This window comes from Canis lupus, chromosome 9 (assembly GCF_011100685.1).
Source record: "Canis lupus familiaris isolate Mischka breed German Shepherd chromosome 9, alternate assembly UU_Cfam_GSD_1.0, whole genome shotgun sequence".
Lineage (NCBI taxonomy): Eukaryota > Metazoa > Chordata > Mammalia > Carnivora > Canidae > Canis > Canis lupus.
This window is the reverse complement of record NC_049230.1, coordinates 11,636,905-11,747,265: the sequence shown is the minus strand read 5'-3', so window position 1 is coordinate 11,747,265 and position 110,361 is coordinate 11,636,905. Positions and strand designations below refer to the sequence as shown.

At 44.5% G+C, this 110,361-nt stretch overlaps 2 protein-coding genes across 5 annotated transcripts; one reads left to right on the top strand and one right to left on the bottom strand.

Moving 5' to 3' along the window:
- The first annotated feature begins 1,889 nt into the window (after positions 1–1,889).
- On the top strand, positions 1,890–23,950 carry PRKAR1A (protein kinase cAMP-dependent type I regulatory subunit alpha). Of its 4 annotated transcripts, none has more exons than XM_038546778.1 (11): positions 1,890–2,040; positions 5,353–5,535; positions 10,953–11,123; positions 11,951–12,042; positions 12,236–12,297; positions 16,368–16,414; positions 17,310–17,468; positions 18,722–18,782; positions 19,897–20,018; positions 20,962–21,043; positions 21,417–23,950. In XM_038546778.1, the coding sequence occupies exons 2-11, from the start codon at positions 5,359–5,361 to the stop codon at positions 21,587–21,589; spliced, it is 1,146 nt and encodes a 381-aa protein (XP_038402706.1). In that variant the 5' UTR covers positions 1,890–2,040; positions 5,353–5,358; the 3' UTR covers positions 21,590–23,950. The 4 variants fall into 4 exon arrangements, with proteins under 4 accessions (XP_038402706.1, XP_038402707.1, XP_038402703.1 ...); XM_038546779.1 differs by having other exon boundaries at positions 2,004–2,027; XM_038546775.1 differs by lacking the exon at positions 1,890–2,040 and adding an exon at positions 2,301–2,459.
- A 4,191-nt stretch (positions 23,951–28,141) lies between these two features.
- On the bottom strand, positions 28,142–77,150 carry FAM20A (FAM20A golgi associated secretory pathway pseudokinase). The gene is made up of 11 exons (XM_038546774.1): positions 76,747–77,150; positions 39,403–39,587; positions 38,630–38,680; positions 36,641–36,719; positions 34,126–34,218; positions 33,047–33,162; positions 32,359–32,539; positions 31,235–31,344; positions 30,755–30,836; positions 30,197–30,256; positions 28,142–28,776 (listed from the first exon to the last, which is right to left on the bottom strand). Exons 1-11 carry the CDS (start codon positions 77,148–77,150, stop codon positions 28,512–28,514), a joined length of 1,626 nt encoding a protein of 541 aa, XP_038402702.1. The 3' UTR covers positions 28,142–28,511.
- Between the last annotated feature and the right edge of the window lie 33,211 nt (positions 77,151–110,361).

The window sequence follows — 110,361 nt, the reverse complement described above, 5'->3', positions numbered from 1 at the left end:
CGAACAGGGGGGCAGGGGTCAAGGGAGAAGCAGACTCCCCGCTGAGCAGGGAGCCCAACTCGGGTGGCTCGCTCGATCCCAGGACCCTGAGATCATGACCAGAGCTGAAGGCAGGCGCTCAACTAACTGAGCCACCCAGGCACCCCAGGATAGCTCAGTCTTAACCTTGTAGTTTAGGTGCTTCTTTAGGAAGAGAAGGAAGTGGGAGGTACACTTGCACTTATTCATTATATCCCACACTGTGCTGGGCACTTTTTTTGTATATGTTCTGCAAAGGAGAGAGAATGGTTAAGATCCCTGCCTGGGTGTGAGCACTAGCCGCGTGGTCTTGGTCATGTCACTGCACTTCTTTCTGCCTCATTTTCCTTCTGTAGCACTAGCAGCAATACCTATTACCACAGGGTTATTACGAGGAGTAAGTTAATTATTATGTGTGAAGTGCTTAGAAAGTACCAGGAACATGTGTGCCATTATTAGCTTTCTTGGTTAATTTTAATACAGCTCTGCTTATTTCCTTTTATGATTGGGGAAACCGAGGCTCATGGAGATTAATTCAATTGCTGGAGATGGGAGAGGCTGCAACCAAACTCAGATTTATGTGCCTGCAGTGTTTTCTTCTCATAACATGACTGGGCCTGTTCAATGCTATCAAATTCCCTCTCCTGTCTGCCAGCTTTGGGTCCAGTTTATTAGGCCTTCTTTGTGCCCACGGGGGTGAAATCCTATATGACTGAAGCTCTGTGTTTAATCCCCCATTCCACCCATCCTGGCCAAAGGCCAGTGGTCACCAAGTGGGGGCAGGGGGTAGGAGGAAACTCCCTTCTACATTTCACTCCTGTAGGCCTAATCCGCCCTTTCTGATGGTGCCTATGCTGCCTCTGACTTTCTGAAAGCGGGAGTAACCATAACTGAATAAAAGAAATATTCTGATGAGCAGGGCCCTTATCAGCCTGGTGGATTTAGGGGAGCAGATGGCTGCTTAGGGCAGTGCTGTCCCACAGAAATGTAACATAGGCTGTATAGCAAACGAACATTTTTCTAATACCTGTATTTAAAAGGCAAAAAAACAAAACAAAACAAAACAAAACAAAAAACCACTCACACACACGGAGAAATAAGTAAAAAGAAAAAGGCAAAGATGAAATTCATTTTAATAATATTTAACCTACTATTACCGAAAGATTATCATTTAAATCCCCTGTATTTTGCACATACAGCCCTAGAGCCATCTACCGCGTGTCCTCCGAGGGCCTACTTTATTGATTTCGCGACCTTATAGGCTAAACCGGTCACCTGCTCCCCCTTTCTTCCTCTACGGACAAATACCCCGATTGGGAGAAAAAAAAAAAAAAAAAAAGGCCGGAGCAGTAAAGGAGCCTCCTTTTCTCCCCGCCTGGAATCCGATTCATCCTCGATGAGTGCTTTTTGCAGGCAGCTGAGATTTGCCGTGCGGGCGGGCTCTGTGCATGTCACCGGGCCGGGTCAGGCACTGCAGGTTCTAGAAGCACCCCGGCCAGTCCCCCCAGAGGCTCGGGCCCGCGGGGCTGGACCCCGGAGGGGAGCGCGGCCCGAGCAGCGGGGCACACACTTGGCAGGGCTCGGATTTCCTGCGCCGGATGGCGGGCCCAGCCCGGAGGCCCGCGCGGAGACGGCGGGGCACAGGATGCGCGGCCGGGAGTGCGCATCCTGGGCACCCGCCCGCGCTCGGCCGCCGCACAGCTGCCGCAGATCCGCCGCGGCCGCCGCCTCCTCCGGGGCCTGGAAGCCGCAGGAGTCTCCCCGCCCCGGGCCCGCGGCCTCCCCCGGCGGGGGCCACGGGGCGGAGTCGCCCACCTGTCATCCGAGACGCCCCACGTGGGTCCGCCCGGCCGCGGGGGGGGGTGGGGTAGAAAAGGGAGGGAGAAAAGGCAGAGGCGGCGAGGGAGGAGAGGAGGCGAGGGGCCGAGGAGAGAGGGGAGCTCCCGAGAGCCGCGCCGAGAGCCGGGGAAAGAGCAGGAGGAGGAGGCAGGGGGACCTGCGGCATCCAGGTAGAGCAGACAGGTAAGGGGCGGGCGGGGGGTGCAGGTGGACGGAAGGACGGGAGCGCCGGGCTGGAGAGCTGCGGAAAGGATGAGAGGCGGGCGAGACGGCAGGGCTGCCAGTGAGGGACCAGGTGAGGCGGAAAGGAGAGCAGGAGAACGATTCTAGGGCGCGGAGGGGCGAGGGTCCTTCTAGGAGAGGCGGGAGGGGAAGCCGGGCCGCAGCGCCTTTAAGGTTGCCAAGGCGACGGCTCTGGCCAGAGCGAGGCGCATTGACGTCAGCAGCCGCGCGCTGATTGGCCGCGGCCGGGTCGTTTCCGGTGGAGCCGCCGCGGAGCCGCTATCGCGGAGTAGAGCCGGGCCAGGAGGGGAGCGCCGGGAGAGCTCAGCTAGCCGCAGCCTCGCACCCGCCGCCCCGCGTCCGCCGCCGCCCGTCCCCAGGTGAGTGGGGTCGGCTGGGAGCCCCGGCGCGCCCCGCCTCGCCGCCCCGCCGCCCGTGTGGGGGCGCTGGACCGATCCAAGATGGCGTCACGGGGAGCGACCTGCAGGGGGACGGCCGCACCCCCTGCCCCTCCCGGGCCTCGGCGGACGCCTCCCCGCGGGCCTCGCGCCGCGAGCCGCGCCCCCGGCCCCGGCCCCGGCCCCGAGCTGCTCCGGCGCGGAGCTCAGCGGCCGCCGCGGCCCCCGGCCCCCCGCCCCCCGCGGCCGTCGCGCCCCCGCCGCCTCCGCCGCCTCCGCACCCGCGCGCCGCGGCCGCCTCGCTCGCCCTCCCCCGTTTCCTGAAGGACAGCGGCTCGATTTTACTGGAATCCGCCAGTCGTTTGCCCCTGCGTTTCGGGCTGATCTGGAGACTCGGCAGTCGGCGTTTTCCCCTTTCTAGTGTCTCCTTGTCATCTCCAGCGGGGGCTTCCTCTCCTCCCTGGGAGCCCACCCCGCCCCCCCCCCCCCCCCCCCCCCCACTCCCAGCGGGATTCTGGCCCGGCTTCTAAATTCCGTTTTTGTCCCCCTTTTCACCTAGCCTTTCCCGATCCCCTCCCCGCCCCCCTGGTTCCCCGGTTCCCCTGCAATTCACCACCCTTGTGGCCTCCCGACCAGAGGAGGATGAAGGAAGGACAGGCCTCCCTTCTTCATTTTGTAGCCGTCACGGCGGCGCGAGCCAAGTGAAGGGCACGCTCCTGCCCTTCCTCTCGACAGAAAGGGAGTACGTGGTCCCCGTTAGCCCCCGCAGCGCGGCGCAGCGCAGGTGTGACGCCCGGCGACTCCCCGGCGGAGAGGACCCAGAGGAGGTGTTCCCCGCGGGTCTCGGGGGCTGCGGTCTGAATCAGCAGGTTTCCCGGCAGCGCGTTCTGTTACCTCCCCGCGAGCGAGCCTCGCGAAACGGAATTTCGTTATGGCAGTTGAGTTTCCAAAAAAGAAAGAATCTTGAGTGTTTTCTGATGGGTCGCTAGGAGTGCAGTGAAAAGTTTCAAAGTAGGTGAATAATTTTTGGGCTGGGGGGGCGGGAGGGGGGCGGGGAGGGAGAAGCCAAACTGTCGGGCTCTCTAGTTTTAAGGACAGGTAGGGAGTTAACCTTGGTCTACCCCATTAAAGGCATGAAGACTTAGGTTTGGGTTTGAGGGGGTTCAGTGATGACGTTAGTCTTGGAGGGTCCTTGTTAGTGTGCTGCTTCGACAGCACTGGTGTGTGCTTTCTGATAGTGTTTGAGACAGGAAGCCCGTTTCACTTCTTAGACCCGGTTTTTTCATTTCTACCAGCCAAAGATCTGATCTTTGATTTCTTTGACCAGTGGAGTACATGTATTGATGATATTCGTGAAATATCACCGAGTATTTTGAAGCATAAAGGATCTGATTTTATCATTATTCTTGGTGGCCTTTCGTATTATTTTACATGCAGAAAATTCTGCCGAAGTGGATTATCGGTTCATGGGATTGTCTGACCTGCCAAAGTGCCTGGTATAAATCCAAAGCAAACTACCCCTCCCCCCATTTTTTGAATGTATATTTCTGAAGTAGCAGTAGCAAGATTCTTTTTTTTTTTTTTTTTTTCCTGTGGCTTTTAATTTATGTGCTTGTCAGGGAGCGACAAACTTTCTCATGGTCTGTTAGTCTGCTTGATGTTGACCTTTGTCATGAAAGTTGTCAAAACAAAATGACTAACAGTGTAGCATTTGGCTCTTGATTTTGGTATCTTTTTTTCTTCCAAACTTACAGTTTCATCTCTGATTTTGTGTGCATTTTATTTGGGAAAAAAAAAACTGATTTGTATTGAATCCAGTTGGGGAGAGAGAGGGCCTCACTTTTATTTTCTTATCTTAATTGCTTAATAATTAGAAGTCAGGAGGAAAATAATTTATGACTGTCGTTAAATTATTAAGCTTTTAATTCCTAGGTAAAGTCAGCTGCTCACTCTAATATTTCTACTTATTTTACTTTATATCAAGGTAGTTGGAATCCTCTCAGGTTCATTTAATGCAGTTTTATCTCTTGAATCTTCATGTAAGTTTAAAATTTAACCTGTTCTAGCATTTTTTTCCTGTCCGGCCAAAGAGAGTGTTTGACATTTACTTGTCCAAATCTTTTTTGATTTAATTGGTAAGGTGGTTTTTTTTGTTTTTTTCCCTGCAGAATTTTTTTCTCTGACTGGCGTGTTCTGTTAGTGTGTGCTGTTATTTAGGGCTGAAATTTTATAGAAGAGTCTGGAATAAAAGGCTTCTTATAAAACTCATCTGGGGTTCCTTTTGTGTTTTTAGAATTTTGGATTATGCTGGTAGTTGGCTAATGAGATACTTTGCTCTGGTGGTTTGCTAGTGACATTAGGACACTCCCCTAGGGTAGGAGTTCTATGCACGGGGAATGTCAGATGTTCTTCATTGCGCTTACTTGCTTTCACTTAGAGCCAACTTGTGTGCCCTCGTAATTCTCTGTCCTGTTTACCATTTACACACTCCCCACGTCATCATGAGTTCTTTTGCAGGGGGAGAACTGAATGAAATTCCCTGAGGGGCCTGACTCCTCAGCAGCCCGCCTCTGCAGGGGATAGTGGCTCATACTTCCTCCCAGGAGCTCAGGTTCTTGCCTTTTACCTTTGCTGCCTGCAGAATGAGATCCTGCAGCAGGAACGAAATGAAACACTAATTTGGGAGAATGCTGTTTTCCTACATATTTTATTCCTGAGCTCCCACCTCCCCATTAAAAAAAAAAAAATTACTTAGGGAAAAAAAAAAGTTCTTGTGAAGCAGTCGCCTGATGAATTTATGAAGCCAAAGGCCAAATTGGCATTTGCTCTTTAGAAATAGTTTATACAAGCATATGTGTGTTTTTTTTCCTTGTAGAGAACCATGGCGTCTGGCAGCACTGCCACCAGTGAGGAGGAGCGCAGCCTCCGGGAATGTGAGCTCTATGTCCAGAAGCACAACATTCAGGCACTGCTGAAGGATTCTATTGTGCAGTTGTGCACTGCTCGACCTGAGAGACCCATGGCATTCCTCAGGGAATACTTTGAGAGGCTGGAGAAGGTAAAAATAAGTGTGGGGAGAAGATGACCCTGACAGTTGTTAAGTGTAACTCTGTAGAATGTCGCTAATTTGTACCATTTGGAAGAAAAGGACTTCTGACCGAATAAGAAATCTAAAACAGAATTTCAAAAAAGAAATGCAGTTAAGGCATTTGTAGTAATTTTTAACTTTGTGATTGGTAGAATTGATCATAAAACAAACCTGTATGCCAAGTTTAGTTGGGTAACAGAGGGCTTCTACACATAGTTCTTTGTAACTGTTTGAATCGGTAAAAATGATCAAGTAAAATAAACAATTAGATCCAGTAGATCAGAAGTAGCAGTTGTATGACAAGAGAAATTCTGCAGCACTTGAAAGCAGTTAATGGCTTTTGTCTTCAACCAAGCAAATGCACTTAATAAACCTTATCTCACCTTTTAAAACCAATGTAATGAAGCATTTGAGTTTAGCTTTTGACTGACGTACCAGAAGTTCTGAATTAGAGAAGTCTGTAGTAGTGCAGATACTAATATAGCTCAGATGACTCGACTATAAAACAGAGCTATTAAGATCAGCGGTTATCAGAATTTTACTTTATTTACGGTTTTGTTCAGGACGTGTTTCCTCTTGAAAAAAAATTAATTAGGTTTTTATTCTTTGTTGTTTGTCTTCCTCGTGTGTATGTCACTGTGACCTGAGCACATAGTGTATGCTCTATGGTGTATGCTCTTTTAAGCAAAATGGTAATCAAGGGCAGTGCTTTAATTTTACTTCCCTCAAGAAATGATGAATGAGAACGCCTGGAAGGTTAAATGTTTTGAGTAGTTTGATTTGTTTCTGTAAATCAGCGTGAGGAATTTACAGGTTTTCTTATGCATATTGAAGTTTTGATGTTCTTAGTGATTATGAACCAATTGGGAGGCATCTCTCTGGGATATGATCATTAATTATCTAATTGTGTAATAGAAGTATTTGTGATACATCTCATTTGTTTGGAAAATCTTTTAGGTAGCATACTTTATCAGTACAAGAATTTGTTTATACTAGGATTTAAAAAATACTTAGGTAGCTCAGTAATCAGTTCCTACTGTTTTGTTGAAAAGATGTTTATTACAATTGGTGTTTACTGCCACAATTAAAATAATTAGCAACAACAAAAACAGTCCCCATGGATGTAGCCTTGCTGTCTTACAATTGTGTTAGAGAGTCTGGTTTTCTCCTTTTAAAGCTATTTACAAATAAGTTTATGAAATACTGTAGAGCCAGGCTGCCATGGGCGTTCCCTGTTTTGGAAATAAAGTGCGTTCCTGGAGATCTGGTTCTGAAATGGGTCACTGTAAGTTGATCCCTCGTCACTTCGGACATCAATAGAAACCCATCAAGTGAGGGAATGAAGTTGGTGAGACATTAAGTGAGTGTCTTTTTATAGGGAGTGTTGAATGTGTGGTGCTAGTTTCAAAGCCTGGGTTTACCATAGCACTGTTAAAGCACTAAACAACAGGGAAAGCAAGAAATCGTTATTAAGGTGGGTTTTTTTTTTTTTTTTTGTTTGTTTGTTTGTTTTGCAGATGGGATTTTTAGATTTTATGTGTTTCTTTTGGCTTCTTTACCTCTTAAAAGAAGTTGTAGCCTAACCCAATCTTTACTATATATCAAGGTTCTTGATTCACTTGGAACTTTCCTTTAGCCAGCATTGAAAGTAGGCATCTGGGCTTTGAAGCAACTAGATTTTCAACTTCTCTTTTTTTTTTTTTTTTAGATTTTCAACTTTTCAACAGATCACTGTTCTGTACATTAGGTGTTAGGTTTGTGTGTCTGAAAATGTACAGTCACATTTTTGTCACCTCCTTTCTTATGTTAACTAGGGGTCATGTTTCTGGTACCCTTAGCTACTCAGTAAGAAATGTACCAAAAAACTCACAGTTGGTCCATTGAAAGCTTCTGCATTTTATTTAGGACTGTCTCCTGGAATTTAAGTCCTCATTTATGCATATATTTATTAGACCCTTGTGTGTCTGATAGATCAGAGGAATTTTAATAGCTGTGTCCATTGGGTGTCTCCAGTGTGCCAGATACTGTATGAAGCACTTTGCATAAATACGTTCTCATTATTTCAAATATGTCAGGTAGGTGATTATCACCGATTTAAGAGGTAGCAGGTAAACCTAAGAAATGGAGTTACGTGGCTGTGGTCATGCAGTGTCATAGCTAGTTTTTGTTGTGGCAGCATACAACCCCCCCAATTTCAGTGATTTACTCTATATATACAATCCCCCAATTTTAGTGGCTTACTACAAAAGCCTTATTTCTTTATCATGTACAGCTCTTCTGGGCTCAGCCCTTCTTGCCTTCGTGACTCCACAGGTCTTGTTCTGGGGCTGAGTGGAAGGAGCCGCCACTATATAGAATGTGCTGTTCTCGAGGCAGAGAAGGACCAGCAGCTCAAGGGGGACAGACCATAAAAGTGGACACAGGATGGCAGGTCCACTTATATTCCATGGCCAAGGCAAGTCATGGCCAGACTCCAAGTCCATTTGGTTGGAAGTTTATTTCACCTCCAGGGAAGAGTGGAAAGGCTAGGACAGGGAGGGAACAAGTAATTGTTGAGAACAGGTTAAGTCAGTGGCTGGGGCAGCTTAGAACTCCAGAACGTAAAGAGTGCCAGTAGCCAGTGGCAGGAGGAGTTTTTTGGGTTTTTTTGTGTGTTTTTTTGGCTTTTAATAAGTGGGACAACTTGAGGGAAGAGGCTGATGGCAGAATGACAACAGGCAAGAAAAAGGACATAAAAATGAATCCTAATCTATACTCTATGTGATGTCAGTGGCTCTGAGTTGTCAAGAGTAGGTTATGTGTGATTGCTGTTTAAAGAGAATCCATGAAACGAAGTTAAAAATCAAAATGCTTTCGGTACTTAAAAATTATCTTAAAAATTCATTTAGATACAGTTTCAAGTGAGATGTTATTTGTGTAATTTTTCATGAAATTTTTATGAAAGGTCAATTACAGATTTTTGGGGGTAGAATGTTTTTATTTATGGTCTTAAACTAAATTTGGGGAAACTTGAGTTTTACAGTTCTGTATTAGTATGAAATGGGAAAAGCTTACTGGTCATTGGAATTACTAGAATGAAAATGAAGTGAGTTTTCTGGAAAATATATTTTTAAAAAATTGGTTGCATATTTGCATATGTTTCAAAATTTTACAGGCACAAAAGGGTGTGACATAATAAAATACAATGAAATACAGTACATTTTATACAAACATGGGGGCAATATAGCATATAATATATAAAATATATTTTATATATGTAAGAATGTATGATAATAGTATATAAAGATATTTTAAAAAATCTCCTTCCCACGCTGTTGTCTTCCTTGAATGCAGTGAGTTTTCCATAGATAAGATATAGGTATTTACCTACAAATTCATTTATAAAAGAGCTTCTTATTTTCCAACAGGTGCATGGTATTGTACTGTATGGCTAGATACAATAGATAGTTTAATCATTCCGTCGAGGGCCATTTTATTTGTTTCCACTGTTTTATTACTGTTCTAAACAATAATTTTGTATATATTACAAGATTTTGTATGTTCTATCCCATATATACATATCTTAGAATAAATTCCCTGAAGTAGGATTATTGGATTATTTGGTTAAGAAGTAAATCCATTTGTAATTCAGTAGACAAATATATTAAAATTGTTTTTGTTATATGTTTTTCTTACTTGAAAGTTAGACAGTCCAGAGAAATGAGAAAAATAAAGCCAAACTTTCCCTCTGGAAAAGGCTATCAAGCATGATTCTACTAATAGAAATGAATGCTGATGGTTATCATTCTAGACTTCGTTGCTGCATATATAAGTTCTTTTATTTGTCTTGATGCCAAAAGCAGGGCTAAATACGAGGCAGTAGAAAGAGCAGGTATCTCCTTAATTTCTTTTATTTTTTTATTTTTATTTTTTTTAAAATTTTTATTTATTTATGATAGTCACAGAGAGAGAGAGAGGCGCAGAGACACAGGCAGAGGGAGAAGCAGGCTCCATGCACTGGGAGCCCGACGTGGGATTCAATCCCGGGTCTCCAGGATCGCACCTTGGGCCAAAGGCAGGCGCCAAACCGCTGCGCCACCCAGGGATCCCCTTAATTTCTTTTATTATTGTTAATTTTTTGTTAAGATTATCTATTTGAGAAAGAGAGAGCACGTGCGCATGCACGCATGACAGTGCCAGAGAGCCAAGGGGAGGGGCAGAGGCAGAGGAAGAGGGAGAGGGGAAGCAAACTCCCTGCTGAGCAGGGAGCCGAGACTCAACCTCACAACCTTGAGATCATGACCTGAGCCAAAACCAGGAGTCTGACACTTAACTGAGCACCCAGGCACCTTTCTTTTAATTTAAAAGAAACTAAAAATTTCTTGTTTATCAAAAATTTTTCTGAAATTATCAGTAAATGCTAATAAGTTCATTTAGAATTTGAAAGACGGTTTAGAAAAATACTGGAAATGAGTCAGATGAATGAGAACATAGTAGAGAACACATTCTTATTTTATGTCAGGCTTAGTAACTCATTCTTTACTGCAGAGCTAATTCTTCTTAAGCCCTGGATCTGAAAAATAAGAGTGTTAAAGAGTTTGTCTCCATTTTTATATGAATTGATTTAATGAGTTTTTAAAAACCGGTAAATGTTCTTGGTTTTAATCTTGGTGTAAACCCTGATAATAAAGAAGGCTTCTAAGCTCTGTTGGTAAAAGTATTGTTAGATCTGATTTTATTTAAATTCTTGGTTACCATCACATCATTTTTTGTTATTTGTTTCTATCTGAGTCTCCAGCTCTAAGAATATGAATTCCACAGGCTTAGGACACTCCTATTGGTTTTGATACTGTCTTTTCCTAGCATGAACTTGACATGGCAGATCTAGAGAGAACACTTAATTAATTAATTAAATCAGTGACCAGATACCATTCTTGTATCACTTTGCTGTGCCTGAGTGGTTATTTCTAGGTAACATTCTTTTGATGTGTGTATCTATGTGTGTTGGAGGGGGTCTTCGTGCTTCATGCTATCTGTAGCAGTATACAAAAACTCTAATTCTCCAGGATTTTGTTTTGCAGTTTTATTAGTTGTGTGCATTACAAAGCATTGTTGTCAATATATTACGGTAATGAGTAATTTTTTATCTGCATCGTATGTCTCTTTGTATTAATGGCTTTTGTTTATTACTAAGTATAGTATCTATAATCAGTTGAGGAAACAGAGTGCTTTCAGAGTATTTCTTTTCAGACTTGACTCTACTTTTTTGCATTTGGAATTGGCCTTTCCCCCCTTCACATTGGTAATAGAGGAAGAGATTTGAAGTGGAGATTGGTTCTCACTGGGATAGGAGAATACCAAATCTACCTCTGAAGGATCTCATTTTATAAACTGGTAATTTTTTTCAGGAGGAGGCAAAACAGATTCAGAATCTGCAGAAAGCAAGCTCCCGTGCAGATTCGAGGGAGGATGAAATCTCTCCTCCTCCACCCAACCCAGTGGTTAAGGGCCGGAGGCGACGAGGTGCTATCAGTGCCGAAGTCTACACGGAGGAGGATGCTGCATCATATGTTAGAAAGGTAATCTTGCTACCTGCGCGCTGTGGAGATGTTTTCAGGACCCACGTGGTGCTCAGCTAGCCTCCATTGATGAACGCATGCACTGTAAAACACAGGACGGAGTAAAACACAGGACGGAGTAAAACACAGGACGGACTGTACTTCATCCTGTATAGTTCTTGGGGGCTGGGGAACTGGTTTCTGTAATAACGTGCCATCAGAAGAAATAACAGTGAATAATTGTATTTGGGGGGACTTCTTTTCCATGTTGTTTTGCAGTAGAAGAGGCATGAGTACTCTTTTTTTTTTCTTTGAATCATGGTTGGTTTTTTGATATCCTATAATTTGTGTTGTGACTTTTAACCTCTGGTCCTATAAGCTTCGTTCATCCTTTTGACTTCCTAAGAACCTCCCTGCCATTTTGAGTTAAACTTTTAGCCTGAACAGGGAAGAGAATTATCCTGGCAAGAGGCTTATGAATTTAATAGTACATGATCACAATTTAAAAAAAAAATGAAAAAAAAAATTACTTAATTCTCATAAAATGCTTACTTTTGCCTCAGAATAATGACCTTGGTCAAGGTGTTAATGGTTTAGTTCTTCAGTTGTTGACTAGAAACCAGATATCAGCATTTAAATACAGGCTTGGTTGTAGGCAAGGGGATTAATTAGTCAATATTTATTGAGTACTTTGTAGATCAAAGATATTATAAATATGTTGTGTTAAATACTTAAGGCAAAGCAGTCTAGTTTAAATCCTGTAATGTGTCTTGACATTTAATTGAAATGCATGTTGAAACATAATCTGTTTTTCATTTATGGGATTGTTATTGGACCTTCTTTTCTAGGTTATACCAAAGGATTATAAGACTATGGCTGCTTTGGCTAAAGCCATTGAAAAGAATGTGCTCTTTTCACATCTTGACGATAATGAGAGAAGGTAGGTACAATTTCTTTGTTATACTGTTATTTCAGTACAATTGTGATCTCAAACCAGTCTCATCATTGTAAGTTTTAAGACTAATAATTGTTCACCTGAGAACAGTCTGGGCTGCAAATCTGTCTAAGGTTAATGTTTGAATTCCATAGAAGATGCAGGTTAGATGTAACTTGAGGCCTTCCGTCTCTTGCAGTGATATTTTTGATGCCATGTTTCCAGTTTCCTTTATTGCTGGAGAGACGGTTATTCAGCAAGGTAAGGACTGCTGCTTCTGTGTCCTGTGGTACTGTGGGACTTAGGATTTTTTTTTTAAATTAACGTTTATTTTCTTCTTTCAGTCCACTATTTTCTATTATAATACTATTGGATTTTCCTCTTTTCTCTTCTTTCTTTTTTTGAGTACATTTGACACACAAAGTTAAATTAGTTTTCAGGTGTTCAACTTGGTAGTTTGACAAGTTTATACATTATGCTGTATTCACCACAGTTGTAGTACCATCTTTCCCTTTATTGCTATTACAATATTGTTGATTGTTTCCCTTATACTGAGCCTTTTATTTCTTTATTCATTCCATAACTGGAAGCCTGTACCTCCCACTCCCCTTCACCCATTTTGCCCAATTTCCCACTCTTCTCTTCTGGCAACCGTTAGTTTTTTCTCAGTATTTATAGGCCTGATTGTGCTTTTCAGTTGTTTATTCATTTGTGTGTGTGTGTGTGTGTGTGTGTGTGTGTTTGCTTTTCTTTTTTTTAGATTCCACTTATGAGAAGAATCATATGGTATTTATCTTTCTCAGTCTGACTTATTTCACTTAGCATAATACCCTTTGAGGCCGTCCATGTTATTTCACATGGCACCATTTTATCCTTTTTTATGGCTGTGTAATATTCTACTATTGTGTATATACACCAAGTTTTCCTCGTCCATTCATCTGTTGATGGGCACTTTGGTTACTTCCATATCTTGGCTATTGTAAACAATACTACAGCAGACATAGGCGTGCATATATGTTTTCAAATTAGTGTTTTCATTTTTTTTTTTTCTGGTTAATACCCACTAGTGGAATTATTGGATCATATAAATATTTCTATTTTTTTTTTTTTTTTTTTTTTTAATTTTTATTTATTTATGATAGTCACACACAGAGAGAGCGAGAGAGGCAGAGACATAGGCAGAGGGAGAAGCAGGCTCCATACACCGGGAGCCTGACGTGGGATTCGATCCCGGGTCTCCAGGATCGCGCCCTGAGCCAAAGGCAGGCGCTAAACCGCTGCGCCACCCAGGGATCCCTAAATATTTCTATTTTTAATTTTTTGAGAAACTTTCATACTACTTTCCAAACAGTGACTATACCAATTTATATTCCCATCAACAGTGCACAAGGGTTCCTTTCTCTCTGTGTCCTCCCCAGCTCTTATTTTGTCATTTTGATTTTAGCTATTATAATTTGTGTTAGGTGATAAATCATTGTGGATTTGATATGCATTTCCCTGATGATTAGTGATTTTGAACATCTTTTCATGTGCCTGTTGGTCATGTATATGTCTTTGGAAAAATGTCTATTGAGATCTCGTGCCCCATTTTTTAATCAGATTGTGTTTTTTTGGTGTTGTATAAGTTCTTAATATATTTTAGATACTGACCCCTTATTGGATATATAATTTGCACACATCTTCTCCTATTCAGTAGTTTGTTTTTTTGTTTTGTTTTGTTGATGGCTTCCTTTGCTGTGCCAAAGCTTTTTATTTTGATGTGGTCCTTTGCTTTAGGAGACATATCTAGAAAAATGTTGCTATGGCCAATGTCAGAGAAATTATTGCCTGTATTATGTTCTCTTACAGGATTTTTATTGTTTCAGGTCTCACATTGACCTCTTCAATCCATTTTGTGTTTATTTCTGTGTATAGTGTAAGAAGGTGGTCCATTTTCATTCTTTTTCATGTGGCTGTCCAGGTTTCCCAGCATCATTTGTTGAAGAACCTATCTTTTCCCCAGTATATATTCATCTGTTCTTTGTCATAGATTGACCATATACTTGTGGATTTATTTCTGGGCTCTATATTTTGTTTCATAGATAGATGTATCCCTTTTGTGTCTGTACCAATCTGTTTGGATTACTACAGTTTTGTAGTATATCTTGAAATCTATCTGGTATTGTGATACCTCCAGCTTTGTTGTTCTTTGTCAGAATTGCTTTGGTTATTTGGGATCCTCTGTGGTTCCATACAAATTTTAGTATTATTTGTTCTAGTTTTGTGAAAAATGCTATTTGTATTTTGACAGGCATTGTATTGAGGCTGTAGATTGCTTTGCGTAGTATGGACATTTTAACATTAACTTTTTTGGTCTATGAACATGAAATATTTCAGTTGTTTTTGTCCTCTTTAATTTCTTTCGTTAGTGTTTTATAGTTTTTGGAGTACAGATTTTTCACCTCCTTGGTTTATTCCTTCATATTTTTTGGTGCATTTGTAAATGGTGTTGTTTTTTTAGATTTCTCTTCCTGCTACTTTGTTATTAGTGTATAGAAATGCTATAGATTTCTGGCTATTAATTTTGTATCCTGCCACTGTAGTGAATTCATTTGTTATTTCTAGTAGTTTATTGTTGGAGTCTTTAGGATTTTTTAGGTGTAATATTATGTCATTTGCAAATAGTGACAGTTTAAACTTCTTTACCAATATGGATGCCTCATTTCTTTTTCTTATCTGATTGCTTTGGCCGAGGACTTCTGGTACTGTGTTAAATAAAAATGGCGGGAGAGTGGACATCCTTGTCTTATTCCTCACTTTAGAGGGAAAGCTCTCAGGTTTTCACCATTGGGTATGATGTTAGGTGTGGGTTTTCATATGTGGCCTTTATTATATTGAGGTATGTTCCCTGTAAAATTAATACCTATTCTCCTCAAACTGTTCAAAAAAATAGAAGATGAAGAAAAGCTTCTAAATTCATGCTATAAGGCCAGCATTACCCTTATATCAAAAGACAAAGACACCATAAAAAAAGAACTGCAGGCCAGAATCACTGAGAACATAGATCCAGAAATCTTCAACAAAATATTAGCATTCAGCAGTACATTAAAAAGATCATTCACCACAATCAGGTAGGCTTTATTTTGGGGATGCGGGGATGGTCCAGTACTCACAAATCAACACCATACACCACATCAACAAAACGAAGGACAGGGATCCCTGGGTGGCTCAGCAGTTTAGTGCCTGCCTTTGGCCCAGGGCATGATCCTGGAGTCCCGGGATTGAGTCCCACGTCGGGCTCCCTGCATGGAGCCTGCTTCTCCCTCTGCCTGTGTCTCTGCCTCTCTCTCTCTCTCTCTTTCTGTGTCTCATGAATAAATAAATTCTTAAAAAAAAAAAAAAAAGATAATAATCATGATCATCTTAATTGACCCTATTTCTTTAAGTTAAAATCCTTGAGCTAAAAGGCACACTTTTCCTAAAGGGCTACTATTTCTCTAGTAACTGATACAGTTTTGTTTATAGTAACTTTTAAAGGATATTCTTACATTTTAATTTTGAATGTTGTGTGGGAGTTCAGAACCATATATACTTCCTGTATCTTTTATGTTGATTATTAATCACTTATATAGTAGGAAGTAGCAAAGCACTTGCATTTTTAATCATACAGCCCATGTATTTATAAGGGTTCGTGTCTTCTACTGTTTCTTCTTTTTTTTAAGATTTTATTTATTTATTCACGAGAGAGGCAGAGACATGGGTAGAGGGAGAAGCAGGCTCCCTGCAGGGAACCTGATGTGGTTCTCCATCCCAGGACCAGGGGATCATATTCTGAGCCAAAGGCAGATGCTTAACCACTGAGCCACCCAGGCACCCACATTCTACTATTTCTTACCTTTTTGCCCTGTACACTGACATGGATCTAACCTTATGGGTATTCCCCCACTTTGTAAAATTCTTGATATTTTCGTAGGTTTCCATAATCCATGTATTTTCCAGCTTAGTGACAGTCTAATATTTCGTTACTTGCTCTTTGAATTGTTTCTTATTTTGTGGTTGTTACAGATGATGTAGGACTTAAAATCTTTATTCACATGTAGCTTTTTTTTTTAAGTTATTTTTCAGAGCTGTTCACTATGAGATGACTAAAAAAATTGATCAGTCTTATGACTTTAAAAATATATTGCTGGACTTTTTTTTTTCCTTGAAAGATTGTGTTAATTTATAACACACTTTTCTCTCAGTACCTCTATAAAATAAATGTATTATTTTACATTAATTTGGTAGTTCTGATGTGTGTGTGTGTTTTTTTTTTTTTATGTTGCCAATCTAACTCTATTATTCTCTTTTAGGTGATGAGGGAGATAACTTCTATGTGATTGATCAAGGAGAGATGGATGTAAGATTTAATAATAGCAAAAATAGATTGATAATCTTAGAAGTTAATATATTGATATTTATTACTATTAAGAATTTCTGAAGGGCTGTTATAACCCTTGCATGTCAAATTCCATCAACGTCTTTTGCTAAATATTTTAATGACAGAAACTTTTACTGAAGATAATTTCTTTAGCTAGACATTCAGTTTAATATTTTTTTTTTTTTTTTTTGAGAGAAAACATTGCATATCCATGAGAGTGGGGGAAGGAGGACCAGAGGTAGAGGGATAATCTTAAGTATTAAGTAGACTCTATGCCCGTGTGGAGTCTGATGCAGGGCTCTGTCTCACAACCCTGAGATCATGACCTGAGCCTAAATCAAGAGATGGACATATAACAGCCACCCAGTTGCTCCTCGGTTTAAATGTTTGCTGGAGTCACGGTTGAAGCATATGTGTGTGTGCTATGTGGTAAGACAGATGTAAGGGAGGGGCTCCATCCTACCTGGTCATTAGCACTGAGACTTGGTACAGCTCTCTTGATTCTGGAAGTCTTGTTTACAAGTGAAATGCAGATAATAACAGCATTGCTGTCAGAGGATTGTTAGTTCAATGCCTTCTGCAGGTGAGATTGCTTAACATAGTCACTCTGTAAATATATGTGGTTGGTAATGCTTAGTTTACCTTTTTGCCCTGATCATCTCTATGGGAACTTTTTCTTATTAGGTAGTTAAACCAGGGAAATCAGAGACACTGGGTTTATTTAACTCACTGTTAGACATTAACTGTTTTGCTCTGCTGTATAAAAACATAATATATTCTGTATTTTGAACAAAATTCAGGATTCTGACCCCTTAGAAATAAGTTTTACAGGTTTTTAATATGTAGAAAAAACTGATTGTCATTTGTGTTTTAGGTCTATGTCAACAACGAATGGGCAACCAGTGTTGGGGAAGGAGGGAGCTTTGGGGAACTTGCTTTGATCTACGGAACACCTAGAGCAGCCACAGTCAAAGCAAAGACAAACGTGAAATTGTGGGGTATCGACCGAGACAGCTATAGAAGAATCCTCATGGTGAGACGGCGAGGTTTTTAGAGTGTGATTTAGAATTCCATTCCGTGTACCTAACGTTTGAGTAATATCACCAGATCTTATAGAACAAACGTCTGGCCAAAAAAAGCATGGGGAAACATTGTGACATGTGTAATGGTCAGCTCATTGGAAGTCTGTCCCTTTGCCCATCTTCACTTTATCTTTGCTTTTGAGATAGCTTGACAGGTGCTACTTCCAAGTGCATAAAGTGACTTAAAGCCATTCAGAAGGTAATCGGCTTCCCTCAGCTGCAAGTGGGTTATCAGTAGTGCAAATGTCCCCTCTCACTGAATGAGTAAACAGTCATAAAACCCATCGGAACAATCTGCTGGTAATAGACTTTTTGAGAACTTTGTGACAGATTTATAAGGTAGCTTTAGATGTCTAAGTGCCAGCTAATGGCATTAGTCATCCTGAATGATTTCTGTAAATTTATGCAGTGCCTATCAATCAGTCTATTTGACAATGCGGTTGGACGTACTTCGAATATACTCTGTATTGGGCATGTGTATGTATAGATAAGTAATGTATGTGCATGTAAAGATATTACAGAGGACTATGTTTACCCTTCTCCTTCTCCCAGATATATTTAACAAACATTACAGATAAGACAGTTTGGTTAGGTTTGGGGCTATGGCACGGTTTTTGGTGGGAGGTATATAAGTGGTAGCAATTTTATTTCCCTCTGTGAAGGATTGGGGTTGTGGGGAAGAACCCTGGGCTGGAAATATATTCAGCTATAGTCACACATTTATGTTGGTTGGTTTTTTTGAGAACTGATTCTTTGGTATTTCACTAACTGGTGGTATTAATCACCTTCCTTGGCCATATGTTTGGTGTTACTCTTTTTTCTTTCCTTTAAGTGGGGAGGGAAGGAGAAGGGAGAGGCAGAGAATCCCAAGCAGGCTTCATGCCTAGCACATGGAGCCCAACCTGGGGCTCAATCTCACAACCCTGAGACCATGACCTGAACCAAAATCAAGTCAGACTCTTAACCAACTGAGCCACCTGGGTGCCCCCAGCCTGGTGTTACCTTTAAGAGCAAGTTACTAAGGTTTTTATTGAGTTCAACAGAGGATTTACTATTACCAACCTGAAGAAAAAAAATCCTGTATCAGGAAGTGGCAACAAGGTTTGACATTTTTGTTTACTTAACACTTAATGTTTATTGTTCCATAGCATTATGTGATAATTACACATTTTTGAGGTGACTTGTAATTTTTTTTCATTTATAGGGAAGCACTCTGAGAAAGCGGAAGATGTATGAGGAGTTTCTTAGTAAAGTATCTATTTTAGGTGAGTTTGGGAAGATTGCATGGAGAATCATTGAAGTGTTGGTAACAGTTAAGGAGAACCTGTTGTATTACATAAGAACTGCTCCGGTTATCAACTCACTTTTTCCCAATTAATTAATAGTAATGCAAAATATATAGGATACAAAATTGAAGTTAGAAGTAGTTTTACAGTGTATTTAACTTGCTAGTATGTGACATACCTATTAAAACTGGAAATGGTGGACCTGGGAAAAGCTTTCTGGAATTACGTGCTACTTATTCATCCCTCTGGGAGAGACAGGAAGGCTAAAAGTGTCCTTCTTTGATGACAAACATTGGTAGTCATTCCTCCTATGATATCTGTGTCTCTTGTCTGTCGATGAGTTTATTGGTTCAGGAAAGTGATTGTTGCTGAGAATGCCTTTTCTCTGATAGAAAGATTAGGTGTCATTTTCTGGCTTTCTCTGAAAAAGTGCTAGAAGTTTGGTGAAGTTTAGACTAAAGCAGATTAATAGGAGATAGTTGAATTTTGTTTCGTGGCCTTAGAAAGCTGTTGCAACCTGTTCTTTCCTGGGGGGTGGTGATTCTTAGGTAATCATCTGCTGCTATGGTTTTGTTCAACCCAATGCACCTTTTCCCTTTTTCTGAAAGGGTTACATTTACTTAGTGACTTGAGTTTTAGTTTGGCCTTTGGGAACTGAAATTATTGTCTAGTCCTCCTCGTTGGTTTCATAAATACATTCAACTTAGGATTTAAATAGAGAAGTTATTGCTGCGAACCTTTGGAATGGTATGGTTGGTGACACTATGACTTTTGGGTCTTGTATATCTTGTAGGTTTGATTTGCATTTAGGAGGACTTAATGATTACATTTTTTTATTCCTTTACCATTGAGTGCTGTTGATATAAATTAACCTGGCCACTGGACTCCTGAAGTAAGGATCTAAGGGTTACCTGTAAGTAATAGGATCTTGCTGAGACGTGAGGTAATTGAGGAGAGGTGCCATGTTTGACCCGCAACACTACTGGACTATTGGATGTGGGCACAGCTGTCTGATTCTCTTTGTAGTCTTGTTTTGGCATTTTTAGCAGTGACAACTAATGTAGAGAAATTCTTTTTGATTCTTGCATTTCAGAATCTCTGGACAAGTGGGAACGTCTCACGGTAGCTGATGCATTGGAACCCGTTCAGTTTGAAGACGGGCAGAAGATTGTGGTACAGGGAGAACCAGGGGATGAGTTCTTCATTATTTTAGAGGTAAAGGCGTTTGCGCTGGATCCTTAAAAAAAAAAAAAAAGCTTGTATAGCATAAGAGAGAATAAAGAAGCTAATTCTGGTTTATAGCTTCATTTTTTTTTTTTTTTAAGAATACCTGATGATTTTATTAAAAATTTGAAGTGGTGCTGTTTGGTTTTCTGCCCGGCCACCACACTTTAAGTAGGTTTGAGTCAGAAGGGCTTTCAGGAAGTCATAGCCTACTCTACTTATCACACAAGCCAAAGTAAACTCAACTGTTTAGCATGACCAGTACAGTTCTTTACCATCCTTGTTAAAATCATATATCTGGACTATTTGGCAAACAAGGATTGAAAGCAAGTATTTAAATTCTGACAGTTACTGTGTTTTATATCTTCACAATTCATGGAAGCGTATAGCAGATAGATGTTCTTGCCCGCCAGTAGAGCGAAAGGGCAGATTTTCTTTGAATGTGGCTCAGTGGATGCTAATTGGTTAAGGCAGGAGTCGAGGGACTCTGTGAAGGGCTAGTTGGTAAGTCATTGAGGTTTTTGTGAGCCATAGGGTTTCTGTTGCAAAGACTCAGCTCTTCATCATAGTACAAAAGTAGCCATAGATAGTGTGTACATGAATTGGTGTATTGTTCCTATAACATTTTATTTATAAAAATACGTAGTGATCTTGGGTCTGGCTCTCTGGCTGTAGTTTGCTAACCTGAGTCTGAACCTGTTAGGGTTCTTAGCGTGATGAGGAGAACCTCCCAGCAGCAGCTGCTGGATAGATGGGCTTAAAGCTCCTGGCGGGACTTGGTTATCTTTCACGTGGGCAGGAGGATTGAAATGCCTGCTGAGTCCTTTTTTTTTCCTTCTTTTTTTAACAAAGTAGTCAAAATTGCATAGGATATTTAAAATGTCACCCTGGATTTGAAAGTATTTGTTTTGCTGTTTTGGTGATTTTATTATAGGGTTCAGCTGCTGTGCTACAGCGTCGGTCAGAAAATGAAGAGTTTGTTGAAGTGGGAAGATTGGGGCCTTCTGATTATTTTGGTATGTGCATTTTCTTGAAATAAATATGTAGCCTAAGTCTCCTCTCAGTGAGATAGCATAGACTTAGTTTTGTCTTTCTTCCAAAGTTTATATTTTAATTGTTTTCCTTCCTGGCTCTCAGAGAGCCTATGAGATTTTGACCTTGACCCTGTTAATAATCAAGTGACTGTCTCCTATCAATTGGTTGGTTGTTTTTTTAAAGTGCAGATGTCATGTGGCCTAAGTTATTGAGTTATTAGGACAAATAGGACAAATAAGTAATTGTTTTCTTAATGGTGTCAGAAGTGCGCCCCTGTGTGAGCGTTCCCCGCCCCCCCCCCACACACACACCCGATGCTCACCAGCCCTTCCTCTTGTCTTCTCGCCTCACCAGGTGAGATTGCGCTCCTGATGAATCGTCCTCGTGCTGCCACGGTGGTGGCTCGTGGCCCCTTGAAGTGTGTGAAGCTGGACCGACCCAGATTCGAACGCGTTCTTGGCCCGTGCTCAGATATCCTCAAACGAAACATCCAGCAGTACAACAGTTTTGTGTCGCTGTCTGTCTGAGATGGGCCTCCTGTGCCTCCCTTCCCACCCCCCCCACCCCCAAGTCCAGGCCTCCCTCCTGCAGACTGCTTTCTCTTCCTCTTCGCAGCGCCATGTGGCCGCTGGTACCGCAGCTTCTCGTCTGTTTATATTAAAAGTTGCTTTTATTGCACCGTTTTTAATTTGGAGCATTGACTGAATGCTCCTACACAGTTAAATAAATAGAAAGAGTTCTGTGGAGACTTTGCTGTTACTGCTTCTCTGTGTGCAGTGTTAGTGTTCAACCTAGGCAGCGCGGGCCCTGCTTCCTGGTGAGGGCGCATCCCTGCACCACGTGAATTACCGTAGAGTAATGGTGTAACAGTGCAAGATTTTTTTTTTTTAAGTGACCTAATTTTCCGGTTATCATAAGCATATTTTAGACTGTGGCCATATATGCTGTGTTTCTTTATAGAATAAATGATTTCTCATTAAGCTCTGAGGATGAGGAGAAACAGATCTAGAAAAATCTTAGAAGAGTAGAAAGACATCTGCCTGTATTTAAACTAGTTTAAGGGTGGAAAAATGCCCATTTTTGCTAATTATTGGATGGATATGATTTGTCGAATTCTTTTCTTCTTCTTCTTTTTTTGTTTTTTCCTCTTAACCAGAATTTTTGTCAAGCTCATCCGCCTGGTTTTTTTTGTATCTTGTTACTAGTGTTTCCTCCAATTCTGAAGCGTGTGGGTGTGGCTACCTGTGCCTGCCTTTGGAGCTTGAAACCAAATCATAGACTGCAGATAACCGAGTTAGGATTTAACCACATCTGCCTCAGCTCCAAAATTCTGATTAGACCTTTATTTTTCCAGCGAGTGCCAAATATTGATAACCAGATGCTGAATTGAGAATAAGAATTTGAGGTCTGCATTCTTGGTTGTTAACTTAGAGCTTTTGGCGAAATGTATATCCTTCATTTGACTCCAGGGTTCTCTCCTGTGTTCATTAAATGCTGGCTCCAGGAGATTGGGTTTCCTGGGAGTAGACAGGATAGATGGAACAGATGTCCTAACAGAAGAACGGAGGTGATGTTGGTAAAGGAGAAATGCCAGGGGGACAAAGTTCAGTGTTGGGGACTCTGTCCCACTAAATTCACTGGGACATGAGATTTGGGAAGAAGTGTTTTACTTTGGTTTTACCTTTTTCCCTTCTTTTTACATCAACTAGAATTTGTGATAGGTTGGGGGTGGGGTAGGGTGTGTCCGTGTTGTTTCAGATTGGTCTTAAAGGCCATCCTGCTGAAAGTCCTGCTTTTCTATTGAGCATTTATTTCTCTGGCAAACTTTTTTGGTTTTTTAAAAATAAACTTGTGTTTCGAGTCTTAATTGTTTTTCCGTATTTTCCAGCCTTATCATCCTTATGTGTTACGTTATTCCATGTGCACCAATGATACCCAGCGGTTTATTTTTATTATTATTGATTTTTTTTTAAACAAAATCTCACAGTTCTATAACGTTAGGCACTTTTATTTTCATTGTGATTTATATGTAATGTAGGATTCTATTTGGGAGTGACTGCAAGCATTTTTCCATCTGTGTGCAACTGGCCCTGATCATTAATCCCCTCTCCTACCCTTTCCCGGGTAATTTAAATTGGTCATGGTAGATTGTTTCATAGATTTAAACAGTCTTTAGGTTGTTACTAAGTTTGGAGTATAGATCTGGGAAAGAGGTATTTTACATTTTAGTGTGAGATAGCCACCTATTACAAATTTTTTTATTTTTTCAAAATCTGTATTAAATGAGGATTTTCTGATCTGTACTTTGTGTTTAGCTACCTTTTTCTATTTAAAAAATTAAAAATAAAAGTTATGTTCTTATTAGCTTAAAGCTTGATTTGACCTGTTTAAATGCCAAAACTGTACTTAAATGAATTATTTAGAATGCCATAAATTTGCACAGTTTTCATATATGTATATAATCATGTTCATGTACATTTAGATACATATAATGCTTTCAAATGAGTTTTGCTCTTAAATCATTTGGCTTGCTGTTTACTCCCTTTTGTAGTTTTTAATCTAAGGAATTTTAAGTCTAAATTTAAAAATAATCACATTTAAAGCTTTCTCTTGTGCAATCTGAGTATATGTGAGAAATCACAATTGGCATAATTTGTCTTAGTTGATATTCAGGGCTTTAGAAGGCATTATTTCTGGGAGTGGTAAGTGAATTTAAGTGATCTACTGCTCTAGAAAGTATAGATGGCCAAAGGACCATTTTGTATCGTTTCCTGGTTACTAGTCTGATTATACTGTGTGTGCTAATATACTCTATTCTTTTTGTTATAGATTGTCTTAACAGTAGGTTAAGTATAATAAAAAAAGATTAAATAATTTAAATTCTAAAATGGATCAGTTTTTCTTCCTCTTCTCCTTTCCTTCTTGTCTTCTTCCCCCTTTCCCCCAGAGATTTGTAATCTGGTGGGCAGGAATGAAAATCAAGAGGCAATTACAGGATTAGTATTTGAAAGAATAATGTTTGTTTTGTGTTTTCCAACCCATTCCAAAGAATGAATCTCAGATCCTTACTTAAAGCATGATTGAATTGAAGCAGATCTCTTTACTGTATAATAGAAGGAGAAGATGAAATCAAAAGCCAAAAAAGTTTCCTTTTTATTAGAGACAGACTGGTTCTCTGGTCTTGGAACTTTCCCAGACTTCTGGGAAAAGTCATTTCTGGATCAGCGTACTCTGGTTTAAATTTAATACATGCCTTTGGGTATTTGGGCATGCTTACTTGGGTATACTTTACATTCAGTAAGTCTTAGTTCTGATATTCTTCAGATTTCTGAGATGATTAAGTTATACTCATTAGTTTATTGGTACTAAATCCTTCACATCCAGTGAGGTTGGAGATGTTCCTGTTCTAGAACATTCTTGAATTTGTGCTCCTTTGTAACAGGTGCACTTTATCAGGATTCAGTAGGCCCTTCCCCTCAGCCCACTGGACGGGGAACATTTAGCATCACCATATATTAGAACCGAAGAAAACTTCTTTGGATTGACTAGACTGGTTCTAGTTTCATTCTCCTTCTAAAACACTGGCTCATGTGAAATTGTTTGTTTTTTAATGACTTCAATATTGACTATTTATTTATAAGATTTTATTTATTCATGAGAGACAGAGAGAGAGGCAGACACAGGCAGAGAGAAAAGCAGGCCCCATGCAGGGAGCCTGATGTGGGACTCGATCCCAGGACTCCAGGATCACGCCCTGGGCTGAAGGCAGGGGCTCAACCGCTGAGCCACCCAGGCACCCCAATATTGACATTTTAAAATTGAAGTGGCATGTTGTTTGTTTTCTTAATACTGCTTTATCTCCACAATCACAAATTAATAACTGAATCTTTTTGTATTTTTGTTCAGTCCTGGCTGTATATTGCTAGATGAGCTGGAACAACATTGAGAGGCAGGGCCAGCTCACCTTTAATATGTCCCCCAAAGTAGCTGTCATGCCACTATCAGTAAAGGCCATAGATGGGAGATTCTAAAGGAGAGTCTTGAATCTCTCCCTTCTTACTCTGTGGAGCTTTCGCATAGAAATCAGTATTCCTGTGTACATTTATTGGTGAAATTTGTTAACATTAAGTTCAGAGCTCTGGCTTCATCCTGAGTCCACCTAAAACTCAAACCACTAATGAGTGTAGTTTTTTCATTTTGTACACGTTCTGCCAATTTAGCTTACGTAGCTTTGTGATTCCCAAAGTCACCACTAGATGGAGAGCACTGGTTTTATCATCTCAGTTCATGTCCAAGGAGTTCGGCTTAGTCCTGGTTTTATTTGCGAATTCTGTGGATTTGCCTACCTGCTTAAAGGTATTAGTAACCCCCCAGTCAGTACTCAGAGCACTTCCCCCGTCATTCTCGGACACGAGCGGAGCGGCAGAGACTTTTGATTCTCCCAAAGCATGTGTGCCTAGCTGACTTTGACAGCTTTGCCTGCTTTGTGGTTCTGGCTCTCCTGCTGCCATCAGATGCCCAGCTCATGGTCTATCTAGTGCTGCTCTGGCATTTTTTTGTGCTTTCTGCTGGTGATGTTGGTATTTACTATGGCCCCCAAGTGTAGGGATAAAGTGCCGGGTAGTGTTCCTAAGGCCAAGGAGGCTGTGATCGTGTGTCTTGTAGAGCAAACAGGTGTTTTAACTAGCTTCTTTAAGGCCTGGGTTATGTGCTGGGCCGCCCTGAACTTACGGTAAAACAATGATACGTAATATGGTGTCTTTAACACACCTTAACACGTAAGACAGGATTGTGTATTGATTTGTTTACAGAATTGTAACTAGAGCTTCACGGGAATCTAAACCCTTTATTTCCTCTAGGAGCAAATGGTTCAGTCTCCACTAATTTGATGTCCATGGTGACTTCATAGACTATAAAATTACCCCAAATAAGAGGACCAACTACATTTAACAGTCTTCAAACTCAGATTGTCCTGGCTTTTGGGTAGGCAAAAACAAATTCCTTCAAACCCCTCTCCCTACCAATTTACGTACTGTACACTTTTCATTGTTACTACTACATTGTCAGTAGTAAAGTGAACGGTTGTTACAGAGTGACAGGAGAATTTTTGTGTTATGGTAAGTCAACGAAAAAGGACATGTTGGGAGAAGCTGACCATTCTAAGAAAGGAGTCTTGTTTTCTGGTATTTTTTTAAACAAATGATAGAGTCTTAATCTTTGCATTAGTGAAAAATAATGGGGTGTTGAAGTAATAAATTAGGTAACTTGGTACTTTACATACTGTGATCAAACTCCATGCTATTAACCCTTTTAAAATACACCACAATTTTTATTGTAGGCCATTTGAAAACCAGCGCACTGTCCTAGACGTGGCTGGGTTTGGGATGGAGCTGTGGCTTACCTTCCTTAGGCTCTACAGTTTGATATGCCAGACCATTCAAGTGCTGTTCTTTGAGTGTCTTTGCCTAAATATTTTTCTGCCATTCCTCTGTGTGCAATTATCTGGTCCCTCCACCTAAAGTAGGAGACAGTTCGTGAAGTGGGAAGCCCTGAGCAACAGTAGAGCCCACAAGTGATGGAAGCCTCTGGGGTGAAGGTTCTACTAAAGGGTTGATTTTTTTTTTTTTTTTTTTACATAAACATAACTTCACGCATTGAAGTACTCTCAGGTTTTTGTATTATGAAAAGAACACTTGGGAGTAGGTTTAAATCATTATATTTTATGATTTTGTGAGATAGTTTTTTTTTTTTTTTTTTTCTGTGTACCTTGGAGGTAAGGGATTCTCTGTGTGGGAAGAGCTCAGTGAGTGGCTCTGATGTTACTGTCATGGAGACATAGGGTCCGAGGTAATGCAGCAGTGATGTGGGGTACCCGGTGGGTCAGAAAGACCCGTGTTAACTTGTCCTGTCAGGGCTTGGACGACCTCTACGGTGCCGGACCTGGTACCCACCGACAGCTTCGTTCAACATCCCCCCTACACACACACACACACACACACACACACACACACAGACACACTTGTAGAATTGAGCCTCTGGCCTTTCTCAGAGAAGTGGATGTGCTGATATCAGCCATTTTTACTTGTTGACTGACTAATTGCTCTATAGTGTGAATACATTCCTATCATTTGGGTTTTCAGACATGAATTACAAAAAAAGAAACCAAGCCTCCTATGGAAGGCGTCTCAGATGTTGGCAAGTCAGTAGGGAGAAGGCTGAGGGGATGGGATCCCTAACACAGCCATTTTTAAGAGCGGCTTCGAAACTTGAGGGGCACCTGTGAGGGGGCGCTCAGTCAGTGAAGCGTCTGCTTTCAGCTCAGATCATGATCTCGGGGTCCTGGGATGAAGCCCCGCGTAGGCCTCCCTGCTCGGTGGGGAGTCTGCTCCCTCTCCCTCTGCCGTTGCTCGTGCTTGTTCACTCTCAATCAAATAAATAGAATCTTAAAAAGTCAACTTGATTTAGTCGTTTTTTGATAATGCAACTCAGGGGTGGGGCATCTAGGGTGTCGGACCTCAGAGCCTCCTGCTTCTCTTGGAGGCCGGTGGGTGACTACTGTTCTGGGACCTTAAGGGAAAGAGGATTGTGGTGGGTGGGCTCTGGTAGGTCTTGGCTTCTCTCCTGCCTGAGTCCAGGCTCATGCACCTGCTAGGCTCCTTCCTATGCTCTTCCATCTTCTACTTGTTCAACCAGACTACCCTGGTTTTCCCTTCATTACAACTCCTTCTATTGTTGCTGGAGGCTAAATTTGACATACTTGATGTTATTTTGGTTGATACTTAAATACTCTTCAGATTGAAAACATCCCCTTTGAGATATTCTGAGCAAATCCCTATGTTATTTTTTATCCCTCATAATAACATTTTTGAGAGCTTGCTTTGGGACCGATCAGTAAGGGATTACTATATTCAGTTTGGGCCACGGTGACTGGGACATACATAGAAAGTGTGAAGTCTACTTTGAACCAGCTTGAGAGCTAACCATTTTTAGATATTTTTTTTGTCTCCTCGTGAGATGCCAGATGTTTTATCTGGATCAGAAATGATCCTTGTAGATATAATAAGGATCTGGAGGTCAGCTAGGTGTCCATTGGTGTCCTTTTATTTTATTTGTTCTACTCTTTTTCTGGGACAAGGCTTCCAATCCTTCCAAGCCCAACTCATATCCAGATTGCCCGGTGGGCTCAGGAGATGGATGGTCTGTGGCCTTGATGAAGCAGTGCTTTTTGGGAAAGAGGGAGTTCCACTAGAGAAGCCACACACCAAGGAAGAAAGTTGAGTGGGTCCCTCTTCTTTTTTTCTTGTGGAATCATCCCAGTGCCCTGCCTCTTCCAGAGCTCATGACCCAGCACCGCCAGCATGGACAGGGACGCAAGGAAGCAGTGGTCCACCCCCAAGAGTCCACTGCTGGCTCCAGGTACAGTTCCCGAAATCTGGCTTCATCCAGCCCTTAGCTTGTCAAGTTAGCCTGGCTAGAGTCCAGGGCTGACTGTTCTGCTGAGTCAAGGGCTATGACACTCTGTTCTCCATGGACCTCCACACACCCCTCCACTGTCTGTAGGATGATTTGGAGTCTCCGGTCCAGGGCCAGGAGGTGGGGCTCTGTGAGGACTGGGCTGAGCTGGTCTTCTAGCAAAGATTCCCGCATCACGTCACTGAGTCTGTAGTCGGCCTGGGCCAGCAGCTGCAGGTGCAAAAGCGTTTTCTTCTTTATCCTGGAAGGAGAGAGTCAGAGGAGGCAAGTAAGTAAATGTGAAGAGAAAAGGCTTGCCTCAACTTTCCCCACAAACAGCTGTCGTAGCTGTTCTGGGAGCCTTCTCTCCCCCAGTGTTTCCTCAAGCACATGTGAATGAAAACTGGGGAAAAGGAAATAAGTGACCTGTTCACAACATCTTAAGGAGATTTAAAGCCGCTGAGAGAAGTTTCTGGTAGGTGAAATGATGAAGATATTTGCCATCTCAAAAGCCATAGATACCCTCCACCTCTAAGCTGTTTTCTTGCCAACTTTATAATATTTCTCTGTATCAGACTATTGGATGGAAATGGGGTGGAACCAATCTCGACTTGAGGATTTTGATTTCATTTTATGTGAGAATCTTGACTTGCACTCAGATGTGTAAGCCGCTTAATTGTCTGACTTGTCATCAATAACCACTGCCTGTCCTACTCAGGAGGAGAGGGAGGGATGGAGGGAGGCACGTTTAAATGAGCCGAAAAGTGGAAAAAGAACCTGCTTTGCTCAGTTTTCCAGCTAGAAATAAATGAGGTGGTTTTGCTAGGCACGCAGCACATATTTCTAGTTAGCTCGGAGCAGGCGGGCCATTTCACAAGCCTGACTTCGAGAGGTATGGAAGTGGGTTAGACATTCTCTAGCGAATGGTGGCCAAAGGTCAAAGGACTTCCTTTCAATCTGACACGAATTTGTGGGACTTTTTAAAAGATTTTTTTTCATTAAAAAAATTTTTTTTAAAGATTAGTTTTATTTCTTTTGAGGGGAGAGGGGCAGAGAGAGGAAGAGTCTTAAGCAGACTCTGTGCTGAGTGCAGAGCCAGACCTGGGACTTGATCCCATGACCCCAAGATTAGGACCTGAGCCAAAACCAAGAGCTGGATGCTCAACTGACTGAGCCACCCAGGTGGCCCTAAAGATTTTATTCTTAAGTAATCTCTATACTCAACGTGAAGCTTGAATCCACGACGCTGAGATCAAGAGTCTTATGCTCTATCGACTGAGCCAGCCAGGCGTCCCCAGTTTATGGGGCTTTAATCAGGATTTTACTTAGATGGTGAGCAAGTAGTAATATTTACGAGCTTATGTTAAGTGCTGAGCGAAGCAGGGAATCTGATTAGTCGTGTCAAAGACTATCAGGCTCTGTAAGGGTGAGCTCTTCTCTGAGTGGGTTCGAGATTAAAGTTGGCGACTGAAGGGTTTAAAAAACGTCCTCATTCATCCTCTGCTGACAGATGGGAGAGATGGGGGTTGCCGGGGAAAATTCTGTCAGTGGACAAGAAATGAGGTCATTCCTGCTCCCCTACCCACTGGGGGTCCTAGCCCAGTGAACACTGAGACCTTCTGAGCTCGGCTGTGGGGGGATGGAGAGTCACCTTGCCACCTGCCCTGGAGCTGGAGGCTCACCTGCAGCACTGGGACAGCGGGGACAGGATGGAGAGTTCGTCCTGGGAGTGTCGTCCAAACCTGGAAGGGGACATGGGCGTTCAGGGTGGCCTGCAGCACTTCCCTCCTAATGGTTTCCAGTCTCCTCTCCCTCAGCCTTGTTTGGACTCACAGCGCGGGGTAAAGTGCCAGGGGCCATGGAAGCTGCCTCTCCAGCCCCCTCCTTGTCCATCAGCTCCCAAGAGCCTCTGTGCCAGCATCATTCCTTCTTCCTTCCTTCATTCACTCATTCATTCATTCCCTAACTACAGGGGGCCAGACACTGAGGATGGGCCATGCGCTCTGCCCCCCAGACTGAAGCACTGAGTAAAGAAATGTGGGAAACATCAGTCTGTCTCACCAGGATGCTCTCGGGTTGGAGGAGAATCCAGCGTTACTTAGCAAAGATCAGGAGAAAGAGGAACTGGACCAAGTCGGGCCAGGACACAGGGAAGGTGACCATGCAAGGGCCTCATTCTCGGGGGGCCTCGGGGTTGTCCTGAGCAGCTACGGCCGGGAGAGCCGTGTTGGGACGCTTACCCTCTGGCGTTGTCAAGGTGGATGAGGAACCCATCATCCCCGAATTTGGTGAACATCTCATAATGGTGCCGGTCCATATTTCCTGTAAAGGAGGGCGGATGCTTCGGACGTCTGCGTCCTCCCCGGGCACGGAGGCCTGTTCGCAGTTGTCAGGAATCTGAACCCAGGGCCCCACGCTTCCCACGGTTATCAGCGACGGTGCAGAGGGAGAAGGAAGCCAACGGAACAAACAGACCCTCGTGTGGACGGTTTTCATCTGGTGGAAACCTGGGTCCTGGGGGCCAGCCTTGAGTGAGGTGCCCTCTGACCAGGGGAGCACGTTCACCTCTGTCCTCTGGGGCCTCTGGCACTTGGAGGCCGTGGGTCGTGCGAGGTTCCTCGGGCCTCAGAGTCCAGGCTCTGCCTCGTTGCCCAAGGTCACGGCGAATCCCAGCCCAACAGCCGGGGCCAGGGCCACCAAGTGCCCCAGCGGGGACCTACCTATCAGGAAGTCGAAGATGGCCATGTCAATGATGTTGAGGAGGCGGTTGCTGCTGTTGTACGGGTAGATCTGTTTGACGGTGTCGCAGTAAAGCGGATTGACCTCCCACCTGAGGGGGAGAAGAAGTCCTGGGGCTGGAAGAGCCAAGATGGCGAGGTGTTGGGGGCCCTCCTCACACCTGCCCTCGCCCCCCAAGTCCCGGCTCCCTCACCCCAGCCCGGGCTCCCGGCAGCTCCTGGCCTGCAGGCTGTAGGTAGCTGGGTACATGGGGGGCCCCGGGGCAAAGACACGTGGCAGGCTGCAGACTCCACGTGGGGGAGAAGAAGGTTCTGGGTCCTGAGCATCCATTCTGCTGGGCTGGGTTACCGTGGGCCGGAGGGGAGGCGGTGGGGCAGGAGGCCACCTGTCCCTCACCTGCTTCTCTGCAGCTCCTGTCACTGAGCCCCCTGGACCTGGCCCCCTAGTTCTCCTGGACCATTCAGAGCCCCCCTTCCCTTCAAGGCCCCCATTCTCTCTCCCAAGCTCCGGCTGCTAGGATGCCCCCTTGTCCCTCCATCTGCTGGGCTCCGGCTCAGCCTTCGCGGGTCCCCTAGGATCTGTCGTGTCCTCCAGGGACCCTTCCCTGTTCACTTCTCTTCCCATTCATTCATTCAGCTGATAGAAACCAAGTACTACCATGTGCCAGGGGGTGCGCTTGGCCCCAGGGGGCCTGGGGTGGGGGGAACACCTCTGGGGCTTGGCTTTCCGGGGCTTACTCAGGTGGAGCAGGTGGAGCAGGTGTTGCTCCTTCCGGCTCTGCATGTGCTTCTCCGGATTACAGCAAGGGAGCCACTGTGTTTTCATAATCTGGCTACTGGTCTGACGCCCCCCGCCCAGGACTGGGAGCTTCTGGAGGGGAGAGCCTGTGTCTCTCAGTTCCGTACCCCCTCGCACATAAGAGGCTCTTCGTGACTGAGTACCCCAACTAAAGGGGGGAGAACAGGCACAGCTGGCCCCAGGATCCGGACGAGATCAGGAAATGACTGGGGTTTGGGGATCCGAGAGCCAGGCTGGCTGCAAGGCCTTGGTGCAGGGACTGCAGCCCCGCGCAAGGGACGGCATCACGGCCAGGGGGCCCACTCACTCTTCTTTTCCTGCCAGCGAGTAGGAGCGGATCCAGGGGTTGGGCACAGACAGCCTGGGGGCCAGGTTGAGGGACGGCAGGAAGGCGGACAGGGAGCCCTCCAGCAGGTGCGGGTTGCCACAGACGGCATATTCAGTCTTGCACATATATGGGCACTTGGCAAAGAAGCACACGTTGCTGGCTGGAGGGTGCGGGAGGAGAGAGAGAGGAGGCCTAAGAGAAGGAGGCAATGCCATGTTCCTGCCCCCACCCCCGCCCCCCGAATCCTCCAGGAGGGAAGGGAAAGCCTCAACGCTCAGCCAGGGAAGAGGCCAAAGAGGAAACTATTGCTTTCCCCGGCGTCGGGGCTCGTGAACGCTCCTAAACCGAGCATCCTGGGTACCAATTTTTCAGATGTCTCAGGGTGGAGAAAGTGCGGGACCCAGCCCCACTGCATCCCATCCAGGTGACTAGAATGCTCTTTGCTTGAACAGGTGACATCTGGTTCCAGGAGGCTGGCAGGGCAGTTCCCGTGCACACAGGCCACTTGGCATCTCACAGACTACCTTTCCCACCCCCAGTTCACCTGGGGTGATGCTCAGGTGGGCCGGGGTGGGAGGGCCTGAGGGCAGCCTATAGCCATCCCAATGAGGGCGGGAGCTCAGGCCGTGCTCTTCACCCCAGCACATTGCTCTGGCCAGTTCTCTACCTGGAGAGACGAAGAAAACGCTCTGCAGGATTTCATTCTTGGTGACTTCCAGGATTTCCTTGGTGACATTGACTAGCCTCCCCACTGTGGGTGGCACCCGGCGGAAGTCCAGAATCCTGCAGGAGAGAAAGCCCTGTTCATGTCTGAGGACTAGTCAGGGGGTCGGAGGGTGGCCCATTGGAAATGGCATTCCTGACCGTACCCAGCCCGGCCAGTACTGAGCCGACCGCGCCCGGGGCCAACCTGTATCTAAAGAGGCCGGAGGAGGGGTGGAGAAGGAATCCTTATTCTAGCAAGCCTCCTGGGCAAGCCTTCCCACCACCTGTGTTCTAGGTCAGAGCTTTCCATACTTCAGTTGGGCATATGTGTGACCTGGGATCTCGCTCACACGCAGGCTCAGATTCAGTGGGTCCAGGGGGAGCCCGAGATCCCGGATTTCTGAAAAGCTCCCAGGCCCCGACTGCCAGCCCATAAAACACACCTAGAGGAGCCACGACAGGCACAATGGAGGGGAGGAAGTTCAGCAGTGTGCTTTCAACCTTTTCTTTCTTTTTTTATAGGTTTTATTTATTTATTCATGAGAGAAACAGAGAGAAAGGCAGAGACACAGGCAGAGGGAGAAACAGGCTCCATGCAGGGAGCCCGATGTGGGACTCGATCCTGGGTCTCCAGGATCACACCCTGGGCTGAAGGGGGCCCTAAACCGCTGAGCCACCCGTGCTGCCCTCAACCTTTTCATATCACAACCTTAAGACTCCTGGGATACATGGGAGTGGATGCATTCTTCCCATTTCCAATCAAAAGACTAGAGCAAAGAGCAAGGTCAGGTCCAAGGCAGCAGCCTGAGCAGCCTGGCAGGGTTGGTTCTCTTTCTAGGTCATTCATTTCATCACCTTAGAGGCCTCGTGTTGTTCAGACGTGGGGTTAAATGGGAAATGTGTTGAGTTCAAAGGCGCCACTGAGGTTCACGAGGAAGAGAGGAAGACAGGGTGCCAGAAGGAAGAAGTGCCAGGGAGGCCCCACCTGAGGTCTGCCCAGCGGCCCTGTGGTGGTCCGTCCTTGCGGGGGCCCAACCCTACCTGTCCAGGTGGAAAGCTGCGATCTCGGCGTTGTGTCTCTGAAAGTCAATGAAGTAGAAGAAGTCCTCAGGGGTCTCTTCATCTCGCTGCTGTCTGGAAGGAAGGGAGGAATCAACGCCCTGGACTCAGACTTCATGAGGAGCCTGAGGAGAGAGCTGAGAAGCATGACCGGAGGGAAGAGAAAGCAGGCTTTCGCGCTCTTAATGTACATGTGCATGATGGAAAGACATGCCAGGGACAGCCCCCGGCCCCCTTGGCTGGGAGAAGACTCACGGGCTTCTTGCAGGACCTTGTCCTGCAGGCACACCCCGTACCAAGTCTCCTGCCTGAGCCACTTTGGTGCCAGCAGCTGATACTTTTAAAATTAGTTGAGTTAGGAAGAAATATAGACATTCTTCGGCAGGTATAAGCAGAAGAGAGGGACTGGCCAGCCAGCCAGAGGTAGCACAGACCCAGATGTCAAGAGTTAGAGGTGGGGTAGGAGGCTGGGCTCTTCTAAAAGGAAGAGTGTCCTAGGGATGCGGTTTAATGCAACTGACATTTGAAGACCAGAAAAGGTCCAGGTCTTAGGGTGACGGGGTAATAAATGAGCTTGTCCCCTCAGAGAAACCTCAGCGGAATCCTGAGAGGGAGCCCAGCCAGAGGCTTGAGGGAGGCTGGTGTAGAGGAGACTGATTTTATACATTTAAAAATCTCTAATGGATTCCTGAAAAGCAGCAGGCCTGCCCGAGTGTGATGGGCCGGCCAGGTACGTATGTACAGAGAGCTGCCTCCCGATCATTCCGGGCAGCGTGGCCTCTGGCCCCGAGGTTGACTTTGCCTTGCTGCTAATACACACGGAAGAGTGATGATCTGTGATGATTTTTATAATCCGCTGCGTGGGACTGCATGAGGGCTGCAGAAGCAATTCAAATGTAAATACACATAATTTTGCAGAAAGCTGTAAATACACAGCTCCAGCGATCGAAAGACATAGTGATGTGCACTTGGCCAAAAAACACAAGTCCTGGAGACCACGGTGAAGGGCTGCTACAAGCAGGTGTTCTGTTTTACAGGGTGCATCCTCATTTCAAGGACAGGTCCCTGGGCTGAGGCATGCCCCCCACCTTCTCACTAGCGGCGCCGCTGGATGTCTAGGCACCAGGGAGCAGACAGGGGTCCCCCTCTCCAAATATTAATTCCTGAATTCCCTCCATAAGAATACGCAGTCTCCCCGACACCTTTTAGAATTTTCTAAAACATCATTTCCCTGTTTCTGGATGGCAAGTCTGGATGTGATTTTAAATTTGAAAACCATTTTTACATCAGTGCCTCTCAGGCTTTGGCAAGCGTTGATGTATTCCTCGGTGCCTGTATTATATATATATATTACACGAAAAATGCAATCTTTAATTATGGTCATATTTATATTATCCAAAGATAAATTTCTACTTTCCCTTTTTAACATGGGACAAATGTTTTTTTTTTGCTTTCAATTACCTATCGAAAAAAAAAATGCATGCCTTTCCGAGAAATACGTCTTAAAATGATGCTTTTTGGCTTTGGACTAAATTGTATACAAATGCGGATTACAGTTTACGTTATGGCATAAGAATAGACAAAATGGCTTTTATGACCCAATGTTGGAGAGTTTGCATTCTATTCAGGAGGAAAGCTGGTACATTTGAACAGTCTTTGCCTGTAGTTTGTAAGTGATGGGGGGAGAGGAGAGGCTGTAGGCTGGTACTTCCTGTGCTTTCCTGCATATAAAACACGGCCAGTGTGAGTGCTTTTCCTCCCCACGTACGGAAAGGGAAAGCAAGGCTCTCCTGCTGTATAATGAGCTTTAAGTTTTAGAGAAATCACAGCCATCCTAATGTGCCAGATAAGAATTCTCAGAGAATGCAACTCACGGATCTGATGCTGGGTGGTGGATTTGCAGATTTATCATTGTTTTTATGCTTCCCTTTGATGTCTCCTGTTTCTACATCATGTTCCCTTTGCCTCCTCTCTTTAACCAGGGCTCACTTAGGAGTCTACACTAACCCCCATGACTGACCATAACAATCCCTAAAAACCCTGTAATGCCCCAAACGTGGTGGCTCTGTGTTCACCTGACAGGTGCACCAAAGAACCACCTGCCTGCTTCTCGAGCCTTGGCTAAACCAGCCACGCATGCTCACTGCGATCGCTCCCTTTTATTTTTTTTAAAAAAGATTTTATTTATTCCTGAGAGACACAGAGAGAGAAGCAGAGACACTGGCAGAAGGAGAAGCAGGCTCCATGCAGGGACTGGATCCCAGGACCCCGGGGATCACGACCTAAGCCAGAGGCAGATGCTCAACCACTGAGCCACCCGGGCGTCCCGTGATCACTCCCTTTTAAAAGGAACACAACTTTTTCTCCCCAGCATTTTATATGCTTCAATATCAGATGAGATCCCCTCCCCAAACTGTCCACATTTACTAATTTTTGGTCAAAAACTCCCTTACGGCTGCCGCAGCTGGACGTGGAGGTGAGGAAGACGGTCACTTACCTCATGGGTTTGAACATGGCCTTCCCGAAGTCTGAGAACCTCAGAACCAGCTTAAGGTGGACCCCACTGGGTTTCACGACTGTGAGGGGGAGAAGGGAGAGTTAACGCTGTTTCTGGGCCTATGACCTCAGGGCTTGTAACCTGTGTTCACTCAAAAAAAAAAAAAAACCCACTAGATTTCTTCTTTCTGCTCTTATGTAATAAGACCCCAGAGACCAGCATTTGCTTTTGAAGCCGCCAGGGTAAGTCTAGCATGTCAGGCCTTGGAGAGTGTGTCTGGGGGGCTCAAAACAATGCTTTGTCTGCTTTCCTGGGAAAGGGGGAAGTGATGCAGTTTCCCCGAGATAGACACTCACTGAAAACCCCGCAGAATGTTTTCCTAAGAAGAACTGGAGTCTTCCCTGTGTGCTTCTGTGGCACCCCGATGGGTTCTGATTATGCCACCTGTTACATCCCGTTGGACTAATTTATCTCCATCTCTCTCTCTTTTATATTTTATTTATTTATTTAAGAAAGAGAGAGAGAGAGCATGAGCAAGGTCAGAGGCAGAGGGAGAAGGAGCCTCCTGCTGGGCAGGGAGCCCGACGTGGGGCTCGAACCAGAACCCTGGGATCATGCCCTGAGCCGAAGGCAGACGCTCAACCACTGAGCCACCCAGGTGCCCCTCGACGTCTTTCTATTTAGGACTGTATACCTGGGCCGGGACAGGGTTTTGATGGATAAGACACCTGGGCGCACCTACCTCACCCTGCGGTCAGTACTGTCTTCTGATATGTTGTGTTCTGGGTACTTCACCCGCTTTGCCCTGTCCTGGCCTTGCTAGGACCGGGCAAAGTGTTGGGACAACGTCTTACTTACCTTCGTGTTCTATATGATGGCAACTAGCAGGCAGTACTGAACTAAAGCAAAGGGAAGCCCCGGGCCCTAAAACCTTTCCTTTGAACCTTTAACATGTCACGACACAGATGAGAATTTCTATGTGTTCAATATATTGAAGCAAAGAGATGAGGTTACTCATTACCGGGCCAGGGAGCTTGGTGTCCAGGGACCACCATGTCCAATTCATAGCCCCCTGGGAGCTACTATATCTCAGGTCTGTCTTTTTGAGTCTGTTCATCACTTGCCCTGGTGGGTCTCAATTTTGGCTCCATTAGAATCACCTGGAGGGCTTTGCAGTTCTGATGCCTGGACCTCACCTTGTGCCACTGAACCGAGACCCTCTGAGGTAAAGGGCAGTCCTCAGTACTTTTTAGAGCTCTCCAGCGAACTCTAGTGTGTGGCCAGCTTAAGAACTACTGTCCAGGGGCGCCTGGGTGGCTCGGTGGTTGAGCGTCTGCCTTCATGATCCCGGGGATCCTGGGATCGAGTCCCGCATCAGGCTCCCCGCAGGGAGCTGTTTCTCTCTCTGCCTATGTCTGTGCCTCTCTCCCTGTGTGTCTCATGAATAAATAAAAATAAAAATAAAAATAAAAATAAAAAAAATAAAATAAAATAAAATAAAATAAAATAAAATAAAGTAAAGTAAAGTAAATAAAATAAAATAAAATAAAATAAAATAAAATAAAATAAAATAAAAAAACAACTACTGTCCAGGACAACTGCTTCTTAAACCGATGAATGTACTCTAACCCCTTGAGGATTTGGTTAAAATCCAGATTCTGGTTCGGAAAACCAGAGCAGGGACTGAGATTTTGCATTCCTAATAAGCCCTCCGATGATGTTAATGGTGCAGATGGCCGCACAGGACCATGCACTCTCCAGCGGGGCCCTAGTTACAGCCCCTCCTGAGCGCTTTTTCTTTGGTGTGGGTGGGTGGGTGGAGAGCATGTTGAGGTCTCAGAGATAAGGCAGAGAGAGTCTCGCTCCTTCAACTTCCAGCCAGGACCCCCACGGGATGGACGGTGGGCCCCTCCCGTTGCTGTCAGGCCCTGCGGTTCCCCGGGTGGTGGCGATGAGGGGATAGGACAGACACAGGGCTGGGCCACTTACTCTGGGTACAGTCACATGCCCCGAGCAAAGCCTTCTCGTCCTGACTGTAATCTGGAAAGGAAGAGAAAGGCCGTGAGAACGCCCAGCCTTGCTCCTGGGAGAGCCCATCACCCAGGGCCCTTGACTATGGTTTAGACCACAGAGTGGGAGGTGGTGAGGAAGCGGGGGACCCTTGCCCATTCAACGGGGGATGGCTTGGGGCCCCAACTGCCTGCGGCCTCCATCCTGCTCCATCCCAGGCCCTACATCCTCTGGCCCTTCAGTGGATGCCCCTGCAGCGGTGAGTGACTGATGCTAGATTGGTCCCTGTTGGGGACTAGATTGTTAGAGCACTTGAGAGCACAGACCTGGGGCAGGGGGACTATGTTTGAATCCCAGCACCACCGCTGTGTCTTTGGCCAAGTTGCTTCACCTCTCTGAGTCTCAGTTTCCCCACCTGTAACATGGCCATGATAATGTCCACGTTGTCTCGTCGCTGTATGAAAGAGGGTTGTCAGGTTCCAAAGAAGCGCTCAGTCAATGGTAGCAACCCCCATTCTTTAAGTGTTCAGAAACACTTTTTCTTACAGCTCTCTGATGGGGTCGTGATGAAATTAAAATGGTAACATCTCATGCAAAGGGGAAAAGATCAATGTCTATGTTTTTCTTTTTCTTATCCTATCAAGTGTCAGAGCCAACCCTTTAACATTTTACGCTACAGCCCAGTCTGAATTGGTTTATGCAGCCTCCCCGGGAGAAGGTCAATGCATCCCGCCTGAGCCTGTGCATCTCACCAGCACTGATGGTAGGAAAGCGCCTCATGTCCTGGAGGAGTTGGCTGACGACAGGACTGGATCGGGAGTACAGCCCACGGCGGCTGATCCCCAGGTGGAACTGGACCCAGCTGGCCTCCTGTCGGAGCTGCAGGGGAGCGTCCAGGGAGGTGAGGTTGAGCTGCTCTTTGTACATCTTGTGTCGTCTGCAAGAGCAGGGAAAGTTTGCTTTGTTTTGTTTCAGTCAGGGCTATAAGAAATGCAAAGACATGGGGCGCCTGGGTGGCTCAGTGGTTGAGCATCTGCCTTCAGCTCAGGCCGTGATCCCGGGGTCCTGGGTTCGAGTCCTGTATCAGGCTCCCCGCAGGGAGCCTGCTTCTCCCTCTGCCTATGCCTCTGCCTCTCTCTGTGTGTCTCTCATGAATAAATAAAATCTTAAAAAAAAAAAAGAAATGCAAAGACTTGTCAAAGTGCGTTGTCTGGACTCTACTCATTCTTTCATTCATTCAACAACAGTAGGGAAGCATCTCCTTTGTATGTGGCTTTATGCTGAGTTTAGGATACCATGGGGGGGCAAAAAGGCACATGCCTTCCTGGCCCTCAGAGGGCTTATAATCCAGTGAGTGCAACAGGCACCCTGGTTACACAATGCCACACACAAATACACAAATACCTAACTACAAACCATGACAAATATGAGATGGTTAAGAGTAAAATTAGGGACCTCATATAATCTGGGATCTTAGGAAGGTGTCCTGGATCTCTTTGTGCACTTTTCAATGAAAAAGTCTATATGTGATATTCCCCACTATTTTCTGACCTACAGAAGTAAGCAGATGGGGGACAGAAAGAAGGTCCCTGGTGAGGAGGAAATGAATAGAGAATGAGGATCTCTTCAGCAGGGCTGGAATCTAAGTAGATGAAGCAATAAGTCATATAGGAAAAGAAGAATCCATTAGCCACTTACTGTTTGTTCCGCTCAAGAGCCTTTTCTGCCAGGGTCAAGGAAGAAAGTAATAAAACAACGCCAATGCCAGATAGGGCCTAAGAGTCTAGTTTAGGAGACAAGTTGTATGTCTATGAAATCATCAGAGCAAAATTCAAAGCAGTTGTAAATTGACTGCTAGATAGGTGGTTCAGACTAAAACACCCCAATATTTTGGAGAAGGGAAAGATGCTTACATGATGAGGTGGTCAGATGGAGACCACTGTGGAGGAAGGTGGGCTTCAGCAGGATCCGAGAGAATGGATGGTGTTCGGATTGAATGGCGTATTACATGGGTGCTCCTGGGTTAGGGATAATATGAGTGGTAGGAGAGGCTGGCAGGGGACAGTTGTATCTGAGGATCAGAGAGGCAGGTTGAGTAAGTAGGTGGTTAAGTGAAGAGATGGAGGCCTCCAGTTAGAAGTTAGAGGAAGTGAGCACGATGTCGTCTGGTGAGGTAAAGCTGGCAGTGGAGGCAGGTGGGATTATGGGGGCAGGGAATGGGTGTTCCTATATATTTTTCAAACTGGTACCATACCTCTGAGGTCTGTGATGGGGTGGGGGTGGGGGTGGGTTTTTTTTGCTGAAATTTTTGAATTCTGAATCCATCACTTTGAATTCTGTTAAGAATAAAAGTATTTAGTAATACAACTGAGTCAACATTGACTCACTGTTTTGTAAACATTTAATTATATATGAATTTATTTTGATTTGGGAGTCTTCATTTTCGAGCCAATACATTTTCTTTGTTTGGGTCTTGGAGCACTTGAAAAGCTTTTGTGTATTTTAGGCACGGCGTCCACATTGCTAATGGATAAAGAACCCTGACCTACTGGCTTAGTCCAGGCTGCCCACACCAAACACCACTGGCCAGGGAGCTTCCACAGTAGCCATTTATCCTCTCACACTTCTGAGGGCCTGCAGTCCGAGATCAAAGTGTGGCTGGGTTTGGTCTCTCCTGGGGCCTCCCTCTAGGGCTTGCAGAAGGCTGTCTTCATTCTTGCCTCCTCATGTGGTCTTTTCTCTGGTATCTCTTCCTCTTCTTATAAGGACACCTGTCTGGGACACCTGGGTGGCTCAGCGGTTGAATGTCTGCCTTTGACTCAGGTCATGATCCTGGGGTCCTGGGATTGAGTCCCATATTGGGATCTATGTAGGGAGCCTGCTTCTCCCTCTCTCTGCCCCCCCCCGTCCCTCATGAATAAATAAATAAAATATGTAAAAAATATATAAGGATGCCCGTCTTATTGAGTTAGGACCCACTCTATATAGGACTCTTGGGGGGGACAAAAATCAGTCCAGAGCTCCCCCACAAGCTTTGCTCTCATCACCAAGAAGGTCCACTTCAGAAGACTTTCCTCAATGCAGTCCAGGGGGTCAGGAGGGAGGAGGGGGGTGGGATGGCAAGGCAACTGTACAGCGCTGGGACTTCCTACTTAAACACACTTCCACCCATCTGTGGGATTTGATCAGACTCATTGCTGTCAGCTAGGGCTACATACTCCCATTTTTTCTCTAGTCAGCTTCTTCTGGGGGCTAAGGGAAGTACTGGGCAGCAGCATATGTATATTAGTCTGCTCTAGCTGCCATAACAACACTACAGGCCGGGGGTGCTCAAACAATAGGCATGATTTCTTGTAGTTCTGCAGGCTGGGAGACCCAAGATCAAGGTGTAGGCAGATTCAGTTACAGATGAGGGTTTATTTCTGGGCCTGTGGATGGCCACCTTCTCACTAGGACCTCACATAGAGAGAGAGGAAGCTCTCTTCCTTCTCTTACAAGGATAGTCATCCCATCATGGATCCCTACCTTCATGACCTCATCTAAACCTATTTATTTTCCAAAGATACCCCCTCACCTCCAAATACCATCACATTGGAAGTTAGGGCTTTTGACATATGGATTTGGTGGTGGTGGTGGGGGGAAGGGAGCCTCATAAATATTCAGTCCATAAAAATATGAGCCTATTTTTCCACCCTGAACTCATCTGGAGAGAAAACACTTACTTAACATGCAAGGGAGAGCACACTCCCCATCTAAAGGGGACAGCTGCTATTAAGTTTCAGCTAACAGTAGTCATGCCTTGTCATTGCTCATTCATTTATTCATTCATCAAATATTTGTTGACTGCTAGACACTGATCTACATCCTGGAGCTAGGGATGTGTACAAAACAAAGTCTATGTTGTCATGAAACTTACATTTCCCAGGAAATCATTTATTCTGGGTTTTGAAGAGAAGTTAGAAATCTAGATTTTGATCAGAGTGAGAACCTCCTTTATTTTTTTTAAAGATTTAATTTTTTAAGGATTTTTAAAAGATCTTATTCAGTCATTTGAGAGAGAGAGAGAAAGAGAGAGCACAGGAGCGAGGGGGGAGAGGCAGAGGGAGAAAGAGTAGCAATCTCCCTGCCAAGAAGGGAACACAATGTAGCGCTAGCTCCCAGGATGCCAAGATCATGACCTGAGCCGAAGGCAGATGCTGACCATCTGAGCCACCAGGGAACCCCCAGAATCTCCTTTTTAAACACATTGACTTACTGGGTATACATACGAAGGAAATGAAACCAGTACCTTGAAGAGATACCTGCACCCCCATGTCCATTACGGTCCTATTCACAACAGACATGGAAGGGACCTACATGTCTGCCAATGGATGAATGGATAAAGAAAATGTGGTACAGATACGCAATGGAATATTATTCAGCCTTAACAAAGAAGAAAATCCTGCCACGTCAACATCGTGAACCTGAACCTGGAGTTCAGGTTCATCGTGAATGAACCATTATGCTACGTGAAATAAGCCAGACACACACAGAAAGGCAGATACTATATGATCTCACTCACCTATGGAATCTAAAATAGTCCAGCTCAAAGCACCGGAGAGTAGAATGGTGGTTGCCAGGGGCTGAGAGGAAGGGGAAATGGGTAGCTGTTGGCCAAAGGGTACCAAGTTTCAGTTATGCACGATGAATATATTCTGGAGATCTAATATACAGTAGTCTATTTTTAAAAAGATTTTATTTATTTATTCATGAGAGACACAGAGAGGCAGAGACATAGGCAGAGGGAGAAGTAAGCTCCATGCAGGGAGCCTGATGGGGGCCTCGATCCTGGGTCTCCAGGATCACACCCTGGGCTGAAGGAAGATGCTCAACCACTGAGCCACCCAGGTGTCCCTACAGGAGTGTATTTAATTGTAGAGTTAACAATACCTTATTGTATGCTTGAAATATGCTAAGAAAATAGATTTTTAGTGTTCTCTCTACACACACACACAGGGTAACTATGTAAGGGGATGGATACGTTAATTAGTGTAATAGTGGTGAATTATTTCACGATGTATGAAAATACTAGGTATATCAAAATATTAAGTTGTACACCTTACAGACCTACAGCTTTTGTCAATTGTACCCCAATAAAGCTAGATCAACAGTGACAACCACAACAAAATAGCAACCCGTTCGTGTTCAGGGCCCTGTGCTGTTAAAGCAGATGAGCATTCGATCTGAGTCAATGCAGGGTAATTTTAAGACACACATAGCTCTGGGGAAGTCCATGTGCAGAGGAGACAAGGCAAGGCAAGGGAATTCTTATTTTAAGACTTCGGTCTCCAAGAGCAGAAGAGGGAAAGACGGCTGAGACCTCTCTCCCAAGTCAGCGAGCCCGTGGCGGCTGTCCAGCCTGGGGCGGGGGAGGATTGGAGCCACTGGTGTCATTCTTTAAGATTGGGGCCATTGGTGTTAAACTGCTTTTATGAAAATCAGGCGAAAGGACAAATTGTTGACCAGGTCTGAGGCCTCCTGCCAACTTTTCCTTATGTTATTAACATTTATTTTTATATTAACAACTAGTCGGGCCAGGCTCTCCTTCCCCAGCCTACTTTTTGAGGCCTAAAGCTAAGTGACTGCTAACCTCTCCTGGGAGTCTGATGGAAAGATTGCCCAGTCCCGAGCTAAGCCAGTCACCCTGAACTAGAGCAGCGCCCAAAGCAAGTTAGGAGGAAAAAGAGACATTCTGGCGAGCTGGGTTTGGGCAGCAGGGGGAGGGGTGAGGGTGGGGTTTTCCTAAGTGGCTCTCTGAGCTGATGAGTTCCAGCAGCATCCAAAGGAAAAAAAAAAAAAAAAAAAAAAAAAACCACATGTGGTGAATTGAGTATAACTTCTGGACGGGGACAAATGGCTCTTTAAGGCATTCTCATTTGCCTCTAGGTGGGGACACATGGCTCTCTGGCCTGCTGTTCTGCCCTTGTGGGAGCCTGCCAGCGTTTCTACCTTGGGGACAGAGGGTGGGGACGGGGAAAGAAAAGGTATCAGGTATCTTTCCTACTGCATAATTCATTTCTTGTCAGAAACTTTGCTTGGGTGCCTTTGGGGACAACCAGCAGGGTGTGCTAGAGCTGGCTTGGATGGGGAGCTTGGAACTGGCGGTGATGGGAGATTGGACACCATGGCAATTGGCAGATGTTACAAATCAAGGTTTTTTTTTTTTTCCTCCCAAAAGGAGAGCTGGTTTTGTAGCACACCACTGGCCTGTGCTCTGATTATGGCTGTGTGTGCGCAAGTATTATTGTGTGTGCGCAAGTATAATTGTGTGTGTGCAAGTATAAAGTGGTGAACACAGAATTTACCTGCTTTCTTTCCTGAAAGACAAAAAGAGTTTTCTAAAAGAGCAGCTCAGTATGTCAACCATATATACTACTGTGTGGTTACAAAGATGTGTGTGTCTGTGTGTGTGTGTGTGTGTGTACATATACATATCTTGTTTGAGGACCTGGATGCAAGCTGCCATGCATGGATTTCACGGTCATCTGAATGGAACAAGTCCTCTTCCTCTAGCTGGTTTGGGTTGAATTTCCACCACTTGCCCTTTGAAAGCTATAGTTCCTGGTCCTAGTGTTGCATGTTTGCTCCGGCTTTGGGAGATGGGGTCTGGTTCCCCCCCTTATGCTGCACAGACACACTCTGGAGGGACAGGGCCTGGCCATCTAACCCTCAGGTTCCAATCAGGACTCTCAAATTCATTCCTCATGCCCACAATTATTAGGGATTTTTTTTTACTGTACTAGTACTTTTTTTTTTTACTGTAAACAAAACCACTTCCCTAATCCTATCTTACACGTGGACAATGTAGTAAGTGCCTTTCTCAATAATCTTTATTACTCAATGCCTAATTAAACCCTTGCTTCACCGCCAGACTCAGTTAGAGTTATTGGTTTGCTTAGTTGGTTATTTTCGAGATAACCTTAAATCTCTTCCTTATGAGGCTTCCAAGACGTACGGTCCACCGTGATGGAAATCTTCAGCTACAGAACTCCTCCAAGCACCATCTTCAATGCCCCCATCTCCAGCCTGAACATTTCCTTGATGTTCCCAAGTAAAGAAGAAACAAAAGCAAAAGAGGAGGCCTGTTTGGGGTGACAGTACCGACAATGGCGAAAGTCTCCTCTGGCTGGAATGAGGTGAGTGTGTCACAGGAGGCACGGTGCGTTAATAATTAATTGGCACAGTGAAGTAGACCAAGAGCTAATCACCAGTGCAATCACAGAAAAAGGACACAGAGTTTGTGTCACAAAGACCTGGTTCTGCTTCTTACCCGCAGAGTGAGTGACCTTGAGGACTGGGCTAGGTGCCATTGCCATGCACGCAGTACCCTCTGTTGAGCCTACATGGGATACATAGTCTCATGCCCAACTCGCAAATGAGAAGACTGAGAACAGGGCATGGCCTTAAAAATAAGTAGATTAAGCCCTCTGAGCCTCAGTTTACCGTTGTGGAAAATGGGCATACTGCCCATCTACCTCACTGTGTCCTAAGAATTAAGTGTAGTAAAAAAAAAAAATTAAAAAAAAAAGAATTAAGTGTAGTAATATCCAGCCACAGAGAAGGCATCCAAGAATGGCTGCTGCTTTTAATTATTATTATTACTGTTCATAACGACTGGAGATCCAGCGAGAACGTTTTCAGAAAGAGGGTTGTAGTGGGTAAATAGAAACAACCGGCTTTGCAAGCTGGAGTGGAGTCCTTGGAACATGCCACGAGCAAGGAAATGACATCTAGGTCATCTGTTGCATTAGACACCGCCATGCGCATGCTTTGGCTCATCTTCAAGGTCAGGGATCTTCCCCGGGACCTCAGAATTCCTCTGTGACTTGACTCTTGAGGTGCATACGAAGCACTAGCCAAGGTGCCTTGGAGGCACTGGGGAGGGATGCCATGTTCCATCTTTTGAGTGTTCAGGCAGGTCTGGCTAGGTGGGAGCCTGGGTCCTCCTTTGCTTCCTGGCAGATGGAGAGGTGCCAACCTCCCCTGTTCCTCCTGAGATCCTGAGGGCACAGCCACCGGGGTGCGGTATTAATTAGCCAGGTGCTGTGAGCCCGTCAGGTAGGGAGGGGAGACAGCTGTGACTCAGGGCTCAGGGAAGATCTGGAAGGTTCTCAGCAGCTTGGGTGAACTCCCCACACTCCCTATCACTGATCTCATGGCTTCAGGTCTGAAAAAAAATTCCTCCCTGGTGCATAAATTTCCTTGTCTGGGGGAAATACAAAAACCAGAATTCACCACCTCTGCCCCTAAACAAGGCCTAGATGCTTCTATTATATTCAGAGAGTCCCTGTGGGTGGGGGTCAGGTCCTTTTGGAATAATGTTGGCACCGGGCCATGCAAATATGCACACAGCAGTGCTCTCCTCTGCTGGCTACTCAAGTGGAGAGGCCAGGGCAGCATCGGAAGGGGAAGGTGAGGCCACGGCCTTGCCAAGCAGCAAGCTCCGTGTCCCAAAGTTACCAGTGGCTTAAACTCAGACATCTGACTCCTTTCCCCTCCAGTTTATTTCTAAAACCAGTAGTATTGCCTCCATGACCTCTAAAATTTCCCTTTTATTCCTGCTGCCTCGTCAGCTGGGCCTTCACTTCTGACCTAGACCCTGGGATATCCTCTTCCCTGGTACTCATAACTCGGTCTCCCCCCTCTGCCCTCCCGGCCTCCCTCACAGCCAGAGGGACTCTCAAGCACAGCCTCAAGTGTGTGTCTCCCTACAAAATCCTCACTAGGTCCTCACTGCCCACAAAATCCAGTCCCAAACCCTCGCTCTAGCATTCCTCAATGTGGCCTCCCCAGCCTTGCAGGCCAAACTCCATGGAGCTTCCTCTCTGAAGCTTTTCCAGTCCAACCACCGGATATGCTCTTTCTTCCTCGTACCCACACATCTCCATACAGCTCCCATTTCTTCCGTCACTCTAGCCATCTTCTGAGTTAATAGTGATTTAGACACATTTCTCATTCTTTTCTAGCACATCGAGGTCAGGGACAATGTCTTGTTCATCTTCGTTCCCCTTCCAAAACCCGACACAGCCCCTTGCACATGGAAGGCACTCAACATTTATTCTTGAAAGAAGTCGGAAGCTCTCAACTAGCACCAATACGTGCTATGGCTCAAGTGTATCTTTGGTATTAATGTGCTGCAAAATATTTCAGGGATTTGACGGTCTATAATTCAAAATGAATCTGGTCTTTCCCAGATTATTTTGCCTCAATTGTCCCAAAGAAAACTTTCTAAGTAAAGAACTCCCCAGGAGTGAGGGAATGACATGCAAGAGTCGGAGAGGGTAACTAGCAGAAAGATTCGTGAGGATGGGCCCTCTTTCTCTGAGTTTAAACATCCCAGCATCATACATACCCAAGACCTACCATAGGTAGTAGGGATATCTCTTATAGATATATCATAGTTTTTAGTTGCACTGTGCCAAACGAACTTCCAAATAAAATTTTAAAAGATTTTATTTATTTATCAGAAGGGGAGAGAGAGAGAGAGAGAGAGAGAACGAATCTCAAGCAGACTCCACACTGAGCATGAAGCCCAATGTGGGGCTCGATCCCAGGACCCCAAGATCATGACTTGAGCCAAAATCAAGAGTCGGATGCTTAACCGACTGAGCCACTCAGGCGGCCCCTTCCCAATAATTTAATGCAAAATCATTTTGAAAGTCCTGGAGAAAGCACATTTCTTTTGATGGGTGGTTTAAAATGCTGATTGTCCAGAAGAATATTTAAAAAAAAATTCAATGTCCCAAGACATAAACATGAATGAGTAGCACAAATAATGTTTTTCTGGTCTTTGGAATTTTAGGGAGCTTGCTAGGTTTTGCTCCAACCTTTCTGGTCTCTTGATCTGTTTCCCATTCAGCCTTCCTTGATTTACCATGAAATGCTAGAATTCCTGAAGGCTCTGTTCCGGCTCTCTCTCTCTAGCCCCACCTTTGATATGATTGCATCCACACCCGTAGCTTCACTTGCCACTTCAAGTGAATTCAAACCTCCAGCCCTTTGAGCTGGAGACCCATATAAGCTGTAGCTGCTTGCTTCTATAAAGGACCAGACAGCAAATATTTTAGCCTATGCAGGCCGAGATCATCTCTGTCTCAACTGCACAGTTCTCCCACTGTGGTATGAAAGGAACCTTAGACAAAACAAATGAATGGGTAAAGCTGCCTTCTAATACTTGCTCTACTTACAAAAACAGGTGATCATGGGCCAGATCAGGTCTGCAGGGTGTAGTTGCCAAGCTTTGTTTTAAAAGCATCTGCAGTCAGGGGCACCTGCGTGGCACAGTCAGTGGTTGAGTGTCTGCCTTTGGCTCAGGTCGTGATTCCAGGGTCCTGGGATCAAATCCTGCATCAGGGTCTCCGTAGGGAGCCTGCTTCTCCCTCTGCCTATGTCTCTGCCTCTCTCCCTGGGTCTCTCATGAATAAATAAATAAAATCTTTTAAAAAAATAAAATAAAAGCATCTTCACTCAACAAGTTCAAACCAAACTCATGCTCTTGCCTTCAATCTGGGGGACTCAACTGTGGTTTCTGGCCACTGAAGGTCACCTGTGGTTTCTTCTCCCTGAAGCTGACCCTGGGCTTTGGGTTAAGGAGCAAACTATACGCTAAGAGAAGCCAGAGAAGGTGTGTGGGAAGCAAGATGGGGAAGGAAGAAGCCAGACAAAGGTGCAATTTTAGGTGAGGTCCTCTCAATCAGTCTGATCCTTGGGAGATGAGGTGGGCTCTGCAACTTGTTACATCTAGAAGTTTGTCCTCCATGGGGAGTCTGCTTGAGGTTCTCTCTCTCCCTCTCCCTCTGCCCATCCCTCTGCTCTCTCTGTCTCTTTCTCTTTAAAATAAATAAATATTAAAAAAAATATATTGGCAGGATTGCAGCCTCTGAAGGCTCAAGGGATGAAGGCTTCCTGTTTCTTCCAGCTGGTGGTGGCTCCAGGCATTCCTTGGCCTGTGGCTACATCACTCTAATCTCTGTGGTCACGTGGTCTCCTCCTCTTCTCTCTTCAAGGACACTTGTGACAGCATGTTGGGCTCATCCAGATAATCCAGGATTATCTCCTCATCTCAGGATCCTTAACTTAATCATATCTTTGCAAAGACCTTTTTTTTTCTGAATAAGGAAGCAAACAAAGATTCCAGGGATTTGATGTGGACATCTTTGGGGAGCTATTTGCTTGTAACCTAATGCAAAGAGTAAAACTCCCAGGGACTTCTGGCCCCTCCTAAGGGTGAGGCCGGTAGCAAAGCGTACAGAGCTGGAGGATGGGTGTAAAGCTGGCAGGGAACCAGCTGTGTGGATTACACAGCTGTCCTTCTGGCTAAGCCAGAATTCTAGGAGTCATTCTAGAAATTTCCCTCTCCTTCCCCACAGTGTCCAAAATGCTGATACGTGTTTTTTAGATGTGGCAGGTAGGCATTTCCTCTGGTTTCCACTACAATAAATAATAGGCTCATAAAACCCATGACCTAGAACGGGGAATTTCTGTTGTTCATGAGGACCATGGCTTACTTTTTCATTGTTGGGCTTACTAAAGAATCTCGAAGTCTTTATAATTAGAAAGAAAAAAGTAAAGAGCTCCTGAAATCAAAATGATTGTTTTTCAAAACACAAAGCTCATCCTGCCAGCCTCCTGCCCAGGAGCATTCTGCATCTCCCTATTGGGGTTCAGTGACCTTCTTTATCATTGCTCAAGGCCTGTGTTTGGTCAGTGTGATAGCTACGAGCCATACGTGGCTATTTAAATTTAAACTAAAATTAAATAAAATCAAACATTTGGTTCCTTGGTCGCATTTCAACTGCCCAGTAGCCACATGTGACTAGTGGCTACTCTTTTGGACGGTGCGGATCATAGAACGTTTTCATTATTATGGAGAGTTTTATGGGATGACATTGGTCTCAAGCCATGCTTCTCTACTCCAGCCACGAAGTTACTGATCTGTCCCACCGCAGAGACTTGGAACATACTATTTCCTCTGTCTGGGGTGCTCGTTCATTCCCTCTTTGCCTAAATCCTTCTCATCTGGCCTCCAGCTCAAGCCTTACTTCATTGAAAGTCTGCATTGACCCTAGATGGGTCCTACGTCCCCACCTTTGTGTTCCATTGCACTATGTTACGTCTTTTCCTTCGCTCAAGCCACTCTTAAAATCCCACGCATGCTTGTGTTTATCAACCCCATGCACTGCAAAGGTAGAGTCTTCTTTTGTTTCCTTCTTGACACTAGATCCTTAGCCTTTGGCACGTAAGAGGTGCTTAAGAAATATGTGTGGAGTGAGTGAAAGTGCTCTTTAGCTCACTCACAGCAGATGCACAGCTCTGAAAGAACTACCTACTGTATTTTTCTGGAAAGACAGTTAATAGAAATCACAAACTTACTCAAGAGAAGCTGATTTGCATGCTTTTTAAGATATCATATGTTTGCTATAATATTAAAATCTCCAGACATCCTACCTGCCATCCTTTCTTCTTAATAATTGTGTCATCTTTCAAATTCCCTGGTTCTCCAGCGTCAGGACAGAATGAGCTGATCTTGGGAAATAACCTTTGTCCTTTCTGCTGAAATAATAAGTCTCCCTTTGGCATCCGAACTACAATTCCCTTCCAAAAGCAATGCAACGATGCCAAGCCCTCTTCAGCATAGCTATTTCGATTGTGCACCACAGAATTTATATTTTGCTAAATTCGGTGGTTATGAAGCTCTTATGAGAAATGACACTCCTTCTGCTTTAAAAGCTCACACTGAAGTCCCCTGCAGAGGAATTTGGTGATAATCCATTAATTATTTTCTAACTACTTGAATCCCTGTTCATTTCCTGGAGCTGTTCATTCCTGAGAAATTCTAGAAGGTGCTGTGCCAGGTGCAGAGGTCTCACGGGGCTTCCCCCGCTCCATCGCCTAGGCTAGGATGGATGATTTTTGGCAGTTTGTGGAGCACTGGCCATCTGCACCCAGGATCCTGAACAGAGGGAGGAGGTGGGAAATGGGGCTATCAGGCACTCAGGCAAAATTCTTTCTGTTGGAAACTCAGTATAGGGGTCATTATGCCACAGTATCTGAAGGGAGACAGAGCAAGAGTGAAATATTTCAGAGTCAAGTGTTTTCCCAACTAAGCTCTGCGTTTCTCAAGGGGAAGGATCCGCCTTGGATTTCTTTTGCTTCCGCCTCAGTATTTGGCAAAGTGCTGTGCACACAGCAAGTGCTCTATAAATAATGATTCCAAGATGTCTGAACAAGTTTCCTGCTGCAAAGATGCCATCGGGTTCCAAAACACTAGTATCAAGACTTGGTAAGGGGATCTCTTGAACCTGGGAATTGCACTAGATTTTGATCTCTGTTAGGATGGAACTTAGGGGATTGGTTTTCTTCATTTTATGAATTTCCAAAAGCACTCTGCTAGGAAGAAAATTTAAAAAGCATTACAGTGAGTCTCTGTGGGACTTGGCTTTCCATTTAAATCTGTGCACCTGCTTGATCCATATGTCTCTTTCAGTATTCTTATCCTTGACATTGGTCTTAGAAAGAACATTTATTCAGAATTGTTCATTGTGGTGGTAATGAGTTTGGAAAAATGTTCCTTTCGATTGTTCTATATCTCCTGTGACCAAGAAGGATCCAGGTTTACTGGGGCCTGACACACATTTGGAGGACCATTTTAAAGAAAAAGTGCAAAATTATGAGTACAAAATTAGGCACTAGGGTGGCTATTTAGAATGAGAAGAGATATCAACAAATTAAGAGTGCCTTGAAGATTTAGATCCCTTTCTTCTGAGATTCCATATTTATCTAGAAATAGGTCTTGACTGCAACCTGGCTCCATCTCTAGCTAGCTTTTCTCCCCACCCCATGGCTCCCAGTACCCCCAGAGGAAGTCGGGGAGCCTGGGCTGATGCTTTATCAGCATCATGGTAAATCTGCCTTGGACCGGCAAGTACGCAATTCATAACCCAGGAATATTTAAGTAGCACCTAGCATGTCACTTTCAAGCACTATTGGACCTTCTCGATTCTCTTAACCAGTAGCTGAGTATGAGAAGGTCAGAACAATAGCATCAAGCAGAAGTGATTGAGGCCAAGAAGGATAGGAGCTTTTGGAAATAGCTTTTCTTTTTTAAGGATTTTATTTTTTTATTTGAGAGAGAATGAGAGAGAGCACAAGTAGAGGGGAGGGGCAGAGGGAGAGGGAGAAGCAGACTCCCCACTGAGCAGGAAGCCTGATGCAAGGCTTGATTCCAGGACTCCGGGATCATGACCTGAGCCCAAGGCAGCTGCTTAACCAACTGAGCCACTCAGGCGCCTCTGGAAATAGCTCTTCTGTTCACCATTCGGATGGAATTTATTTCTGAGACCCAAGCATTGAGCTCCTGCTGGTGGCATGTGCTCACTATAGAATTACGTAGAATGACCAGCTTTCAGCAGACTGCTTGACTCACCATCAAAAGCCTATGGCTCATCATATGCAGGTCACGGGCTGCTGACTGATGTCTCCCTGCTGCTCTGTCCCACGGGTTCAAAGGGCATATTCCCCATTTCTTCCTTTTCTACTCATCTGCCTCCTCATCCATTCATCTCTGTACCCTCGAGGCCAAGAGAAGCCCACAGAAGCTGTGATGCAATAGTAGTGACCTGGAGCAGCAGACCTCAAAGTGACTTCCCTGACTGCTCCTCGTTTCCTTGTTTCACTTCCCAAGATAGAAATGCACTCACCCACCCCCGCCCCACCCCCGCCCCAGAGTCTGTCTTTCAGCTCTGAAGGAATATCTGCTTCAGTTAGTTCATGGATCAAGCTTGATTTTAGGGGTAGGTGACAGGTGGTGATGCTGCCGTGTCTGTAAATGAATGATGAGCTTGCAAATCAGAGATGGGAGGGTGGGAGAGGCAGGTGCTGAGTCTTGAGTCCTGGCTCTGCCAATCACAGCTGTGTGACCAATGGCAACTAACCTGACCTCTCTGTGCCTCACACCATCTGAAAAGTAGGGACGGTAATTGTACTCATCTTATGTGATTTTAGTAAAGATTAAATACATTCATTTTTATTTATGTGAGTTATTATTACTGTGATTTCTGGGACTCCATTTTCATAGGGCTCTGTATGACTCAGTCGGTGGGGAAGGAGGGCCATGAAGAATTTTGCATAACAGCTGCTTAATTTCCCAGTTACCTGAGTTCTTCTCATGAGGGTCAGAACAAGAGCTCTATTCTACGTTCCCTGGGATGGCTCCTGCGGTAGGCTGAGGAACAGCTCCCCCAGAGATACCCATATCCTGATTCTGGAGCCCGTGAACATTTCCCTGTATGACCAAAGGGACTTGCAGAGAGTGATTTAGTTGGGGATCCGGAGAGGGGGTGATGATCCTGGACTGTGGGCATATAATCACAAATATCCTTACAAGAGGGACACACAGGGGAGGAGACAGAGAGAGGAGGGGGAAGCAATGTGGCCACAGGGACAGAGATCAGAGTGAAGGGGCCTGAAGCCACCAGAGCTGGAAGTGACAAGCAATGAGTTCTCCCCTAGAGCCTTAGGAGAGTACACGGCCTCTCCTACACCTTAACTTTGGACTTCTGGCCTCCAGAAAAGTAAGAAAATAAATTTCTACATCTTAAGCCACCCAGTTTGTGGTAATTTGTTTTGGCAGCACTAATGCAAGCAGCCATGGGCAGGGACAGCCAACGGAGTAGGTTCTTGGCACCGCAGTTCCTGAGGACCAGTCCACAGGGCGTCCCCTAGGAAGCACCTTTCCCATGCCCAGGAGCTGGCACTGGGGTGGCTGCTAATAGGTTGGAGAGAAGTCACTGCTTCTCCATTCCATCCCAAATTCTGAACCCCGGCTGTGTACTAAGTTCTTTAAACAGATCTGGCTGGACAATGAAACAAGCTTCCATAAAGACGCGAGAGCCCAGTGACAGGCAACAAGGGGGTGCTCAGACAGATCCAGATCCAAGTTGCTGCGCCCTTGCCCTGTGGCTGCCGAGACCCAGTCCCTCACACCTGTTGCCAGCGCCCTTCACTTCCCCTGTGCTCTCGAGTATGGTGGTCAAAGGTCAACACGATGGAGCTCTTGCTCTGTGCAAGGCACTTCACAAGCACTGGCTCATTACTTGTCACAGATCTCCAATGAGGCAGGTCCACTGTCAGCCTCATTTTACAGGTGAGGAGCCTGACCTGAGTTAGGGACCTGTGTGGAGCTGCCTCAGGGTCACCGGGTTGGCGGGTGACATCTTCAGAGCAGGGATGCAAATCTCACCTATTGCCTTCAGAGGGTGTCTTTTCATCACCACTCTGGATGTCGGTGGCAACCCAGGCCCTTTACCACCCACTGGCTCCTGGTACTGGGGCTCTGAGCTAGGCTCCTTGATGACTCCCCAGGCACCTCCCCAGGAAGAGGGATCTGTAGGCCCATGGATGCAACCAGGAGGTCCAACCAGATAGGGCAGGCATCACTGTACACATCCTTCACACTCAGGAGCGGGTATGACGGAAGACGTTAGCTACATGTAGTTGGGAACTTAGGCATGAAATGACTTGCTTAACTGACATGGAAATCTGAAATAAAAGAAGAAACCCTCGGTCCTCATGACCCAAAGTATGAAAAAAATAAAGATCTTATCAAAGTGTCCAGACTTATCCATTTTGCTCAGACCTTGTTGATTTTGGATGGCTTAAGAGAATGGGCTAGATGCTCATGGCAACTAGGAGGGACATTCCAGGGGCTGAGACAGTGACCTGCTTCTCTATCTTCACAACAAGGTAAAGACCAATTGCTGAAGATGGGAATAGACTGGACACCCTGGAGAGGAAGGCAAGAGCAATCCTTGGTCTCAGGGATCCCCAGACTCAAGTCACAGAACCAGCAGATCCCTTCCAGCTGGGCTATGTTACCCAGATTCTAGTCCTGGGTGTAGAGCTAAGCACCAGCACGACTCACAAACATCACTGGCTGCACACAAATAAATTTGGAAAGAGCTGCACACTGTAACCTCTCTGGGCACGTCACAGTTGTGGGAAGAGAGTAAAGGCTCTGGGAAGACCTGTAGCCAGCCCTCCTGTCCCAAGGGCCCTTCCTTTGCACAGCCCATGTTGGCACCCACTGGACTCTGGCACACACCACAAATTTGGGAAACCTTAAAGATTAATACTTGACCAAGGAACCCTTCAGCCTAACCACAATGTGATGATTCATAGAGCAGGGGCCCCACAGCTGTCACCCATTTTTTCCATAGGACTGCTGCCTTCTGGCGAAGACCAGAGCTTCTCAACGAGAGGCAATTTTCAGCCATCAGGGGTGGAGATACTTAGAGACATTTTTGCAACAGAGTTGGTGACGTGCGTGCTAAGGGATGCTGCTAAGACTCTCTACAATACGTAGGAGAGCCGAGCACAACAGAAGATTGGCCCAAAACATCAGTAGTGCTGAAGTGGAGCAACCCTGGGCTGGAGTCACAGAATCATGAGCAAATAAAGCACTTAATCCTCTGATGATGACCTGAAAATCGCTACGATGGGTTCTGGACTCTGCAATTTAATATTTTCCATAGACAGCATAATGGCCCTCCTCCGGGACTCGCACACTCCTCCTTTATCTTCTGCACAGCAAAAATTTTAAATATTACTTAATTTAAAAAAAAAATCCCAAATCTGTGTCAGCAGTCATTTACTGAGCTGTCAGACTTAATCCCAACCTAACAAGCATATTGCTAAAATGCTAACACACCTGTTACCTGCAAGAGACGCAGTATGGATCTAATGAAATATCATAATTTTGGTTCTTTTCATCCTCCAGTTGTGCAATCCCCAAATAAACGGGTAGAGAAGCCTCATGTATACACACATGCTACGCATGAATATGCGTTACACACACACAACACTGTTAGCGAATGATATTGGTGTTGGGTGGACGTGGGTCTTCTCTCTCCTGTACCATTTTTCCTGAGTGCAGAAGACAGAAATGTGGTCTAAAGGCACTCAAAGTGGACCACAAATAAGGAGAGACCTTGAAGATCCACACCTGGGATCTTCTGATAATCAAAGATTGATCAAAATGTACTTATTTTCAAAAACGTTTGAGCTTGGTCTTACTGCCTATCACACAGGCCCTGGGCATTTAAAGGACAGAAAGGTCTAAATGAGGTGAGATCTCATTTCGGGTGGTTCCAATCAGGGGTTAGGATGGGGGCACATATTTTCATGGTTTGTAGGCCAGTTTCCTTGTGGCTCAGCCACAGATGAAATTCTTTCAAGTCCCTGGCCTGTGAGCTGGGCCTAATTTGCATGGCATTCTTTTCTCCATCTGATTTACAAAGCGAGAGAGAGTGATAGCAGATCTTGGCCTGTCTTCCTCCTTGGCATGAGCAATGGCCCATGTGGTAGGATAATTTATTGAGGTATTAACGTGTGCGGTTTTTTTTTTATTCTTGTGAAATTTTTCTCACTCCTTGTTCCGAGAAGGTAGCCAGGCTTTTGAGTTTCCTGGTCTAGGGGGTTCTTTACGGTGGAGGATCAAGCAGGCATTTAGACAGGCTCCCCCACTCCTTCTCTGGCTTTTTTGATTTTTGGAAATCCTAACCTCAGTGAAGGGCTGTGCTAGACAGGGAGTTCTGACAGTAGGATGTGCCCACCGAAGCACAAACTACTGATGAAAGTATGCAAATTCCGCAAGCTTAGGAAAGGAGAGCTGGCTAGGGCTCATGTGTCCGGTCTGTTTCCTGGGTTAGGGTGGCCCAGGGTGGTACAAAGTGTGTGGAGTGACTAGGAAGGTGCATTTCAGGTACCAGAAACCCACCTCAGCAAAAAATCCTACGCTTGTGCTTGAGCTCAGCATGGAGGCAACAGTGCCCCTGCCCCCCAGCCCGACACTGAGAGGGTTTGGGGAAGAGGGATCCCATCATGACTTGGATTCAACTTCTATCCTAACAGGAAAGGGGGCTCAGGGTTTCATTTGATTGGATGTTTCAGAAAAAGAAATTTCTTTCCCACATGGGTTTGTGGAGTAAAATCAGGTTCTGTTAAGAGTAACAATTCTGAAATCTCAGTGGCTTCACACAACAAAGACCTCTTTCTCACTCCTGCTACTTGCTGAATGAAGGTCGGGGCACGATTCAGGGACTTGGCATTAGGGACACACAGAGGTCCCAGCGTGAGGCCTTCCAAGGTCAATCAAGGTCCCAGTGTGAGGCCTTCCAAGGTCAATCAAGGTCAGGAAAGAGACTCACTGGAGGGTTAACTGCTGCCTCTTAAGTGCTTTGGCCAGGAAGCGATGCAGGTCCTCTCCACTCTCCCACCCCGGGCTGCAGGTGCCTCGGCCCCGGCCTCGTGGTAGTTATTTAATGCAGGATGCATCTTTTGATTTGACGCTACTAACTTGCATTTGTGTAGAGCATATTACAAATGTATTTTGGGGGGTTCTGTGCATGTAATATCTTATTCTCGTTCCCTCAAGCCCTGTGAAGGGAGCATCCCTCCAAGCTCCAGAGGGAGGAGGAGATTTAAGGTCCACAAAGGTGTAGTGACAACGTGGTAAGTGAAAAGGAGGAATGAGCAGCCAGGGGGTCCGACCCGAGCCTTTTCTGCTCTTCACGGAGGCGGCAGAGAAAGTGATGCTTTGTCAAGGATTTATTTAGATTATTGGTGGGGCTTGGGGGGTGAGAACGCGCCAACCGTGCTTATCTGTTCGCTGTTGGGAAAACAACGACCATCCAGAATTTAGTGAGATTTTGCCCAGTGGCCTGATTTCTCAACACAAGCTTATTTCTGTCTGGTTGAAACACGATCACTTCCTCCTCCCCGAGCTGGTTCCATGCTATGTTGCAACGGACCACTTGTTTTCACTCTGCCTGGGTCCCCAACCCCATCCTGGGTCCCCAACCCCATCCTGACCTCATGGGGTCACCGCTCTGGCTCAGCGACTGAGTAAGCCCTACCTAACGTGACAGGGGCTTCTGAGTTGGAAGGGACCCAAAGGGCAGCAGGCCTGAATCAGACGGGGTATAGTGGGGACCACGTGCACCTCTGTTCTCACGAGCAAAATTCAGACCTAAGAGGAACCAAGTGACCCCCCCAAACGGGTCCATGGGTCTGAATAATAATAAGGCACCTACCCTGTGCCAGGCACTGTTTGAAACACTTTACAATTTTAACCTCTGGAATCCTCACAGAAATTCCCTATCAAGTCAGTACTATTAGCGGTACTTCCCTAAAGACACGGGGACCAGTCTCAGGCAGCACAGGTGACTCTCGTCCAAGGTCACGATTAAACCCAAGCCTGGAATCAGAATATGGGTGAGACATTGTACCATAACTGATTTTCTGATTCCCCGCCCCCCTGATTCCAAAAGCAAAGTTTTAAATAAAAATAAAAATAGGGCAGCCCGGGTGGCTCAGCGGTTTAGCGCCGCCTTCAGCTCAGGGCCTGATCCTGGAGAACCGGGATCGAGTCCCACGTCAGGCTCCCCCCATGGAGCCTGCTTCTCTCTCTGCCTGCATCTCTGCCTCTCTCTCTCTGTCTCTCATGAATAAATACATAAAAAATCTTTTAAAAAATAAATAAATAAAATAAAAACAAATAAATAAAAAATTTAAAAATAAAAAAAAACGGGCCTACGGTGCAAAATGATTGATGAGTTGAGCTGTTTTTGCAAAGGCCTTTGGTGCTTATTGCCAACCTGCCCTCTGGGAAGACCGCAGCGATTGGCGTGTCCATAGCAGAGGGCTGGGAGCATTTCTGGCTCGCCCACCTGTGGGTCCCAATACAAGGGTGCACTCTGAGAGCACGGCCCCCCACCCTCGGGCCTCCTGCACTTGAATCTCATTTCAGAGATGCAGCCAGGACCCTATCTAAGTCAATGTTGAATTTCTGCCTTTGAAGTGCAGTTTCTTGTGTAACCTAGCCTGCCTGAGCCCTTCTGCTCAATTGAAGATGGGTGCAATAATAGTACCTCTCTTACGGGGTTGTTGTGATGATTAACTGAGATAGGTTTTTTAAAGATTTTATTTATTTATTCACGAGAGACACATAGAGAGAGGCAGAGACACAGGCAGAGGGAGAAGCAGACTCCCTGCAGGGAGCCCGATGTGGGACTTGATCCCAGGACCCCAGGATCACAACCTGAGCCAAAGGCAGATGCTCAACCACTGAGCCACTGAGGTGTCCCTTGACTAAGATAGTTGATGAAGGAAGCAATGCACCCCCTTCACCCCCCACCCCTGCAGTAAGTGCCCCTCAGGTTTCAGCTACTGCCAATGTCACTGGCTCACTGGAGGCTCGGTTGCAAGGGAAAGGTCTGCAATGAGCAGAGAGCAGCCTGTTCAACTGGCTGAAGAAATTGCTTTGTGAAAAGAAAAGAGAAAAATAGAAAAATAGAAAAATAGAAAAAGAAAAGAAAAGAAAAGAAAGAAAAGAAAAGAAAAGAAAAGAAAAGAAAAGAAAAAAATCTGTTATTCTTGGAATCTGCATGATTCCTGTCATTTCAAGTCATGTCATTGAGCAAACATTAGCTGACTGGTTTTTACTCAGAAGCGTGCGTGTGGGGTGGAGAGCAATGTGATTTCTGAAAGAGGTGGGCTAATTGCACATTGACCCAGTTCTGTGTTTTATCCATTGGCAAGCACGGGGTGTCTGACACCCAGGGGACTGTGGAGAGATCAATACTGTATTTTCTCTCTCTGGAAGCACCAGATGTGGCCAAGGCAAGCCAGGGCACTGGCTGGGCTGGAAGCAGTGGTGCCCTTCCCTGGCACTGGGAGCTGAGCAAGGCTGCTGCTGCTGCTTCATCATCAACCCAAGTATCACATGTAAATGCATAAGGCTGGATCCAGAAGGTAGCAAGTAACCCATATGGAACACGAAGGAATAAAGGACCATTGGGTGGCAATTTGTTGTTGGCAACTCAGTGCCATGGGAACCAGGCCCCTTGCTCAGTGTGTTACATACCTGACCTCACTCGGCCCCCCTGATACCCCTCGGGGTGGGTATTACAGCCCACACTGCTGCCCAGGACCCTGGGTCTCCAGAAGAGGAGCCTCAGGCCTTTCAGCAGCTAGCAGCAGCGCCAGGATTTAAACCCAGAACTGCCCTAACTACAAAGCCTCATAAGTACTCTTTTTCTCACTCATTTACCAAACATTTATTAAGCAGCTACTATGTACAAGCCAGCCTTTTAGATACCGGGTTATGTTGCCAAAGAGGCAAGCAAGCCTCTGTCCTTCTGTTAGGCTCCTCAGGGCTGCGGTAACAAATGATCACAAAGTTGGTGGCTTTCCAGAAACTCCAGAACTCTCTCAGTTCTGCAGTTCAAGAGTTTGACATCGAGGTGTCCGAAGGCTGTGCTCCTTCTGGGCGCCCCGGGGGAGATTCCATTCTTTGCTTTTTCCAGCTTCTGGTGGCTGTTGGCATTCCCTGCCTGGTGGCCACATCACTTTGCTCTGTGCTTTCTTGGACACACTGTCTCCCCCTCTTCTGTGTCTAGTCTTCCTCTGTTTTTCCTTATAAGGACACTTGTTTTAAGATTTAGGACCCACCCAGATTACCCAGGACGACCTCCTCAAGATTCTTAGTTACATTTACAAAGACTTTTTCTTTTTTCCAAATAAGATACTGGTGATAGATGTTGGGGGTTAGGAAACGGATATAGCCATTCAATTCAACACAATTCTTAAAAATCTTCTGATCTAGTGAGGTTATATGCTAAGCATATCAATAAACAAGAATGTGTTAAGCCCTGTTAAGAGTCCTGATGAAAATAAGGCAAATGAGGCCCTGGGACCCCTTTAGGTCGGTGGGACGAGAAAGACCCCTGTAAGGGGGCCATTCTGAAAGGAGACCCAAAGGGCAAGAAGGAGCCGGCTGCTTATTTGGGGTGCAATCATTCTGGTCCATCTGCTTGCCTTTTACACTTAATGAGTAACTGCATTTTGGGGATGAGTTAGGCACAGCATCCCCTGCCAGAAAAATCAGGAAGAAGCATTTTCATATATGCAGATAAAATAGTTTTCATATCACAGATTATAAGTAACCTTAACAGGTCACTAGCTCTGTTATTGCCAGAAAGAAGGGCTGCGGAACGACCGCCATAAATCCAAGCTCATCATTTCTGGCTGACCTCCTCGGACCTTTTAATGGATTTACAGCTCATAACAGAACAGGAAGCCACCTCATTCAGTTACATTTTGCAATGAGTTTAACCCGCAGGGGCCACAACTAAATTCTGCTGCTCAAATTAGGCATTCACTGGTTGCTTTGTTGATGGTTTTTTAATATCGAAGGTGGGCATTTGGTTATAATCTCTTCTTTTTTTTTTTAAATTTTTATTTATTTGTGATAGTCACAGAGAGAGAGAGAGAATGAGGCAGAGACACAGGCAGAGGGAGAAGCAGGCTCCATGCACTGGGAGCCCGACGTGGGATTCGATCCCGGGTCTCCAGGATCGCGCCCTGGGCCAAAGGCAGGCGCCAAACCGCTGCGCCACCCAGGGATCCCTGGTTATAATCTCTTCTAATGTTTTTCCAGCCCCAACTTTTGCAGTCACATGCCGTGGCATATGGCTTTGCAGTATTGATTAGCCTTTGGCCCGTCTGTCAGAGCAGATCCCAGAGTATTGTGTAAAGAGGATCCAGCCTGCCCTTGGACCTTTGGCTCCTCGCTGGACGGAGGTCAGTGGCTTTGCATTCACTCACCCATCCTGTTTGACCACAACCTTCATATAGAACCTTCTGTTCCTACTTCCAAGTTTAGCCGATTGCCAGGTCTCCTTCTCTGCGCTGAATGACAACTCTGAGAAGCTGCGCTCCAGGTGATTTCAGGCATTTTATTCTAAATACACTGCCACTCAATGTCGATCAGAAGCTCTGCTAAAAAAGCAGGATTGGTAGAGGTCTGCCCAAAGGATGTGCCTGCTATTCATTCTTCTGGAACCTCAATGCTGCCAATTCTCTCCTTAGATATGACAAGCCAGCCGGCCTGAGTGCCGGGACTGGGCCGTGCAGGGCCCTTGGGGACGTGATTGTATGGACTTGCTCTGGGACACAGTGCCACTTACGCTGGGCAATGCGCTGAGCTGCCAGTGGGAAAGTCTTCCCAACTGGAGGACCCTGGTCCTTACGCCACATAGTGTCCTCTGCGGTGTAGGATGTGAGGGAGGCGGAGAGCAGGGAATTTCCAGGAATCCCTGTGCTGTCTCTGGGCCACTGGCCAGCTTTCACCCTGTAGACATGACTGGTGGTTCTCCCGAGCACAGCTAACTCTGGGGTGGGCAGATTTTCATAGAAGTGTTCTGAGAAGTTCTTCACTCTAGGCTCCACTGGTCTTATTTTCCCTTTGATTTATTTTTCTCAACTATTTTACATTTATTTTGTAATGAGATATGTCATAATTATCTTTAGGGTAATTACCTATCAGATAATCTTTTATCTTTTATGTAAACTTTTTTTTAAAAGATTTATTTATTTATTTATTCATGAGAGACAGAGAGAGAGAGAGAGAGAGAGAGAGAGAGAAGCAGAGACACAGGCAGAGGGAGAAGCAGGCTCCACGCCGGGAGCCCAACGTGGGACTTGATTCCGGGACTCCAGGATCATGCCCTGGACCGAAGGCAGGCACCAAACCGCTGAGACTCCCAGGGATCCCCTTTTATGTAAACATTTAAAAAAATGTATGTTTCTTTAAAGAGTCTATTTATTGAGAGAGAGACAGAGAGTAAGAGAGCGAGTGAGAGAGTGCAAGAGCTTAGGGAGGGAGAAGCAGACTTCCTGCAGAGCAGGGAGCCTGAGGCAGGGCTCAATCCCAGGTTCCTGGGATCATGACCTGAGCCAAAGTCAGATGCTTAACCGACGCACCACCTAGGTGGCCCTAAAAGTTGTTTTTTTTTTAAAATAAAACAATGCTAACTGACGGCCTTTGTATTCATAATGGAACATGACTGCAGTGGGCTATAGGGTGGTCTCCCCAAAGACCTAATGTCCATGACCTAAACCCTGGGACCTGTGAATGTGACCTTATTTGGAAACAGAGTCTGTGCCTATGTAACAAAGTTAAGGATTTTGAGATGAGATGGTCTTGGATTATCCACATGTGCCCCAGATCCAATGACACATGTCCTTATAGGAGAGCGACACAGGCAGACGCGGAGAAGACACAGACTCATAGAGACAGAAGAGGAGGTGATAAGACCATGGAGGCAGAGTAGTTGGGAGTGATGCAGAGGGTCACAGGTCAAAGAATGCTGGCGGCCACTAACTGTTGTAAGAGGCAAAGAACTGGTTCTCCACCAGGGCTTCTGGACAGAAGGCTGTCCTCTGCCAAGTTGACACCTGGGTTTCAGCTTCAGCCTCCAGAATTGTGAAAGAATAAATTTAAATTACAGTATCCCTAGGAAACAAATGCCAGTGACTAAATTCCCTTCTCAGAACTTGCTCAGGAAATGCTAACATCCAGTGGCTTAGGGACATGACTTCTGGCTTCTGAGAAGTGGGACAGACATCTCGGGCATATAGCCATCGCCCTACGTCTCGTCAAGTGTTCTCTGCCCAGAGGTCCAGGCCACTGAGCAAAACAGTGTATGGCATTAAAATCCATCCTTGATGGTATATTTAATTTTCTGATAGCAAATTATACTAGAAGACCTCCGTTTCTCACTATGATATTATCATAATGCAATGATTATGATTATAAGAAACATGGCACACAGATTTTTCCCTGTGTTGCTTTGATGCCATCAAGTTTCACTGAAGGGGTTTTTGCTCATTTCAACAGAAAGTTCTCTGAGAGGGGTGGCCTCCAAAGGTCTCCACAAAGACAGCACTTTGCTGCCCAGGGGTCCTACATAGAGTCCACTGCAGACAACTGAGGCCGGGCCAGCCCAGGCTGAGGCCAAGGACGCTGTTTTATATCAAAACACAGATCGACTGCATGTCTTTCCATGAGGATACTCAGGGCAACCTCTTACTGGCTCTGAAGACCCATCCTTGTCTATGGTGAACTAATTACAGACTGTTTAAAAGAGCTTCAGGAAGTAGAAAGAACTCTACATATTCATGCCCTTAATAATATTAACAATTATCATCATAAATGCCTTACAGATAAGTGAATGGGTAATGGTCTTTGGAAATTTGCTTATAAAATACAGGCTTTTAATACACCTGATAAATGAAAACCAATCTTCATCATTGTTCTAATTATTATGTTGGTTCATATGAAAGGAAGTGCTTAAAAATTTACAAAACAGGGGCACCCGGGTGGCTCAGTGGTTGAGCATCTTCCTTCGGGTCAATTTGCGATCCCAGGGTCCTGGGACTGAATCCTGCATTGGGCTCCCTGCGGGGAGCCTGCTTCTCCCTCTGCCTTTGTCTCTACCTTTCTCTGTGTCTCTCTCATGAATAAATAAATAAAATATTTTTAAAATAAATACAAATGTACAAAACAAGTTTTAAACACTTTGTGAACTGCTGTGTCCTGGACCCATTCGATCAGAGCATCTGTGGCCTTGGGGAAGGCTAGGACCATTGTGGGACGGATGCAGGGACACAGCCAAGCATCAGCCTCGGACCTCAGAAATGGTCTCCAAGGGAAGGAGGAACTTCAAGTCTATCCATAAATAGGTAGATTAAAGAGAGACTGAATGAAGAGCTAAACAAACACTTGGCCCAAAGGAAGGGATTGAGGCTGTCTTGTCTGGGCGTGACGGAGTTCTCAGGGGGTTGAGAAGGGAGGCCCAGAGGCCTCATGAAGCTGGAAGAACTGCACCAAGAGGAGGGGACCATTTCACAGATGATTTTACCTGTGCCCCAGGAGCTGAGGGGGAGCCAGGCCTAAACCAGCAGATTAGTCATAACCATTCCCCATCACTTAGCCTCTAGATTAGTCTGCTCAGGCTGCTGTAACAACATACCACATACTGGTGTGGCTTAAGCAATAGAAGTCTATTTCTCATGGTTCCGGAGGCTAGAAGTCAAAGATCAAGGTGTCAACAGGCTTGGTTTCTCCTAAGGCCTGTCTCTAGGGCTAGAGGGTGGCTGTCTTCTCCCTGTGTCCTCACCTGGACTTCCCTCTGTGCAGAGGTATCCCTGGTGTCTCTCCCTCTTCTTTCAAGGGCACCAGTCATAGCAGATTAAGGCCCCACCCTTGTGACTTCATTTCACCTTAATGGTAATTATCTAGTCTTCAACTACAGTCACATTTTGAGGTGTACTTCAGGTTAGAACTTGCACAAATGAAGTTTGTGGGAACACAACTCAGTCCATAACAACTTCTTTCAATTTTTGAAGGGTTATGCTAGATTTCTTTGTCACTGACCTATGGGGCAGGCTCTTGCCACAGCTAAGTGATGGGGACTTCCTCTGAGCCTTTATGCAGTGGAACAGTACTAAGTTACTAGACCTCCTCCTCTTTGATGGCCAGGAGACTGAGTCTCCCCACATGGCCTTTTTTTTTTTTTTTAAGATTTTTATTTATTTATTCGTGAGAGACACACACAGAGAGAGAGGCAGAGACATAGGCAGAGGGAGAAGCAGACTCCTCACGGGAACCCTGATGCGGGACTTGATCTCAGGACTCTGGGATCATGCCCTGAGCCAGAGGCAGGCGCTCAAGCACTAGGCCACCCAGGCATCCCACCCACATGGCCTTTGATCTATCTTGGCCAATAAAATGTAGCAGAAGTTACATTTAGCAGGTTCTGGCCAGGACCTAAGGGACTATTCTCTCTTGGTAAACTGCTACCACCATGTGATGAAGCCTGGATTAGCTGACTGGGGGATACCAGGGCATGGAGAGCCACGATCATCATCTCAGCCAGGATCCCAGACACGGGACCTTATGGGAGAAGGTACATCCAAGATGAGCAGAGCTTATGTAGCAGTGAAGCACAGATGTCTCAGTGATCCCAGCAGAGGCCAGAAGAACACTCAGCTGAGCCCAGCCCAGATTGCTGACTTGCAGAATCATGAGCTAATAAATGGTTCTTTTTCTTTTCCTTTTCTTTTTTTAATGGTTCTTGTTTTAAGTCACTATATTTTGGAATGATTCATTGTGCAGCAAAAGCAAACAGTATACAAGCTCTAAAAGATGTTCTCTTATGCTCAAGTAGCCAGAAGCATTGGCAAAGCCATGATGGGGGGCGTGGTCATTTAGAGAGCGACTGCTATGCTCTCCTTACTGCGAACAGCTCGGGGAGGGGCACGGGATTTGGGTTCTAGGCACACTGATTTTAGAGAAAAGAAGAAAAGATGTTTATTCTATTTCCACAAATTCCAAATCAGTGGTTTTCAAAAATTTTCTAGAAGTGGAACCTCCCTTACAAAAGAAATCTTACACAGAGCCTCCAATGTATCGAATAAACAAAATTTATAATTTGTCATTATGAACCTAATTTATGGGGTAAAATGTGTAAACTTATTTTTAAAAGCTAATCAGTAAGAATGAGAGGGATAACAGGATTATGAACTCAAGCATCCAAAATTGGGGGTAATGGAAGACAGTCTAATTTCAGTACCTGATTAATTTCCACACATTGTTTTGGTAGTAGAGTACAAAAAATTCTGATAAACACACATAAGTAGTTGGGACGGGAGGGAGTTTTTAACAGCTCACCTTGCAATCTCAGGATACTTCTCAGTTAAACAGAGAGAGGAGAAGCCATCTGTCTGCATAAATTACCTGCTAGAGGCTCAGTGTGCTGCCATGTGCATAACACAATCGGGTGTGAGCTTTCTCATATTGCGTCAAAATCATCTTAAAGTACACTCTTTCAAGGTGAAAATTAATCATCTGCAGGACCTGAGAAGTGCCTCCCAACACCCTGGAAGTTCATGGAGCGCACTTGGAAAATGACTATCCCATATTTTCGCTCTGGTAGACTTTGAAGCAGAAACGTTGGTCAAAGATGTGCCATGCTTGCAAAACAGGGTGGCAGGGAGCCTTGAGGGGACCACAAACTCCCCTCTTCATTTCCTAAGGAACGTAGGCCTGAGGACAGGCACCTTGGCTCCAAGTGGAATCTCTTCTCAGGAGACAGAGACATGAATGAGCCTGTGAATGAGCTGTGTCCACATCAGTTTCTTCTTCGGACTCTCCCGGGAAGGGAGTAAAGTTGATGTAAGCCCCAATACATAAAGCTGCTTGTCTTCTTGAGAGGATTTTAGTGGTTGGTGTAAAAAGTGTGCACATGCTAGGAATGTGTTATCAATGAATTTGCTATTATTTTTTATTTTTATTTTTTTAAAGACTTTGTTTGACAGAGAGAGAGAGAGAGGACCAAGTGGGAGTGAGGAGCAGAGGGAGAGGGAGAGGGAGATGCAGACTTCCCACTGAGCGTGGAGCCTGATGTGGGGATCCATCCCGGGACCCTGGAATCATGACCTGAGCCAAAGGTAGACATTCAACTACCTGAGCCACCCAGGCACCCTTGAATTTCGTTTTAAAAAGTCTTAATTACACTTGATGGGATAAGCACTGGGTGTTATGCTATATGTTGGCAAATTGAACTCCAATAAAAAAAAATGCCAATAAAAAAAAAAAAAGTCTTAAAACTCCAGAACAGTGTCTACAGGAGTCAGAAAGTGCCCTAGGCTTAAGCTGAGAAATGTTCTAGCATCACTAGTCAGGGCAGTTCCTCCAGGATCCCCGCAGGCTGTCCGTCCACCAAGCCCCCCCACTTCCAGGACTGCTCTTCCCCATCCTGAGCCACCTGCCCAGAAAGAAGTCTCCAATGGCTCCGCCCCCTGGCATCTGTGATTGGTTGAGGGGTGGGCCGCCCCTTCAAGGGTGAACCCATCAGAGCCCTGTTTGGCCCCCCTGTTTTCTCAGACCGGGTCAATCAGCATCTCAGCTCAGAATCTTTCTTTTTGAACTTGGGAGAAACCCGTTTATCCCTCCGGCCCTAGGGCTGCAGGGACTTGACTCTGCAGTGGGGGGGGGGGGGGGGGGGGGGGGGGGGGATTGAAACTAGGAAGACAGAAAGGACAGCTGCCCTTTACTGAGTTTTGGTTCCTGGAGTCCCCGCATGTCCTCCTCTGGCCCGCGTTACTCTGAGCTGGGTTTCTGTCACTTGAAACCAAAGTATACTTTTTGGAACTAATAAGCTATTTCTTGGGGGAAATAAGCATATGCTCAGGATGCAAATTTGGCATCACTTTTTTGGGGGGGCATCACATTTAAGTACAGACCTCATCACTTGAACTCAGTGGGGTCCAATGAGCCTGTGAAAGATGCCCCGCGACGGACCCGTGGTTGATAAGGGGCTTGATTTGATTGTGAAGCTGTGGTTGGTCTCTGCCTTATGCCTCTGACTGCACAAAAAGCCGCTCCTGGTTGAGCATCATTCTTGCATCAGAGCTGAAAAACACGAGCTGAGCTGTGAAGTGCAGATAAATGCACGGTTCCTACAGGATTTGCAACTATTCAGCCAGGGAAGAAAATGAGTCAGAGATAGCAAACTCCCATTTGGACTGATGAGACAGAGGCCCTGCGGGTCACTGGAGCGGGCCAGGAGAGACCCTTTGTCCCAGCATGCAGATTCCATTTGGGTCAGCATCATCGGACAGATTTCCCTGGGACCCACCAAGCTTGCCCAGGCTCTGATGGCAGGTTTGCTAGCTGAGCGCGGTGCTTGGCTTCCCAGGGCCAGACAGCCCTGGTTTCCTTCTGCCAGCCGAGATCTTTTCTAACCCGCCCATGTCTTCCAAGTTTTCTAAAATTCCACCTCTTCCCGGGCCAGCTTCTCAGTCCCTGGGTCCCCGCTGCCAACGCTTCTCAAGTTTCTCTTTTACTCTCCATAGTTTGCTGAATTTTATTACAGGTCCTTGGCTTCTCCTCCACCATTCTCTGCTTCCCTGCGGCTTCCCAAATGGAACTGGTCTGTTATTAGGGGATCCAATAAATTAGACCTTTTTCTGATTCTTAGCGTGGTCTGTTGCCCCAGCCAGATTCCACTGGCCGCCCCTGGTGCCTGGCCTTGGAAGTCCTGGATGCCAGCATCGCCACGGCACTCAAACTCCCGTCTGTCCTGATTTCACATTTCAACCATAGGACACGCTGCCAAGTGACAGAGCTAAGCTCCCCCTCCCACCCCCTTTTTTTTGTTTTCTCCTCGCTGTGGTTTTCATCAGGCATAGATGTGTGTGCCTGCCTGTAACAACAGGTTCACAGATGCTCCTCTGCCTGGTAACTTCTGTTCCACTCAAGTGGCAGCTGTTGAGAATGGTATCCCCACTGGGCTTTCGGCCACATGCAAGCCTACTTCAGCAGAACCCACAGGCTCTTGTCAGCCTCCCGCTTAATGAATAATCACAAGAAAAACACAGGTCAGCATCTGCCAAGGGGGCAGCACAGGGATTGCTCTGGCGAAGTTAGGATCTCTGTGTTTCCCACTTGCTTTCATGCAAACTTCTTGGCTGCTCTTCCTCAGAAAGTGCAGGAAGCTAAGGAAATTCCCTCTTCCTGGCACTTGACACCTTCTCAACTTTCCTTCAGGGCTTTCTTTTTTTTTTTTTTTTTTCCAAATTGATTTTATTTAAGCTTATTTTATTTAAGATTTATTTTTTATTTATTTATTTTATTATTTTATTTAAGATTTTTATTTATTTTATTTATTTATTTAATTTAATTTATTTTATTTGAAGAGAACACCCACCCCAGATTCGGATTTCAGAATGTCTAAGTAGGGTGGTTTTTGTCTTAGACCTTCAGAGGGAGGAGTAGAAATCACCCCTTCAGTGGGGTGATTTTACAGTTGGGATTGTTTTAGTTTGAGGCTTTTTTTTCATAGGAGATAACAAGCCATTTACTAACAGCCCCCAAATCCTGATGTTGTCTGTTCCCAATTATTTGTTTCATGGATATTTACTCTGGCTCCCCCCGCCCCCACCCCATGGGAAACCATGAAGCAGATATATTAATGTGACCATGGGCTATCTGGGGGCTTTTCATGCCAGGAGCAAGTGGCCAGTCATTCTCACAGGGAGCTTCACACAGCCACCATGAAACTGGATGGTGTCCAGTCATAAAAAATAATATGGTATTATATGGAGAGGATGCATACAGTCAGGGAGGGACCAGAGTGGGTGGAGGTAGTTAGGAAAGCCTTTCCAGAAGAGGGAAAGAGGGCCTGTGGACCTCAAAGGATGCACAGTAGTGGAGCTGATGGTTAGGGCATGCATTCTGGAGCCAGACCCTCTGGGTTCAAAGCCTGCCTGTGGTTTGCTAGTTGCCTGACCTCGGAAGGCAAGTTATGCAACCTTCTTGTCCCCAGTATCCTCTGTGAAATGAAATAAACAGAAGCACTGTATTTGTTTGCTATTGCTGTGTAACAAACTACTACAAACCTAGTGGCGTAAAGTCACACCCATCTGTTAGCTCACAGAATTTGGAGGCCAGAAGGCCAGCGCAGCACAGCTGTGCTCTCCGCACCAGCTTTGCAAGGGTGATGTCCAGCTGTCGACCAGGTTGAGTTCTTGTCCAGAGACTCGGGGGAAAAATCTACTTCCGAGCTCATTCTTGCTGTTGGCAGAATCATATCCTTGTGGTTGTGGGACTGATGTCCCTGTTTCCCTGCTGGCGTCGCCTAAGGGACAGTCTTAACTCCTGAGTGTCCTTTGCCACGTGGCCCTCCCCATCTTCCAGTCAGCAATGGTCCATCAGATCTTTATCATTCTTTGAATCTATGAATTCCTTTTCTTCCATCAGCTGGAGAAAACTCCTTGCTTTTTTCTTTTTTCTTTTTTTTTAAGTTTTTAAAAAAATTTTTTATTTATTTATGATAGTCACAGAGAGAGAGAGAGAGAGGCAGAGACACAGGCAGAGGGAGAAGCAGGCTCCATGCACCGGGAGCCCGACGTGGGGTTCGATCCCGGGTCTCCCGGATCGCGCCCTGGGCCAAAGGCAGGCGCTAAACCGCTGCGCCACCCAGGGATCCCGCTTTTTTCTTTTTTAAAGATTTATTTATTTATTTTAGAGACTGAGAGTGTGTGCCCCAGCAAGAGGAATGGTGGAGGGAGAGGGAGAGAGAGAGAATCCTCAAGCGGATTCCCTGCTGAGCATGGAGCTCAATCCTAGGACCCCAAGATCATGAACTGAGTTGAACACTCAACCAACTAAGCCACCCAGGCACCCCCAAACTCCTCCCCTTTAAAGGGCTCCTGTGAGGGGTATCTGGGTGGCTCAGTGGTTGAACATCTGCCTCAGCTCAGGGCACCATCCTGGGGTTCTGGGATTGAGTCCCACATCACGTTCCTTATGGGGAGCCTGCTTCTCCCTCTGCCTATGTCTCTGCCCCCTCTGTGTGTCTCTCATGAATAAATCAATAAAATCTTAAAAAAATAAAAAATAAAATTAAAAGCCCCTGTGATTAGGTCAGACATACCTGGATAATGTCTCTATCTCAAGGTCAACTCATCTGGGAGTTTAATGACATCTGTAAGATCCCTTTACAGCAGTACCTCGGTTAGAATTTGGTTGAATAATGAGGAGAAGGTGTGTGTACACAGGGCTGGGAATCTAATGGGGCCATCTTGGAATTTTGTCTACCACATGCCCCTACTTCTAAGGAAACTATAAAGCCCAAGTTAGCAAATGTATGGGAGGTACCTGGACCAGGTCAAGCATGTTTCTGGTAGGGGGATTTGCATGCAAATAATTAGCCAGTTGAGTTCCCAGGACTGTTGAGAACTTTGGATGATGAAAGGAGGTGTTTGGGGTTGGGACTAAGGGAACCATTGACAAACATGCCTCCAGTGCTTGGCCGTGGGACTTCGTTTTGATATCACTGGACATAGGAAGTGCCTGTCTTCCTTGGATGGACATCACTACTACCCTCCCTGATGTAAGTCTTTGCTGCAATAACGGTGGTAAAGACTGGGTTCTGGAATGACAGAGAAGAAGGGCCCCCCAAAGGCCTCTGGATTAATCCTCTCAGAAACCATCTGTTTGGAGTTGTGGCTCAGAGAAGAGTGCAGAGGTTTCTTCCAGCTACAAGTCCAGGGATGTAGAAACCGCTAAAATAATAGCTCTTCCCAGATCAGCCAAGCAAAGCTCTAATTGGAAGAGAAAAATGGGAGTTAGGATTCCCACTCCCTCTGCTAAGCACACATGGGTCTGGTCAAGGTCCATCTGCAGATTGAAGGAGGCCATTTCCTTTCTTAGCCTAGCATCCCGGGCCAAAGAATCCGACAAGGGGCCAAGGCCCTGGTGACTCTGGGAGAAAGGCAAGTGGCCTCCATCCAGGAGGGAGAACCTGGACACTGATCTGCCTTGCGAGCTGAACTGCTTGCTCCCAGTCTATGCTCCACATGGTCTGGGGCCAGCACGGGACCAACAGGAAAGAGACAAAGAGGTACAGGTACAGGGAGACGGAGGGGGTGAGAAGAAAGAGATTGTATTGTTCATTCCACAGATGCCATGGTGGGAAGAAGCTTTGCCTTCAGAACCTCCCAGACCAGACAGTTCTCGTTTCCAGCTGACTTCTTTTTCATCTCTCCCGCAACTTCTCCACTGCCCCCCACCCCTCCTATCCCTGCCTCTGCTGCTGGATCTTCTCAAAGCTTCCCCGGAAAAAACTTGAGCCAATTTACTCCCCTTAAACAACTGTCACTTTTGAAAAGCTGCCCAGTCTCTTTGCTGTGATTTTCAAAGAGCAACTCAGGGCTCGGCTTGCTTTCGGTGACAGCAAGGAGGTAGGAGGAGAGGGAAAGACAGGTGCTTCCTGTCTCTGGGCTGGTGGGAAAAACACAGATACACACACATACATGCTCCTGAGAAATGTTGAAGCTATAATTGTAGGAAAATACAACCTTCCTGATACCCGAGGAAATGTCAAGGAAGAAAAGCAAAGAGTAGGGGACTCGCGTGTGTGTGCTAGCTGCTGGAGTTTCGACACCAGGGGGGATGACCCTGTTTGACCTTGCCTATCAAGACCAGAGGGTTACAGAGGAGCCAACGAAAGATAAGAGGGCAAAGGGCCAGGCCAAGCTGGACCACTTCTGACATGTCAAAGGACAGATGTTGGGCGGCCTGTGGGCAGAGAAGAAACCCAGCCCACAAACCCAGGAAGCCCAGCCTCTAGGAGGCAGAGAATAGCAACAAGGTGAGCAGCTACCTGTGCCCCCGGTAAGCCTCTGCTTTCCATGATTACTTTGAAAGGAAAAGGCCTCATCTGGCCTCATCTGGCTGGTTGGTTTATGGCCTGAAGTCCTGCAGTCTACACCCTCCCCTCGCTCCTTCTGCTGTCTCCTTTTCACTATTCAAGACAGGTGCCACACATGTCATCACGCCTGATGGAGCCTGGCGTTGTCTCGCTCGCTGCGATCAGCGACCAACAACCTGACAGAAACACTTCCCTGATTGCATTTTTAACTCGGACGGTGCCACACTTGGTTACGTCTTGAGGGAGGAAGGAAGAGGACGCGAGGGAAAAACAGTGGGTTGAGGGAAGTTCGCAGACGTGGCCGAGTGTCAGCACAAGACAGTCCACACGACACACGATGCATCTTTCGCATTTCAACTTCGCCCAACATGGACCTACAATGAGCAAATATTGATCCCAAACCAGAAATGTCCCAAATCAATGTCCAAGCTCCATCTTGCACTGAAATCAGAAAGGAATGTGCTGGGGTGGGGGTCGGGGGAGAAACTAGGTCATTACCTACCTTTTATTGGTCACGAGCTCACGTTGTAGAAAGCCACCTTCCGACTTCAAACCATTACTTATTAGTGTGGTGGTTAAAAAAAAAATTACTCAAATTGATGGTCTCTTCTGGGCGAGTGGTGAAGAATGCTGATTTGGCTTAGCTCACTCCCTGAAACTCCCCTGGTGGGGCCGATGGCTTGCCGCTACAATTATTTTCGATAACACTTAACGTTAGGTAATTATTGGCATGATGGCAACCGTATAGGTGTATAAATGTCTAGTTTTTCAACACTGGCTGGGTTGTGGCTGCAAACAAGGAGGGCTCGTCCGTGCAAGAGATACACAATTAGTAAGGTCATTCCCTATTTCTTCCTTTGCTGTCGGTTCTAATTATTTGTCCGCACAGAACTCTGGAGGCTTCCAGAGTAGCCGCAGTAGCACATAGTGGCAGATGTGTGGGTTTCATCGATGCCTCCCTGCGCTGAATATTCACCAGGGCACCACCTCGCTTCAGGTAACGAGTGACTTACCTCTGACCATAGAACCCTGGGCGTGATTCACATTCACACTGGCTAATGAGTCTTCCACGTTCCGTCTTTAACCCTGACATAGGTAACAACGCCTACGCCTACGCTAGGTAGCATCATCCTGCTGACGTTCGCCATACAGGTGGGGTGGGGGTAGGTGTTCTCTGCGTCCGAGGTCAAGTTTCAACACTTGAGAGCGCAGCTTACTCGCCTGTTACAGCCCCGAAACCTCACTCGGGACCTCAAGTATCCAAAGGGAGAGGAAAATACAATATCACAACTGTCACAGTCAACCAACCGCGCGAAACTACGCTGTGGCCTCTGAACACAGCAACGTGAGCAGCCCCCACTGACCCTCTGTGAAACGACCAAAATCATTTCTGGGCAGTAACATGGGTTTTTGTGACACATAATGGTGCAGAAATCAAGCTCAAGATCGACTGTAGGACACGCTGGTGAGAAAGATTTTTGCTTTTCTGGCAAAACAATCCCCCCCGGACTTTCCTTCAGGACCAAGGTAACCTTAAGAAGTTGAAGGCCGCAGAAATGTGAATGCGTGAATGCTGATCTACATTTACAAAAGCAAGTGACTTTGCTCCACAGTCCCCTCATTCTCGAACCTTCAACAGACGCACAGACAATTTTCTAAGGGCAAAACTTCCTAGTCCATTGATCCCGACGCCCGTGTTATTGGTGAAATCAAGGTAATGCTGAAAATGACAGCGTCTGAGAAGCCGTCCCAAACTGCCTTGTTATCCCACGCAATTAGCAATGCACTGGAGAGCCACCTCCTTTCTAACTTAAAGCCATCGGCCACCGAGCTGCAACCGAAATCCACCACAGTGAGTTCAGCCAATAGCTCCCCATTTCCACCCTTCCCCCCCCCCAAAGTCCTCCCTCTCTCAAGCCACAGCCGGTCTCAGGACTGCAGAAGAATGAGCAAACAGTTAAACTGGGCTAGCACTGAGTCTCCACCGAGATTTATGGTCTACCCATCCTCCGCAGGGACTCTAAAACCATCCGATGACATCTCATTTTGAAATCTCTTGTATTATTAAGAAAAGTGATGGGTGTGGTGCAAAATGAACTCTGGATGTGAGTGATATTTAGACAAGTCTGTACTTCAAAACAGAATTCTAGCTCATGTGAAGGTCTCTGTCATTCGCTGGGGAATATCAGTATTGACTATTCCCTCCTCTCCAAAGCACCTCCCTTCCCACCCTTTTTACCAAGATAGCTTCTTCATTGAATCCTAAATAGATTGGGTCTTTTTCTGCCCCCCCCTCCACCCTCCCCCCCTCTACATTTTGCTTTGGATCTTAAAAATTCCCAGGTGGATTTTTATCTCCTCTGTGAAAGCATCAATCGTCAGCTCCAAATCAGCCCCAATTACCACAACACTAACTAAAACCACCTTCAAAGTTAGAGCATCGACCAGGGGGACAGCCACGGTTTAAATAGAACGGGGGGGGGGGGGGGGGCGGGGGTAGGAACGACTTACTCTCTCTGCCCCAGCTGACCTCCTGTGATCTCTGACCTGGGCAGAGGAGTAAGTCAAGAGAATGAGCTGGGTTTCCAGGGGAGTAGCATTGCTTTCTGGAAGGCACCCAGGTCCAAAGCTAAGTGCGGAACTGAAACCGGCTCTGGAGCTGGGCTGTTTGGGAACGCGCTCCGCAACCACCCAGGTCCCACGTGGGGACAAGGAGAAAGCGGAGGGGGCAGCGGCGCCGGGAACAGAAGTGGGGCCAAGGAGTGGATTAGGGGCTCCGGGGGGGGGAGGGGAGGGGAGGGGAGGCCGGGGCAGTTCTTGGCGGTGCTACCGGCACAGAAACTTTTTCTCCCGCTGAGATGCGCTCGGGGCTGAACGCTGCGGTGCGCGGCGGCTGGTGGGGGCCGGGGTGGGGACCGGGCGCGGCGGGGTCCTCACCTGTTCCAGCGGGCCACCTTCCTCCGGTAGTACCGCAGCGCCTCCTGGCTGGCCAGGAGCGGGTCCTCCGGCCCGAGCAGCGGCGGCTCCTGCGGGTCGCGGTACAGCGGGTGGGCGAAGAGGGCCTGCAGCTTGGAGCCGCGGCCGCCCCGCCGCTCGGTCCCGGGCCCCGCTCGGGAGAAGTTGCGCGCGGCCGCGCGGGGGGCCGGGGAGGCGGGCGCCGGGGCCGGGGCCGGGGCCGGGGCGGGGGTCGCGGCGCGGCGGGCGCACGGGCAGCCGGGCGGGTGCTCCCGGGGCCGCAGCTGGCGCCGCACCTGGGGCCAGAGGTGGAAGTAGAGGTCGGCGGAGAGCAGCGCGCCCAGCAGCAGCAGGGTCAGCAGGCGGTCCCGGCGCAGCCCGGGCATGGCCCCGCCGGGGCGCGCGCGTCTCCGGGGACCCGGGAGGGCGCCGGGCGCAGAGGGCCGGCCGGGGTCGCGCCGTGCCCCCTTTGAGGGGTGTCGCCCCTGAACCCGGGGACCCGCGGCGCGGGGCTGGGGGGTGCTCGCGGCGTTGGCGGGCGTCCCTTCTCCGCGCGGAGGGGAGACCCCGGGCCGGTGCCTCCCGGGCCCTGCCTCCCGCACCTGGTGTCCTGTCCCCGCGCCGCCCGCCAGGAGCCCGCCGCAGGGAAGGGCCGGGGGCGCGGGTGCCGGCTGCCCCCCCGCGGGCGCTCGGGCGGCGGGGGGCGGGAGCGCGGGGAGCGGGCGGGGGGAGGCGGCCGCGGAGCCTGGGGCGTCTGTCCAGAGGATGCTGTCGCTGGGCGGCGGCGGCGACCGCGGCCGCGGCTCCTCCTGCGGGTGGCGGGGACGCCCGTGCCCCCCGGCGGCTCCGGGCGAGCTCTGCTGCGCGCCCGACTCCTAGAGGCAGAGGTGACGCCGGGCCTCCCCCGCCTGGCCCCGCGCCCGCCCCTCCGCCCACTCGCAGCTGGCACCTGCCTCTGGCGCAAGCTCGCCAGCCAACTCCCGGGGCCGCTGCGGGCTCTGCCCCTGCACCTTGTCACCCGGGCCGCTCGGCGCGCCCATCCCCCTCGCCCCAGGCCTCCGGCTCGGGGGCTCAGTCCCAGCACGGGGGGGGGGGGGTGCGGGCGGGGGGACTCAGGGTGTGTGCGTGCCCGTGCGCGTGTGTGCGCCTGTGTCTGTGCCACCTTTTATTCTCATTCTCCTCTTTTTTAGAAAAAAGACAGTTCCCCCGAAAGTCTTTCTTTTGTAAGATTTGCCAGGTGTGTGTGTGTGTGTGTGTGTGTGTGTGTTGTCTTTCCCGTCTTCCTCCCTTGCCCCCGGGGCACACACTAGGTCCACAGCCACTACCTGCCCAGCGCGCCGAGGAAACACCCGCTTAAGGAATAAAAAAGTTTGTCCTTTAAAAGGAAGGCCCCGACTTTACCTAGAATGTTGGTGATTTCCTGTTTGGATGGAGTTTGGTTCCAACTGTGCTTGCCCTTTTACGAAGAGGAAATTTCTCCCGCACTCGAGGAGGGAGGGGCCTCCCAATCACCGACTCTGAACTTTTGCATTTAGTTTGGTGGGAAAGTAGTCCACCCAAATGAATCACGGGAGGACACATGCTAGACTTTCTCCGGATAGCTTGTGAAGTCGTTTATACTCCCCCACCTCATTTCCCTTTGGGGGAAGAGGCAGGCCAGGCCTGAACACCTGGCTCCTCTACCTAAGGGGGAACCGCGGGGGAGGGAAGCGCAGGTCTGGGGAAGGAGGCCGCCCTGCCCTGCTGAGGGCTCAGACCACTGCGTCTTTGCCGTGAGCTGCCTGCCCAGACAGTGAAGCTGCCCATGTACGTTAATTGTGCTCTTTAACCGCCCACTTTCCTTGCTGGAGTCAGGAATCCTCAGACACACTTTGGCTTGTGGGTTCAGATCAGAGGTCTCTCCCCTGTGGTTGGGGTGGGAGATTCTTATGGTCTTTGCCATCCACCCATCTGTTACTGAAGACAATAATAGGACCTACCCCTTAGGACCTACCCCGGTGCTTGGAACAGACCCCAGGACCTGGTAAATAATTGTGAAATATGCGTTTCCTAGATATATCACAGCTTCTTGGTTTCTGTAGCCCACTGGGTTAAGTTAGATACTATTTATGAGCAGGACAAAAGTGATAAAGTATGGGAAAGGGGGATGTCAGACAGGGACCGCTTTCCAGAGCACATCGTGGCCTAAAAGTCCAGTCCAAGTGAGAGACCCCCAAGATGATACTCTTGCCATCTGCTTCACTCTGCTGGGTCTGGTGGTGGGCATTTGTAGGGCTTGTTGGATGAGCTCCTTCTTTTTATCTGGAATCAAATTTTAACTGGTCCTCAGTTTTTTTTTTTTAAGATTTTTTATTTATTTATTTATTTATTTATTTATTTATTTATTTATTTATGAGAAGAGGCGGTGGGGGATGGGGCGGAGAGGAGAGGAAGAGCAGAGGGAGAGGAATAAGCAGACTCTTTGCCGAGTGTGGAGCCCAACATGGGGCTCGATCTCACAACCCTGAGATCATGACCTGAGCCCAAATCAAGAGTTGATTGCTCAACTGACTGGGGCCCTCAGACACCCCTGATCTCCAATTTCTGAGAAACATTGTAACTTCTGATGTATTAGATCGGGCATCATGGCCAGGGGGTGAAGAAGTCAGGCACTGACCAGGGTGCAGGATCTGCACTAGCTCTGTGGCAAACTGGTGTGCATTTTTCTGGGCTGGCAAAGGACATGGACGTGGAGCTATCACTATCTCGTGACTCGGTTCTCCCCTGCTCATGGGGTCACGCTCCCTTAGTAGACTCTGTTGTCTGGCCTCAGTTCAGGGAACAATATTTCTAACTTGATCAGAGATTATCTAAGCACGTTTCTCCTGCTCTATCAAGGTCAAGGGTAAAACTGCACATGGAAGTCAGATGTTAAGTGTGAATGAGGTTGAGGTGGAGACAGGATATCCTAGGAGCAGGATTGGCCGGTCAGATGCAGGGCTCGTCAATGTCTTCTTCCCCCCTCTCACAAAGGGGCCCTGCCCTTCTGCTCCTGCTCTGTCTCTCCACACGTTGGCTCTGGCTTCGTCCTCTACTTAACTTCAATCCACATCCAAGTTATCCCCCACCACTGTTGACCAGAGCCCGACCTTCTGTGTCAAGCCTCCCATTGTGAATCCAGCCCCACCTTTCCGTTCCCATTGGTCTTGGATGCAGCCAGGGTCTCATCATTTCTTGTTTAGACTCTTGCAAATAGTCTCCTAACTGGTCTCTTGGCTTCCAATATGGCCCCATTTTGGTGCCCACCTGTGTTATGATAGAATCAAAACTTTTGCCAGAGTGAACTTTCTAGCATGTAGAAACAACCACGATATCCTCCTGTTGAAAAGCCTCCATGGTTTCTTATTGTGTCTGGATTAGACACCTCACTGGGATGTGGCCTTTCATGGTTTGGCTTCTGTCTCCCCTTCCTGTGTCATCTCCCACTTCTCCTTTGTATGCCCCCCAGATTTCACCCCACAATACTTTCTGCAGTTCCCCAAGTGTTTCATGCTCTCGTAGACATACTTTTATTCAAAAGCTCTTTTGCATGTCCCCGCCTGGAGAATGTCTATTGTCTGCCCAAGCCTTGGCCACTTGTCTGACTTTCTCTTTTGTTTTTCCTCATGCCTGTGAAACGCAGTACAATGTGCTTTCATGTACCCCCATAACTCTTTGCATACACTCCTATTAGGGCATTAACCAGGCTGTGTTTAGCTGTTTGTATGTTAGAGGTTGAATTATACCCCCCACTCCTGCCAATTTATATGTTGAAATTGTAACCCATAATACCTCTGAATGTGATCTTTTTTTTTTTAAGATTATTTATTCATGAGAGACACGGGGGGGGGGGGAGGCAGAGACACAGGCAGAGGGAAAAGTAGGTTCCCCATGGGTAACCCATGCGGGACTTGATCCCAGGACCCCAGGATCATGCCCTGAGCCGAAGGCAGACACTCAACCTCTGAGCCACCCATCTCTCCAAATGTGATCTTATGTAAAAATAGAGTCATTGCAGATGTCATTTAGTTAAAATGAGGTCTTCTTGGAACAGAGGGAGGCCTTAATCCAATATAACTGATGACTCCATAAAGAAGTGAAATTTAGACGCTGAGCCGTGTACACTGGGGAATCTCCACATGAAGATGTGGGCAGAGATCAGGATCATGCTTCTACAAGCCAAAGCTCGCAGTGATGGCCAGCAAGCCCCCAGAAACTAGGTAAGAGGAAGCAGCTGATTCTCCTTCATAGTCCTCGGTGGAGACTATCTCTGTCAACACCTTGATCTCAGACTTCTGGCTTCCAGAACCACGAAATAACACACTTCTGTTGTTTGAACCCCAAGTTTCTGGTCCTTTGTGACCACAGCCCTAGACACCAACACAGTCCCCAGGCCTGGCTTCCTCACTCCAGTGCAGAGGCCGAGTGTTGTTTATCTCGGGGCCCAAAGCTCTCAGAATAGGGCCTATCACTTGCAGGAGCAGTTGGCACTCAGTGAAGGAAGGGCAATCTTTGAGGGCAGGGATCTCAGGCTGTCTCTGCAACTGTAGGGTGTCACATTGAGCCTGGCACATGGGAGGGGCTTAACCATGAGTTACAATAAAATGACATAGTTTCAGGCCCTGGAGGAGACACAGAAGTATCAGACGTGGTTCCTGCCTTCAAGCATCTTTTATGATTATTGGAGAAAAGGGATCTGTCTGTGCCTACGAGACAGTTGAGGAAAAGTCTGGGGTGATATGCCGGCCAGATTAGGGAATCCGTGCCTCCGTGTGCATTAGGGGAACAAATGCAAAGGGCACTTGTGTTTCCTTTCAGTCTCGCTAAATATCACTCTTTACTTCCAGGAATTAAATCATAAGAACAATGAGTCAATATTTAAACACAAGGGTTCCTCAATCTACAAAGGTTATACACCATTTTTATCTTTCACATGTCTACGTGTTGCTTAAAACAAAACTAGCTGTTTCTTGTTTGTATGATTGGTTTTCTATGCTAGATTGTAACTCTGAGAAAGGGCCAGAAAGGTTTCTTCTTTTTCCTGCTTTTTACAGAATATCGTACATAGCAAGGCAGGAGCTGAGAATGAACACATTCCTATGGAATAAATGCTGTCAGTGTACATGGGTCTAGGTGTGTTCATGCATGTGGGGGGGGGACGGTTAAGAAGTGTATTTAAAGTAAAAATCTGGACTTACAAAATCTGGCCCTAGATAAATGTTAGTTAGCTATTATATTTAACTGGAATATCTAAACTTTAGGAATCTTAATGGACCTATTGACAGGGTGAGAGGTAAGAGATATATAATGAACTCTGTGCTAAAGTACTTATCTGTGTCCCTAAGAGTTGTTGTTACCATACAGATGTGTATGGGCCCTGTTGCTGTTAATTTCTAGCTGTCTCAACTATCCCTGAGAGAGGAAGAAGGCCGTCAGAGTACTGTGAATGATAGATCCCAAATGCAGCGAGATTAAGGATTGATTTGGTGTCATACCCAGTCTCTCCTTTTATTCTGGGCTAGAAAGTACAGACCTTTCTTTTCATGACCAAGACATAATGCTTTAATCTAGGCCAGACATTTCTCCAAGTGTAGTCTATGCATCAGAATTACCTGGGGGTATTTCTTTCTTTCTTTTTTTTTTTTTTTTTTTTTTAATTTTTATTTATTTATGATAGTCACAGAGAGAGAGAGAGAGAGAGAGAGGCAGAGACAGGCAGAGGGAGAAGCAGGCTCCATGCACCAGGAGCCCGACGTGGGATTCGATCCTGGGTCTCCAGGATCGCGCCCTGGGCCAAAGGCAGACGCCAAACCACTGCGCCACCCAGGGATCCCTATTTCTTTCTTTCTTTCTTTCTTTCTTTCTTTCTTTCTTTCTTTCTTTCTTTCTTTCTTATAGTCACAAAGAGAGAGAGAGAGAGGCAGAGACATAGGCAGAGGGAGAAGCAGGCTCCACGCACTGGGAGCCCGACGTGGGATTCGATCCTGGGTCTCCAGAATCGCGCCCTGGGCCAAAGGCAGGCGCCAAACCGCTGCGCCACCCGGGGATCCCTACCTGGGGGTATTTACAGAAATGCAAATTCTAGGGTCACACACTAGATCTAGAGAATCAGAATCTTTGGAAGTGGGCCCAGGAATGTGCAATTTCAATAAGCTGATTCTTACCAGCTTATAAGATTCTGTGCACCCTGTAGTCCAATTCTGATACGCACTGAAGTTGGGAAATCATTGGTTGAGAGGATAGTGTTAATGATAACAATCATAGATTTGATTCCAAATGCCCCAGCTAGGGTCCGTTCTGCAGTGTTGGCCATCCAATTTATGTCATAAGGTCATGAGGGAGCTCTAGAGAGAGTTTGTTTGGCTCAACACGATCTATCTCAGCTACTGCTGCTGGAGAAAACAAACAAACAACCCCTTTGCCAAATGATGGATATGTAGTGTGATCTTGCTATAAAACTTCATGTCTTAGCTTTTTAGTAAATTGCCTTTGGAAAACTGAAAGACCTCCTTTGGCCTGGTTTTCTCATCTGAAACATGTAACACAGAAATGAATGATCTCTGGGGCCCCATTCAGTTCTAAAAATGATGGTTTTACCACTTTCTCTTGTATTAAGCGTATAATAATCAAGGTTTTATTTTGGTTTGCTTTGCACAACCTATTCTCACTATATACCAAATAATTGAGATAGCAAACCAGCACCCTGTGTAGGAAGAGTAAGATCAGTGACCTCACAATCAAGCTTCGATTTTGGTCCTGGCTCAGTAACATGGGGCAAATAATTTACTGTCTCTGGGCTTCATTTTCCTCACATGTGCAATGAATATTTTAAGTTAGACAATTTCAATACGCCTTTCCAGAATTAAACTCTTCCAGGAATGATGATGAAATGTCAATGAAAACTGAGAAAATCCATTGCCAGCAGACCTGCTCCAACAGAAATATGAAGGGAACTTTTTCATATGGATGGCAAATACTACCAGAGGGAAACTTAGAACATCAAGAGTGAAGAAAGAGCAACAGAAATGATAAAAATCTGGGTGAACCTAATAGATTATTTTTCTCCTCCTAAGTTTTTAAAAATATGTATGATAGTTTAAAGCAAAAACTATAGTTATGGAATTTTAATACATATAGACATAATAATCACAACGTAAGGGGAGGAGGGTAAAGAGACCTATATATTGGTAAGGTTCTATATTCCACCTGAAGTGGTGAAATATTAACTCCGAGTAGACTGAGAAAGGTTAGGTTTGTATTTTTAGTCCCTAGCATGACCACCGAAAAAAATACCACACTACAATGTAATCAAAACTCAATAGATAGGTTAAAATGGAACATTGAAAATATTCAAATCATACATAAGAAAGCAGGAAAGGGGGAAAGATGGGACAAAAAACAGAGGGAACAAACAGAAAACAAATTATAAAACGGTAGACTTAAATGCAAACAAATCAATAATAACATTAAATATAAGTGGTCTAAATACATAAAATAAAATACTGAGATCATCAGAGTGGGTTAAATACAAACACAAACAAACAAGGCCCAATAAATATTAAATACCAATAAATACTAAAGAAAACCCAGACCAATGATAAGCTGACTACAAGAAGCCTGATATAAACATAATGACACAGGAAAGTTAAAAAGAAAAGGATAGAAAATGATACATCAGGCAAACACTCATCAAATGAAATCTGGAGTGACTGACTATATTACTATCAGACAGAGTAGACTGTAGAGCAAGAAAGATATTGGGGATGGAAAGAAACATCATGTAGCAATAAAAGGGTCAATCCACTAGTAGCAATAATCCCAAATGTCTATGTCTCTAACAACAGAGCTTCAAAGTATATGAAGCAAAACTAATAGGCTTGAAAGAAGAAATGGATAAAGCCAACAATTATATCATAATAGAATTAGACTAGAAATCAATTACAGAAAGATAACTGGTAAATCCCCAAGAATTTGGAAAGAGAAGCATATACTTACCATCTGACCCAGTAATCCCACGACTAATTTATCCAAATTAACTGAAAACTTATATATGTATAAGGACCTGTTTATTAAAGGTTCATAATGTCTTTATTAATAATTGCCCCAAATCAGAAATAACACAAATGTCCTTCCATGGGCAAAATAGATAAAGTCTTGTACACCCATACAATGGAATGCTACTTAGCAATAGTGAGGAACAAAGTATGGATATACCCAACATTAGGGATGCATTTCAAGGTCTTATGCTGAATGAAAGAAACCAGTCTCAAAGGCAACATGTTGTATGATTACATCTATGACATCCCGGAAATAGGGAATTATGGCAACAGAGAATAGGCTATTGGTTGGCAGGTTGACAGTGACAGTGACAAAGTTGTAACTACAAAGGAGCAATTTGAGGGTGTCATTTTCAGTGATGGGACGGTTCTGTGTCCTTATTGTGATGGTGGTCACATCAATCTATACATGTGCTAAAATTCACAGAGCTACACATCATAAAAAGGTCAACCTTATTGGTTGTATTATTCTTCTAACTCTATATTAAGAACAAAATACAATAAAATAAACAAAGGATGTGTGCATTTATCCTAAAGAATTTTCCCTGCAGTCTGACTTGTAAAAACGAAGAATGGCAAAATGTCTAATTGTCTATCCATTGGAATAGTAGGTAAGTTGTGGTATGGTTAGACAGTGGGAAACAGAAGTTAACATGAAGGAGCTACAACCACATTTTCTCAGCATGGGTATACCTTAAAGTTGTGAAATGGTAAGAATACTCATATATGTATATGTGTGTATGCATATGTGTGTGTATAGTAGTATGACACCATTTAGTTAAGCTTTGAAACTGGTGGAGTAATTCTTGATATTATTTATGGATAAATATGTATATTTATATATATTATATATTATATATTATATATTATATATTATATATTTATATTTATATATTTTATATATTTATAAATTCATACATAAATATATATATTACATATATATATATATATAAATGATAAAAACTTGCATGAGAATGATGAACGCAAAATTCAGGATCCTATCTTGGACAGTGAGGAGCCAGGAAGGGCTGCAATGCCCTGGTTACTGGTTATGTACGGGATCAAAGTCAGGGGAGGTTGTTGCAGATTGTACATAGGGTTTTGGTAGTATTCCAGTGATTTATTTCTCAGAAAAAAGGGCTGAAGGATATATATTACAAAATGTTAAAATTTGATGAAATTGGGTGGTGAGTACGTGGATGCTAGTCCATTATTCTTTATACTTTTCTGTATAGAATAAGACTAAGAATATTTCATTAAAGACATGATTTGCCTTGTGGCCTCATATCCTGGTTTATTCTATCCTCTTGAACTAAAGTGTTGGGCTTTGATATTGAGGCTAAGCAGGTTAATAAAGGTCAGCAGTTAAGAAATGTACACTATTTTCTTTTTTAAAGGAGTTACATGATAGAGGGCAAAGAATATGTGGAAGAACAATCTTGACTTATATTGGCTGTGTATATATTTTGAATTGGAAGAAATCTATACCCTTATGTGGGTAGCTGCTTTTGGATGATGTCATTCTTCTAGGCAGCACCCTTGTGCCTGTTATGTGAGCTTCATATACCAGACTGAATAACAACAGATGTGTTTTCTCTGTTTCAATTTTTACAGCACATCTATTTTCAGAAGGCAGGAAGTGGGGACTTGGGGGGCCTTTGGACAGTCATATCTTCAAGTATTTTAATTTCATCTGACCACTCCTAATCCACTGCATGAATTTGCAGCCAGTGGGCGAGACAAACATGAAAGAAATGAAACACAAATAAATATCTTGTTCAGGCTCAAAGTTCAGTCTCGGGCCATCAACAGAGCTAAAATAAATAGAAATGACTCCAGAACACTTTGAAAATTAACATTGGTCTTAACTCAGTAACTTTCGAGGGAGTGGGAGAGTGAGAATCGGATTACTGAGCTCCAGGATGATTAGCATATCTTTCTAAACATCCCAAATGCATGTATCTCTCTTCACCAAGTCCATGCTTTATGGTCTTGCTTTCTTTCTTTCTTCCCCTCCATCTCACACCCCTTCAAACACAAGTCCACCATGCCCGTTCTCTGCCCTTTATTCCACCCACCCTAGTCTTTTCATCTGTAGAGCAATGCTCTCTGCTCCTGCTGGCTGCCATTCTCTTAGACACTTCCTACACAGTTCAGCCCAACAGAGGTCTGTTAGCTGACTGGGTCATTAAAGAATCTTCTCTTCCTCAAAGGAGGATTTCAAATATTTAGAATTGTTTTTGTTTTAAGATTTGATTTATTTATTTGGGAGAGAGTACAGTGAGTGATGAGAGAGAGAGAGCTGAGGCAGGGGGAGAGGCAGAGGGAGAGGGAGAAGCAGACTCCTGCTGAGCAGGGAGCCCAACGTGGGGCTCAATCCCAAGACCCTGGGATCATGACCTGAGCTGAAGGCAGACGCTTAATCAAATGAGGCACCCCTCAAGTATTTGTTATACAATAATATTTTAGCCCTGTCAGACAAGAATGATAACATTTTCAATTATGATAAGTACAATTGCATTATCTTAACTCTCTTGGTGCCTTTTTTTTTTTTAATGTGGAAGCAAAGATGAAAGGTAGAAAAGATGATTAATCATTTTGGAAGCAGATAGATCTCTGCTGAACTGGTCATACAGTCTTCTCTCTGGGTCAAAATCTCACGTTATGAGTTTCCATCACGTTCACCTGATGGTAAAGAAAAGGCAACTGGACCCTATGGTCTCTACAGTCTCCCTCTGTTTTTCCCAACCTTTATGAACTAAAAATTTGAACTGAGGGTCTGGTCATGGTTTTATACATGCTCTTATAATGAGAAAAGGTATAAAAAGTCATGATTCTCCTATCCTTGAAGATACGGGAACTATAGCAGCCATGACCAGGCACATGTGGGGCGCATTCATTTCCTTTTGGTGTTCTAGGTGCAACCTGAGTGAGATGAGTCTGTGGTCAGGCCTGGGCCTGTGGTTGCAGATAGATAGGCCCTCTCCAAAGTTGATTGCTCAGCTCTGCTAACGAAAGCAACTCTGACTAGCAGCAGTCATGTATAGTCAGAGAGAGGGTTCAATGGCACCTTAGTTTCATGATGTATATATATTTAATTACATAAATAATACATGGATGCTTTTCCTTTGTAAAATATTTGGACAGTATGCAAGATTCTAGAGCCATAAGTGAAAGTTCTCTTTCTTTCTCCCTCATCTCATTGTATTCCCTTCCTTGGAGGTAACCAATATGCTGCTCTGATATGACTCCTACCAACACAACACATACTCAAATAGTTTCTCCTCTACCTTACTAGTAATCAAAGAAACGCAAATGAAAACGATTGACAAGGGCTACCTTGTTTCTTCTCGTATTTTCTTTGCTGGAAATGAATGGAAACATCTAGAGTTGGTTAGGACTTGGGGAAAGGATTGTAAATTGGAGCAATTGTTTTGGAAGTTAATTTGGTCATGTAAATGAATTTAGACTTTTTATCAGTTAGGGTCAGAGTCAGAAGATTGAAAGTTCACAGGTTAGGGGCACCTGGGTGGCTTATTTGATTAAGTGGCTGCTTTTGGCTCAGATAATTATCTCAGCCTCTGGGATTGAGCCCCATACCGGGCTGCCTGCTTAGCAGGGGTCTACTTCTCTCTCTCTCTCTCTCTGCCCTCATATGCATGCACGCTCGCATGCTCTCCCTCTCAAATAAGTAAATAAAATTGTAAAAAAAAAGTGCACAGGTTATTTGAACAGAGAGATTTAATCAAAAGAAGAGTTAACTAGCAAAAGTGGTGAAATATCCCAAAAGGATCCAGAAGTAGCATGTGCAGAAACCATTACATCTAGGCTAAGGAAGAACTAGGATGTTGCCCCATCCCCAACTCAAGGTTGAGATTTAAATCTCTTTGGAGATCAGGTGTCTAACATTGGAAAACCTTGCCATTGGTGTCAAAGAAATCATATATTAGGCCATATTCATATGCAGACATGTCCATGGGATGGCGAGAAAGTGCCTGAGGCCATGGCCAGAGCTGCTTAGAAACAATGACTGGTGGTGGGGGAGTGTGTAGTTGGAGCTGGTCTGAAGACTGTGGGGCTCTCATGTTGCATTAGAAAATTGAGGACTGGGACCCAAAAAAGAAGTGTCTTCCTGCCACTACTGCCTTGCCCAGGGCCCTCCATCGACAAAGACTATTATGTGCTAACCTGTAGCAGAGAAAGGTTTGCAGGATCCATCCAGCTCCAGTGTCACAAAGCAGGGGAAAGAAGGTTCAGTTTGGAACTGAGAGACAAGAAATTGACTGGCACAGATTCTGACCTCTGAATTCTGTTTTTTTTAAATGTAAGGGGACAATTAAAAGTGTACATAAGTATTTAGCAAAAGAATGATTATTGGAGTATAAGAAAAAAAGGGAAACAAGCTCAATGTTCAAACACTGAAATTATCATCTATAAGATAAAGACATATTCATTTATAATCCTGAAAGATGTTTATATTATTAGGTTAAAAAGTGTGTTGATAACAACTTTTATATTGTGACCCATTAAAATATTTATACGTATATTTCCATGTATTTATAAGAAATCTTTGAAAGGTTTGGTATCTTATTCATCAACTCTTTGGTACAATATCTGGCTCATAACTGTTGTTTACTAAATATTTACTGAACTGATATATTTTTGTGTCCTGGCGCTGCTATAACAAATTGCCACATGCTTGGCAGCTTAAAATATTGGAAATTTATTCCCACAATTCTGGACACCAGATATCTGAAATCAAGGGCTATAGTCCCTCTGAGGTTCTAGAGGTTCCTTGTCTTTTTCAGCTTCTAAATGCTCCCAAATTCCTTGGCCTGGGTGGTATCTCTCCACTCTCTGCCTCTGCTTTCACATGGCCTGCTCCTCTGTCTATGGTTTTCCTCTCTTATAGGAACAATCATCTTTGGAGTTAGAGTCTGCCAGATAATCCAGGATGATTTCATTTTGAGACCCTTAATGTAATTACATTGGCAAAGAACCCTTTTTCATGTAAGGTCCCATTCACAGACTCTGGGCAGATTTATGTTTTGGAGGAGTGGTGAGCACCATTCAGCCTACTAGATATATGAATGAATATATAATAACATTATACGGTGGTTTCCTTGGGTAGTAGGGTTTATGAATACTCTGAATTCCTCCTCCTCCTCCTCAGCAAAGATCTGAAGAAGAAGAAACTTACAAGACGCAGGCTAAGATCGAAAGAAGACGCCTTCGCTTTTAGGGATGATGGGATCTTCTTCGGTTCTCTAGATTCTTCTTCTTCTTCTTCTTCTTCTTCTTCTTCTTCTTCTTCTTCTTCTTCTTCTTCTTCTTCTTCTTCTTCTTCTTCTTCTTCTTCCTCTTCTATCTTCCCTTACCAGTATTTTATGACTTTTATGCAAACATCTTTATATTACTTTTAAAATAAAATAAAAGGAAAGTGAAAAATAATTAGCATATGACAAATGAGGAACTACTTTGGGAAGTCCTGATTTCATCATTTTCAAGATATGGCTGGACCCATGGTCCACAAAATCCCAAACAGCTGTACCCATATAGAGAAGGAAGCCGTAGGAGCAAATAAAGAAGCTCAGGAGGAGGGCAAATTCATCACAGGAGAGTTGTGTTCATTTATGCTCCAGGGCAAACCTAAAGAGCTCCCTGCTGAAATCCACATCTAGCTTCCTGGGCATCTGAGTTGAACAAACTTGTGGTCTGTGCAACACTCACCATCTAGAGCCACAGACCAAGTCTGGAGTTTCCCTGCATTGTTCTATTTTAGGGCAGGCTTCCTCTACTCTTTTTCTCCTTGTTCTCATGCTCTGATTCATTGATGAATTCCTAGGAAGATGTTGCTCCATTAAAATAGGAAGGTCTGTGATGTTGAAAGGCATTTTAAAAAGCTTTCATCTTTTACTGAGAGAGACAATCTTTCCAAAAAGAAAGAAAGGAAAACAAGTGAGTTTGGGCGTAATTACCTTTTTATTTCTTTTAAGGCTGTGGAAGTTTTATTTCTAGTCTCTTTTGAAAACTAATCTTTTTCTTTTTCTTCTTCTTTTTTTTGTTCGTAAGCTTAAAGTTTAAAGCTAGCCTAAAACATGGTTATCAAATACTGAACTCAAGATTCTAAGTGTCTTCCGAGTATGAGATTACTTTTTAAAAACCAGGTTAATTAAAAATAATAGTCACCTATTAATGTAAAGAAAAGGAAAGCATTTTTAATTGACCTTTAAGAGTCATCGTCTGAGTTCAGACTGACACTTAGTAGTGACATTAACATGCTGAGATGTCAGTTCACATGAATGAATAATAATGAATGAATACTCAAAATGTAAGAACAGATCATGTTTTTTTCTCAAAATCAAAATATTTTTATTTTATGTGCAAAGAGTTAGCATTAAAGTAGGTATTTTGGATATTGGTAGTAAGTATATATCTTGGATGACCCATTCAAGGAAATTCCCTTAATCCAACTTAATGAAACCGTATCCTTCTCCTACCAGTGCAAATACTGGTGGCTCATATTGAAACCATATTTCCAGATCAGACTGTGCTGGTTTGAGCAGATGTGACAAAAATGAGGACCCTAGCTGAATTTTCTCTGCTCCAGTAGAGCTGTTGGTGACCCATCTTGCTTTCTCAGAAGTAATGAGGCAAAAAGATTCTAGGATACTAGACACTAAGAAAAACTAGGACAATTTTTCTGTTAAGGGCCAGATAGTAAATATTTTAGGATTTGTAGGCGAGGTAGTTTCTGATGCTATGGTTTAACTCTGCCACTGTAGGAAAGCAGCCACCGATGATACATAAACTAAGGAACATGGAGCATTTATTGGAACACTCCAATAAAACTTTATTTACAAAAAATAAAAAATAAAAAAAAACTTTATTTACAAAACCAGGTGGTGGGCCAGATTTACTCCATGGGTGGTAGTTTGTTGACCCCTGAAAGAGAACCTCAGAGTTCTAATATTGTAGCTACCAGAGGTATCTAATATTGATATTAGTGGCTCTCCAGAATCAGAGTTAGCAGATTTTTATCCACTCTGTTGTTTCCTTGTAAGAAGGAAATGCCAACATATTGGCAGATCCATGTGCTTTTTTTGGAAGATAAATTTGGGTTAAATGACGATTGACACAAAAGGAAGAATGAGAAAATGAGCCTCTGTATTTCTGTAAATAAATAAATATTTTCAGTTAATTCTATTGGCAATACTTTTGGCCATTATAATCTGGGAGCAGGTTTAACACTTGTCTTATAAATTCATCTTATTGTTATTAAAATTTTTTAAAAAATTGAACTCACAACCCTGAGTTCAAGACCTGAGCCAAGATCATGAGTCAGATGCTCAACTGACTGAGCCATCCAGGTTCCCTATAGTTTACCTTATTATATAAAGCTTTTGTCATACTGAGTTATGTGTTGAATGATTGTGGTTTATGCCATAATATAACTGAATTGGGAAAATAATAAGTAATGACAAACACAGGGGATTTACATGAATTACCTTATTTATCCTTATTCACTTTTTCCTACATAATATTTTGATTGCAAGATAAAATTGAAGAGGAAAGTAAGATAATAGAAACGGGTGATATTTTGGAGGGATTGTTGATGGAATATGGTTATATTCTGGGTGAAAAGTGATTAAAAAAAAAAAAAGAAACAAAACAAAACAAAATAAAACCCAGGGAGGACTGAGCACATTCATTAGAAAGTGAATCCCTTTGAGTAAGAATACTTGTAGTTGGTAGCTTTAGTTAGTTGAGGAAATCCCTAACTTCCTGCGTCTTCACTTTGAAATTGGATGATTTAATGTTCATTCACCCAAATCAAATAATCCATGGTAACTCATGTAGCCTTTTAATATCTTTTGCACCAGTTGGATTCTCTGGGATGCTGAAATGCAGAGGTAGGAATGCAAAAGATTTACTGCCCAGAGGGAGCCATCCACTGTGATGCAGATCCAATGGTTTCTGCTCTGTTCTCTGCTCTGGTGAAGAGCTCTGTAGCAAAGACTGCCTGTTAAGGGCATTCTGTGTTGGTGGGAATTTTGTGCAATGTATTGCTCAGTCATTGGCAGGACTGTCCTAAGAAATGGTCTTGGCTACCTCTGCCTTGCTCGGTTAATGGTCTTAGAAGCTGAGATAGAGCCAACAGCTGGAGGCTATCAACCAGCCATACTCCTTGCAGCTAGGCAGTGAGTCCTTTCTTAAAGGGAGGGTCTTCCAATTTTGACACATTCTTCTAATTTTCTGACTCTCAGGTCTCATTAGCTGACTTGTCTTTCTCTGCCCTTCGCAATGAGGTTCCCAGAAATCTCTGCTCATTTCTCTCTTTATGCTATAGACTGTTTCTGGAAGATTTCTTCCACATACTCTAATATGGCTTGTTATTATCACCCATGCCAGGGATTACCTATACATTTGTAATAATTTGGTGTATCAATAGAATTACAGTTGGGAGCATAAAACACAAAACCCAAATAACAATGGTTTAACTGTGAAATGAATTTGGATATTCTCAGTCCAGAGGTGGAATGGTGGCTCCCTGACCAGAAAGCCAGAATCCTTCTATTTTTCTACCCTGAAATCCTAATGTATGGCTTCCATATTCAAGATCACATCATGGTCAAATTGGCTGGTGGAGCTCCAGCTACCATATTCTTGATTTTAGCAGAAGAAAAATGGGAGAGTGGAAGAGCAGAGAGAGCCTACCTCCCATCTGAGTCATCCAAATTTAAGTGGTTTTCCTGGAAGCCCCTTACAACATTCCTATTTACATCTTGGGTTACACCATTGTCACATGGCTGCATCTAGCTACCAGGAAAGCTAGAAATGTAGTGGATTTTTTGTTTTTAATTCTAGCCTCTGCAAGAGAGAAAAACATACAAGAAGAGGATTGAAAATGGATTTTGAGGATCTATATCCACAGTATCTTTCACACTCCCGAATAGGTGTTTCTTCTTTTTTTTTTTTTAAGATTTTATTTATTTATTCATGAGAGACAGAGAGAGAGGCAGAGACACAGGCAGAGGGAGAAGCAGGCTCCCTGCAGGGAGCCAGATGCGGGACTTGATCCCCTGTTGCCAGTCCGGAGATCACGCCCTGAGCTGAAGGCAGATGCTCAACCGCTGAGCCACCCTGGTATCCCCAAATAAGTGTTTCCTGATCATATGTTTCTTCTGAGTTAAAAACATCTATTCTTCTGTTTCCTAGACATTCCCACCTAGATGTCCCAAAAATAACTTAATTTTGAATACGTGCTAGACTGAACTCCATTCTATTGACCCACAATAATGATTATGTTTTTTCCTATATAACTATGCCACTGACTACTTGGTCATCCAAAATCTCTCATTTCATACTCTTCTTTTCTCCTTTCTTTCCACATTCAACCTGTCTCATAGTCTTGTGAATGCTTTTCTAATTATTTTTTAAATATATCTTTTCTCCCATTACCACTGCCAGGATCTTGGTTTAGGACCTCATTATTTTTTTGGCTAGAGGATTTTTATACTGCTTTATTCATCTCAGTTTTGAACCTTCTGATCCATTCTTCATGCTGTTGCTGAAGCTGTTTTTGCAAAATGTAATCTGATCATATCGCTCCACAGCTTAAAATCTTACATTGTCTACACAATAAAGGCTAAATGCTTTAGAAAGGCATGTCTCATGGTCTGATGACTACTTTCACTTTGGCTTTATCTCTGGCCACTTCCTGTTGTACATCCTGTGTCTCATCCATGTTGTTTTATGCCTATATGCCATTGTGAAATACCTAGCATAGCTAAGAGATAAACCCCCTAGAGACATAAGTCTTAAGCTCTGTCTTTCTTGTCATCACAATACACTCCCCCCCCCCCGCCCCCGCCGCCCTGGGAGCTCAAGGTTAAAACTCATGTTCTTCTAATGAAGCTCAAAGGGGTTCTTAATCTTTATGAAGATTAAAAAAGGCTGGCTGATTTTAGGGAAAGATGATGAGTTTGTATTTCAACATGTTGCATTAAGCTGATGATCTGAAATCCAAATGGAAACATCTAGAGTTAGGAGATCCTGGAGGTGGGAGACATATCTGGAGATAAGGATTTTGATGAGGTCAGCATAGACTTCACAATATATTCTGTGAGTATGGATGAGATAGAGAGTTTTGAAGGAATGCTTTAGTGTATTTGGCTTCAAATAACACAAATACAGATAATAGCTGTTTGCCTACATCTAGATCTGTTATTATTCAGGCATGTGGGTAGTTGCTGCCTTGTCTTGGCAGTTCTTTGATGTCGGGGGATGGTCTTGACTTCTGTCCTCTTCTCTTGCCCTTCCGTCATGGTGGCAGGATGACATTGCTCAATTGTTAATGTTCTCATATGACAATATCCCAAGAAAGAAGGGATGGGCAGGAAGAAATGGTTTTCTCCTTATGTATCTCTTTTATAGGAAATAAAAGATTTCCCAGAACACCTCAGAGGACTTCCCTTCATCATTAATCAGAAATGGGCCACATACCTGTCCCTCCACCAATCACTGTTAAATGGGAACAGTTTGCCTTGATTGGGTTGAACACCCTGTTCTGTTAGTGAGACAGCAAGTGAGAACAGCAATGGTAAGTCCTTGCCAGAGTCTACCAAGACCCAGGACTGGATCATAGTTTTGAGAGAATGAACATGAAACTAGACGAGAAAAAGATAGGGAAATAGGCTGATGGTGTTGGTCACTCTTAACATAAAAAAGGGAGTCAGGAAATGGTCAACAGTGTCAAATGTAGTGAGAAGTCAAGAAGAAGGACAGAACAATGATTGAAGAAAGTGACATGCAGAAATTGTTGGTGAACTTTAAGAGCAATGTCTTCCATTGAATGCTTAGGTTGGAAGCAGAAAGTCATGGAGTTAATTGAGCAATCCAATGACGTGGACATACAGGTAGAAAGCATACAATGATGTCAGAATTTTTATGGAGAATGGAAGGCAGGTGAGAGGGGAAGGCAGGTAGAAGTGGGCATCAAATACAGTGAAAGGTGAGAGGTTTTTCACAACAGGGAGATCTGGGTTTGCGGATAGGTGGGTGAGAAAGAGTTACTGACAAAAAGGAAACACCAAACAAGTAAGAAATGAAGAAAAAGTGGTGTCCCGGGTGCTACGGAGGGTAGGAGTAAAAGCTCACTTTTTAGAAGAAGAGGAGCACATAATCAGAGGCTGGAGGGAAGGATGACAAAAGCTGGTGGATATTTTAAGATGATGACAAAAGAAATACAAAAGCTTAAAATGGATCTTAAAGAAGCAGGAGATTTGGTCATCTCTGGAACTTACTGAGGAATAAAAGTGGAGAGTAGATAGAAGGAAGAAATGGGTTAGAAGTGATGGATTGAGGAGAGAGGAGATCTGGAACATGAAGAGCTGGGAACATTTTACAGTTCTAGAACAGAAACTAAAATAAGAAGAAGAAGAAAAAAAAAAACTCCTGGGAAATTAAATTTGATGACCGAAGGGAAAAGGAAGCCAGAAACCTATAAATTTCCCTGCGAAGGGAAGGATTTATAGATGAAGAAAAATTTGATGTGGAAAATCCATTTTTGGCTTTTCCCAGCCTCCTGCTGTTTGTGAAATAACAAATAATGTTTCTCAAACCCCAAATGTTTCAATTTCCTCAGTTGAAAGATGCCATCTTACCGTGATACTATTTATAAAGTAAGGCTTTGTTTGTTCAATCTTACTCAGGATGACAAAGCTGAAAATAAGTCTCTGGGACAGAATTCAAGTCAGTTAAATCAAGGACACATATAAGGTACACATCGTCTGTACCAGACATGAGGCTTTGAGATGACCTAAAATATAATACCCGTTAACCTGCCTTAATTGGAAAGAGTTAAAAAATAAGCATAAGAATCAGACAGATGGAGATGAAAATATCACCTTACACATAAACCACTGTATTGGAGGGCATGGGTTAATCTGGCTGGTAGGCTTGTTTACACTCCCCTGGATCAAACTTGCATCTCTCCCCCAAACTGGAGGCCTTCTTTGCTGGAATGGTCCTGCTGCAATAAACTTTCTGGATGGTCAAGAAGACATGAAAATTCAGTGAGAATACAGGTAAACAATAGGTGGGTGTTTCCTCAAACTGAGAACGAGCCAGCTCAGATGCTTTTGCCAAACTCATGAATCCGGGAAGTCATCTTCTCCTTCCCTGGAGGGGGAGTCTTGGAGAGGGGAAAGAGAGAGTCCTGAGTCTTATTAATGTCCTTTCCACGGAATGCATTTTAAGTATCCCTCCCTAAACAAGGCACTGTGTCAGGCCCAGAAGTCCAAGGGGGCTATAAAGATAAATAAGACATATTCCCAGGATTTAAGAACTTACAATGTAGCCCGAGAGAGATGAAATAGCCCAATGGATGGACAGAAAACACAGAGACTCAATAGCGTAGGGCAGATGGTATTCAGTGTACGGGGAGAGAAAAGGGGAAGATGGAGTTGAGAGGACCCAGAAGGTAGAGGCCCTCCCTCACAAGCTGTATTAAGGAGTTTGGTCTTTATGAGAGAGGACATAAGAAAGCATGGGAAGCTTCTGAGCAGAGGAGTGAATACGCAGGTTGGAGAGTGTATGATGGGCAAGAATAGAGGACAGGCTCAGGGTGAGAGGCAATGAGAACTTGAACAAGGCGCGAATCAAGAGAAACATAGGAGACAGAAACTACAGTGGAAGGCTGGATGTGGGGTATCAACAAACATGGGGCACGTAAAGTATCTTTCAAGGCAAAGCAGGGAAATGAGGAGAAGACAATGATGAGTTTGCTTTTGTATAATTGAGTTGGATAGGTTGGAAAGATCTGCACTTTTCCAGAAGGGAGTTAGAAATAAACAAAGAATCACACGTGGACAACAATAAATAAATAAGCATTTACCATATGGCGAGCCCTGTCCTAGTTACTGGAGACACTACTGGAGCAGTGAAGATGTCAGATCTTGTCCTTGTCCTCACATAGCTTATGGTTGATCCACGCCATTCCCGTCTGTGAGTGGTGGCCCCTTGACCCTCCTTCAAACTGTTTGCCAGGCATTTAGGGGAATCTCCAAGCAGATGGGCCCAGAAATCAGTATATGCCCTGCAGTTGCCACATTGCCCTGTCCTGCCCACAATCCTCTGCTCTAGCTCACTTGCTCGTGCTATTCCCATGGTCCAAAAACCCTGCGCTCATAAGGGATCAGTGTCACAGGCAAGGTGCGACTCTGGACAGGGCTTTGTCTGTATGATGTGTATCTCCTGTGCTGACCATGTTTCACGTTTTCTGTCTGGACTCTCACAACTCATGGTTTTCCCTCTTGATGGAGTTCCAAGGAACCCAGTGCAGGGGGGGTGGGAAGTACACAGACATTGTTCCATTCTCCTTCATGCTTCCTTTAGCACTCCTTTGGTTCATTTCCCAAATTTCCTCTTTCAAATGCCTGCTACAAATAGAGGAAGCTCCCACGCATATGAAAGAAGACAACAGAGTATGTATGTATGTATATGTGTGCATTTGTGTATGCGTGTACATGTGTATATATGTGTATGTGTGTATGTATGTGTGCATATATATGCAGTGTGTGCATGTGTGTGCATTTGTGTATGTGCACATGTATTTGTATATGTGGGCACACGTATGTGCATGTGTACATGCATACATGTGTACATATGTATATGCAAGTGAATATGTGGGTGCACATGAGCATATGTGTATGTGTTTGTATGTGCATGTGCAGGTATGTGTACATGTGCATTGTGTATGTGCATATGTGCATGTGTGTATATGTGCATGTGTATGTGTATGCATGTGGATACCTGTATGTGTGTAAATGCATGGATACACGTACACACACGTGTACACACGTGTGCATATGAACATACATGCACACACATGTGTACGTGTGCTCGTGCATGTGTGTACACATGTATATACGCACATGTGCATATATGTGTGTGCATGTCTGTGTGTGTGTAAATATGTATGTGTATATGTGTATGTATGTGGATATCTGTATTATGTGCATATATGTGTGCATGTGTGTATATGTGTGTGTGTGTGTGTGTGTGTGTGTGTGCATACCTCTTTATCCTAGCAGTAGGCAGATCAAAATACTTTGCTACTTAAGTAACTGCAAAAAGTTTAATGACTGAGGTGTGAAGGGAGGTAGGGGAACTGAGGAGGCTGACCAGAGGGACACTACAAGACTCCTGGACAGAGATTCCCAGCTTTGGAGTCCTAAAGTTCTTAGTGTCTTAGTAACTCTTTCCTACCACCCTAGGCCCAAAGAAATACCTAGCAGTTCTGTTATTTAATGGTCAGATCCAAAACACTAAGTATTCAGGTCCTAATGATTTGGTAGCTGTTTTTTTTTTTTAATACACATAAATCGAAAACATTTTATTTTATTCTTAAAAACTGTTATAATCAACCCTTGAGCAATATGGGTTTGAGCTGCAGGGGTCCATTTATACACAGTTTTTTTTTTTCAATAAGTACGATACTGTAAATGTATTTTTTCTTTCTTATGATTTTCTTAAATTTTTTACCTAGCTTACTTTATTGTAATAATACATTATATAATACGTATAACAAATGAAATATGTGCTGTTTATGTTATTGGGAAAGCTTCTGGTCAACAGTAGGTCGTTGGTGGTTAAGTTTTTGGAGAATCAGAAGTCGTATGCAGACTTTTGACTGCACAGGGGGTAGGTGCCCCTCACCCCATGTTGTTCAAGAGTCACTTGTCTTCGCTAAAGACATGTGTATGCCTGTTGAGCTGCACAGTCTTTTGAACCTTGGAATCAGATTGGACACAGTCACCCTCATGAACCTTTTCCACATTGATTTCCATGTGGTGGTACTTCCTTTTGTAAATCATAGCAATGGCCCCAAATCTAACTTCTTGCAAATTTGATGTCACTGAAAGGATCTAATGTGGAAACTGCAAAATACCTTGAACTGGGAATTCTCTGTCCAACAGACATCAGCCATCATTGGATTTCCCTTGAAATTTGAAGTTCTTCCTGTAAGTTCATGACAGTGCCCTGGGGCACCTTGATCCATTAGTGCAGGGGGATCAAGGAACAAAAGTGAACCAAGACACTAATAATGAGAAGGAATAGTCTAGGCAAAGGCGTGCTTGTTGCAACCTTGCAAAGAGGGCAATGTTTTGTGAGAAAGTCTCGTTCACGAAGGAATGTGGTGAGTTTGAGCACCTTATCTGCATTTTAGGCTACTTATCCTATTCGATTTTATATATAAATATATATATCCTTAGTAATTATAGTATAATCATATATTATAATATATACATTATATATGTTTTATGTTATATAAAGTAATAGTACATATATATGTGTGTGTATATATATATAGTTTACATATGAATATATACTCATATTCAATTTTTTTCTCACTGCCGTGGGGGATGAGTAAGACTGCTCACTGGGCATGAGCCATAGAGGGTGTTCAGCTGAGGCTGGGAATCTTGGATTTGTAGCAGAACCAATTGGCATGGTTTTAGAATTTCCTCCAGTCATATTTGGCAGTCTGGGAACAGGAATGGAGAAAATAGATGGTTGGCTTTATTCAGCGTGAGGAATTGGCAAAATAGATGTAGCAGAAAGTCAAGGGGTCTGAGGATGTGAAGATTTAGAAAGTTCACTGACTGTCTCAACCTCAAAACCTGATTTACACAATACTTTGGGGGAGATATTGTTGGCAGGGAGGCCCTTCGTGGCTCTTTATTCCTGGTTTGCAAATCCTGTGATGATGTGCCTGGATATAGATCTCTTCGCTTCTGATGCTGGGCCACTAGTATGGTCTTTCACGTGAGAGGTTGTATTTTTATACTTGCTGCTTTCTGTCTGGAACTAGAACTCATGTTCCTATTATTTGTCTGTTAGACCTTCTGGACTGATCTTTTCTTTCATGTCTCTTCCCTCTCCACCTAATATTTTTTGACTCCTTGTTTTTGTTTGTTTTCTTTCTGGGAAAGACACGAGGATGAACTTTATCTTCAAGTTCATCCATGGAAATTTTTGTTTGGGATATTCTGTATTTACTTCTTTGCTCCCTGATGAATAAATTCGTGTTTTATGGGTACATTACCTTCTCATATCTCTCAAAGGATGTTATTTAGCATTTAAAAAATCCTGCACTCTGTTTTTCTTCCTTCCTTTCTCTCTCTCTCTCTTCTATTCTCTATAACTTCCTTCCTTCCTTCTTTCCTTCCTTCCTTCCCTCCCTCCCTCCTTTCCCCATCTTCTCTTCATTCCCTTTGTCTCTGTCTCTTGGTCTCTGTCCTCCTTCTCCCTCTCCCTTTTTTCTTAATTAGCCCAAGTTCTGGGCATATTGAGAAGTAAGGCCAAAAAGTAAGGTAAATGTGAGATCAAACGAATTCTTAAACTCTCAAAAGCTCAGGAAGGAATGTGGCTTTGATCGAGAGCCAAGTGGGCTTGATTGAACCTCAGAATTGTAGACTTCTGTACCCAGTCATAGGCAATGGTGGATCGAGTCAGGCCTCGTCTCATGGTAAGACATCCATCGGGGAAGAGCAGGAGACAACATTCTCTCTGTTGGACAGACTCCCCTCCAAAAGGAAAGAGTGGAGTTGAATAAAGGCTGGCCAATATTTTTCCCTTGATTACCATCCCTGCTCTGTAGGAGGAGCGAGTGAGAGATTGGAAGAGGCCAAGATTGTGTCACCTCCAAAGAGAAGGAGACACCAGAGCTTGGTAACTTTCCCTGCTAATATCTCCTTGAAGCTAACGTCTTCTTGGAGCAGAGGATCATTGCCTGGCTTCTGGCGTTCTGTACCTAGGAGCAGGTGGAGCAGGTGAAGGTGTTGACTGTTATGAATACTGACTTCCATCTTATACTCCGAATTACTCCTCGTGTCCCCTCCCACATTCTGTGATATCAGGTGTCCCCAGTTTCTGAGTCTTTCTGAGATCCTCTCCCCAACCTTCTACTTTTGTTCATGGCCTTGTGCCCTGTTAAATAAGTTAGCCCTCCTGCCTGCTTTCCATTCTGCACAACTTTGTTGCTCTCCCCCTCATGAATATTCCTTCTCCTAAAGTCTCTGTCCTGGAGAATTTATATTTTTATTCCTTTTCTGTGTAAAGAGGTACACAAAAGCAAAAGCTCTGGATTCTTACACTCACTTTGCCACAAATTAACTCTATGACTCTGGACACTTGTTATAAGGTTTAAATCTTATAATGCATGTAAAATACTCAGATCCATAATCTACACAGTGATAAATATTAGTTATCATCATCATAACCTCATTGTCTTCTTCATAGGGTTTTGGGAAGGGTAGGATACAAATGTGAGTGTTTTATCACCATCTTTGTAGGTGACCTTCATAGTTTTCACTTTCATTGGTATTTCATTCAGATTGTCATTTCCATGAAGGCAGGGTCCATGTTTCTCTTACCCTTTACTGTACCCATTGCACTTGGCATGCCACATAGTATATAGCACGTGTTCAGGCAATAGTTGTGGGCGGATTACTAAAAACACATTTGTAATTCTCCTTGTAGGAGGCAATACTGTGCAGGACATGAGAATAGGGGATTTTGAATCACCCTTGTTGAGTTTTAATTATTGCTGAGTCATTCACTGGTTATATAATCTTGGATATGTTCTTAATTTGTCCAATTCTCGATCTCTTCACCTATAAAATGAGGATAAAAATAGTGCCTGTCTCAGGGCTAATATGAGGACTAAAAAAAAAATCAATTGTGTAAAGCACTTAGCATAATGCCTGGCACATGGTCATAGTTTGATAAACATGAGCTGCTATTATTGTTGTTATTCTAATTGTTTGTTTTCTACATGCCAGTCACAGGGCTAGGCACATGTAGATGCATCATTTATTGAGTGCCTACAGTTTGTTATTTCCTGTACCATAGTACCATAGTACCTAGTAATTAAGAGTGTGGTTTCTAGAGTCCGATGGCCTGGGTTTGAATTCAGGCCTCAGGTGGATAATTTTGAGTGAGTTATTTAAGCCTCACTGTCAATGTTTGGAGAATGAGGGTAGTCAAGAGTGAACCGCCTAAAGCCCTCAGCACATAATAAGCTCTTACCACATAGTGCTTGCTCAGTAAATGCTAGCTATGTTGGTGATGCCGGTGACAGTGATGATGGTGAGGAAGATGACTCCAATAATTATGAGGATGACAAGAATGATGGTAGTGACAACAATGATGTCAATGACGATGTTGATCATGATGCCAGTGACAAGGATGCCTATCCCGTCTTGAGCAGTGCTAGAGTGTAGAGGGGTTGCATATCCATCTTCCTGATTGTGTGACCTTGGAAAAGCTACCTTCTGTCCTTAAATTTCAGCATCCTCGTTCATAAAGACAGCAACTATTCCATGGGGCCATTGGGAAGTTCAAATGGGACACTATAATCGTTAATTCCAGGATGCTCATTGTTCATAGCTTAACATCTCTGCAACCAGGGATGCATCTTGCAATTCCTGCCAGATAAGTGAGTATAAGTTCGATATTTATGGAGCAAGTATTCATCATTGAGGAAATGACCACAATGCTATATTTTTTTCTTGAGAAACAATGAGTGGTTCACTAGATCTAAGGAAGATATATTCATGAGTAGATAAAGCCCCATTATTTATTTATTTCTACTGAATTGTGTGCAGGAGGCTTCTTATCCCATGCCAAGTAATGCAATTGAAAGCAGGAGAAATTGTGAAATTCCACAGACCCAGATGAAAGACATTTCAAAGCAACGAGAAGCTGTTGTGATTGATTGTGACAAGATCAAGACAGCATCAACATCAAAACTTGCAGAACGGGTGCCAGTGTTAAAAGAATAGCCCAGAGGAGAATCACTGCTAGCATGAAGGGTGATTTCGTGTGGAAAAATATGGTTATTGACGACTCTGATTTGAAAACCAATGTACAACATTCAGACTTTGAATGTTTGATGTGTCTTATATTTTTTTTCTCATTATGACACTCTGTGATCTAGAGTAAACAATCACTAAATTGTAAGTCTAAAGCAGCTCTTTCAGTAGGTAGAAAATTCATCTCATAATTTTATTGCCAATGTCTCATTTACTTTTAACAGGTATAGAAAATAATGGTATGTCCTTTGGTTGATGGCATTTTAGATTTGATAAAAAATAGTAATACAGAATTTTCTGCACCATGCCATAGTTACTTTATTTATTTTTGTCCCATTTTTCCTTAGTAAAATTTACCAGAACTTAGGAAAAAAAATATTCCTGTGATAGCTAGTCTTCAAGAGGCTCCCCAGTGATTCCTGCCTCCTGGCTTTCCTGCCCTTAAGTGATCCTCTTCCACACTGAATAGGGCTTGCTTGTGTGGCTAATAAGACATCTCAGAAATGATAGAGCATGGCTTCATTGGAGAGGTCATTCAAACATTGCTGAGTCTGTCTTACTGTCCTAGATCACTCACTCTGGGGGAAACCAGCCGCTGTGTCATTAGACAGTCCTAAGCAGGAGGTATAACGATGAGGAAACGAGCCCTTTTGCCAACAGGCACAGTGGTTATAAATATTTATGTAATTGATATCATTCTCTTTGTGTTTCTATAACCTACTTTTTAATATAACAATCTTGAGAATCTCTTTCCATGTTAATACATAGACACCATCATCAGGGATGAACGCAAAGTACTCTTTTGTATGTATCTGCCATATTTTGCTTATCTAATCCCGTACTAATGGACTTTTAAGTGACTTCTAATTTTCTCTACTGCAAAGTATGCAGCCATAAATATTCTTATCTAATTGCTAGACTCAAGACTGCTGGTTAAAAGGTATGCTCATCTACATTCTGATGCGTGTCGGCAAGCCACCCTCCAGAAGTCTGGCCCACCACTGTTTTATTTTTATGTAATAAAATTGATCTGTTTGTGTTTTGAGTTCTGTTACTTCAAAACTCAGTAGAGTATTTGTTTCAAAGACGTGGCATACCTTTGTGTCATTTTTCTATAATTCTCCTAAAAAGATAAAGCTTTAACTGGAACATACAGACTTTTGATTCCTTGCTTTATTAGAAATAAAGTAACATCTTTTCTTCTAGGGTCAGGTGGTTGAGGAAGGGTTTGTTTTGGATAAATCTATATTCACTATTCTTATTTCCACAAGTGATTCATGATTCATTCTTGGGATAAATGCAAAAGCAAACACACAGAAAGAGATAAATAAAAAACTCATGTTCTTTAACCATCATCCAATGGGTTAACTTGTCTTATGACTTTGGTTTGTACTCTTCCATTCGTTTGCTTTTGTATTCACTTATATAACAGGTGTGTATAAAACACGTAGATTTGTTGTATGTTGGCTTTAAACTAAATGTGATCATTATATATATTCTACAGATTTCCACCCAATTCTATGACATGGTGGCCTCTCTCTGTCAATTTCTTTCTTCTTATCTAGGCTTTGTTTGACTTTAATGATGCCCCTTAACTGATATGGAGTATCTCATAACACCGATGTACCATCGTTTATTTAACCATTTCCAGTTGATGGACATTTAGGATGTTCTGCTCTTTAAAAAGAGGATGCAGTCAGCAACTTTGTATACATATCTCTTTTGGGGACTCTTTCTCTAGGAGAGATAATAGAAGTGGAATTATTCTGTTAAAGGAGAAGCATATGTGAAATATAGTTTGATTTAGATCAGTGTTTCTCCACCATTTTTTTCATTATCACCCCCTTTGAAGAGAAAATTAAGTTAAACAAAATTAGTAAATTAATTAATTAAGGTCAAAATAAATTTCTCCCTGATGAGAAAAATCAAGCGCTAAACAATAAAATTTTGTGGGGGTACGGTTGAACATTGTAGTATCTAAGATATTCTTGCCTTCAGGAATAATTTTTTGCCCCTTTGAAGGCAATATTGCCACCACCGAGAATGCATGATTTGGATAAACACAAGCTAAAAAGTTTTTTGTTGGCTGAACCTGTCGAAAAGACATCTCTTTTTTTGGGAGGGCTGTGACGCCCCATTTAAGTCTTGAACTCTTGTGACAGTTAGCACTTGTGGCTGGCCAGAACCCTCAAAAAATATTTGCTAAATTGCACCAAACGTTGACAGCACAACGTTCGAGAAGGTTATCACATGTGCCCTGAAGCAGAGCAGAGACACGCTGCGACATTGTCCTCATTCTTCAGCCATTAATTGATATTGTCAAGTTTCTCTAGACTATCACTAGATAATTCACAGAGGAAAAACAAGAAATAATTGAGCTAGAGGCTGTCACTCCGGGGAGCTTGCTCACACATTCCTTTTGTAGTAGCTTTGCCTGTTTAAGGAGAATGGAATCTGGCTCAGGAGGCTCGTTCTTTGAAATGTGCTTTGTGACAAGTAGGATGGCAGGAAAACCAAGCCAGTTGCTTTGGTTATGTGAGAAAAACCTTGACGGCTTTGAAAGAAATTGGGGCCTTCAGCATTGGAAGACTGCAAAATGAAAGCCATGACATTTAGAAATAATTACTTCTAGCTCTGTAGTAGGAACCTAACAATCATACTGATGTGAAAGGAGGGGGGTGCTCTAAACGGTCACAGGAACAAGACAGAAGTCATTAGCAGGGAGGCTGGAAATGGGGACGCAGACACAGCTGTGATCCCCTAGCAGGAGGTGGGCTAAGGAGACTTGTGCCTCTGTACTTCGGAAAAGCTGTGTTCTAATCTTTCTGCCCTGCACTGGCTGTGTTATCTTGGGCAAAGCCCTTGGCGACTCTGGTCCCCAGCTGAGCTGGAGGAGCCAAAAGCCAAAAGGTTTTGCTCAAATCACTTGGGTGGAGAGATTTAATGTCAAAACATTTAGAACTGCAGCTGAGAGCTCATAAAATGCTAATGTCGGAACAAGGAGGCTTCCTGGAGTTGTAAGGAACGTTTTTTATGCATGTGTGAATGTTTTTATTTTCCATAGTTATGGTTTCACTTTAATGTGGATCAGAAAAGAAATACAAGTACATCAAACCACAGATTTCATAGACAGTATTTATTGCTTAGGATGTAGCTTTTAAAAAACGAATTCGTTGTAAATTGATTTAAGGAAAAATAATATGTAAGGGTTGTATATGGAAATGATCTTTTTTGTTAAAAAAAAAAGGAGTGAAGACGTTTCTGGAATGAATAAAGTTTGGGAGCAGTGATTTATGCCTTTCTTAGTTGGAACTGGCTACACTACCCACCATTTAGCGTGCACCTGTCAGAAGTGGTTAAAATCATTCACTGTGTCTTCTGTTGCTGAGAAGGAAGAACATGGAAGGAATTTCCAAGATAATGTCAGCACCCTTGTTAGGGATCCCAAATGCAAAACTTCTTAAAAATAGTAAAAGCTGCCATCTATTGGGGACCCACTCTTCGGAGCGCTATTTTAAATGTTTTATGTATGCGGTTTCATTGAATCCTTATAACAACCCTACGAAGTAAATTCCATTATTATTACCATTGTCCCCATTTTATAGATGAGGAAATTGAGGCCCAGAGAGCACATTGCTTAAGGGTCTGGAACTAATAAGTAAAGAGTGCAGGATTTGAACCCAGGCACACGGACTCCAGAGCCTGCCCTGTTCTCCACACTCATTATATGATTCCACACAACTCCCACCATGAGAAATCCCTCCTGCTGGAGCAGTTGGGGGCCTCAGTTTCTTTTTTTAAAGACTTTATACATTTTAGAGAAGTTTTAGGTTTAAAGCAAGCAGAGAGGAAGGCATAGAGATTTCGTATATATCCCCTGCCGCTCCCCCAATGCATGGGCTCTCCACATCACTCCCTTGAGAGGTATGTGTGTTACACCTGATGAACCCACACAGACACATCATCATCACCCAGAATGCACAATTTACCTTAGGGTTCACTGTTGGTGTTGTGTGTTTATGGGTTTGGACAAATGTGTAATGATGCGTACCCCTCATTATAATATTATACAGGCTATTTTCACTATCTTCAAAATCGTCTCAGGAGATCTTTGTTCTGCCTTGAGGTGGGGCCCAAGATCCAGCATTTCTAACAAGCTCCCAGGCGATCTTGTTCCTGCAGGTTCTTAGACCATACTTCGAATAGAAAGAATCTTTTGTTTTTGCAGGAGGCATGGTTCTTGTCCTTTCTTCCACTGTCTCCATGGCATCAGCTGAGGTCATCATGTGCATGAAGTTGGATACAAATTCATGGCAGTGAAACAGGATATTTGGCAATAGGAGGGGATCCAGATTCAGCACATATGTGTCTATGGATTCTCCATTCCTTCATTTGTTGGCTAAAAAGGAAACATATTTAGAGTCTCCCAAGAGAAACCAAACAATGGCCTCAGATCCATAGGGCACAAAGACATGGTCCTCTTTTTAGGGAAAGAAGGTTCCTAATACATTTGGAGAGGGTTCAGCCTTGGTCTTGGGCTGCAAACTGGTTTTTAACTTTATGTAACATTTTGGCCCTTTTCCTAAGTAGAAGAGTTTCGAAATTGTTTGACGTCCCTGCTCTGGGATGTCTATAAAGAGACAAATTGTCCTTTCATATGAGCTGACTTGGCAGGAAAGCATGGCCTGTCTCTCTTGCTGTCCAGAAATCTCCTAAACTTGTGGCCTGTGACCTCTTCCTTTTGATTTTTTTCCCAAGGTTTGCTTTGAGACTGGAGTCTGCCAGTAACGCTCTCCTGGTTTGCAATCAATTGTAGAAATTGTCCTAGGTGTAACTCTCAGCCCAGAAGCCTCAGTGTATGAGAAAAACAACTTATATTTTTGAAATTCAGTCTAATTTCCATTTCAAGCCCCCATTTCACCAGGGTGGGAAACATTTGATTGAGGTAACTTGGGATTTCTTCCCACTCTAGGATTGTATTTAAATTTGGGGGAACTTGGGCAGCCCCGGTGGCTCAGTCGTTTAGCACCACTTCAGCCCAGGGCGTGATCCTGGAGACCGGGGATCGAGTCACACGTCGGGCTCCCTGCACGGAGCCTGCTTCGCCCTCTGCCTGTGTCTGTACCTCTCTCTCTCTCTCTCTCTCTCTCTTTCTGTGTCTTTCATGAATAAATAAATAAAACCTTAAAAAATAAATTTGGGGAACTAGATGACTGATGATCTTAGCTACTCTTTAATGTACTCTTTTTATAAGAGTGTTGGATGAGACATCTGCCACGCATTCTGGTCCTCCCTCATTGGCCTGAGCATGTCACCATAGAGACTTCCTTGTTTCCATCTGTATGTCTCTTCCATGGCTTTACTTGTATTCAAGATTTCCAACAAATATTTTATCTAAGCTGAGAGTCCTTTCTAGGCCTAAGCTTTTAAAACATTGGAGCCAGGAAAAGATGATTTTTTTTTCCCTCAACTTCTCTTTGTTTACATCATCCCCTGAACCAATAAGCATAAAGTAATTTTGCTGTGAAAAAAATGGAAGAAGGGCCAAAAAAGAGAGAGCAGAGGTTAATATTTGAAATAGATGACCTTACTACAAAATGTAATGCCCTACTGAATGTCATGCAATTTGTGTAGATCTAGGTGTGTGTGTGTTTTGTTTTGTTTTGTTTTGTTTTTTTTACTCTTTTCCCACCCTGTACGTGTTTTAATGGTACCATCATTCCTCTAAAAGCTAGTCCTCATATTTGTCCCTCTCTTTTCACCTTCACCCATTGTCTGATGAAGAGGTATGGAATCCCACTTGGAGGGGGATCCAAGAGTTGGAGAAGGAAGGAGGATAATAGAGCACACCTGAGAATTTTACAGGGTCATAACTTGGAAAATGTGGCTTATACAGATTGGCCTATCCTATGTGAGTTTGTAGTTAGAGGAGATAAACTAATGGTAATTAATCAGTGATTGAGATAATACTAGCAGCAAGTTTGCTTTACTGTGTATTATAGGATGGTGGTTAAGGATATTGGCTTTGGAGTGAAAAAACCTACATTTGCCTTCTGGCTCTGGCACTTCCTAGATCGTTGACTTTGGGCAAACTTCTCCAAACCTTGCCAATTTTTTCAAATGGGGATAATAGGAGTATATGGTAGGACTGTTTGAATGAGGTTCTGTAATGCATGCTAGGAGCTTGTAATGAATGCCCAGCCTTTTGCAAGCACGGAATAAACGGCAACATCATATAATCATACAAATTGGGTTGGTTTTCTGAAAATTTCCTCCTTTTAGTTATCTTCCAGAAGGTCCTTTGTTTGGTTCTTATTTATGAAGATGGAAAAAACCTAAGAGGGACAAGATCTCTATTTAACTATGCTAAAGGCCTGTAAGTAGGCATAGTCACTGATGTAGATTTACCATCATTCGTCCTGCCATAGAAATTATGGTGCTAACACACTTCATTTTGAGCATGTTGATTTAGAAAACCTATGGCCCTGGTTTCAATATAAGACTTGACGCAACTTGTGAAGTATTCCCAAATGCTTGTGGGAAGACTGGGTTAGGTCATACTTGTGGAATCACAGCTGAAATCATATCCAAAAAGTAAGACATATGGGTTGTAGTTGGCAAAGGAAAAGATATTTTCACCC

Excerpts from the sequence above, each read along its gene's own strand:
- PRKAR1A (XM_038546778.1), top strand. The coding sequence starts at position 5,359 with ATGGCGTCTGGCAGCACTGCCACCAGTGAGGAGGAGCGCAGCCTCCGG. Across the intron at positions 12,043-12,235 it reads CTTGACGATAATGAGAGAAG|TGATATTTTTGATGCCATGT; the intron begins GTAGGTACAATT and ends CGTCTCTTGCAG. Across the intron at positions 16,415-17,309 it reads TTGATCAAGGAGAGATGGAT|GTCTATGTCAACAACGAATG; the intron begins GTAAGATTTAAT and ends TTTGTGTTTTAG.
- FAM20A (XM_038546774.1), bottom strand. The coding sequence starts at position 77,150 with ATGCCCGGGCTGCGCCGGGACCGCCTGCTGACCCTGCTGCTGCTGGGC. Across the intron at positions 33,163-34,125 it reads GCAGCTTTCCACCTGGACAG|GATTCTGGACTTCCGCCGGG; the intron begins GTAGGGTTGGGC and ends TCTCTCCTGCAG. Across the intron at positions 28,777-30,196 it reads CCGCTGTCCCAGTGCTGCAG|GATAAAGAAGAAAACGCTTT; the intron begins GTGAGCCTCCAG and ends CTCTCCTTCCAG.